Source organism: Crinia signifera, chromosome 9 (assembly GCF_055691185.1).
Source record: "Crinia signifera chromosome 9, ASM5569118v1, whole genome shotgun sequence".
Taxonomy (NCBI): Eukaryota; Metazoa; Chordata; class Amphibia; order Anura; family Myobatrachidae; genus Crinia; species Crinia signifera.
In genome coordinates this window covers 117,856,395-118,000,573 of record NC_139225.1, presented here as the reverse complement: position 1 = coordinate 118,000,573, position 144,179 = coordinate 117,856,395, and the positions used below count along the sequence as shown (strand labels likewise).

The window sequence follows — 144,179 nt, the reverse complement described above, 5'->3', positions numbered from 1 at the left end:
TGACACGGCCTGAACCCATCCTACTTCCGGGTGCGGCGCGTCATCGTGATACGTGTATCCATAGTTACCTGTTGCTCTTGGCGTCTCTTTTACTCTGCTCATGTGATTAATCGCAGCCCACATGATCGGCAGAGGTGGCCATTTGTATAGGATCTCTGTAATACTTCCGCCCATACAAGCTATTGGCACTGTGACACCTTATAAAAAAGAGGATGAAAGACCAATAAATACAATAAAAATACCTTATAAAAACCATTTTTTTTTTAATCATGTGTTTTTATTGAATTTTCAAGTTTACACATACAATTTATACATTAACTTTACTAACATATAAAAGAAAAATAAGTGAAAAGAAAGAAAAAAAAATGGAAATTATGTTAAATTATTAACAATAAAGTCAATTAAACATTATATGTGTGCTGTTTCATTCCAGAGATATTGTATCGTATTATAGTCGCTTATATGCATTCACAATCTAGTATCAATTAGCAGGTTCATAGGCATTTGTAATCACAAGGTATAGGTGGATTGGGGGGTGCGCTCCTGAGGGCATGCGAGCTGGTCCTGGTCATAGGCTCTAAGCTATCTTATTACACAAATAGGTAACACTAACGAATTACGTGTTGGGGTCTTGTAAATACAATGCAGAGGCCTGCCACTGGCCCCATACCTTGCCAAATTTCCCCAGACAGTTCCGTTTAGTGTACATAAATCGCTCATGCGATATAGTGGTATTCACAAGTGCAACCCACATATTGGAGGATGGGGATGCTGGGCTCATCCAGGCTCTAGCAATGCATACACGGGCCAGGGTAAGAAGGTTATTTACATATATCCTCTGATGTCTAGAAAGTAGCTCCTCCAATTCCAGACCAAAAATACAAATACGGGGGTCATTGAGTGGGGTCTGTATACCCGTATCCCGGATATTAGCCAGGACAGTTTCCCAAAAGGAGTATACCCGCGGGCAGCGCCACAACAGATGCCAGAAATCTGCGCCAGGTTCCTGACATTTAGGACAGGCGTCCGACCCAGTGCCACCCATCTGCATTAGCCGACGGGGGGTCCAGTAGACTCGGTGCAGGATATACAGCTGGATCTGTTGGAACCTGGCAGACGCTGTGGCATCCCTAGGGGAGCTCAGTATATGGGACCAATCCTCATCCTCAATAGGTCCTATGTCCACCACCCACCTAGCTCTTAGGGCACTCAGCTGATCCGTGCCAGAGAAGGTAAGGAGAGGAGAGTACAGAGCTGAGACCCTGCTCCGATCCGGGAGCTTACGAATCATTCCGTGGACTGGACTCTCTACAAGTTCAGGTACATTCCCCCTCCACTGCGCACTTATTGCGTGTCTGAGCTGGAGATATTTATAAAAGTGTTGGCGTGGTATTTCATATTTAGACATCATTTGTTCAAAAGAATACAGAATCCCGTCCTGAAAAAGGTGCCCGAGCTCAGAGACCCCGAAAGGCACCCACTCCGCCCCAGCCTTTAGTTTATAGAGTTCAGGGAAATCCTTATTCCTCCATATGGGGGAGCAGGAGTCCACCACTGGGTTGCCTCTGATGGCCCCCACTGCCATCCACACTCTACGAGCCTGTTGCAGGAGAGGGGGGAGCGCCGCCAAGGGGGTCTTTGCTAATAAGAATTGCAAGGGTGAAAAAGTTAATCCTGCCCTGCTCAGCAGGGCAATAGGTAAGTTCCCATAGTGCACAGGTATAACCCACTCCACCAGTTGAGCCAGCTGGGCCGCCAGATAGTACAATCTCAAATCTGGAAGTGCCAGGCCTCCATCATAACGAGACCTACACAGAGTTTTGGCTGCTATCCTTGAACGTTTGCCACCCCATATAAAGGAGACAATATATTGTAAGATAAGTTTGAACTGGGAGATTGGAATATATGTTGGGGAATTTTGAAGGATATATAGGAATTTGGGTTGAACAGTCATTTTTATGAGGTTCAATCTGCCAGTGACCGACAACGGAAGCGTTTGCCAGACACGAGCTCTCTGGCGCAACGAATCAATCTGCGGGGATAAATTCAAAGCTATGAAATCAGAGGAAGAGTGGGAGACCTGTATTCCCAAATATTTAAACTGTATACACCAACGAAGGGGATAGTTATATGACTCAGGCTGTTGTGTGGTAGGGAGCAAAGGGAACACTACTGATTTATCCCAGTTTATCCCTACCCCGGAAAACCGGGCGTATTCCTTCATTAAAGCAAGGAGTGCTGGGAGAGAGGAGGACATGTTAGTTAGGTACAGAATCATATCATCAGCATATAGCCCAATTTTTTCCTCATTGTTCCCGATCTCAAAGCCCCTGATCTGTGGGGAAGCTCTTATATAGCAGGCCAATGGTTCCACCGCAAGAGCAAACAGTAGGGGAGACAGAGGGCACCCCTGTCTGGTCCCCCTATCCAGGTCAAAGGAGGCTGTGGTGAAACCATTAACCACTATCCGGGCGGCCGGGCCAGAATACAATAGCTTAATCCACGCTAAATAGTTCGGTCCAATTCCAAACTTAACCAGGACATCCCATAAATAGGCCCACTCTACGGAGTCAAATGCACGGGCCGCGTCCAATGAGACTACGACCGCGTCATCCATACCTTCTTTAGCCCACTGTATATAGGTGAAGAGGCGTCTTAGATTGAGGGTCGTTGATCTACCAGGCATAAAGCCAGTTTGGTCGGGATGTACCAATTCCAATACAACCGCGTTTAAACGTACAGCCAGTAGTTTAGCCAATATTTTAATATCGGTGGATAATAAGGATATGGGTCGGTACGCATCGAGAGACAGTGGGTCCTTACCGGGCTTCGGAATAAGGACTATCAGTGCCTCCGCCATAGAGGGAGGCAGTGAGCCCTGCTCCAGCAATTTATTATAAAGGGACAATAGTCTGGGGGCAAAGAAGGTTATATGGGTTTTGTAAACTTCAATAGGGAGTCCATCCACTCCTGGGGCCTTAGAGTTGGGGAAGGCTTTAATTGCCCCCTCCACCTCCTCTAGCGTAAAGGGAGCATCCAGGAAACTTCTAGAGTCAGCACTTAAACTAGGGATGGTGATATTATTCAGGTATTCGGTCAACTCTACAGAGGTGTAAGCTACCCGTGATCTATATACTTCCTTAAAATGATTATAAAAGGAGTTCGCAACTGGTAGTGTCCCAGTGTTTAACACGCCATCCTCTTGCCGCACGCTGTGCACAATGGTAGGGGGAAGGTTCTCCCTAGCCAGGTAAGCCAGGAATTTACCAGATCTATCACCCTGAGTATAGTAATCGTGGGACTGAAACAGTAGGCGCCTTTTAGATTTGACTAGTAACAGCTCATTCCATTGTTTATGGACTACGAGCCATTCCACACGGTCTACCTCAAGCCCGGAGGCCAGGTATCTCTGTTCCAGCCCTGTACTCTGCCTCTCCAATTCCACCTCAGCCCTGCGGCTGAAAACTTTCAGCTGTACAACACGGGTAATCAGTGACCCCCGAAGAAACGCCTTAAATGTATCCCACACTAGCGAGGTGTTCTCTTCCATAGGGTTATTAGCAAAAAACTCCTCCCACATCACCAGCAATTCGGAAGCTGCCCCCATCTGCGTCAGCCAAAAAGGGTTAAAGCGCCAAAATTTCGCTCCCCTAGGGCATTCTAACTCTACCGACAGATATACAGGGGAATGGTCCGAAATGCCCCGGGGTAAATACTCAGTGGCGGTCACAGATGGGATTATCCGTCTAGAGATCAGGGCCATATCAATACGAGAGAAGACTCTATGTGTGCTCGAGAAGCAGGAGTAGCAATTGGCCGATGGGAACCTAAGCCTCCAAACATCCACCAGACCCACCTCAGCAATAAGACGAGCGAAGGGCGTAGCCCCACTTCGTCCACCGCCGGGGGCAGGCCTCCATCTATCCAGAGACTCATCCATAACAGCGTTGAAGTCTCCAATGCAAATAACTGGGTGTGAGGGAAAGTCCTGCATAAAAGTACACGCTTTATTAATTATTGTGGGTTGATAGGGAGGAGGGTTATATATGGCTAACAATACGACAGGGGAATCATGCAGGGTACCTGCCAGGAAAACATAACAGCCCCTGGGGTCTATTTGGACCTTTTGGCATCTGAAGCCCATATTCTTATGTATTAGAACTGAGACACCTCTAGAATTAGGGTGGAAGACGGAGTGGAAGGTCCATCCCACCCAGGGTTTTTTAAGAGCTAAGACACGACTGCCCACAAGGTGTGTTTCAAAAAGACATACAATACCAGGGGAATGAGCCTTAAGTTGATTCAATACCAATGTGCGTTTGACTCGGTCATTAAGACCCCTGACATTCCATCCTATAACATTCACTATTTTATGTCAGGGGGGGAAGGAAAAGACAGGAGTAAATAACACATTACTGGTCTGGAATGAGCAGTTTCCCGCAGCCCACATGCCACCCAAAAGAACACATATAGGAGTAGTGCACACATTTCAATAAAAATAAAAAAATCTAACATAACATAAAAAAGACAATAACACCCCACCCCCTCCCGGCATACCCACCCGAACATAGGTATACTTTTCCCCTAACAATAAACCCTGTATAACCCCTCTAAGGAGTCGTTCTACTAGAAAAAAAAGAAGAAAAAGGAACAATAAACCCCTAAGGGGCAGCTATTACTATGGCCTATAGAACATGGTGATCCTGACCACAAGATATTTGGTCAGGGGGGGAAGTAAACCTCTCATAAAGGAAACATGTCCGTGAGAGTATGTCCCCACATAGCATTAAAAGTGAAGGCATTATAACACAACGAATTATCCCACACAAGTTATTTACTTTCCCGTATAGCAGGAGACTCAAGCAGTTTAGGGAGGGAGATCCCGGGGGGCCGGTTGTGTGTCCATCCACGTCGAGGCTGCCTGTGGAGAGTCAAAGAAATGGGTACGGGTGCCAGCAACCACTCGCAGTCGTGCAGGGTAGATCATGGAGTATTTGAGTTGCAGAGAACGTAGCCGCTGCTTAACACCAGTAAACTGTGATCGGGATTTCTGGACCTCAACTGAAAAGTCCTGAAAAGCTGCCACACGTTGGCCCTCATATTCAAGGGGGCCCTTCACCCTTGCCAATCTGAGAACAGTGTCCCGATCTTTATAGTGAAGGAACTTCGCAATAAACGTGCGCGGTGGTGCGCCAGGGGGTAGTGGGCGCGTGGGGACCCTATGCGCTCTTTCCACTGCAAATTGGGGAGTGAATGCATCCTTCCCAAACAGGGACACCATCCAGGATTCGAGGAAGGATTCTGGGTTTGTGCCTTCCGCCTTCTCAGGAAGCCCCACAAAGCGCACATTATTCCTCCTGAGCCTCCCCTCCATATCGGTCAACTTTTGCTGACATGTAGACATTTGTGATTCCAGTGCGGAGAGGCGGTTAGGGATAGGTGCAGTGGTATCTTCTAACGTAGAGATCCGGGTCTCAGTTTCCTCTACCCGGTCCCTCAATTTCTGCATGTCCTGACGTATAAAGGATATGTCGATTTTTACCTCCGCTACCATACCAGTCAGGCGCTTCTCAGAATCAGTAATGGCCTGCAGGAGTTGTGCCAGAGTCACTTCAGCGGATTCCGCCATCCTGGTTTCAGGGGAGGAGGGCCCAGGGGAATCCGGTACACCAGGCGGGGGGGCGCAGCAGAGGGAGGGGGGGCTGGCGCTCGCTCCTCTCTCACAAATTTGGCCAGCCGTGCCGCAGCAGTAGAGCCGGTCTTTCAGCCCATAGAACAACAGGAGGACTCCCAAATAGGAATAGCTACAGCTGTATCCTATCACTACCAGAGGGGTTGTCAGCAGCAGGGTTCTATTTATCAGGTGTCTAGAATAACAGGGCTTAGGGTCGCACCACAGTCAAAGTCTCAGCAATGAGTACACGATTATAGGTCCACTTTAGAGGAGTATAAGATAATGCTTGTGTTCCTCAGTAGCAGTTGTGACAGGCCGCCACACGAACAGAGTACAGTAGTAGGGTGAGTGTCAGGCTCAGTCAGCTTTGTGAAGCAAGGCAGCATATCCCATCTACATCCCCAAGTTGACAACCATTCATATGGGGAAATTATCAGTGTTGTCCTGTGCACCAACAGGTGGCACAGGCAGAGCAGGGGTACTGCAGCGCCTTTGTCCCAAGATGGTGGGGGTAGCTCACTATTTGGCAGGAGCTTTTCACTTGCAGATGATAGCAAGTAGGCAGGGAGTTCTGGGACAGTGGGGTCAATCACTACACTTCTCTCCGTTCCCCCACTCAAAAGGCCAATCTTATAGTGGTCTCAGGCCCCCAAATAACACAGCATCTGCAGGTGGGGTGCCTTCAGAATGGCGGCAGGTACTCACTATTTGGCAGTTCCTGCAGTCCGTGGAAGCCGGCCAGGGGATCACAGGCAGCAGGTGGAGTGGTCGGCGCTTCCCCTCCAGCCCGCTCCACAGGTGCAGGTAGTCTTGTGGAAGGGAGTCTGGGACCGTGAGGGAGCCCGTCAGCGCCGGTGTCTAGCAGCCGGCGGGTATCAATCCGGGCGCACGCGGAGGCTGCAGGCTTCCGTCAGCCCGGCACAGGGGTCGTCTATCTCCCGCTCCCTCGCCAGCGAGGGGGCCCTGATGTCAGCGGGCACAGCGGGGTTACTGGGTTTTCTCCTCCGGGCGCCACCGCTCAGCAGTCAGCAGTCTGGCGTTCGTCTTCCCCCGCTCTCAAAATGGCGCCGGCAGCGTGGTGCAGACAGGGGGATCTCTCCGGCGTCCAACTCAGGGCAGCTCTGGCGGCACAGGGGTCCCTCCTTGAAGTCAGCTTATGCAGGGGAGCAGGTACCAGCGATGCCTACCTCTGAGAGGCTCTTCCCCACCGACACAGGATTAGATCAGGATTTTGGGTCAGGAGCAGTGCAGGCACACGTCCTACTCCATTCGCCGCTAGGCCACGCCCCCTCTATAAAAACCATTTTAACTCAAAGTCGGCGTTTATCCCGTAGGGTTTTAGTGTGTTATATTTATAAATCATCTGCATTTCCAGTTTGGCAAGTTGTACGTCAGTGTCTCTCCTCCGACAATGACCTTCCACATATATATTTTTGGCATCCCCCTGCAAACTAGAATGCTTTTCTGTGAGAATTACTGTGCAGGGCCAATGTGGAGGTTAAAATGTTCCACCGCGCCATTAGAGGTGGTGGAACTCAGTTCCACCCTGTTCCCCCTGACCTTAACCCCTGCTACTGAATCACTATTGTCCTGTATATTGAATACAAGACAATCCCAATAGATCCGTTTTATCGTTAAGAAAGCCTAATGGGGAACCCAAGACTGTTTCCCCTTAACCGATCTAAGCATTGTAGTAAAATACATTGAGTCCGAAGTAGAAGTACAATATTAGTTGAGCAGATTGATATAATATTCTATAATAATACAATTATTTTCTCTGAAACCACAAAATATAACTTTATGAACAATTATTATAATCTTACATTATTACTTTTTGTCAATATTTCCAGTAAACACCTTCCAATTATTTTTGTATTTATTAAATGCACATATCTGGATAAATGTATCAATTATCCATGCAGCATCAATCCCTTATAGACATTACACGATGCCTTTCAATGGCTAGCTATTGTTTAGTATAATAATGCCTCGCTTTCTCTCACTGTGAATACATTAATTGCATCACTTAACAGATATTGCGTGGGTTGAGCAATAGATCTCACAATTTCAGCTCCCATTTATTTACTTTCTTGCAGAACACTTAATTTTATCTCGTAAACCAGCAGAACCAGTAATTATCTTTAAATAAGGCATATATTCACCAACTCTCTATTTTCATCCTACACTTACATAAAAACTGTGACTATGATCATAGCAATGAAATGATCAAAAAAGCCACCTGTATTTAAAGGAAGAACACACAAAATAAAGGGACGTATTGATAACATGGTGTGACTTGCCATGACCCAAAGCAATGATTCTGCAAAGCTTGGAACCCACCCGGAGCGATGTCAATAGGGTTGTGATGTGAAGACCATGCACCGTTTCAGCCACGCACGTGGGGGTATTTTCACCTCACTGGGTGTCACTGCCCCAGAAAGTAATTTTGTGGTCTGATCCACTATCTATGCCACTGTATCTTGTCAATTCAATCCGAACAGTGACATAACTGGGGGATTACATGATATAAGTACAGGTTGGGTACCCCAAAACCGAATTTTTTTTTTCCCCCCTCCCGCACCCTTTCACATCTTTTTTTAGACTTAGCACATCCCCGGTGTCCACGGTGGCCATCGGATTCCTCTTCAGCGGCATCCCCAAGACTTGAAAAAGTTTCCATACGGAGCGGAAACGATACGCATTGCATTGACGTCACTTTTCAACCTCTTGTCTGGTCTCCAAGGTCTCCTCCTACTAACTGAGGGGTAGATTTAGTAAACGCGCCGCTATAACAGTTCCTGCTTTGCCTCATTAGCAAGGTGAAGCAGGAGGGGACACCGACAAGATGTATCAACATCTTGCCGGCCGAAGCAGGAGCGCTAACTCCCCCCTCTGGCAATGTCCCTCCTGGAGACAGCGCATCAGTGAATACTGATGCGCCGTCTCCTCCCTCACGCCCCCACCCCGGCCGACTGGACTGCGCATGCGCGGGATCTCACTACACTCGCGAGATCCCCAGTGCATCTTAGAGCCAGCAGAAGGGACAGTGCTGTCCCTGCTGTGGGCATAGGGCATTGCCGCCTGCAGCTGTCAAAGTCGGCGGCGGAACGGTCAGCGATGCTGACCATTCATAAATTAGGCAGGAGCGCAGCACAAAATATCGTAGCTGTGCTATGCCTCCTGCCTTACACTGCTGCCATTAAAGTACCCGGCCAGAGGGTTTCATAGATGTAGTGAAGCGCTATCCCCTGCTTTAGCGCAGGTGGATAGCGCAGATGCCCCACAGCGACGGATAATATATAATATATCTACCCCTGTGTGTCAGTCAGCCTACCGCATCTAATTGGGTGGCTCTCCTGCCCGATGGATATCGGCTTCTTACAAAACTACTGCCGCCCAGCACACAGTTGCGCAAATCGGACAGACAGTATTGCGGTACCCGCCACGGCTTTTCCCACAAAATAAGGACACCTTCTGGACTACGCTCACCCTACCCCGGAGCGGGTGACTCCTCAGTACTGTTGCTAACAAAACCACACAGCTGTCCCGGCTCGGCTACATACATCCCTGCTTTTAAAGTTGTGGTGGAGGTAGTAGGACGGTGACCGGCGGCTTCACTGGCTGGAGACGGAGTTGGACGGGACTATGTAAAAATCAGACCCGGACTAGATCCTGGACCGCCGGGGGGGGGTCTCCCGTCCGGGGGGTGTCTTGTCCGGGGGGTTCCCTATGATACCTTTGACCAGGGACATGGGAAAGGGGAGATTACATCCTCCCCACGTGGTCCGAACCGTCCGTTTTTTGCTACATGCCCGGACCATATAGGGAGGCTTTATTCTCTCCCTCCTCCTCTCCCTGGTAATAGGAGTGACAGGCAGCCCCACGGACAGGGGGTCTTGTCCTGGTCCGTTTTTTTTACCAATACCTGAGTTGGACTGACTCAGAAAAGGCCCATGGGAGGAGGGCTGCGTACATATTTGTTAGGGGAAGCATGCAGCTTCCTTCTCCCCACGTCGCCGGCTCATCTTAGCTATAGTAGAGCAGAGCATGTAGTGGCAGCTCTGTCTTGTCATGTGCCCCCCACCGCAGCAGAGCTGCCGCCTGCACTGCAGTCTGCACCCAGCGCTACCGCTGTTGGCTCACCTTAGTTGTGCTAGAGCAGAGCTGGCAGCGGCTCTGTCCTTCAAGTGCCCCACGAGCCACCACTGTTCAAGCAGAGCCACCCCTAGGCAGTGCGAATACTCTAGACCAGTGGTAGCCAACCCTAGCCCTTGAGAGCTACCAACAGTTCACATTTTCCAGACAACCTAGCTGCTGCACAGCTGCACTCATTAATCACTGACACATTTTAAAAGATACACAGATGGAGCTAATTAGCTCACTTGTGATTCTGTGAGGAGACCTGCAAAACATGCACTGTTGGTAGCTCTCAAGGACTAGGGTTGGCTACCCCAGCTCTAGACAATTGACTAGTTTGCCTATGCCTAGGGCCGGCTCTGACCGGTGACATCACTGGCACACCCGTGCAAAAAATCTGAAATCCAGAATAATCCCTTATTCAAAATACTCATGGTCCCGACCATTTCAGATAATGGTTACTCAACCTGTATTATGGAGGAACACTGTGTATATCAGTTTCATACATCACTGTTGTCCATGAATTAAAATCTAATGTTTCCACAATTAATTGGACAATACATTAAGGGAGTATTGGAGCAATACCCTATTCTCCTGATGCCTGGGTCAGGGGATAAGGAAAATCCAATATATGTTAAAATAACTCGGTTTGCCGATTATGTCCCAATAATTAGGATCAGTGATTTTTTTTTTTAACATGCAGTCTTTAGCCACTTCATCCACAGATTGTCAATCATCGATGTCTGCTGATTGGTGGATCAGATCAGCGTCGGGGAACATGCCATAGCTTGTGGCTTGCATTAGTCTAGCACCCACATTGCATATACAGTATACAGTATAAGCTGCTTCATCAGTCATTCCTCAGTGTTTAGCAATTGGATATTTAGGAGAAATGTTAATATTGATTTATGGATATAGCACTTTGTTTGTAACTTCGGGGGTTATGCAAACCTGATCGTTCGACTTATAATCGACAAGCACAAGGCCATTCTGCGATCAAATCCTACTACTTTTTCGATTGCTGGCAATACGCAAGTTGACTGACAGGTAGGCAGCATTTGGGGGTGTACGAGGCCGTTTCTGGGAGTGTCAGGGAAAATGCAGGCGTGTCTAGGCGTTTTCCAATCGTACACAGCCGCCGAGTAAGTCCTGGGCTACGCACAAACTGCACACAGCGGAAAAATCATTTGATGGGGAGTGATAGCGAATGGATTTGCAGCTAATCGCAGGGCTTCAAAATTTATTGCCGCTTTGAACAGGACAGTGTTAAAGTCGAGTTGCATACACGCCATTTTAGGATAGTATGGCCGCCATTTTGGTTCGCAGAGTTGCGCAAATAAAGTTTCCATACCCGAGTCTGTGTGACAAAGTGGACCAGAAGCGCAGCCATACTATTACACATAAATTCATAATAACATACTGACACTAAATAAAATATAGTTAAAGGTTTAGAGTACCACACATAGCTTAGTTAGCATTGCATACATCCGTCTGTATAATGTTTAGTACCGTTACGTTCCGTTTCTTATGCGCAGTATTCCGGTCATTGCGAATAAATCGCAATCCATACGGCCCGATAGTTATGGACAAAATCCATATTCCCAAGACAGTTTCTGTTAAAAAGTGTATAACAAAGGAATCTAGTTGTAACCGGTTCTACTGCTATTTACAACCCCTGACGACGATACCAACAGACAAAGGACTCCAAAGTTCACCTTCCCCCTGCACCTTTGTCCCAATCACAGAGGACTTGACATACGAACCCTGACCAATAGGAATGGCCTTTGACCTCCCCCTTCTGACCCTATAAGATAGGTGACCCAGGGCGGCCTCGGTCACTTCGGCACATCTTCCTTTCCCTGACCTTCGACCGGGCTATAGTTCAACCCTGAACGATAGCGAGCTCCGACCGGACTGCGCTGCGCATATTTGATGAGACGGTAAACGGTTGCATTCACTGTACTTTCTTTTATTATATTGTGGGCTGATTGTATCCTGTATCTGTTTTTCTTCCCCTAGCAGAGCCTGTTTATTGTACTAGTTGTTAGACTACTGTATTACTTGTTATACCTGTATTTTCTATTCCTGTAAACCCCTTCTGTCCATTAGGGACTTAAATACATCTTTTTACGGAGTTTCTACCTCCTTACTTCTATACTGTGGTTGTGTCTGTTATTCGCATAGCGATAAGGTATATTACGGACACTGTCCTAAAAGGTATATTCGCAGATTAGAGTCAAAGTACTGCGAAAGGATCTCTTATTAAGGTATTGGTTCTTTGGTGTGTAATACACAATAAAGGTACGCTACGCTGCGCTACGTTTTGTTCGCAGGTAGCTAGGTATAAAGGGTACGCAGGTTACGGACCTAATACGTAACCTGTGCTTTTCACTTATTGTTTCTTTGGTCATATTTAATCGCCATTAACAATTGGGGGCTGCGTCCGGCCGTTTCACATTCTGGAGCTCAGTACCAGGCGCGCGGCTTGACCTATACCAGCAAAAGGGTGGAAGTATTTATTATCCATTGCTGGATAGGCCAGGTCCACGGCGGTGCGGGGTTCGAGAAGTGCTAGCGTTGAACCCGAAGTACAATAAGTGAAATCCAAGGAAACATTAAGCCACGTGTTTTAAAGCATATCTAAGTGTTTAGTAAACTGTACTTCTGCCTGCCACAAGTAGTTTAACGGGGTATAGTGTCTTGAGTTGCTTGTTCATTACAGTATATGTGCCACGTGCGATAAAGTTCGCACACGTGGAGACAAAGGCCTGTGTTTTATTATAGTACATAGAGGATCCCCTCTGTGCAAAACTATAACTTTAGTGTTAGTTACTGCAGGGCCAGGGACTCCGCCACGTGGCGATAAGTTCCGGGCCTTTTTCAGTAACGTAAAGTGTCTATTGTGTATTACGCAAGGTGCGCGCGCACGTGCTCACATCGGTGAAATTTTCGCATCTTTGTACGTGATTTATGGATTAAGTGCGGGATTCATTTCGCATCTTGATACGTAACTTTCGGACGAAGTTAAGGGATTTATTCCACATTTAGGCGCAATTACTGCGTATAGCGAAACCCGAGCGCAACCTTGCAAATACACTATAGAACACGTGGGTGGCCGATTCATCGGCGGCCTGTGAACAGGTTTAACAAAACACACGTACACACGTGGCTGTTCACTGGCACTGCACATGAAGCACACATAGGAACTCAAAGGTGAACAGTATTGAATCACTAGCTTTATTTAAAACAGTATAGTAATATACTGTGGATAAGGCGGTGATTAATAAGAGAAAATAAGTTTTTCTTTTTGTTCATTTTCTCATAAACAAGCAACTCAAGCATTATTTTAATAGATTCCTATAGCTATTTAAAAGGGATTTATACCTGCATAAGTACCTAGCGAGAAGCTACCAGCCTGGGAAGATTTTTCTGTACAGAAATATTTCAAGTTTAAGCATAAGACCTAGGTGTAACTAGCATCCAGTGTGAAACAAAACTGAGGTGAACGGGTGTGTGACGGCACGACTCAAGCGCAGTGTAGTCCAGTGTAGGACAGTCCAGGGTAGGACAGGGTGCACGTGACGACGTGCCCATAGGAACTGCCCTTTCCGTGGAACTACCTATTTTGATCCACTAGGAGGGTACAAGAAGCTAAATCGGAACTCAGTGATCCGATCAGCTGCTTTAGAAAAAACGGCTTTTGGGGGTACAGGAAAAACTAGTTTTGCTGTGTCCCGGAGAAATCGGCCGCACCTTGTAGGTCAACTAGAAGTTCGCTGCTAGTTGAGAGCTTGGTGATTGAGTATCATTGCCTCGTAGCCTTCGCACCTCACTTGATTGTGGGAGTGTTCTAGGACGCTGAGAAGTGAGTGTTTGGGGAGCTCTCAGAAAAGTAACAACCCACCGGTGTCTACTAGCGGTGAACGTTTATTCCTGTAATTATGGGTAATAACGGGTCACGCAGTGACAACGTGTCAGTTAGGGAGGAGGCGAGTCGACCGAAAGGGTCGGCAGCCTTCATTATGTGCTGTAAGCACGGTGAACGAGCAGTTGTTTACCAAAAGAAATGGAGAAAAATGACACAAGGCAGCAAGTTAGAATTTCCCAGTGTTGGTAGTTTTGATCCAGAAATCTTATCGGCAGTAAAAGATGAAATATGTCTACTCTCCAGTCGTAAGAAGAGAGTGAAGCACATAGAAATTCTTAAATTGTGGCAGAAGGAAGGACAGGAACAATGGGGAATCAGATGTCTGGCAATACCAGATACAATCAGCCACAATAAGAATGCAGCCGCTACCGCTCCCCCACCCCCATATGTGCCGAAGGGGTTAATAACTAATAAGCAAGACATGAGTAATAATGTAACCGTTGCTAACTTGTACCCTGTCTTATCCCCTTATAAGGAAACCCGAGAAGAAAACGAGCAGCTGTTGGCACTGGCCGTCTCCCACGCAATTAATATGATTGAGGGAAAAGCTGAACCGGCAAAACCTGCTGCTGGGGCCCCTACACAGGGAGAGGAGACGGCTGATGCCAACAGCTTAGTCATGGACTCAGGTAAGATAGCACCACACAGCACAGATACAGACGACTCCCCACCAGGTCCCAGTAATGCGGAAGTGGTACAAACATACCCTGTACGCACACTGGAGGTTCCCTATGGTAAGGCAGACAGAGAGGGTGTGATACCTACCAGAAAGATGACCATGCTAAACCCATGGACACGGTTAGAGCTGCGGTCCATCATTACAGATTTCCCTGATCCTAGGAAAGATCTGGCTTTGAGCCGGAAATTTGTAAGGGATCTGGGAAACTCTGATGAGCCCACCAACAAGGATTGGAGAATCATGTTGAGGGCCTGTCTCCCTACCCACATAGATATCCCGAAATTCATTCAGGATAGTGGATTGAAAGTGGACAGGGAGATAAATGATGAGATCAACCAGGAAAATATACGCCTAATCAACTTACAATTGGGAGTATATTTTCCCGCGGCAGTGGAATATAGCAAGATTTTCACCATCAAGCAAAAGGATGGTGAATCTGCTGCTGATTATTTCGCTAAGGCCTTGCTAGCGGTATCAAAATACACTGGTGTCTCCGAGCCTAAGGACGACCCCCACCTGAGGGAGATGATTGTCTCTGTGCTAGTGGAAGGGCTTAGAGAAAACCTGAGAGCCAGAGTCCAAACTTCTTTCCCAAATTGGCGTGGAATGACAGTGGATGCCCTACGGGAATCTGCCATGGACCACGACCGTAACATTAAGAAACACAGAGAGCTGCAAACCGATAAATTAATGATGGTTAGCATCCAAGCTTTCAGTTGGCCCCTAACAAGACCCCATACCACCAGAACACCAGAGAAACAGGTAGAAAGCCAATAATCTGCTTCAATTGCAACAAGGAGGGACACATTTCAACTCAATGCAAAGCAGGAAACCCCAGGAGCTACAAAACACATAGGCGAGAATGGGAATCTCACCAGGGTGAGACACGGAGATACCCAGCCCCTAGACAATGGGAGGAGGCAGACAGGTCACGCAACATGCCTCCTCCCCATCTGATGGCTGACACTGTACTAAGGGCAACCCAGGTAAGACAATAGGAAACAGGTCATACCTGGTTACAATCGGGCCCCTGCATACCAAACATTCTTTCCTGTTGGCTGCAGCCGCCCCGACTAACCTCCTGGGCAGAGATTTACTATGTAAAATGGGATGTGTCATCTATTGCACCCCCGATGGGGTATTTCTGGACACTCCTAGAAATCTTACACAAGAGGTGCAAGATATGCTGGACAGTCCTCAGAGGCTAATGTTGTATTCCACTGTTATAGAGTCGAATCCATCTAGGGTAGCTGAAATTACAGCACAAATACCGAGTTCCCTTTGGACTAAAGATGGACAGGATGCTGGGCTGATGGCAAATGTAGCTCCAGTAGAGATCCGCTTAAAAGAAGGCAGGATAGCCCCAAAAATACCGCAATACCCTTTAAAACCTGAAGTTGAGCTAGGAGTATACCCAGTGATCCAGCGATTGCTCCAACAGGAAATCCTAGTTAGAACTTCCAGCACGGCCAATAGTCCCATCTTTCCTGTGAAAAAGAGCGGGGGGAGGGGCTACAGACTAGTGCAGGATCTAAGAGGGGTAAACAAAGTAGTTGAGAGCCAATTCCCCGTAGTGCCAAACCCAGCTGTCATCCTAATGCAAATCCCACCTCACTGTACTCATTTCACAGTCATTGATTTGTGTTCTGCGTTTTTCTCTGTCCCTTTACACCCTGACAGCCAGTATCTGTTCGCCTTTACCTACAGAGGAGTACAGTATACCTGGACACGACTCCCCCAGGGATTCATAGACAGCCCCAGCATCTTCTCCCAGGCCTTGCATGATTGTTTACAATCCTTTCAACCCATGAATGGTTCGATACTAATACAATATGTCGATGACTTATTGTTGTGTTCTGAGTCACTGGAGTCATCAGTGGATGACACTAGACAGCTGCTGATGCATCTCTCAGAGACAGGGCATAAAGTATCAAAGGATAAGCTACAATTATGCCAGACCAGGGTTAAGTATCTGGGCCACTGCCTTACCCAAGGGCTGAGACACCTCACCGACGACCGAATCCAAGCGATTCAAAACATGGTACTGCCACAGACCCAGCACCAGATCCGTACGTTCCTAGGCATGTGTGGATACTGTCACAATTGGATCCCAGGATTCTCTATTCTGGCATTACCACTACAAGAGATGGTTTCCTCAACTGAGCCAGACCGGGTCTCTCATACTGAGGAATCTGAGCTGGCTTTCGAGGAACTAAAGGTGAGCCTAACAAAGGCCCCAGCACTGGGAATGCCAGATTATGGGAAACCCTTTGAACTGTACGGAACTGAATCAGCTGGGTGTGCGGCAGGAGTACTTGTCCAAAAACATGGTGATGCCAACCGACCAGTAGCGTACTACAGTGGCCAGCTGGACACAGTAGCACGCTCACTCCCAACTTGCTTACGAAGTGTGGCCGCAATAGCACAACTAGTAAACAAGAGTGAGGATGTGGTGTTAGGACACGATTTAACTGTTCATGCTCCCCATGCTGTCTCTGCCCTCCTAAATTCTGCCCAAACACATCATGTGTCCTCAGCACGGTTCACCAAGTGGGAACTGGCGCTGATGGCCCCAGTAAATATTACCATCAAAAGATGCAACACACTAAACCCAGCCACATTCCTTCCTCATGTGCCCTCCAAGGCACAAAGGGTGGAGGGTGATGGGAATGTTGCTGATTATGGTAAAGCAGAGTTTAGTGAAGGTGAGGACAAACATGATTGCATGACCTACCTGAATCAGACCTTTACAGCACGTCCTGACATAAGCGACAGCCCATTAACTGAGGTAGACATAACCTTATTCACTGATGGTAGCTGTCATAGACAAACGGAGATGGGAGAGCTGTGCACAGGCTACGCGGTAGTAGATGGAGAAGGTATTGTGGAAGCTGAACCCTTGGGACCACCTCACTCAGCACAAGTAGCAGAACTGGTGGCACTGACCAGAGCATGTGAACTGGCCAAAGGAAAATCAGTTAACATATATAACGACTCCAGATATGCTTTCGGAGTAGTACATGATTTTGGAGCCCTATGGCGCCTCCGAAATTTCATGTCGGCGGCTGGCACACCAGTGGCGCATGCGACATACATTAGAAGACTTCTGGGAGCTATCCAGCTTCCAGACAGAGTGGCTGTTATCAAGTGCAAAGCTCACACATCAGAGAAGGACCCGGTGTCCCTTGGTAACAGCCGCGCTGATGAGGCAGCGAAAAGGGCCGCATGCCCTGTAAATATTCTCACTCATCCTACAAACCTCTGTACACTGAACATGGTATCCACATCCAAACTGATAGACATGCAGAATTTGTGTTCCCCACAGGAAAGAGCAGTATGGAAGTCGAAGGGATGTGGCCAAGAGTCCACTGGACTTTGGAGAGATGGACATGGGAAACCAGTGGCCCCCAGGGCATACCTTCCTAGTCTAGCCGAGGCGGCCCATGGGCTGACACATCTTGGGAAGGAAGGTATGTGCAAGCTGGTAAAGGCCTACTGGTGTGCACCAGGGTTCGCTTCTCAAGCAGGTAGAGTGGCAATGTCATGCCTCACCTGTTTGAGGAAGAACATTGGAAAAGCCATCCCAACAGAGCCATCCCACATCCCTCCTACAGAAGGCCCTTTCCAGGTAATACAAATCGACTTCATACAGTTACCACCCTGTAGAAATTTGAAATATGTATTAGTATGTGTTGACATGTTTTCCATCTGGGTGGAGGCTTTCCCCGCTGCCTCCAACACTGCTACCTTTACAGCAAAGAAAATATGTCAAGAGTTTGTCTGTAGATATGGTATCCCAAAGGTCATTGAGAGTGACAGAGGCACTCATTTCACAGGAGAGGTCTTCCAAATCATGTGTAAACTCCTGGGGATTAATAGTAAACTTCATACTTCATATCGTCCCCAGGCGAGCGCCAAAGTTGAGAGGATGAACGGTACTATTAAGAACAAATTGTGTAAAGTTATGGCTGAAACAGGGTTGTTATGGCCAGAGGCACTGCCTATTGTGCTGTATAGCATTAGGACCACTCCCAGGGCTCCGCTCAACTTGTCCCCCTTCGAGATATTGTTTGGTCGGCAGCCACACGTCATGATAGACCCACAGGATGATCTCAAGTGTAACAATGAGCTAACTGTACAGTATATCCTAAAGCTAAACAAACAGCTAAGGAAACAACAAAAGGAGCTGAATTTATTAACACCTGATATGCCTATCGAAAATTGTCATAATCTTAAACCAGGAGACTTTGTTATGATCCGAAATTTTTTACGCTCAGGTTGTTTGATAGACCGTTGGGAAGGACCGTACCAAGTTTTGTTGACCAGCACTACATCAATTAAAGTCGCAGAGAGAGAGACTTGGATACATTCGTCCCACTGCAAGAAAGCCAGTAACCCAGAGTTCCCGTGTGCAGAGAGCGAAAGAGAAGAAGTGTCGCTAGAAGCATTGTTCCGGGAAGACTGAAAGGCAGCCAAGGTCAAGCAACCTGAGCGAACAAAGGTCAAAGAGCAGAGCAAATAAAAGTCCCCTGGTAGAGATGATGGAAGGACTCCAAGCAACAGGTTCACAGTTATACATCTATTTCCTTGTTTTCTTTCTGTTTCCTCTTCTTCATCCAAGGATACTCGGTGGCTGCCACATCCTAGAGCGATCGGAGCGGAGTTCTGACAGTGTAATAATGGACCCAGATATGGGTGAAGTAGAATCCCTAAACCAGCTTGATACTTTACCCATAACAGGAGAAGGTAAAAGGTATGAGGAAAACGTAGTTCAAGGACTATGTGATGAGTTATTGTCTGGTGAGTACTGTGTCTGTAGATATTGTCAACCGAAAATGGAAGAAGAATGCATCCAGCGATGTCAGTCAACAAGTAAGGCAATTACAGGCCGACATCCCTTGAGTGATTACCACTCACTAGTGGGTAAGGTATTAAACCAAACAGAATGCTGGGTGTGTTCACAAGTACTACATAAAAGGAGTAGTGTAGGCCTAGTCCCATACCCGCTTAATATCTCTGAGATAAGCGTATTAAATAAAGGGAGGCCACTGGATAAGAGATACCTGTATACCAGGTCCCCTAGTCTTAGATTACACCCATACCAAGTGGATAAGTCCCTGGTATGTATGAACTTCTCTAGTTCCAGAATGATTGGTACTTGGGAAGTGACATGGCACAACCAGACAATAACTTACTCCCAGCGTCCAGATGGAGATCCTATTGATAAGGAATTATTGTTAAAGATCCGCACCAGTGGGAGACACTATAAATATGTCTACACTGTGAAGAAAAGTAAAATGATGGCCGGCAGAGTATCAGCCGGCTACTGTAATATGACCCTACAGCCAGAGACCTGTGAGGAACAAGTCAGGGAGCAGGAGACGGGAATGTTCTTATGGATAATGTGTGACAAAGTAATGAAATACTCTGTCCCTTATTTTCTCCCTGACGATGTTTATTATATTTGTGGTAGAAGGGCATACAAATGGCTCTCCATGAACTACGTTGGAATTTGTTATTTAGGTAGAGTGTTACCTGAAGTGATGACCCTTACACATGATGAAATGGTAAGCATACACAGAAGTGTACCTCCTCCTTACACTCATACCCATTATGACCAAATCCATAAAAGGGATTTAACAATCAAGAAAGAACCCCTAGCTTCCGAATTGATACACGAGTCATTCGGTATCCAACTCCTCATTGCATTAGATATCACCCATACCGCCAGAGGAGTCATAAATTTTAAGTATATCCAAGCATTAGCCAGCTTGGTAGATAACATCACTGAGATTTATGATGACACCTTTAGATACACTGGGAAAGAGTTACAAGCGTATAAAAGAGAGCTAGTCCAACATCGGATGGTGTTGAACTATCTGACAGCTATGACAGGAGGATATTGTGTCACCCTCTCTACACAGTTTGGGGTGAAATGTTGTACATATATCACCAACAATACTGAAGACCCAGAAGAAATCATCGATCATCGGATGGATGAGATTCTTCAGCTTAAATGGGAATTTAGAAGGGAACACAATATCAGCCTGGCAGAAATAGGTAACAAAGTTAGCGAATGGACCTCCTGGTTGAATCCAATGCACTGGTTCTCTGGTTTAGGAGAATGGGCGCAAGGAATCATAGCAAACATAGGAAAACTCCTTCTCTGTATCGGTGGTACCATCATAGTTTTTGTGCTATTGTTCAAATGTTTAAAGGTGGTGACCCGGGGAAAGACAAAACGTACTGAAATCATGAGTGTAAGAACGAGAGATGTAGAGGAAGACCAGGGTTTGGTATATGACCCTAGAATCAAAACCACCACCCTTTAAAGAAACCATATTTGTGAAAGTGTATATGTTGTAACCTCCCTTGTTTTTATTTTTATCCCAAAAATTGTACATTATCCTTCGTCACCCTGAGTAGATTGTTCGATAAATGCGGCCCATCGTTTATCCATGATCCAGGATCGGCCAAAGAGCAGATGGTTTACTCCCCTTATATGTTTAATTCACGGATCCCAATTTCTCTGTTAGGATTATGAATTTCTGTATTGTTATGTAAAATGTTTTGTACTGTGACAGTTTTATATTTACTGTCAAAGGGTGGACTGTTAAAGTCGAGTTGCATACACGCCATTTTAGGATAGTATGGCCGCCATTTTGGTTCGCAGAGTTGCGCAAATAAAGTTTCCATACCCGAGTCTGTGTGACAAAGTGGACCAGAAGCGCAGCCATACTATTACACATAAATTCATAATAACATACTGACACTAAATAAAATATAGTTAAAGGTTTAGAGCACCACACATAGCTTAGTTAGCATTGCATACATCCGTCTGTATAATGTTTAGTACCGTTACGTTCAGTTTCTTATGCGCAGTATTCCGGTCATTGCGAATAAATCGCAATCCATACGGCCCGATAGTTATGGACAAAATCCATATTCCCAAGACAGTTTCTGTTAAAAAGTGTATAACAAAGGAATCTAGTTGTAACCGGTTCTACTGCTATTTACAACCCCTGACGACGATACCAACAGACAAAGGACTCCAAAGTTCACCTTCCCCCTGCACCTTTGTCCCAATCACAGAGGACTTGACATACGAACCCTGACCAATAGGAATGGCCTTTGACCTCCCCCTTCTGACCCTATAAGATAGGTGACCCAGGGCGGCCTCGGTCACTTCGGCACATCTTCCTTTCCCTGACCTTCGACCGGGCTATAGTTCAACCCTGAACGATAGCGAGCTCCGACCGGACTGCGCTGCGCATATTTGATGAGACGGTAAACGGTTGCATTCACTGTACTTTCTTTTATTATATTGTGGGCTGATTGTATCCTGTATCTGTTTTTCTTCCCCTAGCAGAGCCTGTTTATTGTACTAGTTGTTAGACTACTGTATTACTTGTTATACCTGTATTTTCTATTCCTGTAAACCCCTTCTGTCCATTAGGGACTTAAATACATCTTTTTACGGAGTTTCTACCTCCTTACTTCTATACTGTGGTTGTGTCTGTTATTCGCATAGCGATAAGGTATATTACGGACACTGTCCTAAAAGGTATATTCGCAGATTAGAGTCAAAGTACTGCGAAAGGATCTCTTATTAAGGTATTGGTTCTTTGGTGTGTAATACACAATAAAGGTACGCTACGCTGCGCTACGTTTTGTTCGCACGTAGCTAGGTATAAAGGGTACGCAGGTTACGGACCTAATACGTAACCTGTGCTTTTCACTTATTGTTTCTTTGGTCAAATTGAATCGCCATTAACAACAGGAAATCACTATGGCAAGGTAGCATATACCTGATCCGGGGCTCTGCAAAGTAGCAGCCATGCGATCAAGTCTGAATAACCCCCTTTGTACTTGGGAGCCAATTCTGACCTGTTCGGTTAGGTCAGAATTCGGTCTCTTTTCGATGGTGGGGGGTCTGCGCATCCGAATGCCTTTGGCGAATATCACATTCGCTGAGGTGTTTGCAAGGGCAGGGGAGGGAGGGGGTGGGCAGGAAGCGCCATCGGAGGAACGCCTAGCATTTTTTGGGGAGTCCCCATGAACTCACTGGGGATGTGGGCTGCCCAGTGCCTACTCAGGGCGGACGGCTGACATCATATGACGTCAGCGCCCGTCCCCTTTTTGGCCATATACATCTGACTTTTATTTCCATGATGGTTGGCGTCCATGGCATGATTTATCGCCCCTTTGGTGGCATGGTAGCGGTGGTGCTGGGGGCCGGGGGTTCGGTGCTGACCTGTTTGTATACGTAGCCTAGCAAATTCAACCATTTAATGACCATAAAACTAAATGGATTTAGGTTGAAAATGCAGTAAGTAAAAGTGGTGCGACTCCTAGGCCCTTATTCTGGTTCACTCGCAAAGGCAAATTCCTTCTCAAATGGACAAAACCATGTGCACTGCAGGTGGGGCAGATGTAACATGTGCAGAGAGAGTTACATTTGGGTGTTATTTTGTGTCTGTGCAGGGTAAATACTGGCTGCTTTATTTCTACACTGCAATATAGATCTCACTTTGAAGTAAAACCCCAACCAAATCTAATTCTCTCCGCACAAGTTACATCTGCCCCACCCGCAGTGCATATGAGAAGGAATTTGCCTCTGCGAGTGAACCAGAATAAGGGCCAACACACCGAACTGCACTGAAGAGATCTGATTTGCATGAAAGGGAATAGACTTATATAGCATCGTTGTAGCTTTAATGTTATATTTTTAGAAGAGAAAAAGGACAAAAAATGATTTATGTCCTACCCCTAAAATAGAACTCTCATGTGACAGATAATTGCTAGTTAGTCTACTTAGAATCATCTCAGCGGAAAAGACAGTTGAAGGTCCTTTTAATTTCTTTAAGATCAGGGAAAAATTTTAAAGGCATAAATATATTTGCCTGATTATTGTACATTAATGATTGTTAGGCTCTAGCTTCTAATTAAACTATTTTGCAGCAGAATATTTAATATGTGCTACATTCTAAACTACAAGAACAGTACTTATTATATCTTCATTTATTTACAGTTTAACACATATAGGTACTATGGAATTGGGCAACTGAAGGAAGACTTCCGCCTGAGTTGAGTTGGGTTAAACCACCATGTCACAACTAGTTAACAAGCAGTTAAAATATATGGGAAAATTTACTAAGATGGGAGCCCTATTTCACATGGGATGTTGCTATGGGCAACCAATCAGGCTGATGTGCCTTGAAGTTTGGTTGCACCAGTCATCCAGCTAGGTCCACCATAAATTGCTCTGAGGGAGGGAGAATCACCAGTTAGTGGCTAGTTTGTTTAGTTACAAGGTGCATTGTTAATTGCTGTTTTTTACTGTGCCACCATAGCTTGACTTCCTTCTGCTCGCTCCTTGCTTGGCAATTTTTTTGCCAAATCAAATTGTCCTAATTTTCTATCCCAATACTTACGTCTTTCTCTTTATTTCAAAGAGCAGGGGGAACCTTTTTTTAGACATGCCATTCTCCGATGGCCACCGCCTCCCTTTCACGTATAATTTACAATGCTAAATAAACTGAACACAGGCGCCAACTGCATAAAAGAATTTACAGCCATATACACAAAATAAAAGTTATTTTATGAATCTATTTCATCTGTTGAACACGTAAAAAAATATCTTTATTGAAAACATAACTAGATATGCGTAAGGAAAGCTTTCAGCCCGGTGGGACTGCTTTGTCTAATTCTCTTTATTTTAACAAACACAAATGTATTGAAGTTATTGAGAAGTATTAGCAAGCTTAATAAGTGACTTGAGTCTGATGTGATTGCAATTACAGTATGTAAGAATGTCTAAAACTATAATAAACTTACCACATCTTGAATGAGTCTTATATATGTGGTTAGCTTTCTAATGAACAACAGTTCTATAATTTCTTCAATAGCATGAATGAAAAGTACAGTTCCTAATGCCTAGCCCTAATCCTAACCTCGTCCTCCCACAGTTTAGCTATTAGCACTCTACAATTGCAATACAGGCTGCTATAGTCCCAAAAAAGTGATGCTGAGGCGCCATTTTTGAAATCGGAACTGCTGCCAAATTCAATAGAATGGCTGTCAGGCACTGGGTCCTCCCAGATCCAGGCCTGCCGCCATGCCTAATAGACTGCTATCTCACTGCCATTATTAACCGCGACCTCCGCCGTGCATTCCAGCCAAATAAATAATGATTCAAATAATTCAAAGCAGATATTTTTGACACCGAACCAGTGTTAGAAATATCTTCTTTGCTCTCTAGTGTACATGTGCCATCTTCCTGAATATCACTGGGAAGACGATGTCACTGATGAGGAGGACGCAGCTTACCAGTGCTAGGTAAGAAACTGATTGCCCCCCAAACATCTGCCCCTGGCAAAGGGCAACAACCCTCATCCCCTCTCTGCTGTGCAGTGCAATGGGCCTCATTTTACAGATATTGTTTTGAGGGGGATCATGGCCATGCCAGTTCATTATGCTATTCCCATAGTACCTGGGCTCATCAAAACTCTCTTCGACCCTGTTTGCACCATATGTCTAACCCACTCCAGCACTTAACTCTAGGCTCGAACAGAACTCTGCATTAAGGGCCCTTGGCATGAGTGCCGTAACTCAAAGCTCCAGATAATTAGCCCAGATACTATGAGTTAGCACACATTAGCGGGTAATTTACTGTGTGAGGAAAGGGGGCTGTAATTAAATAGTCCCAAGTGTAAAAGACTGAGACTACCTCCGGGGCAAATTCATGGACGAGGGTGCCTCTAGGCACAATAGTAATGGGTGCCCCACCTCCCTTTTCCTAATTTTATTATTTTTATTGTACACTTCTGGGTATAACACTTTAGGAAATGTGCAGCATAGGTCCCTCTGGACCCAGTGGCTTCACCTTGCACACATTCTAGATACGCTACTGTATTGTATACATATTGAGGAGTATCAACCTCCTGTACCCAGCCCCTCACTTTCTGCAACTACCATAGGGACCGAGTGTGGGAGCCACTGATATAAACGCACAAGGCCAACATTTAGTATATGTAACGTGCAAGAAAAACATACAAACTCTATCGATCTGATCTCTGGTCAGATTTTTACTAATGGTTCCAGTATTGCTAGGCACAATTGCTAACCAATGTGTAACCAAGCCACTCAGAGTAATGGTTAAGCCTTAACGTAGGGAACTGTAATTTGTATATGAGCCGTGATTGAAATGTTTGTGGCTTGAGGTACAATAAAAAGGCCTAAACAGTTATTTTTGCATAAAATGTAACTTTTCGTATAGTTACTCAGTGCACTTGTTTGTAGTATGTTATATTGTTTTCTTATCGATAGTCTATTATATTGGGTAAAAAAATAGGTACTTGTGTAGTTTCACAGAGGCAGGCTATGCTACGTTTTTAGTGTAGGCTAAGCTACATTGTCAGCGTAGCCCAACGGCTGCCTAGCATAGTCAGCGTAGTGTTCCTGTCAGGCAGCTAGTCACCATACTGTCCCCAGGAGCTACAGCTCTGTCCCCAGCATCCCTGGCAAGCCTAGTGAGTGTCTCTCACACAGCCCCAGTAACCACCAGATCCCCTGCACTGGCAGACCACCTGTCTGAGACACACGAGCGTCTCAGACGCTTGTGCGTCTCAGTAATTCTTGCAGCAGGGTACAGCAACCCTGCCTGTGTCCGCTTCAGGGAGATGGACAGGGTTAGGGGTTCGGTAACGCATGTGTCTTGTGCACAAAGGGGGGGTGCAGTGCGCAAGTGCGTCTCATGCACAATAAAGGACGCATTTGCCAGTGCTCCATGTTACATACTGGCAAATACCTCCATTTCAAACTCCACTAACCACGGCAGCCCGAAGCATGGCGAGCGCACGCTGTACGCATCCTCCCGACCTGTTCATACCCCCACTATCCACGTAGGCGTGGAGTTGATTTTATAAAGTGTGGCAAGCGCAGCGAGCCACTGACCCCGAAGCGTGGTGAGGGCAGTGTACCCCGCGGGGGATGCTGATTTCTTGACGTGTATTCCATTTCCCCTGCGCTCACCACGCTTTGGGCTCGGTGGCTCGCTGTGCTCACCACACATTAGAAAATCGATGTGGATAGTGGGGGCATGAACAAGTCGGGAGGATGCGTACCGCGTCCCCTCGTGGGGCTCTCTATGCTTGCCACGCTTCGGGCTGGCATGGATAGTGGGGGTGTTTCAGGAACACATTCACACCTGTCATGTCAGGCAGGTTAAAATGGTCAATGGTTCCTACACAATGTAATAAGCGCTGATTGACTACGCTAACTGCGTAACGCTGACCGACTACGCTAACTATGTAAGCTCCGGCTAGGCGGGAACACTATGCTGATACTGACAGGGACGCGGAAACACTACGCTGATTCTGATAGGGACAAACAAGTATCAAAAAATAATATATATATGTCCAACATATGAATATAACTGCATGTGTGCAATGTGCATAAATGTCCCCCCAAAATACAGCCACATGAAATGAGTTTGCTGCTCTTTGCATGCTCATTTTGTGTGAGAACAATGTGTTTGATGTGTAAAGGAGCATCAGGAAGTGGTACTGAAATCCAGACCACTCTAGAAACCTGGGCATATCAGAGACACAACAACACCCCCAAGATGGTGTATCCATTCCCACTTGGCAGGAGTGGTAGCTTCAAGGGTGGGGCTGCAGTATGGTCCAAAACTCAAATAGGGTAGCCACACCAACTGGCATTGATTCCTGCTTGGCAGTGTGGTTGAGCAGCGTTACCCAGAGACACATTCTCAGTGCAGTGTGGCCATGCCCCCATACTCTTGGCAGTACCTATTAGTACCAGGGTCTTTATCTAAACACTGTGTGTGTGTGTGTGTGTGTGTGTGTGTGTGTGTGTGTGTGTGTGTGTGTGTGTGTGTGTGTGTGTGTGAATAGTGACCCAGCTCCCTTAAATAAATAAAAGCCTATGGGACTAGTAGAGCGATTAAAGCAATGTAGGCAGTGTGAAACAAAAAGTTAATCATCAATCCAACATTTTGGATTAAAAAATGGCAATACCCTTAAACTAGCCATCTGCCTAGCTAAACTCAAATGTAAACTGAGAACCTGTCAATAAAACCACTAAAGGTACGTACACAGGGTGGGATGTACCAAGCAGTGGTGCTACATCCCGCCTCCCATCGCGCCGAAGCTCAGCGCATATGTACTAACATATGCAATGAGCAGCGCAAATGGCAGCTCCCCGCTCCATACGTACTGATGATAGGGGGGCCTTAATGACCCATGGGAATAAGCATCATTTATCATTGGTAGCACAGACGCTGGGCGATATTTTAAACAATATCACTCAGATGGGCCAAAATGAGTGAAATTGTTTAAAGTATTGCATAGTGAACCTTATGAGTTGCCGGCAGGGATCTGTGTGTGTCATTCTTGTATCCGTGCCTTTAATTTCTTTGGTTTCATATTTATACCATTATTTTAGGCTGAACTTCCTGCAGACCATCCCTGAAAAACTGAGTTGACCTTATTTAAGCCTTATTCTGTTTACAACCGTCAGATAAATATGGTCTTTTTTCTACAAGCGCTAGGAGGCGGCGGGGGTCAGCGGTGGCAGCAGAAATGTCAAGAATACTGGGCACCACTCTGATTGGTTGAGAGAGCTCAGCCAATCAGAGGGCTGCCCAGTATTTTAAACAATTCTGCCGGCACCGCTGACCCCCGCCGCTCGCTAGCGCCACTTCTATCGCTACATTACTCCTCTGCCCGCCTTCTTCCATGCCACCAGCGGTCCCTCCAGCCCCCTCCCTCCGCCCCCCACCCATGGATGCAGCACATATTATCTATCTACAAGACATTCGACTGCGGGCCCATGCATTGCATCGAATGGTCCCTTAAAAATGCATACAATCATTGGATTTATCGAATTTATTTTACCAGATGTGGTCGAAATCGAATGATTGCATGCAATATCTCACATGTGTATGTGCAGCATAAGAAGTACAGTATATTTGCAAACTGTAACTCAATCAGGACCATTGATTAAAAATTAGGTTCTGTGACCCTTAGCAGCTATGGATTGCATCAAAGTTCTAGCTGCACTAAAATAAAGATGTAATCTGGCCAGTTGCTAAGGGTAACCTCACTTCCTTAATATGTATATAAATATATTGTTTTACTTAATGTCTTATTGCGCTGCTACAGAATGCAGTACCTTATCCAAATATCCGTTATCCAAATTCTTCCAAAAACCATAGTTTCCAGAATGTCTTTTTTTTTCTTTTTGCTTAAAGTACTATTGGGTAAATCTATAACTGGCACTACAGGGGACATGATATGTAACTGGCACTATTGGGGACATCTGTAACTGGCACTACTGGGGACATGATATGTGACAGCACTACAGGGGACATGATATGTAACTGCCACTACTGGGGACATCTGTAACTGGCACTACTGGGGACATGATCTGTAACTGGCACTACTGGAAAGATGATCTGTAACTGGCTCTACGGGGGACATTTGTAACTGGCACCACTGTGGACATCTGTAACTGGCACTACTGGGGAAATGATATGTAACTGGCACTAAGTATGCTAAGAAAATGATTACTTGGCATAAGGTCAGTGCCCGAGATAGTACACAAGCATTGTTTTATGTTTTGAAACCTTGTTTCATGCACAAATAAAATATATTGTGTATATTTCATGTATTTATACAACATAAATGCAAGATACCTCAAATACCTTATTGATATATATAAAACTATTCCAAAATACGGAATAATCCATTATCTAAAATGCATTTGGTCCCGAGCTTTTTGGATAAGGGATACTCAACCTATAATTACTAAATGTACTAACCCCAGGGCAACCACTAGGAGGGGATAGAGGGTTACATGCCTTGGGTACTGGATGTGATGCCCAAACGTGCATGCACGAGGGAGATGAAGAAGAGCCAAATGACTACATTGCCTCTGGTGACGAAAGTCCTAGTTTCTGCCCTGGTAACACAATTTTATTTTAGTTATTTCCATGGGATTCATTAAAATACTGTTTACAGAACAAGCAGCAATTAATTATTCGCCACTCTGATTTTGTTATTTAATAGCAAGCAAGGTGCATTCAGTGATTTTTCCCAAGGTAGCACTTGACAATGGTGCTTACATACATTAATGTTCTGTGTTTCTGGCTGTATATTGTAATGTCTAGCAAATTATCATTTTTATATAGGAAATGAATTATATGTCATTCTAGGTGTCCCCACAGTGAACTCTCCCTGAATAGTTATGAGTTTATATGAGAAAATACAATAGTACATTATATGAAAATGCTCTTAAAAATGTAGAATTTAAATTCCTTTCTAACCTATTCTTCAAGCAATTCATCAATTGTGCCACTCCCACTGCGAATGATGGATAACTGGCCGGCATTCTATCAAGGCTAACCTTCCCTGCAGCCTGATTTATCATTTTTGCCACACTGTAAAGCATTGGGTTGGGTGATTTCAGTCTGACGAATACCCTCTACATCCCATTACTTCCCGATTAAGACAGAAGCTCCGCATTCATCACACTGTTGTGTGCTCAGAAACAGTTCTATCTACAATATTTCCCTTTGATTGAAATCATCTAAAGCAGACACCGTATTGGTTCAATTATTGAAAATAGGAACACTCTGTATTGTCATATAAAATACTTCTCCCAGTTGATAAAGTTTGGAAGTTGACAACACAGGGTCAGCGGAACTGATAGAAACCTAATTCAGTTACTGTATTACATTATTATGTGACTGAATGGTAGAACGGATGTTTCTTTACAGATGATCCACCAGGACTTAGCCTTGCTAAGGGGAATGAGGAACCGGCATAAAACAGCATCCTGACAATATCAATAAGAAAATAAAAATTAAAGACGCAGTTATATAGACAATGATATTTTGAAAAGTCATGCCTCCAAATTGTAAACTTAATATAATTCATATACCTTATTTGATAAGATTAATCCATATTTGTTATCGGATTTTCTCTAGGCTACAGGATGGAGAAATTAGTTTATATTACAGTGATTCTAACCTATTGATTTGTGAGATGGAGATTTCAGATGAGGTTTGTGTAGTCTGATGTTTCATATCCCTTCTCCACCCGCTGCAGAGGCAAGAAAATCAGCCATAGGGCTCAATCCATTTCCTTGTAAGGAGTGTAATCCTATGTGCCGTTTCCATGGCATTTCAATGCTGGCAATGGCACAGGAATTTGCACACTTCACTTGAAATTTGCACAAAATTACTTGGAGTCCTAGGGGCAATGAGCACTTTTGTGGAGGTTCAGGCAGTACATCTGCTGCCACATTGATTCATACTCATGAGATCAGCACAGCTAGTTGGATTGAGTCTCTAGTAAATACTGATCAGAATCAGATTACTCCCTACTATGTGGTAGAGGATGGTATCAGTGCTTTAAATCGTGATCAGGAGTCTGACAGCAGCAGTACAATGGTCAGGATCTCTACACCTTTTAGGGGGATTGGTACTAAATCCCGGCAATCAAAATCCCGACCACCGAAATACCAACAAGGGGGGGACGTGGATCACTCCCCCTTGCGGGCTCGCCACGCAGCACTCAGCACACTAATTCTTTCTCCCTCTATGGGTGTCCCGGACACCTATAGATGGAGAAAGTGTCGGGTTTTCGGCGGTCGGGATTCCGGAGTCGGGATTTTGAACACCGGGATTCAGATCGCCGGGATTGTAACTGCATCACCTTTTAGGTAGAGATGTGCACTGGCCACTTTTCGCATTTTGGGTTCTGATTACCTTCAGGCTTTGGGTTCTAATGGGTTTTGTCAAAACAACCCCTCAACTTTTTGGGTTCTGACTTACTTTAAAAAAAAGCATAAAAACTGCTAAAGTCCCAGCATTTTTTTTGCTCCTATGCTATTATTAACCTCAATAACATTCATTTCCACTCATTTCCAGTCTATTCTGAACACCTCACCAGGGCAGCCACTAGAAATTGTGGGGCCTGGGACAGATTTCAAGTCTGCCCCCCTCCCCCCACTCCTGCCACCTGCACTGCCTCCCCCCCACACACAAACATTATCTCTCTCACACAATAATCATACACACAGAACATACATAGATGCACACACTACATACATACATACATACATACATACATAGCATACACAAAACACACACACAGCGTACATTCATATTTCCACAGACACACACACACGGCATACATCCAAACACATACACACAGAACATATATATATATATATATATATATATATATATATACACACCCTTACTGTGTGCAATGTGGCCGCAGGGAGATGGCTGCCCGGGTATCACCAGAGCCGCTGCTGGTGGCCTGCATGGAGTGCTAATGTCAGCTGCTTCTGCAGGAGGTTGGTGGTTCCAGGTGCCGGGTGGCGGCTCCCGGCCAGAAGGTGGTGACGTCCAGCTTCTGTGCTCAGGAGCTGAGACATACCCAGGCCGTGGGAGAGGGTGGGTGGGGTGTGAGATGCTGCTGGATTGGAGCCGCCGAAGTGTGTGTAAGTGTGCGGATCGCAGCGGAAGGGAAGCAGGGGGGTGCGGTGGGCAGAATTGGTTGCCAGGGCCCTTAACTCTCTATCAGAGAGGCCGGGCCCAGGACAGCTGTGCCCGCAGCACCCCTCTGTCGGCAGCCCTAGGTGCAAGATGGAATTGTCCTCGGGCCCTTTCACCCAACCTTATGTTGCAGAAATAGGACATGCACACTTTAATCAACCAATCATTTCAGTGACAGGGCCTACAAAACTGTGGCTGAAATGATTGGTTCGTTTGGGACCACACAAAACAAGCTGGCAAAGAAAAAAAAGAGGTGCAAGATGGAATTGTCCTTGGGCCCTCCCACCCACCCTTATGAAACCTGCTGGGGAAATGAGAAAGCCTGATCTACCTGCACTGCATGGGATGCATGACAGCATTCTACAGGCCATTAAACAGGCAGTTGAGGATGAAGATACAGACTATGTTGTGATAGACCAATTTCAGCCTATGCTTGGAACTGCAATTCGACAGAGCCAGAAAGTCCTGAGCTTAGGTGCAGTGGGACTGAACTTGTGTCGTCATGGAAAGTTGTGCTGGCTGCAGGTGGCTACGAAAACATGCGTTTATATTTTTGATGTCCTTCTCTTGGGGCCTGGAGTTTTCAGAAACGGGCTACAAATGGTGCTTGAAGACAAAATCCTTCTAAAGGAGGTCCATGACTGTTGCTGACTGGGGGATGTCTCGTCCCACCAATATGGGGTGGTTCTTTGCAATGTCTTTGATACACAGGTAGGAGATGTATACATGTTCTTCATGGAAACCGGGTGCTTCTTTCCTAATCGTACGTGTTCACTTAAGGAATGTTTGACTTGACATCTCAACATGCCGTCTTCACAAGTTTCATTCCTGACTTACAAGCAAACTTTAATAAAGGATAACCCCAATATATCAACCTTTCAAATAAGCGCAGTCTCCTGGTCCTATAGGAATTAAGTATCTTTCTCTGTATATTCCCACGGTCAATCCGTGGACATATACAGTTTTTTTTTTACTAACACTAGTACAATTTTTGAGAACTGCAGCTAAACAATAATTAATAACAATATATACAATATTTGTCTACACTTTTTTATATATCCATCTGTATGGTCAATTAGCGCCCAATCTTCCCCTGTATCCCAGGGGATATTCAGTTGTTTTAACCCCAATATATGGCTTGATCATCCAATGTCTACACATTTGCTGAAAATGTGCTCTGGAAGTCTTACACCTCTTGGCTCTGCGCCTAGCAATGTTGGATGCCATGTTAGCGTTTTCGGTACTTATGTAATATCTGGACTCCCGTTTTTCTTATGAGACCGCGTCCCCTCACGGGGCTCGCTGCGCTCACCACGCTTCGGGCACGGTGGCTCGCTGTGCTCGCCACACTATATAAAATCAACTCCATGCGTAGTTGGATAGTAGGGGTATGAAAAAATGGGGTGCATTTAACATGGGAGTCCAGATACTACATAAGTACCGCGTTTTCAATGTACATCAATGTCATCCTCCACTCCACTATGTGTCACTATTGAGTGTGCGTCAGTGTCACCCTCCGCTATGCTGTCACCATTGAGTGTGCATCAGTGTCACCCTCCACTATGCTGTGTGTCCCCAGTGAGCATAAATCAGTGTCACCCTCTGCCCCAGTGTGTGCATCCAGTGAGTTTATGTCAGTCATCCTCCACTCCAGTGTGTGTCCCTAGTGAGTTTGTCAGGGTGACCCTCTGCCCCAGAGTGTGTCCCCAGTCAGTGTACGCCAGTGTGACCCTCCACTCCAGTATGTGTGTCCAGTGAGTGTATAGGGGTATACACATGGTGCTAGGCATGGGTGATTTTTGACTTAGGGGTAATTCTGACCTGATTGCTGGGCTGTGATATTTTGGAGACCAACAATCAGGTAAACGACACCCTGCCGACTTTGCGTCCACATCCCCCCCCCCGCCCATGTGCACGGCTGCAAATACAATCACAGCCATGAACAGGAGGGCAAACCCATTCAAATCCACTCACCATCGAATGGTTTTCCCCTTTGGTCATAGCGCTTGCCTTACTTAGCGTTGCAATGGCTGTTGGGTGAAGGAGGACACTGATGATGTCAGCAGTCCCGGAAAACTCTGTTCCTACTACTAAATGCAATATTCAATAAGTAAATTGTATTTATGTGTCACCCTTAAGGTCAGTTAATTGCAGAAGGGCAGGATTTAATTCTGTTTATTGACATAGTTTATGATTGGGAGCCACCAGCACTGGTTTTAAATTGGTCCTGGACCAAAAATACAAGGCCCCCCTGAGAGTGCCCCAGGCAACCAAGGTTTTAGATTTATTATCTTGGTTAAAAGTTATACACCAGTTATGCAATGCATGTCCAAACTGTGGACCTCCAGCTGTTGTGAAACTACAAGTCCTATCATACCTTGCCACAGTTTTGCTATTAGGGGATGCTAAAATTATAGTAAGACATGCTGGGATGTGTAGTTTCACAACAGCTGGAGGGCCACAGTTTGGCCATGCCTGAGTTATGCCTTCCATAGCGATCACCACACCCTCAGCACAGGCTACACCTTCTGCGTAGACCACACACCCACAGTTGTGTTCACAAACCACACATCAGTCATTCTGCCGCAGCAATTGTCACACCCAATAGGCCCTTGGTAAATGTCAGCTCCAGGCCCATGTGGACATTAATCTGGCACGGTCGCCGATCAATACTGACTCTAGCGAGCACCACCACCGCAACATATATCCAACCAAGTTGGGCTGATACTGTCTTAATGTTGGTTTACATAATACAGTATTTACATGTGTGCACTTATGTCCAACACATAATCTTATGTGGTTGCTCAGCACATTATTTAACTAATACCATGTTCCTTCCTGTATGAACAAACGGGATACGATCAATGGGAAGGTCGGCAGTCAAAAGGTTGACATGATTATTCATGTTATTTGATCCGACATGTGCAGACAGGCGATATTTCATACCCCACCATCCACTAGGGCGTGAACGGAGAATATAGTAGTGTGCCCGAAGCATGTTGAGTGATGCGGTACATTGATATGGTGTCCATGTCGATTTATGAATTTCGGGACAAGAAACCGTGAAAACTCATATCGACCTTTTGACGATCGATCTTCCCATTGTCGACCGAATGCTTATGACACCTTAGCAGCTCTGTCGACCTTAGCCATGTCGACTTTTCAGGTGTCCACATAAGCCCTGTTGACCTTTAGTGATTGACATAATGTATGTCGACCTTCACTGTGTTGACGCTATGACCCATACCGGAATAAACATAAGGGGACATATACAGAATGTTTAGTGTAAATTTGATCTGCCCCTCCAGGCACAGTTGTTTGACTCTGACCTTTGCAACTGGTTGGGCACGGAGAGGCATGTAGGGAGACAGCAGCGTAATAGAGGCTGACCACAGTAATGCAGAATCGCTAATCGGTGCAGAACGGAACAGACTCACATATCCATCAGTCCAAGCCGTATCATTGGCCAGTGTGTATGATATCGCGTTGCATATGCCATTTTAATTGGATATATTTTGCATCTGAGAATTGGGCTGTAAGTGCAGCCAACTCAGCATCATCCCCAATGCTTTTTTTTTTTTTGGTCAGGTTACCGTACACAGAATACAGATGTTAATACAGATGTTAAAAAGTGTGGTGCCTCGCTGTTCTTGGCAGTGGCGTAGCTACAGGGGTCGCAGCGGTCGCAACTGCGACCGGGCCCCTGAGCCAGGGGGGCCCAACCCCCGCCACTGTCATACCCTCAGCTGCCCACTCGGCTCAGCAGTATTAGCTTCCTTGGCCCCGGCGGCGCGCTCCAGTGATTGATGCCCTGTGCGGTGCGCTGGCTCTCCCCTGGGGAAGCTGTTTCTGGCGCCTGCCAGTGATACAGCAGCAGCAGCCAGGAAGAAGCCGAGGAGCTTTTTAGGCTCTAGTGCTTTGTGCCGCCCGCCCGGAAATGACAAGTGCTGCTGGCTGTCAACCAGGTGAATTCAGCCCTCTCCTGTCAGCACGCAGACGCCAGCCCCAGCTTGATTCAGAGGGAGGGGGGCAACACGTTTGCGCTGCTGCAGCCTCTGTCTGGACGCCGACATTTAAGAGATCTTCAGTGGCGGTGAGTAGAATGCTGCTGGGTGTGGGGAGGCTGCTGCTGAGGTAGAGGGAGAGCAGAGGAGTGGTGCTGGATAAGGGAGGGGACTTACAAAATATAGAAGAGCCAAGAGGTGCAAGTTAGGAGGCAGCTGCTGCTAAGGAACGATCTGGAGGGGAGGGGGTGTTATGTCATGGATATGCTGTGTGAGGGGGGTTGTTTAATGTTAAGAAGTGTTAGGGAGAAGAGCTGTCGCAGCTTGTATTATAGAGGTGCGAGACATGTTCTGCAAAGTGGGCAATGAGGGAGAAAGTATAAACTCTGTGGGAGATATCAGCTGGCAGTTAATTCATAACTTCTCTGGCCTCCGTTACTGTTTGTACTCCATGCCCCCCATGTGTAATGTAAATGAGTGAGATGATCATGGATTCAGCATTCCCTTTTAGGCCAAACCCATTTTTCAAAGAGCATGGGCACCTTCGGTGTGCACAAAAACCACACAACCACACAAAAACCACACTATATATTACACTGTCTAGATGCACACACTTACACACTTACGGTATATATCTGGAACCCCCCCCCCCCTGAAAATCCTGCGTTTGCCCCTGAATGTATCTATTCAAAGCCTACCCATAGCCCTCTCTCCTGTACCATTATAATCTCCTGCAGCCTAACCTCCCCTCCCCAGCCTAACCCTCTCCTCTGTTCCTAATCCTAACCTCCCCTCTCGCAGCCTAACCCTCTCCCCTGTGCCTAATCCTAACCTCCCCTCCCCAGCCTAAAGGTAGGCTGAAGTTTTGCCTAGGGTGCCAAGAACCCTTGCACCGGCCCTGCCCATGAGTGCATTGCGGCGGGCATTGTGTGACGTCATGACGTCACGTGCCGCCAGCCCCGCACCCTGCGCACTCAGGGGACGGATGAGACTCTGCCGTCAATGGCGCAAATCATGTGAGGCAGAGATGGTGCAGTGGCCAGTCGGGGCGCGCATTGAGGGGGGATCTCTGAGTCCAGGAGGACGCAGGTCACGGGTCCCGGTCCGGAGCCGCTGCCTGCCACACAGATCAATCTCCTCCAGAGAGTCTGCAGCATGAGCAAGGTGATGTGTAAATAATTATCACTCAAGCTGAGCTGAGACTATTCAGCATTGTTTCACCTGTCTGCCTGTCTGCAGTGCTCATGTCACATGGATTCTTAGTAGTGGGCTGCTGGCATATTAAATAAGTATATTAAATATATTGATTTAATATGCCAGCAGCCCACCATGTGGCATGAGCTTCATCAGGTGCTCGGCCGGGGGGCCGTTGTTGTATGTAGGGGGGCCCCAAGCTGACCTTTCGCACCAGGGCCCATGAACCCTTAGCTACGCCCCTGGTTCTTGGCATTCTATTATATTCTCCCTCCAGTCATTATTACATTCATCGAAAACAGACCTTTTCAATGAATGTTATCAATGCATTGCTCCTGAACATATTTACTCCACCTACAGGTGTGGCTTGTGATAAATGTGGGATGAATCCGGGCTGCACTATAGTGACACCTTGTGGTTCCCCAGTAAACTGAACATAATTATTTAGCCTACTAGTACCATGGTTGTTGCACTATGTATTATTGATAGTAGTTTATATTTATGTTCTAAAAAAAAAAGGTCAGCAGTTAATGGTCTTAATTCAGACCTGATCGCAGGACAAATTTGTTCTCAAAATGGGCAATACCATGCTGCACTGCAGATGGGGCTGATGTAACATGTTCAGAGAGAGTTAGATTTGGGTGAGTAACTTTGTTGCTGTGCAGGGTAAATACTGGCTGCTTTATTCTTAAGCCCCGTACACACGGGGGAGATATATTGCTCAGCCATATATTGCTAGCAATATATGGCTGTGCCATATATTGCTCAGTTTCTCCTTTTCATCAGCGACCAGAGATGGTCACTGATGAGAAGGAACCTCTGCCGGGGGAGCAGCAGAGGTAATCAGCTGGTCGCAGGAGCAAGCTCCTGTGACCAGCGATCATAAGGGGGCTAAAAACGGGAGCGCTCACCCGGCGATTTATCGCTGATGTGCACTCCAATCACTGGCAATATGGTCGCCAGCGACCATATTTCCAGCACCTATCTCCCCCGTGTGTACACAGCTTATCACTGCAATTTAGATTTCAGTTTTAACACACCCCACCCAAATGCAACTCTCTTTCTCTCTCTGCACATGTTACATCTGCCCCACCTACAGTGCACATGCTTTTACCCATTTTGAGAACAAATCCAGTGATCAGGACTGAATTAGCCGCAATATGTCAAGCATGCACAGGGTTGACACTGAATATGGTTGACAGAAGCAAATAGACAACATATAAAAGGTTGACGCGACTTTCTCACAATTCTTTGGTGTTATTGTCAGTACCAGAGCATCTGTACCCCCATTAGTGTACCGCCTCGCTCACTATGCTTCAGGCCCCTACCTGGCTGTGCTCAACACCCTTTACCATCCAGTGACGGTAAGTGTGAAAAAAAACCTCTTAGTTACATAGTAGTTTAAGTTGAATGAAGACTTATGTCCATCAAGTTCAACCTTTTACAGGACCTAGTGCACCCTGCACCACTTAAAGCCCGTGCAGTTCCTTTTTCCTGGCTGGGGTGTCACTGTCTGCTGTGTTGTCTATCACATTGTGGCCTGTATCTCAATACAGACCAGACTGTACTACAAGGTTTGAAAGGTGCAAGGTGCTAGAGTTAACACTTCTTTTATTGGACCCACGTTGTCAAAAGGTCACGCTGACATGTGCTTGTGTTAACCTTGTGCATGTTGAAAATATGGTGTCAACTATTTTGACTGTCAACCTATCATACATATCCCCCAATTTGCAACTACGATTGCAGAAATCCATTCTTTAAACCATATCAAATATTTACACACACACAAAATAGGACATTGGGCAAAAGGAAAATGTCTGTAAAATGACCTTTTTAGTTATGCTTATGGCCAACAATGACACAATAGTGGCTCTGTATCTTACTGCATGTGATAATAGCTTTGCTATATACATGTAATGTTTAACACATTTTTATCACTCGTTAGCAGGCACATAACATTTGTACTGTACTTCTGATTACATCAGCTGGTGCCACCATTGCTGTGCTTATTAAAAATGCTGTATATTGTTCTAGTTTTGAACTTTGTACACTGACATAGTACCATATTATTTTTTACATTATTCAGAAATACATTTTTCCCATTTACTGTATGAATAGGTGTATACAATACACATTGGAAGGGAACATAGAATTTGACGGCAGATAAGAACCATTTGGCCCATCTAGTTTGCCCCTTTTTTTACCCTTCAGGTAATTCTCAACCCTTTTTGAGCCTTATTTATTTGTAAGGATATTCATATGCCTATCCCAAGCATGTTTAAATTGTTCTACTGTCTTGGCCTCTACCACCTCTGATGGGAGGCTATTCCACTTATCCACTACCCTTTCTGTGAAGTAATTCTTTCTAACATTTCCCCTGCACCTACCTCCCTCCAGTTTCAGTGCATGTCCTCGTGTTCTATTACTTTTCCTTTGAAGAAAATTTCCCTCCTGTACTATGTTAAAACCCTTGATATATTTGAAGATTTCCATCATGTCCCCCCTTTCCCTTCTCTGCTCCAAACTATACATATTAAGATCTTTTAGTCTATCCAGGTAAGTTTTGTGATGTAGGCCATGCACCATTTTAGTTGCCCTTCTTTGTACACTCTCTAATGTATTTATATCCTTCTGAAGATATGGTCTCCAGAACTGAACACAGTACTCTAGGTGAGGCCGTACCAATAAGAACACAAATCTGCTATCTAATCAATTTCCATCATTGTAGAAAAACGGAATGGCTGAAATAGGAAAGGAGAGGGTTAAACATTCGAGGCTGTGGATGGACTTGGGAAGCACATGTGACTCGGCATCCAATAAGGATGCAGGGATGGAAAAGTTATCTGGAATATAGGACTACGTGGTGCGTACTCGAGCGCATCATAGTCCATAGCCGTGCCAGCTTTGCTGCAAATAAAACGCTCTGCACAGATACATCAGTGTCAATATATGGATTCGGACGCATCTAATACTTACAACTCCTGTATCTTATAGGTCGACAGGGCTAAGGTCAGCAGGGTCGGATGGTCTACACAAATATTAGGTTGACATTCAAAAAGGTCATCATGAGTTTTTCAAGTTTTTTCCCTAAACAGGCGGTACTTCATACCATACCATCCACTAGGGCATGGAGCAAGAATATAAGTGTGCCGAGTGCAGCGATGCACCATGCCTAAAGCATGGAGAGCACAAGCCATACAAGGGGACGCGCTAATCTGATAGTGTCCATGTTGACTTGCGCCAAAATTCTGGACAAAAAAAAACCCCACATGAAATCAAACCTTTTGATTGTCGACCTAATGCTTGTGTCGCCTTTAGTGATTGACCTTCATAGTGTTAACCATATGACCCATACCCGAGGGAAAGTATACAGGAGTCATCTTTAAATAAGTGCAGTAGAATAAGGTGTGGATACGGCCACATAAAACCTGACAGTAGCTTTATCTATAACGGCTGGTGAAAAAGCTGTATTGATGATCATATCAGCAGGCATGTGTCTAGACAAAAAAGAATAGACATGCATCCCCCCCCCCCCTTTCCTCAAGATGGGAGGAAAGTGCATCTATCACTAACCCACGTATCTACAATGCATGGGGATGGGGGAGGGGCAAACAGCATGGAGAACATCTGACAAAGGTGGTGCCATTACTACTGTAGGGCAGGGCTCGACAAACACCAGGGGCCAGGGCGCCACGGCGACCAGATTCTGCTTCCTGGCGAACAGATTTTTTTTGGGAGGAAGCAGAATCTGGTCATGGCGCGCTTGCGGTAACAGCCGGACACAGCAGTGGAAAACTCACCCGGCTGTAGGAAAGCAGGTCTGCCGCGGCTAGTACAAAACTCGAGCCAGCGGGGGCATGGCCTAATCAGCGTGCACAGAACACTTGTTTCCACCACGCTCCTGCCGGTCCCCGCTATATCTGAGGTCTGAGCACCCTATACCAGCTGCCAGATCTCCGCTGCAACTGAGGTCTGAGCAACCCGATACCCGCCGCCAGGTCCCCTTGCTGTCTTCACGCTGTGTCTCCCGCTTCCTACACCTCATCCTTCACTGACTCCTCAACTATGTACAGTTCCCAGCCGGGGGCGCTGGCGCCGGCTGCCGCCGACTGTCCAGTTCCTTCCTTGAGGCTGCGCCCTCCCATCCCCTGCATGGTCTCCTGCGGGTCAGGGACTGCTGGCTGGTCAGCACCCAGTGACAGCAGCTAGATCATGGCTGCCAGTAGAGGACACCTGTCTGCTGCTTAGGATGGTGCTGAACCTTGAGATGGGTGCTGCCCTCCTGCCTGCTATCCGCTGCCACTGTATGCTTCCAAGACCTCTAACTGCTAGTCTGGTGAGTCCACTGTCCCCCCCTGTGCTAGCTACACACCTGACTGATTTGACAAATAGCTAGCAGGAACTAAAGAATGGTATGATGGGAGTTATTCTGATTTCACTTTTAGCATACGCGTATGTGCAGATGCCTGTAGCAGGCATGGTGAACTGCCTGTTTGCTGACCTGCTCACTCCTAGCAGAGCACATGGGAACGCCCATCGTTTAATGGGCGTTCCCATGCAAATGGTCTGGTGGTGCGGGGGGCGGGCAGCTAATGCCAGCTGCTTGCCCACTTCCTGCACAGGGTGCTCGTAGATGTGAGACACCAGAGAGGTGTCTCAGATGTGTGAGAGCTGTAGAAATCATTCAATGTTCGGCAACCATCGAATGATTTCCTCTGCATGCAAGCTGTGAATGGATGTTCATGCTAAACATCCATTCGCACGCGTGCGGGGATTTTTGGCACGCACTGTCCATTTCTTTAGTTTTTCTGGCTCCTACACTTTCATACTGGCTCCTATTTATCAAGCCCTGCCGTGGGGTATGACGACACAAACTGGTGGCCGTTACATACACCTCCTGAGCTGAATCCCTCAGTCAATAGGAATAGATTTAGTAAAGCTTGTAAAAATGAAGTGTTGACCATAGGAACCAGATTTGAGTTATCATTGCTCTACTGCATCGTACAAATTTGTAGACCGAATCGTATGGGTTGCTGTGGGCAACACCAACACTTCATTACAACACTACAAGTTTTCGTAAATATACCCCCTAATGTTACTCAGTCAGTCTGTTTTGCAAGGGAAGACCATTTCATGAAAATAGGTCCACAATAAACCTTTTGGTCAGCAGTATGGTCACTTTAACTCGAATGCTTGGTACGCCCGTCTCATGTCAGTGGCTCTGGCATTACGGATTAACCCGATCCCATAGGTCAGCAAATACCAGGATAGGCTCATTGTCCAAATCTGCAAAGCGGCCAATCCCTGATCATCAGACATTGGAAATGTACATGACCGCTCTCTATTCCTAAATTAATTTTGTAGCTTCGATGGAATACAATCCAGGTCTACAAAGTGATAACGTTTCTACCTTCTACACAAATATAGTCCCCTTGGTATACATTCAACTCCTCCACCCCCCCTCCTTTGTTATTGTTAATAATTTTTTATTTTTCCTTCGTATTTGCTTTTTTTTTGCCATCCTTTTCGTACTATTTTATTGGAAAATGTTGTATTTCTATGACTTTTGTTTGTTTATTCTCACCACCATCTATATCTGGTGATACATTTCTGTATACTTGGTTTGGCTTTCCTAGTGGGTTGTGTGACTGGGAAATAAGTTATTGGAAGATACTGTTGTGAGAACTATTGGTGTAAACAGTATGACTATATTGAAGATTAGAACTGAAGGCCCCCAAACATCGAGGCGATTTGGTCCGATTGCGACCAAATCGGACCGTTAAATCAGACCAAATCGCCTCTTCCTGACATGCCGTCTTGTCCGATGTGCGTTTGCAGGCCGTCCGACCACCCGTTCCTCCAGGCGGCGAGGCGGGTGGGAAGCAGGGACGCAAGCGATCAATCACAACGGATCGCATGTGTCCCTGCCGCCGGGAAGGTCCCGCACACTGTCGGGTGTCTGTACACTGCTGAGAGATGTCGTAGGCAGTGTATGGGCACCTTAAGTGGTATTCCATCTACCAGGGCCTTACATATATGGCTTATCATACCCAACAATAAGCCCTACCCCAAAAAGAAGACCTAGCTAAATCCCCATTTTGACCGGTCCCTGCGATACACTACAATGCTCCTAGCTGTGCCCCCTCTGCATGAAATGTATGCCGCTATTAAAGATATAACAGTGGCATCCAATCACAGCTGCAGCATCTCAGGTCTCACAGTCAGCGCGCACCCTCCCCTCGTTTTCTGTGAATGACGCTGGAGTGCGTGCTTTATTGATATTGCTGTCAATGTTAGTTTATTAAATAAGACCTACCCCAAAAATAAGCCCTATGGTGTTTTTTGGACCGAAAAAACGAAAATAAGACAGTGTCTTATTATCAGTGAAACACGGTAACTTGAATTACAGTGCAGTGTTTAAGAACTACAAGGCATTTGATATTACATTTGCTGCTGAGATCACAATCTACAAATATAAACCCCAGCATGTGGTGATATTAGGTGATAATACAGCTCTCCTCATGGTGCCAGGGAATTACAGGGGGCTGTAGAGACAATGGTGTCTGTTGGTGATTTAAATGTGAGGGATATGCAGTATTTGGCAGGTCTGCTGTACAGAATGTGTTAGTACGGTTATAGGATATTCATTTCCTGCACTTGAGGCACTACAATTTCCTTCTGGCTGTAGTCAGTAATACCGCTATATATTTAGCAGTATCACTGACTTGTAAACATTATGTAATACACATTGTTAAAGCAAAATGACCATTGAAAATGACAGATTATAGCCGAATATGGCAAAATCAGTAATAAAATATGAAATCAAGATCTAGGGGGGAAAAAATACTACATACTGTTGCAGCACTTAATAGTAACACTGCAGAATGAGACAATGACCTGCATATGCTTGATGGAATGTATATTTATAGATTATATCACACCTTTATCTGATCTTTTGAATTAGTCAACTTTCAACAGAGTAACATTTTTTTTTTTTTAATCCTTATAGATGAAGTGCCCTTTTAAGAAGTACTGTAAAGTACAACCTCTATTGAATGACTTTGCCCCATCAATGGTAAAGAGTAATGAAGCATTCCAAGCATCAAGCAGGAAAGAACCATACTATGTTGAGGTTTTAAATTATATCCATTAAGAAAACCCATTCAATTTAAAAGCCCCGTACACACAGGGAGATTTCTGCTAGCCTGCATGCTGAGTGATACAGGCTAGGGAAATCCTCCTGGTGGGAGTTCTATTAAAGATGAGATGTTGTTTATAGGAACCAGATTCCATTAGGGGAGTCCGTATTCATGCTAAACTGTGCATGAATAGAAAAACCTCACAATTAACCAACCACTTCCAGAAACCGGGGGCGCTACCACGGAAACATAGAATGGCTAATTAAAACCAACTTGTTTAACCCTTTGAGTGCCAAAATCTGAGAGATTTGCAAAACATCCGCAAAAAAATGCCAGCGTCGCTCACATTTGTTATATAAATTCAAATAAAAAATGTTTAAAAAATAAAAAAAAATTAATTCTATTTTCTATATAAAAAGGTAAACTGCACAGGTCATTATGATGAATAAAAATGTTTGCTTGCCAGTTTTTACACCTATTTTGAAAAAAATCACTTGGCACTTAAAGGGCTAAAAAAAAAAAAAAAAAAGATCGTTCTGGCCATCCGGCAACTTTAAACAATTTCGCTCAGTTTCCAAAAGCAGCAAGTCACCAAAAAGTAAAGCCCAAATTTATAATTAAAAGTAAAAACAATTCTGTTTCTGCTCTTGCAGTCTTTCACGCTTTGTACTGCAGTCTGCAGCGTTCTTCACACAACGCAGAGAAAAGGAAATGGAAAAAAAAAAAAGTGTCTGAAATGTAGGTCACAATACCCATTTCTGCATTGGTTTCCTAGCAAATCGAGCTAGCTAACCCACAAACAGAGGGGAGGGTGCATCCAGACAACAGCGAGGCAGAAGACTAGAATAATGCTGTATTAATTATTTCACGCTCAGTAATTGCAGTCAAGTTTGGTGTTTTTATTGAACAAAATGGAATATAAAACAGGACTCAGTTATGAAAAAGCAGCAAAAATTCCTTTGCTGCATGTTGTGCTACATAACCTCAGACTGTACAATAAACCAATTTCACATGAGGTAAGGATGAGGCACACTCCATGTTCCAATAACAAATTCAATTTGTCCCTTAACATTATTAATCCCTCATCTCATTCATTCAGCGTATGGAATCAAATGAACAAGTTAGATTTTTCATACACAGGTTTTTATTCTTGCTCCTGGATAAGAAACATTGTATTAACAGAAAACTTAATTTTAACTCAGTCTTTAAAGAAATGCAATATTTGGAATAAGGCATGTTGATTTAAAAAACTTTTTATTTTATGATGTCATACAAGTATTATATCAGTTTGCAATGTCTTTAAATTAGAACTGGAATAAGAAACTTTAAAGGGCCAGTAATACCAAAGAATGAAACAGATTAACACCTTAAAATAGACTCCGCATTCGGAAAAATGGAACACCCCTTTTTCGCAAGAAGCCTAGTTATCTACCAATTATGTATCAGGATGGGCAACTTCCCCAGACACACCAGTAGCATCTGGTTCCAAAAATTTTGCTTTTGCAGTTTAACTTTTTGGGATGACTTCTTAGACGTGAATGACTACAGTCATTTAGAGATACCTGGAGAGATCAAACCAAAACCTTAGTTGGACACCACGAGGACAGATGCCCTATACAGGAGAGGAGGGTGTCTGATGTCTCCTTTTTCTGCTGCCGGATGGAATATTACATTTTGTCCACCATTCACATATGGATACTTTGTCAAGTATGCCCGCTACAATGCTTTGATAAAAGGAAAAGGCTCTTCTTTTTATAAGCAACAAATAGGTAGACTGTTATTCTGGCATTGGGGCTTCCCTCTTTTACAGTAGTCTTACATCTGATTTAGATAAAAAGAAGTAGATTTAAGGATAACACTACAGGCAAACCAAGGCCAAATGGCTGTACATGACCGCCTATAAGGCGGCAAAGTGCATATCCATTACCCCCATATAGCCCTTTCTTGTAGCTTAGAACTTCTTTAAGAAACATTACACGAAAAACAGACAAGCATTTTGTGGGCTAAACCAATGACATCACTGAGGCATAAGACAGTGCTCAGAACTTCCCTGATGGGCTAGATTCTAATGAATATTGGTTCATTCCACAAAATGGCTGTCTCCATTCTGACAAGCCCATTTTAATGGAGACTGGGTCAGCAAGCAATCATACAGGACATGTACAAAAGACCATCCGTGCTAGACAAAGCGCGGACAGACACGGATTAGAAAATGGTGACATACAATTCATCCCCTTGCCAAAAAAATTCAAAATAAAGAATCTGTTTGCAAGTGCTGCATAGGGATAAATGCAATTTGATGTACATGGATGACACCCATTGTTAGGCACTACTGGCCCTTTCAAAGGACACTTAACAAAGTGCTTAAATAAATAAATATGTGAAAATGTTACACTCGGGGAAGAGACCATTTTATAGTCAACTTCAAATAGGGAAAAACTACCCAAACATCAGGTGGATTTAAAGAGACAAGACTTTTACAGCCACCTTTGTTTCTTCTTTAATTTATAAAGCAAGTAATCCCATAGTCAATATTGCATACGTACCTAACTGATTCATATGAATTTTTCATCATAACATCTGGCCACTTTAAATAAACATTTTAGTTAATATGGTCGATAAATAACAAATGCCAAATTAATAGTACAAAATGCTCTACAGAAGAGTAACGCCAATTCTGGTTGGCCAAGCTTGTTTGATAGTTTCTGGAAAAAAAAAAATCTTAATGCAGTGCAAAGATATTACAATATCGGTCTTCAAGGTGCGGAGAGCGGAGATTCCCGAGATGGTGAACCACAATTGTCCTCTGGTGGAAAAACTGTAAGAGTACAAGCTCTGATGCCCCCAAGGGATTCTGGTAGATCAAAAACTTTGTGCCATTCATCTTTTTCAGGGTCATATTTCTGGACAATTTCAACCATACATCTATTGTTCCAAGAATATCCACCAACCACATAAATTTTATTTTCGAAAACCGCTACCCCAACATCACTTTGTCCACGTAACATTGCGGCAATTGGAGTCCACTGGTCCAAAGATGGAGAGTAGTATTCGCAGCTGAGGACATCATCGTAGTCACTAGTTCCTCTGAAATGGTTTCCGCCGATGACATACAGTTTGTCTCCCACCGTGCACATGCAGTGCAGACCTCGGACTGTAGTCATGGGAGCTTTCTGAGTCCATTTGTCTGTATCTGGATCAAAACACATCAGTTCCTTCTGGAAGGTGTCATGTGTAATTCCACCTGCCAAAATATACATTATAAGCAAAGGAACATGTCAATTTACAAAAACTTTAAGAGAAAATATATTTACACAAACTTTACAAGACATACGGATGTTTAATTACTGTTCCACACTATGTATATACCATATTAATACTTTATTTCTATTCCACCCCATTATATTTTCTTATAGACCAGGTTTCCAAAAATGGTCCTCAAGGCATCCCAACAGTTCAAGTTTTAGGAATATCCATGCTTATACACACTCTACTTCATTGACTATACCATCTGTGCACAAGCAGGAACATTCCTAAACCTGAAGTATTGAGGTGTCTTGAGGATCACATTTGGGAACCACTGCATTAGGCAATATACAAGTACAAGTAGTTCAGTGTTTTGAAAAACATATATGGTTCATATTTCTTGAATAACTTTTTTATTTTTCTAAGTGATTGGACACCCTTTACTTACTGTGCAAGTAAATGGTGTACTCCTGCAGCACACGCGTTCATGAATGTAAAGTTTTCAGATAAGATGGACGTGTTTGGAATTTATTTAGAGGGATTGTTTGTTGAGCTAAAACAGAAGTATGGTTTTGGGGTATTTATTCAATTTTCGGTACTTGTGTATTATCACAGCGCCGGTGTGCTCAACATCGTTGGCGTAATAGAGCTATGTAGTCAGCGTCAGCCAGTGTAGTTATAGTAAGGCAGCATAGCAAGCGTAATGTTAAGTACACAAATAGAGCTTACACTACGCTGGAGGGACTGCCGCCCCCGCCGCCATGCTGAAGGGACACTAAGCTGAATAGGACAGTACGTAAACTACTTATTGGGCGCCGTGATAATACACAAATAGAGCTTACACTACGCTGGAGGGACTGCCACCGCCGTGCTGAAGGGACACTATGCAGAATAGGACAGTACGTAAACGGGCGGCGTGTTAATACACAAGTACCCAATTTTCATTCATGTCCGTCCATTATACGAGGATCAGGGGAATAGAAAATAGGACCTCTTGTTAATAACTTTGCCTCCCACAGCCTATTGCAGTTCTCACAATCTTGGTTCTCATGGCCCACTCACAGTCCAGATAGCAGGGAAAACAAAGCCACGGAAACCATTAAGCCAACTGTACGGATATCCATGGTATCTGTATTGTAAGTGGGCCCTGAGGGCCAGGTTTGGGAAACATTGGCGTAGTGGGTCCACAAAGTCACTGTGCCAAGAGACATTTGTTCTAGTGGAGGGTCTAAGACATTGGCGGCCAAACCAGTCTTCGAGATCTAAGAACAGTCCATGTTTTACAGACCACTGAGCTGGGGCCCAGGTGCAGCCATAACTCACATTTTCAAACTTGTGCCGCATTCATTCCAAACCGACACATTCTAGAGCTACAGGTGGACTGGAAAACATGAACTGTTGATAGATCCCAAGGAATGGTGTGGCCACCCTTGATCTAGGGCAGTGAAGGCGAACCTTGACACTCCAGCTGTTGTTGAACTACACATCACAGCATGCCCTGCATCAGTTTTAGCATGGCCAAATAGTACATCTGTAGCAGGGCATGCTGGTATGTGTAGTTCAGCAACAGCTGGCGTGTCAAGGTTAGCCTTCACTGATCTAGGGAGTATAGGACCTCAAATTTAGAATTAATCTTCAGAAATGTATGTGGTTAGCAATGGTCTGTTATTCAACATTAACACATAAAAAAAAAATCATCCTGCATCGGCTATGCAATGGGGATTAAGAGATTGCCTGATGCATAACCGTGTAGAAGTTCCCCATTGCATCCAATCACCTGCTACCTATTTAACAGAATGCACTTAAATATACCTCATGCAGATTGGTTGCAATGGGCAAGTTGTCCACTCTTTCGCCGCATCATACTTCTCCTCACTTTAAAAACATTAATTCAATTAAAAACTACTCCTTCTAAACAAAATGGGCAACGTTCATCAGATCATTTTACTGAAACATTTTACATTCCTAAGTGTTACTTCACACGTTCCACACTAATTCTTGCCATGCAAGATTATAAGAAAAAAAAAAAAAAGTGATTTTACCAGTTTAAAAAAAAAAAAAAAAAAAAGAGATTTTGTTTTACATAATATCTATAGTATTTAACGTTTACTTGGGGACACATTCTTTACATCCTCTGCCGGATCTCAACCAAGTGTGTCGCCTAAGCAGTAACAATGTCTTGTTCCCACGCATCTAGCTGGCTCTAGTCTGCTGCGATATTATACAGATATAAATAATGTATTCACGCGACAGATCTGTGATTCACTTATTATAGAGTAAAAATACAAGGGGGGGAGCAGGGGAGGGATCCTTGGAGAAAGAAATATTACTTCTAAATGAACCTCGAATTAAACAAAGAATTTACACAAATAAAAGGGAGAGTCATCCTGCTTTTAAGCAACTGTATAAAGGAGGTCATTCAGTGCGCGTCTGTTTTCCAGGGACGGATCCATTAACATGAGAATATGTGGCGTATACTAAATGCAAAACAGAAATCCTGTTGGCGCACATTCAGGAAGGGAACACTGATCACAGGAAGGGCATCTATCTCTCTCTGCGACTAGGCCACTAGAAAGAGCGGGACAGCTGCAGCTGTGGTCTATTGACTTTCTCATTGTGAAATACATTTTCTTCCTGTGATGAGCCTCCTGCCTGGACACAAATAAGGACCACTTACACAGGCTTTGTACAACGTACATATCTGCGAATGGAATATCTAAGGATTTAATCTCATTTGTGAGTTAACACTGAAGGCTTTACATGAATAAAAGTCCACTGCCAAGAACCAAAAGAGGAAGAATACATATTTTTATTGAGATAAATATCTTAATACTTAAATACTATAGATAAAGCAAGCTGAGTAAGTACAGCGCATCTCCAAACACATCCCATGGAATCAATCCCGTTTTGTACTTTTCTCATTGGAACTCCATGTAGTTTTAAAGTGCTATGTCTGCTTAACCTATTGACTGTTATAATGAGGAACAAGGAGAACAGTCAGGGGGTGGAGCAGATGAAAGTTAAGGGGCATACACACGTAGAGATCTGTGCTAAGCAATTTTGCTAAGCAATTTTTCTTAACAATTTTGCTGGTGTCAAGATCTCCCATGGAGAGCACATACACATGCAGAGATTTGTGCTAAGCAATTTTGCTAAGCAATTTTCTAAGCAATTTTGCTTAAGCAAAAAAAGGCCGGGTAGTTGTTCAGAATGAGAGATTGCGATCAGTATCTCTCATTCTGTTCACACAGAGAGATTTGCAGTCATTTGCTAAGCAATCTGACTAGATTGTGACTGCATGCACTGACTTAGTTAGCAAGAGATATTTAATCTCTCGGAGCATACACACGGAGAGATCTGTGCTTACTTTCTAGGCAATCTAGTCAGATTGCTTAGAAAATAGCACAAATTTGCTCCGTGTGTACACCCCTTTACTCTTTAAGTATTGCAAACGGTCTATACATCTCCAGGAGATATCAGAAATGTTTAATATTTTAAATGCCAACATCAGTGAGACGTGCAAAATATCCGTTAACATCAGTTGTAATATAAATTAAAATAAGGGTTTTTTTTTGTGTATAAAAGCTTAAAAGTAAATATAACAGGTCATTATGATTGCCAATTTTCACACACCTATCGTGACAAATTCACTTGGCACTCAAAGGGTTAAGCAACAACACATTAAACGATGCTGTGGGATGGTGCCATTCGACAGGATCATCTGGTTAGTCAGGTTTTTATTTTAAAGACCACCACAACCAGGAGTCTGATGTACTGGCAGTGGGGTGCAGCGAAGTCAACCGGTCCCCGATCATAGGGTCAGCCCAAGAAAAGGCTTTGGGCTACGGTATACATAAATCACCTTTTATATAAATATTGATAATATTTTGAGAACAATTAACTGGTGGCTTAATATCTCTGCTTGATTACAGACAATAAAATATGACCAATTAATGTCACACAGTGGCAGACATGGGTGTTTTTTTTTTTTCTTTAAAACCCTACTTAAAATGGCAGGATTATATATAATTGAACCCAAGGCAGTTCAGTTGCAAGAACATGACACACCATCTTTCCATCTCCCAGGCATATTCCTGGCATCCGGTTGGAGCAAGAAATTAATAGCTCAGTATGATGCCCATTAGCTAAGGTACCCAATAAAAGAAAAACTGAATAAACATATACATACATACATACTGTACATACATACACACTCACATTTTGCCAACAAGCACAAAAAAATTATAAGACTAAAACAACGTATTAAAGCAAAAGGGTATGCACAAGGCAAGAGAGCAAAGAGGTTTCATAATAAGAGTTTGGCCCACTTACCTGAAATATACATGAGTCCACCAAATACAGTTCCAGCATGGCCATAATGTGGCTCGTTCATTTTTGCAACATAATTCCATTCATTTGTTCTGGGATTATAACATTCTACAGTGGCTGCACAGAAACAAAGAGATTATTAATTGAAGGTATATTCCCAACACCGTTAAACAAACTGAACAGCATGGAAAACCAACAAATAAACTAAAGCAATCTAATGAAAAGTCTCTAATTGTGGATTAGAATTTATTATGACTGCAGTCTCTCTACAGCTCTAAAGGCGCGTACACACGGAGCAATATGATCGGTCCGCGATCATATTGCTAGCGATAAATGACCGCGTGTACACAGCTTAAGATACAACTCTAGGAAACATGTATTTTAGAATAATAGTTTCAGTAAATTAAGATTATTCATTTTTAATGGATTTTTAACAATTTGAGAAACAAGTACTAAACATACAAACAACAAATTTAAAGTGACATTTTGTGGAATGAAATGAATACAGGGTACTTCTGTAGTATCTGGACGCCCGATAATCGCATCACATCCGACCAAATCGCATGCGATGCGATGGACCCGATTTTCCATAGGATTCTATGGGAAAAAGGGTCCTTTTCATTTCCCCAATATCCAACTACGCACGGAGTTGGATATAAACCTGTGGCGAGCGTAGCGAGCCACCGAGCCCGAAGTGTGGCGAGCGCAGCGAGCCCCGCGAGGGGCCGCAAATTCGTTAAAAAGTATTCCGAATCCCCTCGCTGCGCTCGCCATAGGTTTATATCCAACTCCATGCGTAGTTGGATAGTGGGGAAATGAAAAGGACCCTTTTTCCCATAGAATCCTATGTTAAAATGGACTCAGTCCATTTTAACATTGAATCCTATGGAAAAATCGGGTCCATCGCATCGCATGCGATGTGATGCACCCGATTTTTTAATCGGGCGTCCAGATACTACATAAGTACCGAATACAGAAATGTACTGGAGCTAATTCGGTGATGGAAACGAATACATGTTGGAGGGTTTTTGGGGGATTTTTTTGTATGCAGGGTAAAAAAACTGGCAGCTTTTGCGTGCAGCGCACAAATGCTAGACAATTAGCCACTGTAATTTACCACACAGGGAGAAGGGTAGTAGTCCCAGCGGCATAAATTCAACTACAGATCCTTTAATCTGCTTGATAAATTTGGGTACCGTATATACTCGAGTATAAGTCGACCCGAATATAAGCCGAGGCACCTAATTTTACCACAAAAAACTGGGAAAACTTATTGACTCGAGTATAAGCCTAGGGTGGGAAATGCCGCAGCTACTGGTAAATTTATTTGACTTACCAGTAGGTTAAATATTTCAGAATATTTATTTCACAGAAACACAGTAAACAAGCTAGCTCTTTCAGTGGAAAAGAGGGTCAACCAAAACAATTGGAGATTTATTAAGCTTGGTGTAGTGATAATGTGGCTGGTACTTTATCACCGACCAATCAGCTCCTAACGCTCATATTTCAAACCCAGCCTGTAACTTGGCAGTTAGTAGCTGATTGGCTGGTGAAAAATTACCAGCCACCTTTTCAGTTCACTGGGCTTTATAAATCTGCCCCTGTGGACAGTCTGCTATATTTTATTTTCTTGGACACAAATCTTTATTTAAAATAAACTTACTTTTTTAAATATACCCCTGCACTTAAGGTAAGGAAGGTGGCTGGCTGCACTGGCACACTTCACGGAGTCACGAGCAACAAATCTCATACTCCGCAAAGGCCCATGGGAAGAGCTGCTCTCTCTGGGCATGCTCAGCAGCACTCCTTAAGGACCGGCAGCCATATTTGACAGTGGCAGCCAGCCTCCTCGCATCCACTGTAAGTACAGGCTGGACGCTGCACAGAATAAATATGATAGTGTGGTACTGTATTGCGTGGTCAGCTCACGCTGCAGAGGCTCAGCATATGACTGAGGGAGCGGGTACCTTCAGAGGGACAGGCGGCAGGACGCTGCACATATTAAATATGCTGGTGTAACGCTGGAGCGGGTACATGCAGAGGGACAGGCGGCTGGACGCTGCGCAGAATACATATGCTGGAATGACGATGCGGCCGACCGCTGGCAGAGCTCACATACTGTAGCTACGGCAAACTGGATTACACAGCACAGTGTGCAGACTGCAGATACGCGCCGCGCGCTGCGCGGCCAGTCTGCACACTGTGCTTGTAATCCGGTTTGCCGTAGCTACAGTATGTGAGCTCTGCCAGCGGTCGGCCGCATCGTCATTCCAGCATATGTATTCTGCGCAGCGTCCAGCCGCCGTTCCCTCTGCATGTACCCGCTCCAGCGTTACACCAGCATATTTAATATGTGCAGCGTCCTGCCGCCTGTCCATCTGAAGGTACCCGCTCCCTCGCTGCAGAGGCTCAGCATATGTCTGAGCTGACCGCGCAATACCACAGCCTGTTTTCTGCCTTAACCCACCACTGTCTGTGACCCTCAGCCGGCCCCTAGGCATTCCAGATGCCCCAGGCAAATGCCTGCCCAGACCCACACTCGAGTATAAGCCGAGTAGGGCTTTTTCAGCCAAAAAAAGGGCTGAAAAACTCGGCTTATACTCGAGTATATACGGTACTTGTTTCCAAGCACAGCAATTTGCTTAGTGGGCCATTCTGCGTAGTGAAATTGCATCGCATCGCATGGGCCATTTAAGGGCCATGCGATGTGCAATGCGATTTTCCTATGCCATTTATTCACTGCTCTCTCAGCCCCGGGCCATCGCATCTGCCGCAAAATCACATGCAATCGCATCCAATTTTTAAATCACATGCGATTTTATAGGGCGTGTGATGCCATGGCATTAGGTATACAATAATATGATTGTATGTCCCAAAAAATAGGTTTAACGCACCCCCCCCCCCCCCCAGTATCCACGCCACCATGAAGCATGGCCGGGCGCAGCGAGCCCCACGAGGGGCGGCGGAACGCGTCCTCCGACTTTTTCATTAACCCACTATCCACGTGCAGTCGATATTATATAGTGACCGAGACCAAAGCGTGGCGAGCGCAGCGAGCCCCGTGGAATACATGTAAAGTAATCCGCGTCCGCTCGCCACGCTTCGGGCTCGGTGGCTCACCACACTATATAAAATCAACTCCAAGCCGACGTGGATAGTGGGGTAATGAAAAAGTCGGAGGACGCGTTCCGCCGCCTCTCGCCACGCTTCGGGGTGGCGTGGATAGTGGGGGGGGGGGTTTGCGTTAAATCTATTTTTGGGACATACAATCATATTATTGTATACCTAATGTCATGGCATCGCACACCCTATAAAATTGCATGCAATCACATGCGATTTTGCAGGACATGCGATGCAATGCGATGCGACATTGTGGTGTAAAATGTAAAAAAAAAATTACATGAAAAAAATCGCAGTGCATGCAGCTATAATGGCCCATGCGATGGGATGAGATTTCCCTACGGTGCATGAAATGTGGCAAATGCTGTAGGCACGGTTTCACATGTTCTTTACCAATGGAATGGATTGTAATATAAATAGATAAATTACTAGACATTGGTAACACCTTTAAGTTCCGAAATTCCATTATAAAACAATGGTGCTCATTTCTATGTAGAGTTTAAAGGCATTCCCAGAATGAAAGCGGATGTAATCTGGTGTAAACAAGCCCTATATTATGGTTAATGAGCACAACTGATTTAAGCCTGCTGGAAATTACAGGTATGCAGCAAAACTTCTGTAGACAAGTTTCTGCCCACGCATAACTGGCGAGTCACACACAAGCAGGAGGGAACAATAGAGGAGAGAGTAAGATCACATGGCAATAAGATGGACGTGAAAACAGGTTAGTGCAATTCAAAGTGTAGCTTCGTGCTCATATATAGCACACCGTCAAATACAATAGCTTTGCCTGTAGAAGGTGCTGCACAGGTGTTTATATATTCGTATCTTACATACACAAACATAATTCTACGGCTATGTCCATGTTGGCGGAGAGCCATAACAACGTAGTGACAGAGCATAGTAGCATAGTCTTAAGGCCCGTCCAATGGACGGTAGAAAATGTATGCTTGTACAATTCTTGTTCCACCTACCCTACCCAACCACAGCAGGGCAGAAGCTGCTGCAGCAGCCAGAGCAGGTCTCCAACTATCCACCTACCCAACCACCGCAGGGCAGAAGCTGCTGCAGCAGGTTCAGCAAGTGTCCAACTATCCACCTACCCAACCACCGCAGGGCAGAAGCTGCTGCAGCAGCCAAAGCACGTCTCCAACTATCCCCCTACCCTTGCCAACCAAATCAGGGCAGAAGCTGCTGCAGCAGTTACAGAAGATTCCAAAACCCTCAATGAACAAGCAAACCATCTAGAGAAAAATAACTTTATTTATTATTTATTTATTATCAGTTTCTTATATAGCGCACACATATTCCGCAGCGCTTTACAGAGAATAGTTGAACATTCACATCAGTCCCTGCCCCAGTGGAGCTTACAATCTATATTCCCTACCACATTTACACACACAGACATTCTAGGGTTAATTTATTGGGGGCCAATTAGCCTACCAGTATATTTTTGGACTGTGGGAGGAAACCGGAGTACACGGAGGAAACACACGCAAGCAAGGGGAGAAAATACAAACTCCGCACAGTTACAGCCCTGGTGGGATTTAAACCCATGACTTCAATGCTGTGAGGCAGTAATGCTAACCATTACACCATCCGTACTGACTGGGGATCGATCTCACATGGATTTCACAACGATATCTACAGTGTGTAAGTCATAGACCACTCTGCAGATGAGTCGCTTATTAATTTCAGTTTTCAAACATTTTGTAAAGTGAAAATGTTTTTATGGACCCTTGGCCTTTAAGAGTCAACTTAAGGGAGTCTGTTTGAGTTGTATTCAGAAAGTCATAAGCTTTCCAACGACATATTACAATGCATGAAAACAACAGAAATAACATGGACCCTTATGACAGCACCCTTAGGGGGGTTTGCTATCTGCCACCGCCACTTCCGATGGGGGGGAAATAGTGGCAGCTCCCTATTCAATGCTGTCTTTAGCGACAGCATTGAAGCGGGATCCCGGCCGCAGATCGCCAATCCACGGCTGTTTTCGCAGCCACGTCCCCTTTGTGCCAATCGGCAGGCGGTACAATGAAACCCTCGTTCAAATATACTTATGTAGATCATAGTCGGGTGGTGCTATGTAATGACATACAATCATTACTGTAATTGTGCTTTTACAATACACTAACTCCACATAAAACAATGAACTGCATATTAGGAAATAAGCCAGAGTAAGAGTGACGTTTCAGAACAGAGAAAGTGCTTTGACTCATCTCTCCGGGGAGCAGACTGCTGCAGTGTGTGTACAGTTTTTCCCTCTATGAGTATCTATCCTTGCCAGCTTTCATGGTGAGATGTTAGAATACGGTGATAAAATACAAGAGCAAGACCCTGGCATTTGACCAAGATTGGGAACGATCCTGCTTAAGGAATCCAATGCAGGTGGTCTGGTATTGTATATTAACACTGATACAGGTTGAGTATCCCCTATCCGAAATGCTCGGGACCACGAGCATTCCGGATAGGGGAATTTTTCGTTTTTTGGAATAAATTTTTTTAGCCAAACCTACCTGTCCCCTGATGGTGTCCGGTGGTCCCTCGGCGTCCACAGCAGGCCTCCGGCATCTTCATTGGGTCTCCAGCGGTCCCAGGAATGCACTGCGCGAGTGTGCACACGCACCGGTGACGTCACCGGCGTGCGCGCACACTCGCGCAATGTATTCCTGGGACCGCTGGAGACCCAATGAAGATGCCGGAGGCCTGCTGTGGACGCCCTGGGACTTGGTAAGTATGAAAAGAGGGTTAGGGGGGATAAAAAAAATAATAATATTTGAATGATTCAAAAAACCACGGTTTTTGGAATAATTCGGATAAGGGATGCACGGATACGGGATACTCAACCTGTACTGCTTAATGTTCTGCAAGGGAAAGGGATGGACTGAAATGGATACCTATGAGAAAGAATCTAAGTTCTGTACATGGTAATGTATAGGAGACAGAGTGAGAGAGACGTGTAAGCAGACAGTACTGCACGGATCTTCCAGTAGGGTCACAAATCAATGACATTCCCTCAAATACTTCCATGATTAGGCCTGAAAACAAAGAACGGACAAGTGCATTTCTGACCAGACAAATCAGTACAGTACAGATTTAGAATGCAGGGCCGAGGAGGATTAGAGTATAGAATTTGTGACCTTAGGGCCATCAACATCAAAGTTATAACAAATTCTAGTACATCAGCAATAGACTCCCACCAGAGGTGGTTGAGGCTAAGACGGCATATACAGGAGACCAAACTTACTCCAACTTGTTGGTTGGAATGAAAATCTGGTAATGTATGGTAACAAAGAAAAACAATCTGTATGGTCACAGCTTTGGAGTAACAGTAGGGTTAAGCTCGAGCTCCTCTCTGAACAGAGGCAGCTATATGTAGAATACGTTTGTATTTATGTACATTCTAGTAACAAATAAGAGGAAGCTCTGTGTTCGAAATAGGAATTGCCAGCACATGGGAATTGCATTGATATAAGAGAATACTAATATATAATATATAACATATAGGCAAAAGCCTAAAGAGACAGAAAAAAGGTCATTTATTGACGTACACCGACATTGTCAAAACCAAACAACAGGACTCTGTTCCGCTGAGTAAATACATTTCATGGAGAGACGCGATAAAACACAAGTGACTACAACAACTGGTTTTACTACAGTAGCTTGATTTAGGAGATTACTAGAAAACCTGACCTGCACAGAGCAGCACTAACATCACAAGCGCAGGCTCTTGTAAAGCACAAACACAGAAAGCTTATTTCAGCAGCCTAGGCCTGGCAAAGGCAAATTCACTTGAAATAGAGGCAATATAATGGATTAGGTAGGTACTTAACTCCTGAATTGGCCATAATGCCATTTATATGATAAAGAGCATTCAGGTCTGCATTGTTTTACAGCACACCAGTGCTAATCACACCGGCTAGGAAGTTTTAGTTTTATTTAACACAATGGAAAAAGTAGATTGACAGCGCTATGATTTACTTGTCCACAACAGAAGGTACAGCAGCTCGGTCTATGGACAAACCACTGCAGTTACACAGAAGCACCTCATGGACACAATGCAAACATGCCAACATAACAGCACATTGAATTCTAAAGCAACATTTACATTCTGTATGGAGAGCAAACTGTACATTTTTTTATTAACCATTCAAGTTCCAACATTGCTGTGAGATACTCAAAATATCCGTTAAAATGCCAGCGGCACTCACAGCGGTGCAATATTTAACCCCTTGAGTGGTATGCCCGAAAATGTGCTGCCACAGCGGGCTGTCCTGAAAAATTTCCGGGCATACCACAAATATGAAATAGGTGCGTGCCAGTGGTGTCCAGGTGTGCAACACTGGCACAGCACCTCTAGCGCCCCCCCCCCCCCCCCCCCCAGTCACTACCCCAACCCTCCCATCACCTGTGCTCCGGCGATCATCACCCTGGAGCTCTTCTAACCCCGCTCCCCCAGCCATCTGCCGCCATACTTTTAGTAGCAATGACGTAGGCGGCAGGCTCGGGGATGTTCGGGGGGGGGGGGGGCTCGGGTGGACTCGGGAGCACTCAGGCACCCGAGTCCTCCCGAGCCGCCGCAAACAACCCCCAGCCTGCCGCAGAGGTCACTGCTGAACGTAACAGGCCGGCGGCTAAGGCACCGGGGACAGCGGCGGCAGGGAAGTTCTGGCGTACTAACGCCGGAGCAGAGGTGAGGGAGGGGGGGCTTCCAACTGTGGTAGGTTTTGCTGGGGCAGAACAAACCTGCCCTGGTAGGTTTGTCCTGCCCCAGCAAAACCTACCACTCAAGGGGTTAACTAAACTTCAATGAATTGACTTTGTTGTATTTGTCAGTCGCTGCGCTGACATTTTTAGCGGATATTTTAAGTATCTCCCACAGCAATGATGGCACTCAAAGGGTTAAATGTAGCAAGTTGTATTTTCCCATCCATTAGTGTTCATTCTAGACCCAGGCATCTTTCAAAACCTATGTAGTTCCTCTACCCTGCCTCTTCCCTATGTAGTTCCTCTACCCTGCCTCTTCCCTATGTAGTTCCTCTACCCTCCCTGCTGTAGTCCTTCATGTCTGGACTGCATATTCTGTGCTGAAATACAGACCACACTGTGCTAGAATCACCACCGCAGACAGCGACACCTCAGGCAGGAAAGAGGAACTAAATATAGCAGCATATAAAGCAAGTCTCCAAGTCAGATGGTAGAGGCATAAAAGGACATCTGTATCCAACAGTAAATAAAACCATTTGGCTAACACAAATCATACAAATGCAGTAGTGAAAGCGGATGGCAAGAAAGAAACGTATACCAAAGGCCCCCTTCTCCTCGGTCATATTGTAAGCTGGGCACACACATGTGCAACCATTCAGCAGATCAGTAGTACTGGGCTCCCATAGCTCAGTGTGAAAGCTTCTATGGGTTTGTCTTGTCTGGTGCAGGAGTATTTTAAGGAGTCTTATCGGCTAAAACTAAGGGCCTGACTCAGACCTGCTCACTAGACTGCGTATAGTCGCTGCCTAGTGAGCAGATAAACGCTGCCCCGCCAAACGAATCCCAGCATTAGCATGCGAGCAGATGGGTACACTTACACATGCGGATGCGACGGAGAAGTAATTCAATGGTCACTCACCATCGAACGAGTTTCCAGTTCTTGGTCTGAAATGTAAATCTATATATTTCCGCTGAATTGGGGGCGGGCGTTGACGCCATGGGATGTCAGCCGCCCGCCCCTAGGATGGATGGTCATGCTACCAACGGCGCGAATCCGGACCGCACTGAGCAGGTCTGAATGGCCCCTAAGTACATACTGGAGCTATGGGCATTCATTCCAACATTGAACCAAATGTCTTGAGCTAAGATTCTGTCCACATTACAACAATATGTATTAGCCTCACAAGCATTTTCTAGGCTGCTAGCGATGCCACTGTGGCTGGCGACCAATCACAATCAGCAGATTGGCTCAGCACTCCTGTAACAAGCTGCAATGCATATACGGCAGTCTGTTTCCCTGACCTAGTGATTTGGCATGGATTGTTCAGGCATATACACAGCAACATTTTTAGCTACTGAAAACAGAGAACTTTTTTATAATGACAAACAGAGGGACGGATGCAAATGTTTAATCACGCCCGATCTCCTGTATAAAATAATGGGAGATTACGGGGCAATATTCAAATGCCAGGTTTTTGTGCGCATATCGCACCCATTAAAAAGGTCAGGTTTAGGTGCGCATAGTCCAGATAAAATGCAGCACATGCCCATAGCCCATGTACACATTACAGGGAGGGGGTCGTTCCAACATTTTCTTCTATTTGGAAGATAACTGGAACAGACTTGGCACCATCAGCCCCAACGGACAACAACATTTAGACAGATTTCTTATTTTTATGACCGTGAATTGATATTTTATCATTTATGTGCCACGTTTCCACCTTTCACGTTTATCCTACGTGACCAGCCTTGTTTTCTACCTTTTACCTTTAAGCCTTTGTGATTTGACTAGGACTAGCCTTACTTATTCTTTGTTCCCTCTTCTGCACCCACCCTGTTCTGTCCCTTATCTCTTCAAGCACAGTGCGGGTTTGAGATTTCTTTGTACACAGCACAGCTTTAGGAATACTTTACCCCTATAGCTCTATGGCCCCATTGCTATGACCCGCCCACTAAAAAGTGTGACAACTTAGCCCTGACCCCAGTTTCATGGTAGGCTCGCATTCTATACATTCAAATAAAGATGGCACTTTGGAAATGTATGAATGGTCAGTGACAACTGCAAATTTTGATTTCAATTACTGCAGCTGTTGTTGCTGCATGCATTGTGCTGTCCCTAGCGGTCAGCTCTGAGCCTGGGGTTGTAAACAAGAACGTTGAATGACGAGCAGTAATGGCTTGTACTTTTAGGCCAAGTTCAGAGCTGCTGTTGCTTAGCAACCATTGGCAGCACACCACACCCACCACTCTGCGTTTAGTTAAGCGCCCATGCTTTCTTGCACAATTTGGAATCCTTTTAGGATCTATGGTCTATCTAGAATGTTTGGCTTGCAATGCTGGGAAGAGCAAATATGGGGACAGCCGGATGGGCTAAGTCTGGCTGCTCAGAAATACAAGCGCACAGAAGCTGCAGACAGGCTCCCCAAACGCTGTATCAGGACAGTATCAGGTGAAGACCAGGCTGGTGTGGTCAGATCTCATGTGACCGTGCCAAGCAAGTGATTAAATATATTGCAAAATTTGCTAGTCATAAAAATTTTATCTTTTCAAAAATCAGTCAACAAAGCAGTCTAAAGCTGCCCATACACTAGTGTGATCTCTTTCAGCAGTGTATGGCCAGGCCACCCCGGCGAGCCACCTGGGAACCTCCTGGGCAACAGGGTCACATGCAATACATCACATGTTCCCCCACCGCTGGGAGGAGTGTCCGAGGTCGGCCCTGCATGCCAGTCCGACCTCCGACTCAGGTCGGAACCGCGCATTAGACCCAAGGGGATATCACACGATTTCTCGGCCCGCCTCATTGGGAACAGGTGAAGTCGGCCCAAATCTCGGTCCTGTATTGGGGCCTTAACAGAATAGGTATAAAGGAAATCTATGCTTGAGCACAAATGACAAACCCATTTTCCACTGCCACCAAAACCCAAGTTATTGCTGTAAAATCCAGGGTTGTGGCAAAGTAGAAAAGCCAATCCAGTGGCCCATTACAACACAGGAGCTGGATTTCCTAGCACTTGGAGATGATGGCATCTCCAAGCACTGGCAAAAGAGAGTAGTGTGTAGTGTGAATGGCACTGTCACAGTGAGAGCAGAGTCTGCAGCTGCTCACTGTCCCCACACAGACAAACACTTCCTTCTATAACCGTTCGACCATCTCCAATGCCAAATAAATGTAACATGGGAGCAAAATACATTTACCAGGACATTTCTCTTTAAATCTATTCAGTACAAGCTACGGTTTTGTAGGAATAAAAAAAATTGCTGAAAAAAATGCATTGTTTTAGCTTCAGGGGCTAAGCAAGAACACAGCAGTGTGCACATTCCAACACAAAGACATAAATCAATAGGCAGGTGCACACAAAGCATCAGACACCTCATCTGGAAGCTGCTGACGTTTCTGGTGTTGTCATTTATAAATATATGCACATCCTATATCTATATTCACATATACATGTATAAACTCATGCACATACCTATGCACCTGCTTGTTGATGTAAATATTTCATTGGCCAGTCAGGTAGTAGCAACTAAAGGCATATAAACATACAGGGAGGGTTAAGAGGTTCAGTTGTTCAGATCACACAAGAGTGGGAAAGGTGAAGTAACCTACTGACAGAGGAAAGATTGCAGGTGTTTCAGTATCACAGAAGCTGGGGATCTTTTGAGATTCCATGTACATCACAAATATCTAGTGCAGGGATGGGGAACCATTGGCCCTCCAGATGTTGTTGAACTAAACATCCCAGCATGCCGTGCTACAGTTTTGGTATTTGGCAACAACAGCTGGAGGGCCAAAAGGTTCCCCATCCCTGCTCTAGTGTTTATAAAGAGAATTGAGCACAAAAACAGACAACCTCCAGTGAGTGGCAGTTACTTGGCCAAACACTTTTTTTTTTTTAGGAAGTCAAAGAATGGAAAGACTGGTAAAGCTGACAAACTAAACCACCATGTAATAAGACCATGGTATACAGAAGAGCATCTCTGAACGCACAACATGCTGAACCTTGAAGTGGTACGGTGTGTACACACGGTGCAATCCGGTGGCTATTGGCAGCTGCTGGCAAATAGTGGGGTTCTAGCATCGGCTGACAGGGAGGTAGGGATAGTGTGGGGGTGGGACGCAGGGGGCCATGCTGCATTGTCTCATTCTGAGCTACACACACACACACACACACACACACACAGACAGACGTAGAGTCACAGCAACAGACAATCATACAGGCTTAAACTAGGGTCAGCTAACCGTAAACTAGTTATGGTGGGTGTGTGCCCACTGAAGCCTCATACAGTAAAGCCAGTCCTCGAGAGCTACCAACAGTTCACATTGTCCAGCTCACCTCGTAGCTACACAGGTGCACTCATTACTGACTGACATTTTAAAAAGATCCACAGGTGGAGCGAAATACTTCACTTGTGATACTGTGAGAAGACCTGCAAAACATTAACTGTTGGTAGCTCTCGAGGCCTGTAGTTGGCTATCCCTGCACTAGATGAACCACGGTTCCGCGAGTAGACGATATAGTGCGCACACACTGAACGATATCATTCAGCGACGTTGCTGGGACCCCGCTGAACATAAAGGTCATTGGCCTCCCTTTTTTTTTTTTAAAGATAACTCCCAGAAGGGCCCTTCTGAGTGATAATAATAATAATAATAGCATTAATAAAAATAATAATAATAATATTATTATTATTATTATTATTATTATTATGGTAGTGTGTACAGGGCTTAGGAGTTTGGAAAAATTTCACGTAATCTGAGAAATCAGGATTTATGCTGCGACATGGCATAAACAGAGACGCCCGGTTTACAGAGGGTCAGTGGCTGATTATAACCAAGTGAAAGGCAGGATTTCAGTCAGCCCATCACAGAACCTGTGTAATTCATTATTGTCCTGGTTTAAAAAGGGATAGTATTGTAAGCCTATTAATCAGAGAATCCTGGGGCATAGTCTCATCTGTTAAAACAAAACGCTCTGTAGTGAATTAACGTTTTAATAGCCGGTCTCACACTTAAAAAAAAAAAAATATTCCCTATAGGTTATACACATTTGTACCAGATAATGAAAATAAAAAAATATATATTTAAATATATAAATGCCCCGGGCATTTCTAACACTACCTAAACCAGGTAAGCAGGCTTTTGTCTGTCAGGCTCCTGCACTTGCGCCTTCACATACACACCCCGCATCCTGAGGAAATGGACGCTGGGTGATGAAACGTTGATGGTGTCCCATGTAATGCATCACTGTACTTCAATTCAACAAAGCTATTCTTTTTGCTATGAACTGAGGAGTGCCGACTATTTTTTTGCTTTTGCAAAATATCTGTTGCATATATATAGTACACACCGAACAAGACATTCCTCACTGTGCACAAGTGGGCACCGATCCCATAAACCATCAGAGCATCTATTGGTCGGCACACACACACACCTTACATTTTCAATAGCTAAGCAATGTATACATGCAGTTTAGTGTGACGGAAATTGGTCAATGAAGTCAGCAGATGAATGTTGTGGCCAAAAACAGGAAGTCAAGAGTCTATTAGAGGCCATGAAGAATTGGCAGAAAACAAGGTCATCTGACCAGAATAATAGGCCTAACAAGATCTGCTGCTTCTTCTACATACATAAGGGGCCACATCAAACACACGGTCGCTCTGCAACTTCAGAGGGACTGCTGTAGCTGTGGAAATGCCGAAATACCAGCCAATGACAGCGGACTGCTGACGGAAGGCTATTTTAGGGATAAAGAGTGCTATGTATCTATTCTTTTAAAGAGGATGTGAAGGTGCCACCCATAGCAACCAATCAGATTTTAGCCCCCGTTGCATAGACAGTATTCGATAAAAAGAAGGCAGAAGCTGATTAGTTAAAAGGAAAAACAGGGGTACACTGCGCTAAGCAATAAAATGAGTAAAAAATAAAGATATTCATAATAGTGCCAATAGGGGGAAAAAATGACAGTTATTTATTAAAAACATGTAACATGACATACCATAATAAAAAGGGGATTTGACAGTAAAAATGGAGGAATTCATCAATTAAGTCCAGTTCATACGGTATCCACTAGTTGATGGATCCGTTCCTATAATGTCTCCTATTTATCAACTGGTTATTTGTATCCAAAAAGGCCTGCGGTATGTATTTCTCATGGAGTAGCACTCTCCAATTTGTGTATCACCTCCGTACGGGTTAGGGCGTAAATGAGCCGCAAACGGAAAGAACCAAGTGGTGACCGCTGGTCATGGAGAGACTCTAGGTGTGGAGACTGGTCCGTATCCAATTCAGTAGGGTAGTGCCAAGGTTTGTAGAACTGGATAAAGATTATCCTCTTAGTCCACCAATGCGTTTCGCCAGGAGCCTGGCTTCATCAAGGTGTGCAGAGTGTTGGTACTGCTGGGTTTATATACCCATCTAACTATGTTAATTACATTTTTACTAATCATTTTATTGCTTAGCACAGTGTACCCGTCGGTTTTCCTTTTTATATATAAGGGGGCTGACTACCCCCAATCCTCACTGCAGCTTGATAAGGCACCTCATATTTATTGCGCCCCCTACACCAGTTAGTAGCGTGTTACCAACTACCTCCCATCACAAGCTGTTGCCTTGTTAGAAGCTTTTAGCAATCTTCCCCAAAAGCCTCAGGCAGTAAAAGCACAATACAGAAAATCATTATATGTTTGCTGCACCTATTACACAACACTGCCGTGACCTGTCGCATAGTACAAGCTGTTGCCCCAGATCCTAATGCCCCCTTTCCAACTAATATTTTCTTTTAGTCTGAATATAAAAACCCTGTATAACCATAGTGTTTATTATTGCTACTTTAAAGGCTTTGGAAGTGAATAACTGGATGAACAAAAGGGGGAATAGGTGATGTACCGTACTCTCCAAGTATCGCGCTCGCCCTTTATAACAATATTTTCCTACGTTAATCTTTGACAAACATGTTCGTGCCCTGGAATACTGCAGACACTGCTCTATTCAGATCACTGTAGCAAAGTCGCTTCCCCAGCTACATCGCACCAATGACTTCATTGCATGAAAAACTTTACCATCAATTAATCATTGCCTTATTTTATACTAGTCATTCATCATAACAACTGTCACACACACGCCGACGTGGATAGTAGGGGAATGAAAAGGTCGGAGGACGCGGGCTCGCTGCGCTCGCCACGCTTCGGGTTCGCGTCAATCGTGGGGGTGGCGGCCACAATGGGGGGCCATTATTTTTTACACACGACAGGGCCATACCCAATGAGAAATGGCCCTTATTCGGCCTTTTCCCATTTTTTCCTATGTTAAATGGACTCAGTTTCAATGTTAAAATAATTTAACATTGAAGCCTATGGAGAAATCGGGGTCATCGCGTCGGGCGCGCATAGGCTTCAATGTTAAAATATTTTAACATTGAAGCCTATGGGGAAATCGTGGGCATCGCGTCGTGTGCCTTCTTAAGGCACACGACCGACGCGATGTACCCGAGTACTGCTTTTTTCTAAGGAAATCACGGGCATCGCGGGCATCGTGTGCCTTAAAGTTAAGGCACACGATGCCCGCGATTGTGGCCGTGCTAGGAAACAAGTACCAAGAAAATTATATATATATTCTCTAAGCCTCGCGAATTAAAAAATTGGGGAACCACTGTACTACACTCATCATTAGTCTTATTCAATTCCATTTCAAGAAGATCCAAGAATGTCCAGCTGTATATCTTTGAGTGAGTACCAGTCATTGTCTATTATAGCTGCATATTAAAACATGACAAACAAGACTGTTGTGTGTGGTCATGTTCTGTAGGTGTGGTCATGATCTGGAATAGAGTATTGTCTATTCCAGCGGTTCTCAAACTGTGGGTCCTGACCCCAAAGTGGGTCCCGACCTTCTCAACAATGGGTCGCGACTTCATGTTGCTGACCATCAGGCTGATGACTTTTCTAATCTCAGTCAGTGATTCAAGGAGTCTGTTGAATGGTCTGTTATTTTAGACTCCTCACATCATTTTGTGCCCCCACAATGCTGCCATGTATGTGCTGTCTGCTGACTACACATGTGATGTGGTGACCTCCTGCAGTAACTTGCTGGGGTCCTATAATTGTTTTTATTGTCTGATGGGGTCCCAGAGCAAAATAGTTTGAGAACCCTTGGTATATTCCAATAAATGACATGCAATAGAGTCTAACTTAATGTTGACCTAGACACCATCTTCTCTAATAACCCACACTTCCTTTTTTAGAGTAGTCTAAAATAATTCTAAAAAGATTAATCTACAATCTAAATATTCATCCTCCTCATCTAGTCTATGGGGGCAATTCAATTAGTTTTGAACCCTGAACATCAGTCTTTTTAGAAGTAGTTCTACTTACCAACACGGCAGGCGCAGAAGTTTTTTGTGCTGGTCACACCAAAATGGAACTATTGGGAGTGACAGTAACAATGTGCAAGAAGCTGAACATCCCTTCAGGAGAACTATATAGGCAGCCAATGTATTCACTCTGAACAATGCAACAATTTAATTGCTCTGACAAACCTTGGGTACCCCCAAAAACAACAAAACGTATACATTTCATCCACCCAAAGGTTTAATACTTGCATCTTCACATATATTACATAATAGAAGACTTTAAAATGAAGGTTGACCAAGTGTGAACATAAATTAAGTATGGCAACACTCAGTTACCATATTAATTACACAATACCTTCCTTCTAGCTGTACATATTGACACTGTAAAACCATTTGTCGGTAAGGTACATGGTAATTATCACTTCTCTATTGCAGGTCATTGTGTGAACTTTTTGTTGCATACCACTTATTTATTTATATACAGCTATAGCTATATAAAAACATTGCTTACCAAGTTCACCAGCTGCGTTCCGACCACCAACTGCATACAGATGACCTTTCAGGGCACTTAGGTGGAAAAAGGTACGCTTTTCATTTAACGATGCCACTTGCATCCACTTGTTGTACCGGGGATCAAACCTGAAAACTGTGTCCACGGCGGTTTTCCCCTTTGTGTCATAATTGCTTTGACCGCCGACCACATACAGAAAATTCCCAATTACTGCTATTCCATGCTGGTACCGGGGAGCATCCATGGGAGCTAAGGATTTCCACTCGTGTCCTTTCTCATCGTACATCCGCAACTCTTTGCTTACCACCAGCTGCTGTCTTAAAACCCCGCCCAATGTCACCAAGTGAGTGTTGTCTGAACGAATGGCAGTTCTTTCAGACTGCATGACCGGCTGCATGTAGGGCATCATTTGGTAATTGCTAGCTTCCAAGAGTAAATTTACACAAGTGTTATCAGTTCTCATAAAGTCCACTGTCTGGACGTGATTGATAAGGTCTTGTGGCGTCATGAGAGGGAATCGAATGTTCTTCATTACTTTTGCAGCAAATTCCATACGTGTTTCTTCGTAACGCAGCCAACGACACGCTGCCTTGAACAGTTCAAGCTCGGTACATTGCTTAAGGCTATTACTGGAAAGCACAAAGGCAAGACGATCAAACGGGAGCTTCACAAACTCCCCAGTAGTTAATAAGGGTGGGAAATTTTTCAGGATAAAGTTATTGACATATTTGTCAACTTCAGTGAGATTATAAGTGTTTGCAATTCGTCCAACCTCAACGCAATTTTCCAGAGTAACCTACAAGAGAAGATAAATATTTATTTTATAAGAAAGTTTTATAGGAAAGCAAAGCGATTCTCAGCTTGTTTCCAACACTTCAATAAAAGCGACTTACGTACTAGAAACATTGAACGCATACAGGCCATTTCATCAAGAACACACAAGCTTTATAATGCAGGGATGACATTTCGTACAGGTCATATCTGCATTTATACATAGGACATATCCAATCTTTTTGTGACTCTTAAGGTGCCCATACACTAGTAAGATTTATCTTCAGATCTAGCTGGTTGGAACAAAAACATGGTTATGGATGAGTGACAGTTTGTCAGTTTTCCAGCATTTCCAAGCAGATGGTCAACTGTCATTTGCTCTAATCCATAACCATGTTTTTGTTCCAACCAGCTAGATCTGAAGATAAATCTGCGTGTGTACGGCCACCTTAAGAACAAAATCTGCTTTGGCATCTGTAAAATTAAGTTCCCAATTGCCTCCAAGTCCTTCTTGAACTACACGTACAGGAACAATTCTTAAATGAGACTCTAGACCAAACCAAAAAAAAGTCACCACCTTCGCAGACACTGAAAGATACAAGTAGCAATATTCCTGATATATGCCACGTTTGCAAAATAGCCTTTTTTTTTGTTCCTTGCCATGGGCATAGAAGTATAATTCAATCTAAGCAAACGCAAGGGATGGTTCCTTACATATAGATTACTGGCACTCGACATTGATAAATAGCTTTCCATGTATCAAGCAAACGTCGATGAGAAGATACAATCCGATCAATCCGCTTTACAATTAAACGTGCATTTATGAGCGGCAATCAATTATATAAATCTAGACATCGGCAATCGACAATATATATGTTCCTTACACATCTACTAAACCGACGCATACAAAACTCCTTTGCTATTACCCAGCTATCCTTTACATTGCCAGCACATTTCTAATGCAACTTACAACCATATTGTTTAGGCTGGAAACGTGCACATTAAAAAAAGCGACGCCGTAGTTAATGCTGTGGAATGGAATTATTAATTAAAACTGCTTAAAATCAGGTCCTTTCATAAGACTAGTGAGCCATTCCTATGGGCTTGGAGCAAGAGTAGTGATCAATACTGTGATTTCCGCCTGATAGCTGTCCGCATTCAGTGGCTCTAACAATCTGGCAGATCGGAACAGAATCCGCAGAATAATCTCCCAGGGTCAATGCAATACAGCACTTGGGTATGACAGCATATTTGAAAACACCGAACACTTCCATTTGCAGACAATACATTGACGCAAAATACTATATCACAATAGTCTGCAGCTCAATCTTTTAGAAAGTAATGTTTCAAACACTATTGGGAATTCCACATCTAAATTCATAAACAGAATAAAAATGATCAATATCAGATGATCTGAAACAGGGAGGAAAACCAGTGTAGTTACTACACAACAAGCTACAACCCCCCCCCCCGTTCCTAACTTTCCTAATTTCCCGAGCTTACTTTCTGCACCCGCCCTGAGGCAGCCACCAGCAGTTCTGCAACGCTGTACTGTAGGCGGCTATAATTTTAGCAGCAAGATGAATCTCAAACAAACAGAAGTGATTCATGTGCTAAGGAAGTGGGCGCAGTATAAAGGCCCAAATACAAAATGAAAAAAAAAAAGAAGAGGTTCTGCATTTTAAAATAATTCTTTAAAATCAGACATCACTGTCCTTTCATATTTATGCATCTAACATTGTTGAATGTTATTACCTCGCTACCCTCAGGGGTGGAGAGCTGAAAATTAACCAAACTTTTCCAGTCAAGCTTTACACAGCTAAACTCAACACTAATGAGCCTGATAAAAAAAAACTTCAATCTCCCATGACAATTGAATAGCTCCCAAAATGTACTAATAAAAAAAAAAAACATTACCATCACAATCATGTAGTTCAAGGACGAAGCACTGTGAGAATGGCTTCTTTCCTTACTAACATCCACCCTAATCTTCCAGCATATAACATTCATGTGAGGCTGATCTGTATAGAGAATAGTTTCTCATCACTGCTGTTCTTACCCCAGATATAAGAAACACCTTACAGAAGTCCAACACAGGCAGTATCTGTAAGAAGCTTGCTGCTTCCAGTGTGTCTTGAAGATTATCCATATTCAGGGAAAGTTTTGCAGTGTAAATGAAATCAATAATTTTCTTTAATCCAATTTTGTTCACGCCATGTAATTTAATGCACATTAAGTCTTGTTCCTTCATTCCACCTAGACGAGAAAATCAGACTACATTTTAATTATCCCTAAGACTTGCACATTTTAAATAAAAACTCAGTGCATTAAGAGTCTTTGTTCACAGCAGACATCGGAGTACGCACGTGGCGTTAAACGGAATTCTGATTTTAATTATTTGGGGCTTAAAGAAGTTGCATGCATCGTTCTGCTGTATAGAATATATTCATGGGTTTGCAGGTGTGAAAGGAAAGAATTCTGCAGCTTCATGCTGAGAGATGCATATTACTATACAAGCAGTAATGTTAGCAGTTTTCACGGTATACTTTCAATAATGATCAATTTATAAGTGTCAACATTGTTATATTTGTAGCATTTTATGCGCATGTAACAGTGAGTTGTATATTTGTAGGCATTTTGGTACGTTTTAACATGTGAAATATACAGTACACGCAACTGTATACTGGAGGAATTAGTAGATAAAGGAGTATGATATTAGTGTTCACTCTTGGATTTTTTTAGGGCATGGTGTTGACCACCAGACGGGGCACTTTTTTTCAAATCGAGAGGGCACATTTTATATTAGAAATGTAAAATGAGGGGAAAAAACGCTATATAAAAAAATTGCACTAGGATTCCGCCCATTAAACATGGTCATACCCTGCTATGCCCATTACATATTCTGTCGTAATGACAAACATTATGGCACACACTGTAATGCCTCTTACACATTATACCACACACACACACACCATAATAAATTATTACACATGATGACATACACCGTAATAAACATTACACAAGATAGCACACACCGAAAGTTCTCAGGGGCATTTCAACGCAGTGAGGGGCAGCATAAGGGCGCACAGTGCCACACACAAAAAGGGCAGGGTGCATTTTGAGGTTTTAAAGGGTAGGGTGCAGCAACCTGCAAAAGAAGCTTAGAGGGAACACAAGGAGTAGGATATAGTTCAATGTAGAGTTACAAAAAGGCCCAGGGCTTAAGACCATGTTCTTTTTATCAGATGCCCAGCATGATCTGCTTGAATCCTACAGTTGAAGGTCAGGAAAAGGAATACTGCCAGGCCATTATTCAGCTTCCATCTGAGCTCAGCAACCAGCGCAGCTGACAATGACACCATAATAGATCACCTGTAAACATGGCTTTGAAGTAATCGCTTGAAGAAGCCATCATCGCTCTGTGAACCGGAAAGATTTCATCCCCATCACCTGGTATTAGAGTAACATCGCAAAGCAAGCCTTCTATTCTTAACTGGTCAAAGCCCTACAAATCAGCACAAGAGGGGGGAGAAAAAAAAAAGAAAATGTCAAAGCCAAGACCAAGCACTCATCTGTTCCAGGAATAGCAATACACAGCACGCTGGAAAATCTAATATCATCATATAAACCCAGTTTCATTCTCAATGTGACCCATGGTCTGCAGCCTGACTCAGGATCTGACATCAATGGAGCTTTGCTGGTGGTCAGATTGGGTAATTTTTTTTTTCTCTCTTTATTTTTTTCCACACACAAAGACATCAAATCTGCAGCAACTGTGTACCAGGACAGCAACAATAGGTGTCTGACAAAATGCCTGCAATGAAACATTCCAGGGCCCCAGTCAGAACTCATTTCCCAAACAGCTTTTATTTGCAGAGCCCTTAAGGAGCTCATTCATTAAACATGGAAAACAAATATATACAGATGCGTTCTCATTCGCCTTGTTTGGTGTGACTTCCACAGGGGATGATTCATACAATGACTACATGCCTGCGTCTTATTGGCATCATAGCCGCATACAAGTGACTCAGTGTAGCTGGGAAACTGGACTAATTCTTTTGTCGCTAAGGAATTGGTGTAGAGTCGCAGAATATGCCTAACTGTACTTGGCGGGAGGAGGCAGAGGTGATGGGTATTTAAAAAAAAAAAAAAAAAAAGACTGGGGGTGTGAGAATCATAAAGACTATGGGGGGTATTCAATGTTAAAAAAAAAAACCCATTCATTTCTGCATAGAAATGGATGGATGGAATTCCCATTCTATCCAATCAATATTTGACCTTTCTTTTTTCCAGATTTGCCAAAAATCGCAAAAGACGTGGATCCGAGAAGCCACTTTCTTTTCCATGGAGACGGACGCCAATTTGAAAGTCAAGCGTTCGTTTCTGCAAATGCACATTTGACTTTTCAAACAGTCGAATCTGCAAGTGAGAATCTCGGCCATTATCCTGGCAAAAACGGCCGTAATTGAAAAGAGAAATTCCTTTATTTCCGAAAATTGGAAAGCGGAACCATTGAATATCCTCCTTTGGGGGGGTATGCAATCCTGGGTCACGACTGTCCCATGCCCCTGGCCCATTTTAATTTTGCTTTACAGCATATCTCCAGGCGGGATTCAATGTCCCACTTGGCGATCTGGGAAAAGGGGGCGTGTCCACATAAACGGGCGCAGATTGTGGACATTCGCCTATGATCGTGACAATTCATGGTAGTTCACGACAAAATGGGCCTGACCGCTTTAAAAGTCAGGCCCGTTCTGTCCATCTGCGGCTATTTCCCCCATCTGAAATAGCAGTGGGGATTGCATACCCCCTATGTGAGAGTTCTCCTGTAATTATTTACATGGCCAAAAAAAAAAACAGGAGAACTCACAAAAGGCACTCACTTTCTAATTCAACACCCCCAGTGGTTTTTTCCCTTTTTAAATCTGCATCTTGCATGCATTTCTGATTACATTTCCCTCCTTGGTGTGTGTCCATAGCACACCAACCAGAGCTATCTGGCATAATTTGAGAATATGTTAATACAGACAGCTATACTGTGACTTTAATATGGCATATTGGAATTACATTTTCCCATCTTAAAACAAGATCAAAGTTACTGCTTACATAACTCCGAAATATGCTGGATGTCACTTTCCTGGGTAACGCTTTCTAGACCAAAACACTTGTCCTCTGCACTTTCTAACATTCATTCCCAAACACAGGAGACCGCATTAATCACCTCAGATTGTTATTGCTGTTACTTCTTTTAATTCTCAATAAAAACAGATTATAAAAAAAAAAAAAAAAAAATTTCGAACCCTTAATGATTTATTCAAAACTAACTTAAAACGGCATCACAATTCTGATAACAGTAAATCTGAAGCTGTGGTTATACACATTTCAATACATTTGATCTGTACAGAAACACCATGAATCTTTATAAAGGGCCATACACACTGGCCGACTGAGCTGAAAGTCGCTCAAAACAGGAGGTTTGAGCGGCTTTCAGCTCAAAGCCGCCCAGTGAGTATGGCCCGGCAATGAGTGGTGAGCGCTGCTGCGCGCTCCCGCAACATCGCCCGGAAAGCAGTTCATCTGCTGGTAATACCAGCAGATGAGTGGCTTTCAGGACGCCGTCCTCCCCCCCTCCGTCGGCGCCGGGCAGGGGGAAAGTCGCTCAGTGTGTATGCACTGAGCGGCTTTCCCCGCAGTGATGATTGGCATCATCGCTGTCCATACACGGTGGGCATAGTCACCCAGTGTGTATGGACCTTAAGAAAAAAAAAAATAGTGCTAGTTATGTTTATAAAGGAAAACGTAATGTAAGGACTGAATACCTTATACACTTTATGTCAACTCTCATCCAACAACTATTTCTTTATCATGCATTAATAAATGCATGAAAAGCACATTAAAAATAGTAGCAATAAGAGTGAGTGCAAACTAATCTTCCCAGCAAAGCCCTGGGGGCTGCTGTACGCAGCAGTTATTCCTGAAGATCTACCAGTCCTGTAACATGGACCTGTCGAATCAATAAAGCTCACCATCTATGCAGGTTGGCGGAGAGAGGCGAGCGAGAGGCGCGCGAGAGAGAGAGAGAGGCGCGCGCGAGAGAGAGAGAGAGGCGCGCGAGAGAGAGAGAGAGGCGCGAGAGAGGCGCGAGAGTGACAGAGAGGCGCGAGAGAGAGGCGCGAGAGAGGCGCGAGAGGCGCGCGAGAGAGGCGCGCGAGAGAGGCGCGCGAGAGAGGCGCGCGAGAGAGAGAGAGAGAGAGGAGAGAGAGGCGCGAGAGAGAGAGAGGCGCGAGAGAGAGAAAGAAAAAGAGAGAAAGAGAAAGAGAGAAAAATCACCAGCTTGATATTAGTCCAGGGATGTAAGATGCGAGAAAGACCCTGTGAGAAACAGATGCATGGGCCTCTGACTGAGAGTCTCCTCTGGACAATACTTTCCCAGGGGTCAGTGCAGCTTTAAAATAAAAAATAAGAAAGAGAGAGAGAGGGAGGCGCGAGAAAGAGAGAGAGGCGCGAGAAAGAGAGAGGCGCGAGAAAGAGAGAGGCGCGAGAAAGAGGCGCGAGAAAGAGAGAGGCGCGAGAAAGAGAGAGAGCGAGAGCGAGAGAAAGAAAGAGAAAATCACCAGCTTGATATTAGTCCAGGGATGTAAGATACGAGAAAGACCCTATGAGAAACAGATGCATGGGCCTCTGACTGAGAGTCTCCTCTGGACAATACTTTCCCAGGGGTCAGTGCAGCTTTAAAATAAATACAAACACATCCTGTTTTTCTTTTTCTCCGGTGTTACTGCGCATTATCAGTAAAGTAGTTCGTACTGGTAATATTTTATTCCACCAGTTTCCCAGCACTAGTGTATAAATCTCCCCAGAAACCATCACTATAAAATGTAGCATCACTAACGGACGCACTAAATGATGTGCGTGTGGGCAATTTGGGCCCCAGTCACATGATTGATGACGCATTGGGCCAATAAATCGCGTGAAGTATGTAAAATTGTATGTCATAATTTCAATTCAATGCGTGGTCCCACAATCATCAGATCGTATCTGGAGATGGACCTGGAAGCCACTACGATTTGTCATATCCCGTAGGGGTTAATGGAATTGCATGCGCTTTTGAAAAAGGACCACATACAACATATCGCATGCCATCCAGCCGACAGGGAACCGCCGGGTCAGTTGCTAGGGTATCGTGTGCAATGCTTGCATGCGATACCTCACACCAGTGCCTTAACTGTAATTCAACAATAAGGTTTACCATGCAGACCATGTCCAACAGGCCCCCATACACTGTCTATAATGTTCACAAAACCCAATAAAAATGAATCATTACTAGAACCTTTCACAGTTTTAACATTTCAGTTTACGGTAAACATTGCACAGAATTCCAATACTACCCGACTAAATGCACAACTATTCTCCTCCAATAATTAGATCAACCACATTTCGCAACCCAGTTCATGTTTTGTACATAACACATAATTCACTTAGAATAAAATATGAATCATAGGTGTCCTACCTGTAAGACCACTGAACTGTGAGTATTGCTGGTAAAAAAGCGAGTTGTACCCGTCTTCGAAGCCTGGAGGTGAGCAGACACACCCATATCGGTGTTACCAAGAGAGACTTTCAGGTGAGGGTCTTCCTCTTCCACCAAAGATCTGCAATGAATTGCAACCAGACTAAAACTTTTCCCTTAACAATAACAAAGCTGCAAAAAAATGCAAGATTACAAGCGAACAATTTGCTTCAAATTATTTCTGACACAGGGCAAGATACAATGTTTTTGCACCGGTAGCTGCTAGAGGGCCTATACCAGAATTTAATCAGCGCAATAAAAATAAATATCACCCCGCAATCTCCCATCGATTTAAAAACGGGAGATCGGGCATGAACAAACATTTGAATCGGACCCATAGTCACAAATAACAGTGGTATAATTCGTTAATGCAAATAATTGATGGCTACTTAACAAATGGTTTAGACTGGGGAGTATCTTTACTAAAGAGCAAGGTTTTATAAGTGGAGATGTTGTCCATCACAACCAATCAGATTCTACTTATTTATCCAGCACCTTTGAGAATATAATAGCTGGAATCTGATTGGTTGCTAGAAGCACTTAAGTAAATATACCCCAGGACGTGGAAATAGAAGGTACCCAAAACACAATTTAAAAAGGCAAACTCAAACATATTGGTACAATTTAGTGCCACAGCAAACCGCTATATACAGATCACATTTCTTCTGTAAAACTTAGGGAGGGGCAAACACACACACACACACACACATAATGGTCAGGAACAAATTGAAATAAAATATATATATTTGCTATATAAAGATATATATTTTTATTCTACATACATACAAACATACATGCAAAACAAACCCATTCCTTTGCAGTTATGTAGAAACCTAGTTAAAGAGATAATTCATCAATGCTGCCTGTAAAATAGAGGAAGGTCTGAAGAACCCAAGTCGTTTAATATCATGATTGCAAGCTAGAGCTTAAATCTATGCAAATAGGAATAAAAGTATGCATAAAAGTCTCATTAACAGGCAGCACTCCACTAATGCACACCTCCTTTTTCACATTAATGAAACCACAAAAAAAATACATGTGGCTAATCTAATAAGATATTTTGCCAATGTAAGGTCCAGTGCCATACATCTAATCACCCATTCTCCAGTTAATCATTTGCACTCGAAAAACAAATGCCTAGCCACTGTTATTAAAAGGACTCATTTGGAAAATTTCCCTTAATTTTTTTATACGGATTACTACATGGAATCAAGATAAAACGGTGCCTCCAAAAAGCAGGGCTGAAAGGCTGATGTACTATAAACCCGAGAGGTTAAAACATGCAAAGGCTCGCCGGTAGCCGGTCAGAATTTAAAAATGAGAAGTAGAGTTTGATCTAATATCTGGTGGGCTTTGGTTAAAACATAAATCATTAAACCCCAAAAGTAGCTGTTTTATAATTGTAGTGACAGATACAATATTAAATGACAAAAATGAATGACAAAAATGCTAAAAAAAAAAAAATAAATCCACTTGAAGTGCACTATATTATTTACTTTAGTTAACATTTAAGTTACGCTGTTGACACAAAACTTGTAAGCCCCTTGTCTGAAGAAATGCTTCAACCTTATAAAACAGATAAAAATCTGCAGTAAACTGAAAACAATCTGGAAAAAAAAATACAAAAATAAACTATTATACTATTATTCTTAAAGTTTAGAATATTGAGAATACCTTGCAACAGAAGCCATGGATTTAGATTGCAGAGTGAAGCAGACTGAATCTTGTTTATCTAATGCACTCTGATAGTAAATTTCAGACTGCAGTTTCATACAGTACAAGACAATCTGCTAAAGCAGAGAACGAAGGTGCTCAGGAAACAGTTACTTCCTTTGCATCATCATCTAATTCCATGTACCCATATGAGTACAAAAAGCAACACTTTGGTTATTAACTACCAAACATAATCTCATTGGTAAAAAAAAAAGAGAAAACAAAACATAATCCTTCTACATCGTTGAGACTGGGCAGGCAACATGCACCATACAAATATATGTATATATCTGATCTCACCAACAATATATAATATACGTTAAATGTAACAGAAGAGGGAAGTGGTGCAATGAAAGCTCACCATTCGCATGGCTGTTAGGAATTCCCCAAATTGGTCACTATACAACGGAAGCCTCTTCGAAATAAAACTTTTTGCACTTATTTACACTTTCTTGGGATTTACGGTTGCCCCTGTATTTAAACCTTGGGCTGCTTCTTGGTTGCACTAGGGTTTGTTTGTTTTTGTAGTGTATTGAAATAACATAACCATATACTGTATATGAAGAAATAAAAGGTGAATTAATTTTTGCCTTTTATATTTGCTGAAATTGTGGAGTTTTTATATAAAAATTCCACATTAATTAAATGTATATGGTTATCAATAAACCTTTATGGTCAGGTTGCAGAGTTCAACTTCCGAACAGCTGGAGTAATCTATGGCTTATAAGGCAAATATTATTATAGTCTTTGTTTTCGTTACTGATTAAGAGAAGGTATCCGAATGACAGAGCTACAGTACTGTATAAAGGATTAGACAGCCAATAGAAAGACCCCAAATGGTAGACATTCAAAAGTGCTCTAGATCAACACAAATATGGGCAACAAGTTGGGGGGCTGGGAGTCAACTTATTCATCATTTAACTTCCACATGGACTACGATTGGAAATAGTAACCAGTACCAAGGGCAAAAGGTAGTCGAGTGACGGAATTTGAAGTGTGGCTTAAAAATGGCAACCCAAAAATAAAAACAAAAAAGAAAATAGGTCGGCCATATTCATGTTGACTTTTGACCCTACTTCTTCTACACCTCACCTATTCCATGTGAACCTTTTAACCCAGTTGACCTTTCTTGCATGTCAACTGTACATGGTCAATCTATTGAATGTATCGTTTTATGGTAGTTCTAATGAACCACAGAATCTTTACTGCAAAATCCCTAAAATGCAGTAGAATCATAACATTGCAGAGACTATAGAACGTCATTGGTTTCACATCTGGGTTTACTATCATCCCGTAATTTAGTAGAGTAGGTGTAAGGAATATTTGCCAAATTGTATCATGTAATGACTTCACAGTATCTGCATATCATAATTAGCATCAATGTTATCCATATTAAATTGCCCTTCTAATTCAGGATACTGTGCTAGTCTCATCGATACTGTTCCTCATACCCTACGATAACAACGCTTAACCCCAACAGTACAGTTGTGCCAATATGGAAAGTATACGTATATGCCTTCAATATAGCTATTATTGGAGGTAGTTCTTTCTGTAGCCCCCCCCCCCCCCCCCCCAAGGTTATACATTATCTTCATTATCTTAGGTAGCTTAATTATTTCTGTGCACATTGTGTTAATTAATTAAAAAGATGTAACAGTGTTTAGGTATTCTGATGGTTACAATATCAATATCTAATGAAGGTAATAGGTTGATCATTCAAGATTGTTTGCATTACTGCACTGTATATGGCTCTCAAGGATTACCCATAATTCTTTTAAATAAAGGCCGTTTACAATTTTGAATATTTCTATTCAGGACATTAAACTGGTACAACCAAAGTATGTATTTTGTATCATTCATTCAGGAGTAGGAGCCAGAGGCACGACTGTTGGACCGGTGACTGGTGACCTAATCCACCAGTTACTGGTAGCTCCGCCCGCTGTCTGTTTCCCATGCTCCTGTCTGCGGCACTGACCGAGTTGTTCCCACAGCACCATGTAAGTTTCAGACGCCCAAATCCTGCATTCCTGGGTCACTGTATGTGGGTGACATGGGGGCTGTCACCCGCCTGCTGCTGGTGCCCTGGCAGTTACCTTCTTGTTTCATGAGCCCTCTCCAGTCTGTGACATTTGCATCGGAGACTGGATCACCAGGGACAGTGAAAAAGTGTAAAAAATAAAAAATAAAATCAGTGCTTCAAGTGAAGTGCCGGTATACCATCCCGTTGTATATCGGCCCGCTTCGAGCACTGACAAGTGGTATATTAATCAGCAGAGTCTCATTGTGCATCGTGAAAGAAATGCATTTATGCCAAAAAAAAAAAAAAAGCAGCAGAAAAAATAAATAAAACACACAAAGCCAGAAAAAAACACGAGGGGCTATTTTTTAAAAAGTTGTATTGGAATCCTTACTTGACAGGCAGCACCCACTGTACAGATTCAATAAGCATTTCACCAGTCTAATGCCTGGTGCACACCAGAACGATCCTGATCATTAGCAGATCGTGCGATGGCCGCACAATCTGTTGGAGCACAATCTGTTGGAGCACATGATCTGCTAACAATCCAATCCCAATCCGATCTGAGTATTTTCAGTTGAAGGGATCTTTTACAGATCCTACCTGTAGCAGGTAGGATCTATAAAACGACCAAACTACAGTGGGGACGCGCATTGGATTGGAATCGAATCTAAACATGCAAAAAAATGCCCAGCCTACATACAATCTACATCCAATAGGTCGGGATTGGATCCGGATTGATAGGATTGATCCCTAATCGTGCTGGTGTGTACCCAGCATAAGAGGTGGAATAAATTGTCCGCGTGATTGAATTGAAAGAAAAAAAGGGAGGACTCTAAAAAAGTTTTGGAGAGAATGGGTTGGTCACAATAGTGGGATTCTTCATGATTTAAAACTTAATCAAGTCAATGATCAAACTACTCAGAGTACCACTGTGAGCCAAGCCACTGTATAAAAATGGTTCTTCCTTCACACTTAACTGGAAATAAGAAAAATTGAGCAATGAAACGGAAAGGGGCACTGCATTATGGCACACACACACACATCACTATTTAAGCAGAGATAAGAGACTGGGCTAGCCATTGCTGGTCATCTACTCCTGACAGGAAGATTTGTATGTAATCCATCAAACGCTCCTGTTCTCCTAGACTACAAAACAGATATTAGCAAGCCAGATTGTGTCGTGAAAGCGATGTAGCTGTTCGAAATGCCGTACTGGACAGCTAGATGTGGACACAGCATTCCAAGTGCATAGGTAGGCTCTCAGTCCCAAGGTCTGCAACAGCAGCAAGAGAATACAACGGTTCTCAGAAAATGGAGCATTATGCGTAAGGATATTATACAAAAGGAAATATAATGTTCACATTTAGTATAAGGTCTCCAAGTACACCAGTCTAAATAAAACATAATGTGCTAGAATGGTATCAGAGGGGACCGTCTGCTTGTTTCCGATGAAGGAAATGACTGGAAACACTGTTTATGATTAATGTGATTGCATTATGGAGACACTATACAAGCACTTCAACCAATACATTAAAGTAAAGAAACCTTGGTTTAAAGAAAAGTACTAAAGTTGGATAAATGCATTACATATTTCATAGAGATTTAAATTGGATTAGAAAACAACGCTTTGTTTTTATTTTACAGCAGTGGGCCAGCCAACCTTTAGCTAGTTAGATCAGTAAAAAGGTTATGGACCGGCCTGTCTGTGCTCAACCCCTACAAAACACAACACCTTCCTATAAGGTAAAGTGCTGGCCCATCCTGCCTCACTCCACAATGTTTACCGTATCTTCAGCGGAAGTTCAACATTCTGCACAAATTAGCACCTGCGTTTTACCACAAAGCAAAAAGGTGACCTGCGAATGGAACTCCATGCTCCAATATCACGTTTGATCTTAAAGGACCACCTGCAGTCATGCTTTCATAACACTGCTGCTTGTTATTGGAGCTGGTGACTAACACAGAGCAGTGTTACAAGCAATGTCAGAGAACTGGCACATATGGAGACTTGACTAAGTCTGATGTTGGCAGCAGAAAGCATATAGACAAAGTAGGAATGATACACGTGGTGTTTCCCAGAATTTTTGTTTTTGACGCTTGCCAGAAAAATCTCCAAATGAGCCAAGCTTGCCTAAATGTCTCCTCTTTACATAACTCCTGAAGGAAATACATAACATGGGAACAGTATGAAACATGAGGAACTTCAGACGTACTGGCATTTGGCAAGTGCTAAGCTGTGAACAGGAACATGTATCAACTATAAAAAAAGCATCATTTTAAATCAGTATTAATAGCAATTCCACCAGTAACTGAATCACCTTTTCACAGTGATAAACTAGCATACAACTCCCACCACTATTGTGGATAAAACCCCTTTTGCACCACACAGATAACTCGATCTTGAGTTGTTGTGGGGTCAGCATGCAGTGTGAATGGGCCATGTCGAATATACCAAGTTAAGCAACCCGGCAATCCGACCCGCTGGAGAGTGAACAGGTCACCTGGGATGAGCTACCTGGGTTCCGTTCAGTTCTATGGAGGAGACAGCAGCGTCACACCTCAGTGCTGCCGCCCCACTGCCCCATGTGCCGCAGTGAGCAGCAAACAGCTCAAATGCAGCCCCCCCCCACAATAAAATCCATATAAAATACAAAACAAAATGCTCTTGTGCAATCCTTGATAACCCCTGGGTCGAGATGTGGTGTGACAGCATCAAAACATAGAATGCGGGTCCAGCAACCTGGCAATTCAACCTGGGTTATAAGGATTTAATGTGAATGCACCAGACTTGGGATCACGTCCCAGGTCTGTCCCGCGTTTGTGATCTGAAAGGGGTAAACGTACGTTCACAAAATTAATAAATTATGAATAAAATGCTAATTCAGAACTGTATTGCAGGGTGGTGACATCCTGGGGATACAGCTACACACATTTGGTTAAAATATGTAAATTTGCGTAACCTAGGCACAGTGTAATATAAAGTAACATCACCAAGTGGTAATAAGCATGATATAACTTTACTAGAAAACATGAAAATTCAGGGAATATCTAAAAATATGAACACTCAAACTTTAAACTTTTTATGGTAACAGAATCAACGTTAATGTTATACGTTATTTCCTCTTAACCAGATCATCTAGGTTAGTTACGGCTGTTAAATTACCTTATTTCCATTATATTAGTCTTGATATTGAGAGAAGTAAAAAATATTTAATTTTTTTTATATGCAGATGACTAAAAGCCTGTCCATATTGTTGTTTTCAATTAGTGAACAATGACGAGAACATCGAGGAAGCAAAAAATCATTGGGTGTGAGAAACTGAGCAAAATAGAGCACACGAAAAGATTATTGTCAACATCTCACACCTGTGTTGACTTTTATGGTTTACGCTCTAGGGGGCATTGCAATGGTTTTCCCTCCAGAGATACCACCATGAACCGCAAAATGGCACAATTCAATCGTTGTTTATTTGGGCACCCATTAACACATAAGAGGCATTTCTTATTGCTGGCTCCTTGAGTAGCAAAAACGAACGGTGAAAAGTCATTGGTCATGGAGCGCTACCCAGGATTTAACACTTAATCACCATCAATTTGGTGCTAAAAAAAAAAAAATGCAGAGAAATGACTGGAATTGCTCTAATGATCACCCCTGATGTTCATATTTTCATGAGAATCCCTTATAAACGATGCAGATTTCTCCGGGGTAGGTTGTGCAGTGAGAACACACACACACACACACACACACGCACGGTGTGACTACATTTATAGCTCGCAGTAACCTAGCTTCCCACAGTGCCTTGTCAAAACAGTTCTCTAGACGACAGGGGACAAGTGATATGTTCTGCACTCTTGAGGTAACTGATGGATGTCGACCTCTCCTCCTGTCATTGATGCTGGAGATATAATGGCCTCTAAAACCATAAAAGGTGAGCAAATATCTTTACATGGTGTGGGGCAAGACCAGCAGAAATAGCAGTAAACAGCACATTAATAGGCAGAACTTTGGGATTTGCTCATCTGGTTCAAGGGTCAAGATAATAAAAAAAAGCTTCTGAAATTGGTAAATGGACAATATTACAGGCTGTATAGCATTAACAGTGCATCAGGAAAGTATTCACTGCGCTTCACTTTTCCCCACATTGTTATGTTACAGCCTTATACCAAAACGGAATAAATTATTTTTTCTCCCCTATAATGACATATTGTAGACCTCCGAGATAGGATTATTAGGTACCAATCTGGGGAAGAGTACAGAAAAATATCTGCTGCTTTGAAGGTCCCAATGGGCACAGTGGCCTCCATCATCCGTAAATGAAAGAAGTTTAGAACCACCAGGACTCTCCCTCGAGCTGGCCGGCCATCTAAAACTAAGCGGACGGTGAAGAAGGGCCCTAGTCAGGAAGGTGACCAAGATCCCAATGGTCACTCTGTCAGAGCTACAGCACTCTTCTGTGGAGAGAGGTGAACCTCCCAAGAGGACAACCATCTCTGAAGCAATCCACCAATCAGGCCTGTATGATAGAGTGACCAGACAGAAGCCACTCCTTGGTAAAAAGCACATGGCAGCCTGCATGGTCTTTGTCAAAATGCACCAATGCGAATCAACAAGCCAGTACCACCCCTACAGTGGCATGGTGGTGGCAGAATCATGCTGTGGGGATGTTTTTCAGCGACAGGAACTAGGAGACTAGTCCAGATAGAGGGAAAGATGAATGCAGCAATGTACAGAGACATCTTGGATGAAAACCTGCTCCAGAGCGCTCTTAACCTTAGACTGGGGTGACTGTTAATCGTTCAGAAGGACAGCGACCCTAAGCACACAGCCAAGATATCAAAGCAGTGGCTTCAGGACAACTCTGTGAATGTCCTTGAGTGGCCCAGCCAGAGCCCAGACTTGAATGCAATTAGACATCTCTGGAGACTGACGCTTACCATCCAACCTGATGGAACTTGGGAGGTGTTGCAAAGAAGAATGGCCGAAACTGCCCAAAGAGAGGTGTGCCAAGCTTTTGGTATCATTTAAAAAGACTTGAGACTGTAATTGCTGCCAAAGGTGCATCAACTAAAGTATTGAATAAAAAGACTGAATACTTATGTACATGTAAATTTCTTATTTTATTATTTTTTAATAAAATTAACAAAAATCTCCCAAAACCCTTTTTCCCCCGTTGTCATTATGGGGGTATTGTGTGTAGAATTTGGGAGGCAAAAATATATTTATTCCATTTAGGAATAAAGCAGTAACATGACAAAATGTGGAAAATGTGACGCACTGTGAATACTTTCCAGATGCACTGTATATAATTGGTTGCTGCCTTAAAAGGCACACCTATACCTTGGGGACATCTAGTAACCAATCCGTTAAGTATACGTTTGGGGAGTGGGATCAAATAAATCACCAAATCTTTGCTGCTGCATTGTAAAATCAACACCATGCACAAATATAATCCATGGAGTGCTCAATAATTAGACTAAAGGCACTTCTAGTAAATTTCTTACAAACCTGTTACACATACCAGGACATAATTAGCTGTCATCTAGTTATCATTAATCCATTTAATGAGATAAATAATCAACATTCCATAAGACAACATTAAGGAGCCACGTGTAAATAAGTACTTTCTTACTGCTTACACACTTTTAAAGAAGGTATTTGGGCTAGGTGCTACATAAATCGATGCACTTACGGAATCTAGAATAATGAAGTGCTACCACCACTATAGAACAGCAGAATTAGGGGCAGATCAGGTTTATGTAAACATGCCAAGGATAGTCCCAGCTATAAGAGATCTCTCCAGGATGCAATTTCTGATGCTCACCAGTCTGAAACAGATTATAAAAGGCAATTTCCAAACAATGTAAAGACATTCTACAGTGAGAAATTTACAAATGGAGAAAGCCAAATGCAATTGCCAATCTTCCAGTGTGTGGGCGTGCCAGACTATCTGGTGCTCTCAGAAATCGGGTGTGGTCTGATCTCCCGGATGTCAGTAGTCAGACATTGGGATCCTGACTGTTGGTACTCAGTGGGGTGAGCGCAGAGAAGACCATTGCAGGCTCAGTGGCTTGCCACTGGTTTTATTCTCCCTCTATAGGTGTCCTGGACCCCCACGTGGAAGAAGAGCCACTGTAATTCGGGATCTAGACAGTCAGGCGTTTAATTACGACATCGGTCTACTGACCGACGGGAGGTCACCCGGGATCCCAGGAATGATGGAAAGCCAAGGAAAATGTCCCACTCACTCTCTCTGCTCCCTGGGTCATCTGCCTGACCCACCCCTTTAGTTCTTTTCTGTCTGACCAACCCCTTTAGTTCTTTTCTGTCTGACCCAACCCTTTAGCTCTCACAAGCAAAAAGCTGTTTCCTCATGTGCTTTTCCTTCCTTCACTTATACCATCACCTACTACCCATTGCCTGCAACTGCTCCTGGCCCTTTGGCTTCTGCCACCCTGCTGCTTATCAGAGTATTAGAACTGCTGATGCACAAATGTTTATTAACCATGTCCATCATCTGCATTTTTTCTGTACTGCAAATAAAGGCTAATAATCAGTGGGTTTTATTTTCCCTGTTGTATATTTCATTAAATAACAAGGTAGAACATGATATGGGTTGTAACAGATATACTACACTACCACTAAAGAGCAGTTTTCCGTAAAACTCCCTCTCCCCATATCTCCCCTTGTAGCTGTGCCAGTTTGGTTAAATCATCGTTAAAAAAGGCAGAAGAAATGCAGGCACTCCGGCTTATTCGCCCCTTGGTATTTGGTGGAGGAGCCCAGGAAAACCAGCTGCATTGGGCCCTTCTATGACACAGTACAACTGTAACAATCAAAAAGGTATTTAATAAGTTGCTGATTGTTGTCCAATGAGAAGAAGCATCAGTCACAATGTATCTCTCTGCCTTATTAATGCTGTTATTGCAACTTTGTTTTTATATGTTAGAAGACAAAATTACATGTAATGGTTCTTTTTTTTTTTTTTTTTTTAAATCATTCTGAAACGTTTTTTCCCCCAGTGTGGCATCTAACAATCCGATATACACACACACACACACACACACACACACACACACACACCTAATGCCAGATACAAGGACACTGCCTACCATCAGCTGCTTACAAACAAACACACACACACACACACACACACAGCCGCTAGAAACTTCTACTTTAATGCTGTGTACACTCGGGGGCGATAGGGGCTGAAATCGCTGGGAATATGGTCGCTGAGCGACCATTTTGCCAGTTATTGGAGTGTGCACCAGCGATAAATAGCTGAACATGCTCCTCCGACCAGCGACATCCCCTGCCTCTTCACCCAGCAGTGTTTAAATTTTCATCTGCGACCATCTCTGGTCGCAGATGAAAACGGGACACGGAGCAATAATATTGCTGAGCAATATATTGCTAGCAATATATTGCCAGCGATCATATTGCCCCGTGTGTACGCACCTTATGAGAGACTGGTACTAACTTATTCTTGTGATTAAAGTAAAGGCTTCTCAGCCAAGAACAGTGCTCACAATTCAGAGAAATTAAACTGGGTCATAACCAGGACAGAAAGAGATATTATAAATGTACATGGCCCCAAGCCGGAACGCTTCACAAAAAAAAAAAAAAAATCAGGTCATGGACGCTGAAAAACATGAAAGGCATCATGTACATTGTTGGGAGGTTTGTGTCACAGAAATCCTCTAATAAACAGTCACAAAGACAAAAGACACTGACTTGGATCCTTAAACATAAGCCTAGAATAGTGTTGTTAAAGGACTATTCATGTTCAATAGTAATTATACAGCACCAGTGAAGTGTACATTGCAACTTGGTATGAAGTGGAGCCAATTATGAGGATGGCAATTTTTACAACATGAATAATTCTCTCCTTTGTCAAAAATACAAACTCCACTTCCACCATCCCAGTTTCTTCCTACTATAGTGTACAGGTAACAAGCCGGCATAAGGAAACAGTATATAACCGTTACCCCTGGACATTTGTGTTATTACATCCACGTCACACAAATGGTGATGTCTTGCACACTGTCAAACAGCCTTGTTTGTTGCTAGTGCCACTAACCCTTTGAGTGCCAAGTTCATGTGTCAAAACAGGTGTTTAAACTGCCAGGCAAACATTTGTATTCGTCATAATGATCTGTAAGGTTTACCTAATACAGGAAATCTAACATCTCTTTTTTCTCTTTTTTTTTAACACACATTTTTTTGTTTGAATTTATATAACAAAGGTGAGCAACGCTGGCATTTTTAGTGGATATTTTGCACATTTCTCACAGAGATTTGGCACTCAAAGGGTTAAAACCATAGCAGGCCTCAAATCGTGGGTCCTGGACTGGACTTTATAAAAAAAAAAAAAAAAAAAAACACAAAAAGGCTATATACCTGGCTGTATGCTCAGATACACTATTTATAAGGGGAACGGTACTTGTGAGTTATCCGGGGGCGTCCGATTTTTAAATCGGGTCGGATCGGGACATCGCATCGCATCGCATGCGACCATCGGATGCGATGCGATGCGATGACCCGATTTTTCCATAGGAATCAATGTTAAAATGGACTGAGTCCATTTTAACATGGAATTCAATGGGAAAAAGGGTCCTTTTCATACCCCTACTATCCAAGTGGGCATGGAGTTGGATATAAACCTGTGGCGAGCGTAGCGAGCCACCGAGCCCGAAGCGTGGCGAGCGTAGCGAGCCCCGCGAGGGGACACGGAATACCGTCCCCTCGCGGGGCTCGCTTCGCTCGCCACGCTTCGGGCTCGGTGGCTCGCTACGCTCGCCACAGGTTTATATCCAACTCCATGCCCACTTGGATAGTAGGGGTATGAAAAGGACCCCTTTTTCCATAAGAATCATTTTAACATTGATTCCTATGGAAAAATCGGGTCATCGCATCCGATGGTCGCATGCGATGCGATGCGATGCGATGCGATATCGCATCGCATCGCATCTGATTGTATGCCTTAACTTAAGGCATACAATCAAAAAATCGGACGCCCGGATAACTCACAAGTACCAGGGGAACTTATATATTTTTTTAGCATAAAGCTGTCGAGCCCTTTCAGGGAAAGAACAGCATTAGTGCTCGGTGACACAGTTGGCAGCTGTGCACTACACAAGTACAGTAACTGCATCACCTGTGCCAGGCAGCAAATATTTTATATCGGATACATTTAATAGTTGACTTGAGGCCCTGAGTATCAAATAGGCAGGCAGACAGCACTTAAAGGGTTAAATAATAACCCCCAGTGCAGGCCATCTGCTTACATTTTATGAAAAGGTTTATTTGTTATGGACAATATGACAGCAAAGAATCCATGCTAGAAAGAAGCCTTTCTGTGCAGAAGGTATACAAAGAACCCTGTATAGCATCCATGTTAACCCCTGTTACAGGCACCTTAAACTGATTCCTGTTGCCATAACAATTTCAGGAGTCCTTGATGATGTAAATCTTTAAGGGTATTTTATAAAGCACACAGTGGTTTCTTGAAAAAGTCATTGACCATTTCAGATGGGAAGGACAATAAAAATGAGGCAATTTTCTTCCTTTTGTCCTAGTGCGGTGGTGAAGGTCCTCATCATGAAAGGGCCCAAAGCTAAGTCAGGAAGTCCACGGAGAGGGGAGATGGAGAAATGGAGGAGGCATAAGAGAGGCTGGCAGAAGCTTTAGACACATGAGATCAAGAACGTGGTTGCTTTAATGTCACTGTAGAAAAAGGACTCTAGCTAATGATAACCATGTCCTTTGTATCTCATAATGGTAGAAGAGCCAGTCATAAAAAAGATCAATAACACAAATTAGCAAATGAGTTTGCGTATTAAAAAAAATAAATAAAATAAATTGACATATTTTAGCAATTAGCCCAAACTTTTCGGTTTTACAGGGTACAATGGGTATAGACTGCAACCGGAAGCACACTTTTGTCATGTATAAACTACATACACACACATGCTATGCATTACACACACATGTATGGAGGTATAGGATCCGCCAGCCTCACCACGTCTTCTAAATCATGAGTCAACATGATTTATGAAGCTTTATTGGCACAGGACACAAACTGGACACATCGTTGGTCAAACATTAGAAGTTATGGTTTGCCAAAAACACACAAAACCCATAAACAGAAATGCATTATAGCGTCCACCTTACACAGACTGAAACACCAAGAGCTGTTGTTCAGGGAAACTTACAAAGACCACTATTGTTAAGGCTGGACCTGTTTTCAATGTAGAATACCCAATAGCATAGGCAAACATATAGGCAAGATTTAAGTGTATACACAATAGCAATAGAGATTTGATCACACATTTAAAGGGTAAAAAAAATAAATGCACAAGTGGGATTTGTTTTCTCTCAAATATCTGCAGTTTGCTACATTTTTATCTGGAACTTTAATCTTCAAAATGCTAGCGGTGCCTTTTAGCATAGAGGGTATTCTCATGAATGAAAGCCCGCCTTAGGTTTCCTTATGTCTCTCACTTACATGTATGCTGGAGAAAGTAGCGATGACCTGGAGGTTTTAAGCACGGGAACGGGGAATTTCCAGATAGCAGGAGAGCTGGTTTTCCATTTCAATGGCATGTTGTCAGCACGGTACTACAATAACAGTAAACAGCGTTTCCATAACAGACTACCAACTAGGACTTCCATCCCACACACTGACATCGCAGGGGCTGCTGCTGCTGCTGCTGATCTGCACACAAGCAAATGACTCTGCCAATGCCCTCAAACCGATGCTTCCAATCTGTAAAATAGGGTTGCCAGGCATCGCCTTTTAAATCCTCCTGTCCCCTAAAGCGATATGATGAGTCTATCGTTCTACCTCAACAATAGTGCCACCTCGTTAGGGAAGCGTTGACTGCAGTGGATAGTAGGGAGAGGGGAGAATGGGAAAGCAGGAGAAAAAAAAAAAAAAACAGAAAAACTGCACTGCACACAGCAGTACAATGCAGCGTTATTTCTGTGCAGCTACAATTATCACATGCAAATAATAATCGGATTTCTAATGGATTTCTGCTTAGGACCACTGCAGCACTTTTATTAAGCACATAAAAGCTTTAGCTGGATGCCTTATCCGGTACAGAGGGTGGGAGAAGGGGGATTTGCATAAAACAAAACATACCTACTCAGAATACACTTGTCATCCTCTGAACAATCTTCCTTTGAGCTGCAACAATACAAATGGGATATAATTCTCAGCATAGCCTTAGGCCAGGGCTAGTTGAGTGATCAGTGGCTAAATTCAGCAGCCTGTCTTCCTCTGGAGCTAGCTCTGGTCAAACAATGCAAGAGTGCCATAATGAAGGGGGAAGAAGACAACAACGAAAAAAAAATAGCAGTCCATTTAATCCTTCATTGGGACGGAAACATGCAAAGATGAAGGGCTGTACATTTCTGCATAGTGTACAGCTGTGATGGCTCTCATTTCCCTAGTCTTTTGCCATATGCTGAAAAAGCAGAATCTTCTATGGCTAACATGCTGTCGGATTCTGGGATATCTCTGTCTCCTGCAGTAGAGAAGCGTGCTCCTAATAGCAGTCCTTGTAGGGACGTTATCAACAATCTAATTGAATGCTCACCCCTCCTCCTGTACAGATCAGGAATTGCCTAAAGTACTGACAGGGAAGCCAGGCGTGCAGGTGTCCATACGGGGGCCACTCTGCAGGTCTCTGCGCTGTTTGCTGACCTCCAGAGGCTGCCGAGTAACAGTAGATGTTAAAACCAGTAGCAGCGGATAAACAGCAGTTCAGACTTCATCAGGAAGGGACGGTGTGTGCCAGCTAATCGGCAAACAAAAGACCCCCAGATTAATTACATTAGCTCTCGTGCCTGTTCTGCGCTGCAAGCCGTCTTCACCGAGACGTTTATAATATTTCGTTATATTAAAGGTAGTGAAGACATCTGCTGTGATTTTATGAATAGGCAGGTCTTCCAGCTCTAATAAACGGGAACTCCATTCAAATAACCATTAATCTAGGTAGTATATTTGTCAATATGAATGTGCTGGGCATGTTATGGTTAAAGTTAAAATAAATAAACTAATTTAAAAAAAAAAAATAAAAAAAAAAACTGTAATAATCTTGCCGGCTGCTCTCAGGCACCTACACTAATATCGCAGTCATAAGAACAAATTAACATGAGTGACTCAGACACATAAAAAAAATGTAAATGAGCCAATTTACATGGGATTTTCATAGAATTTCTTGGATATTCAGTAGCAGTTTTAATATAGTTCCATATTAAAGCTTGGGAAATGATTTTGGTCTCCGAGCATGTGCACTAAAGGACAATGGACTTCCCACTCTACAGTATATCATGGGGCTGTTATTAGGAGTCACAGAGGATTCACTGAGCATGCAATATCCACGTGGCTGTGGGCAGACTGCCTCCATGCAGCTCATGGAAATCTTCGGTGACTTCCAATATTAATCGTTATTTAAAAAAGGAGGGGAATGTTTCCCTGAATGTATACATATATTAAAGCCACAGTGTGAAACAGAAAGAAGCACGGTCATAGCAACTATTTGTCAAAAGTACCAGAATGCCCCCAGGTCATTATACACATCTGCTATTAAGAACTTCCTGCTGAAAATCAGCGATGGATAGGTGCAGGCAGGTTCTGGCTGATAAATCGGCAGTGTGTAGGTAGTCCATAGGTCGACATGGTCAAACAGTCTACCCATTTAAAAAAAAAAAATAGATGCAAGTTTTCAGGTTTTTTTTTCCATTTTTCACACTATCTTCCACGTCAACTACAATAGAGAACGCTTGACATGTTGACAGGCATCAACATGATCAAGATGTGAAAAACGATGTTGACCTTTTCATGTGTCGGCGTTTTGACTGTTTATATAATAATCCACACCCAACACAAATATAGGTGATGTGGACCGGACACTGGATACCGGAGTCCTTTCTGCACTCCAGTCAAGTACCACCAACAGATCAAGTGTGGTGTAGTCAGTAATTGCCCCAATCTGCTTTCACAGAAATCCTCTGAACCTGGCGTATTGGGAAAACTTGAGGGTTGATAACGGATATACTCCTGCCCTGCACACCAAAGGGACAAATCCATAGAGGAAGCTGTCCTGTAACAAGGACTACACATTGCTGTTCTAAATGTTCAATGGAAAGGGTTGAAACATGAAAAGGTGCCCCAATAGTTGACATATAGATGTGAAAGCTGTGTGTTTCCAATACAGACGTGCATAATTCTTCTACAGTCAAAGGGCAAGTGATCAGATCAGAGAGGAAATAGAGTACACACAATCCAGTTCTCCCCAGGTATTATAGAATGTAATAAAAGCTAGCCTGTTACTGGAGGATCTAAAGTACACTGCAGCTGCATACCGGTAATCGCAGGAAAACAAAAGGTTATGCTAATGATTCATAAATTAGGAGTTCCAATTGCCGGTAAGCAAGTAAATGTTGAATATTACACATACATACACATATATATATACACACACACACACACACACACACACACACCTTCTATTATAGACACATGTGTATAGAAAACCTAAACTAAATTAGGGAGTGGGTGTCGGGTCATTTGAATATATTTAAAAAGTATGTAAATCATGCAGTTAGCACAGGTAATCCATACATGCTACAGAAAAGCATCATTACTAACAGCCTTTACACCAAGCTAGACATGCAATTAAGACAGCAGTTGCTTCAAGCAGTGTAAAGCACCACCTAGAGGAGACCATATGAAAGCTCAATCAGCCCAATAGTGCCATTCACAAATGCATAATCTAAAAGCAACCAAAAAAGCCATCAGCCCTAAATATTTGATACAAGGTTGTAAAAAAAGACTCACACTAAAGAACAATGAAGAGGGGGAAATAACTCTGGGCACTGTGTTCAGTTACACAATTTGATTGTATGTTGAACGTTTCGTGAAGTTCAAAAAAAAAACCTCACCTTTTTCGTAGTTTCCGAGCATGTAAGAGTATAAACACTTTTTTAAATAAACATTTGAAAAGTTATTATTAATAAGAGATTAGTGGGGAGGTTTTAAAAAAAACTATATTATATGTTTACAGTACATTATATATTTTTGTGTGTGTTTTCACATGCTTATTCCAGCATCCCTATTTTTAATGTTCAGAAAAAGTAATACAGATGAGTATCCCGTATCCGAATATCCGTTATCTGAATTGTTCCGAAAACCATACATTACAGAAAGTGAAATTTATTTATTTATTTTTGTTGCTAAAAACTCACTGGGGACATTTGTAACAGCACTGCTGAGGACATGATATGTAACTGGCACTATATATGTACAAGAAAGTGATTGTTTGGCATTCAAATTCAATATCTGAGATAGTACACAAACTTTGTTTCATGTTTTAAAACCTTGTTTTTTGAACAAATAAAATATATTTGTGTGCATTTCATGTGTTTATACAGCATAAATGCAAGATACTAAATATTAAAATATTCCAAAATACAGAATAATCCATTATCCAAAATTCTCCTGGTCCCGAACATTTTGGATACGGGGTACTCAACCTGTAATTGTATATACTGTAGCACCCTATACCTGCTGCCGAATCCCCGCCGCCTGCACACCAGGTCCCCGTGTTGCCTTCACGCCGTGTCTCCCGCTTCCTACACACCTCATCAACTATGTACAATTCCCAGCCAGGGGGAGCTGGCGCCGGCTGCCACCCACTCTCCAGTTTCATCCCCAGAGGCTGCGCCCTCCCGTCCCCTGCATGGTCTCCTGGTGAGTCCACTGTCCCTTTTATCTAACCCCCCCCCAAAAGCTTCCGCTAGACCTCAGACTTCCACCACCGAAGGGTTTAGCATTTGTGCACGGCGAAACGCGTTGAGCCATTGCATTCCTGTTCCAGCACACCATTGGAGAGTATTCCATCGCACACCTTCTTCAATTAAAAACCGTTGGAGATCAGATGACATCCGAACCAGTTTTCATACCACCATCTTGGATCCCAAAAACAACTGCAGCCACCAAGCCAGGTATTTGCCATACCTTAAAGACTGCACCACTATACCACCTCACTATTGTGTGATATCTGGGAATCCACCACTGGGAAATCACCGGGACTTCCTTTCCAAACAAGGACATTTTCATATTATATGGTAATTATATACCCACCGGTGTTGATCGGGATGCAAAAATTCTCTATAACACTGAATGCTAGCTGGAAAACCTTACTCATCAATATATTAGTTATTGATTTTTTACATTATTTTTAGAATTATTCCATGGGAATTCTCATATAAAAATGTATTTATGATAAAATTATCTTTAATATTTATTTTTCATTAAGTATATTACGATATTGTAATAAATTCTTTTCAGAAAAAACCCTAGTGCTGTATCATATATATTTATTCTTGTTGCTACACCCCTGACTGATCTGAAAATAGCTAGCAGGAACTAAAGCATGGTATAATGGGGGGTTATTCTGATTTCATTTCTAGCATATGCGCATGTACAGATGCCTGGAGCGGGCATGGCGAACTGCCTGTTTGCTGCCCCGCTGGCTCCTAGCAGTGCGGGCGGGGGGGGGGGGGGCAGAGCACATGGGAACGCCCAGCGTTTCAAGGGCATTCCCATGGAAATGGTCTGGTGGCGCGGGGGCAGATGTCAGCTGCCTGCCCACTTCCTGCACACGGTGCGCGTAGATGTGAGACACCAGAGAGGTGTCTCAGATGTGCGAGCGCTGTAGAAATCATTCGATGTTCAGCAACCATCGAATGATTTCCTCTGCTTATGCTAAACATCCATTCTCACGCATGCAGGGGATTTTGGCACGCACTGTCCCTCTTTAGTTTTCCTGGCTCCTACACTTTCATCCTGGCTCCTAGATTTTAACGACATTTGTCAAGCCCTGCTTGTGACATAACCATCTACTTTTGTGTGATAAGGAGCATAATTATAGAAACCATGTTCTCCTTTATTTTGGTTTGCAAACAGGTCATACAAGTTAGTTACAGTGAGATACTAGTATAAAACTTCGCTCATCCTAAAAAGTTTCCACTTTAAAAACGAATAATGCAGAATAAGCAAGAAACGTCACAGAGTGTATGGAAATCTTCAGAACAGGATAAATGTAGAAAAGGCCCTACCGGCAGCTAAAGAGTTTTATTAAGGTGTGTTCACAGCATCTGTAAAGGAATGTGCAGATACTGTGGGAGATGCTGACCTGTTGTAAGCAGCCAGGTTATGCGAAGCTGGCAGGACATAAGTAGGCAGTGAAGGCAACAGGGGGGAGTAAGATCATGGAAAGAACAGGTTCTCCCTGACAGCACAGATTAAGGAGAAGAAGCACCTGCTACACGAATGCAGGAAAACCATTGTGCAAACACAACTATACAGGAACAAAGCATGTTCAAAGGCTGTCCTCATCTTAGTACTGGTGGGTATGGATCATTGGACAGACAGAAACTAGGTTGACAGGGTCTTAAGGTCAACGTGTGGTATTAAACTTTTTTGTCTGGAATGTCGACACAATTAACATGAACACCAAAACAGTCAACATGGACAGTAAAAAAAAATGTAAAAAACCATGTCGACCTTTTGACTGTCGATCTTGCCCATGTCGACCTAGAAGGGCAAATTTATTAAGCTCGTGAAGTGATAAATTGCCTGTTTTTTATCACCGGCCAATCAGCTCCTAACTGTGAAGTTACAGGCTTGGTTTGAAAAATTACAGGTAGGAGCTGATAGGCCGGTGATAAAAAACAGACACGTTATCACTTCACCATGCTTAATAAATCTACCCCTCAGTCCTGACTACCTAGTGACCCTATCTAGTACTGGTATAAAACCTATTATATAGAACCATTGGGGGCTTAAGGTTTGTGGTGCAAGAAATCAGATGATACAATAATAAGACCTGGAATTGATTCACATTGTACATCATGGCAAAGGCCCCCATACACTATGCAATTTGGTCCCGATTTCACCCAATTCAGATGGATCAGGCAGTGAAATTGGGCCAAATCGCATGTTTAGACACCCGGTCCGACCCGATGCGCTTTCCTAAATCTTATGTGCAGCCGGGCAGGGGACTCGGAGGTGGCTGGCGAGCCAGAGCAGGGAGCTGTGCTCCGGGCAGGTGGATGGAGCAGGGTGGCAGGGATGCTGCTAGTAGGGCAGAGGCAGCTGACTCTGCAGGGGACACAGAGGCGGCAGCACAGTTACCTACCCTCCTCCATTCTGCAGGAGACTCCCTGACATAGCAGCAATCTCCCCTTCTCCCTCATTAGTCTAGCAATCTCCCTCATTTCACCTAGCCCACATTACACTGTTACATTTTTTGGGAAAAAGGGAATGAGAGATAGATACATTTACATTGCATCATCTGCACCATTTCCCAGCACCTACCAAGTATAGTAGCTCTTACGAACTGCTTTGGGGCTCATCTACATTTGGATATAAGTCATTTTAAAAGATTCCTCTAAGATGTAGCAGTACACACCCACGCTTCTAGGTGCCACGTTCACAATCTCTCCATATATGGAACTAGACATGCCCTTTGGGTGGAGCATGACACGCCCCCCTCAATGGGGCGCTGTGCAAAATTCTACTACCAACTGTAATCTCCCTGAAAATAGTTTTCAAAAGTAGGCAAGTATGGGTGGCAGTAACAGAGAGCTGGGCAGGGGGAGCCGGGAGCTGTCGGCGCTTGAAAAAAAATAAAAAAATTGGGAGAGCGCTGAGCCAATCACAGGCTGCCCATTCATTGTATGGGCTTTTTTTCCCCAGTACTGACACCTCCTGGCTCCCCCTGCCCGGCTCTACGTTACTGCCGCCTCTGTGTCACTGTCCCCCGCAGCGTCCCCTACCCGCTGCCTCTGCCCTACTAGCAGCGTCCGCCTCCCAGCATCCCCTGCCCACCACATTGATGTCCGCCGCCCCCCTGCAGCTCCCCAGGAGTTGCATATGATCCATCGCATGCGATGAATCATATGCAAAACTTGGCACATCAAGTGCCTAATAGTGTGTCCCCCTCCTGGGGAGCTGCAGGGGAAATCAGGTCCGACTTGTCCTACTAATGTATGGGGGCTTAACAGTACGAAGAAAGACTTTTTTATAGGACGAGATGAACTACATGCAGCAATAATGCGCTTCTGTATCCGGAAGTATCCTGAATAAGATTTTGGTTTACCTATAAAGATTTGAGCAGTATCATTTTACAAAGGAAAAGATGTGTGCTGCGTAGGGTGCACAAGCCGGCGCTGCCAGGGGTCTTCTGCTAATAGATGACACTTAATAATGGGGTTGTCAATCCCATATAAACAAAAAGCGAGAAAAAGGAAAGTAGTGGCGCTTTGTTTGATGAGAAAACATTGAATGACTTTAATAACAATTTAAATATTAATACATACAATTACATACACAAAAATAAGACATAAAAAAACTGAACACACTAAAATGAAAAAAAGTGCACTAGCACTATAGAGGGCGAGTCCGGAAAGTTGAGAAAGGAGGAAGTTCTGTCTCAGCTAGTAACATTTTACAGTTTACAAACATTTCCTATACATTCTGAAGGTTGTTTTAGCAACAAAAGGAGAATATGTTAAACATAAAAAAAAATTTGCACGGCACAAATCAAACTCAGAAGGGAACGTGCAGAGAATAGGTTCTTACTGTGCTAATTACATGATTGCCGCATTTGCTGTCAATATAAAGCAGTGTGCAAATGGCCAGAAGTAACTAACCTCTTTCAGTCAGAACCACAGGGTTGGGACACAAAGCTTGGTGCATGCAGGTATACCTTTGGAATAAAGCAGTCACACACAGAGCCAAGGGACAGGTTTGGTGTTCACACTGGCTACACGGGTCATTGGTCAAACTTTCAGAGAGCAAGCTCTTAGCCAATCAGCCAGACCTCTTCCAGCACTACACTATAAGAGACACAAGTCAACGCCAGGCACCGCCTCACTAAATGTACCAGTATGTGCTATGACTATTTGAGAGATTTCAATATGGTTACTGGGAATCTCAGGAGTTACACATCAGCCAAATTATAGGGATGTAAATTCACGGTACAAAAATAAATCCCAATCCGTTCAAAGGTTCTTTATATACAATGAGTGGCCAAATTATTATGACCATTTGACACTTATAGGTAGAATGGACATAACTTCACGTTGTTGCCGCTAGAGGCCGAGATAGCTATAAAAAGGGAATGCAGGACAAGTGACCCTTCAATTGCATTGTGTTGCTTGCGAAGAAATGGGCAAAAAATGTGACAACTGAGTTTAAACGCGGGACGATTGTAGGCGCTCGAACCGTCAGAACCAGTATCGGCAAAACAGCTGCACTTGTGTAGTGTTCGAGAGCAGCAGTTATTAATGTTTACAGGGAGTGGACTACCAAGCAGAAAACTGTGTCTCAACGTCAGGCTATTGGTCGGCACAGGCTACTGAATGCTCGATCTGAAAGGAGACTTGTCCAGTCCACAGAAGGGCAACAGTACGTCAAATTTCGGGGAATATTAATCAAGGAGCACCTGTGAAGGTCTCTGAACGAACTGTTCGCCGCACATTACACCGTATAGGCTATGGAAGCCGACGACCTGTTCAAAAGCCTCTACTGTCTGCCTTGAACAAGAGTAGATGTCTCCAGTTCAGAAAGGAGCACAAGGATTGGACCGCAGATGACTGGAAAAGGGTCATGTGGTCCGATGAATCGCGTTTCAATTACATCATGCAGATGGCAGGGAGCGACTATGGAGAAAACAGCACGAAAGCATAGAACCCAACTGCATTCCCACAACACTTCAAGCTGGTGGAGGCAATATTATGGTTTGGGGGGTGTTTTCTTGGCATTTGATTCCTGTGGAACGTCGTCTGAATGGCCAAGGGGGGTATTTGAGTGTAATCGCAAATCAAGTACATCATTCTAGAAAACAATAGTTATGATAGCTAGAATCTGATAAGCTGATATGGGCAACACCTTCACTTTTTATTTTATTAATAATGATTTTATTTATTTACCAATAGTAATCTATCACCCCTAAATCCTCCGGCACCATCTTTTCTTTGATACTACAAAGACTATTGAAACTGGACCCATCTAACTTTCATCACATGCTTCCATTCACGGTTACAGGACTTTTATGGGCTGCACCACTCTGTAACGCCCACCCCCACATAAGACTTCAAACCTTGATAACTTACCTCCAGACATGTCTATCATACTCCTGAAACACCACTGTAACCTTTATAAACTGTCCTGCCCAGTTCCCGTCACACTAAATAATGTTCTTTCTACCACTACACATTTCGCTAACAAATACTGCATCATATAGCCCATCTTGCAGAGTTGGCTGGTCCAATATGTAGCACCTCTCCTAATATACTGAGGTATTATTCAATAAATTGTAAGCATGCGAGTAGGGACTTCTAATTTTTCTGTCTGCCCGTTAATTCTTAGTCAAATTTTATTAGTTTTGCCCCCTGCAGTAAAGCATTATTGAATATGCTGACAGAAATGTGAAGAAAAAGCTCCACGGTACTGTACTTCTTTCAGGGACACAATCTACAATATCAGCTGCAAAATCAAATGTTATCCAGAGCCTTAAAAAGTTTCTAACTTGAAGGAACACTAATTGAGGACAGTCAGGCGAAGAGATTACTGCGCTGTTTATTAACGTTTTTTAAAAACCTCTGATTACGCAATCTTCTATACACAAAACAGTGCTGCGATATAAAATAGAACACTACTCTTACGCCCACAATCCATGGGAGTAGATGCATACAACAACTATCTTAAGCCCCTTACACACTAGGGCCCTTATTCTGGTTCACTCGCAAAGGCAAATTCCTTCTCAAATGGACAAAACCATGTGCACTGCATGTGGGGCAGAGGAAACGTGCAGAACAAGTTACATTTGGGGGAGTTATTTTGTTTCTGTGCAGGGAAAATACTAACTGGTTTATTTTTACACTGCACTATAGATTTCACTTTGAAGTAAAACCCCACCCAAATCTAACTCTCTCTGCACAAGTTACATCTGCCCCACCTGCAGTGCACATGGTTTTGTCCATTTCAAAAGGAATTTGCCTTTCGAGAGTGAACCAGAATAAGGGTCTAGAGGTTATGAGCAATAACATTCATTATATTGCCCAGTATGTACACCTTTAATGTACAATGACCTGTGGACATCCCTTCCGCCACTGGCAAGTGTGTATGCACTTGTTAATGCCGGCACACTGCCGTGTCCAAGCGGCTGCTAATATTGGTGCCCACGGGGAGCATATAGTTTGCACTGAGACGAGTACATTTTATAAGATTTAGCAGTTCATTAACCAATCAAACAAAAGTCTAATACATTCGCATCCTAGGGAAATTTCTGTTTTTAGTAAGGGAAAACCATGAAAACTTTTCTGAGGGAGTAAGATGTGAGCAGTGTTAAATAACCCCTTTTTTCCTGTTTGGCGTTTGCTTTGCAACTAGACCTGCAGATGGAGAGATATTGCTACTGTAGCTTACTTTCCAACAGGAAGAAAAAGAAAAAAGGGTACTTATGTAGTATCTGGGCGTCCGATTTAGAAATCGGATCGCATCGCATGCGACCAAATCGCATGCGACCAAATCGCATGCGATGCAATGGTCAAGATTTTTCCATAGGATTCAATGTTAAAATGGTCTGAGTCCATTTTAACATAGAATTCAATGGGAAAAAGGGGTCCTTTTCCTTTCCCCACTATCCAAGTGGGCATGGAGTTGGATATAAACCTGTGGCGAGCGTAGCGAGCCACCGAGCCCCGCGAGGGGACACAGAATACTTTTTAAGAAGTATGCGTTCGCTCGCCGCGCTTCGGGCTCGGTGGCTCGCTACGCTCGCCACGCTATATAAAATCAACTCTATGCCCACTTGGATAGTGGGGAAATGAACAGGACCTTCTTAACATTGAATCCTATGCAAAATCGCATCGCACCTGATTGTATGCCTTAAGGTAAGGCATACAATCACAAAATCGGACGCCCAGATACTACATAAGTACCGAAAAAAGTCCTCTGTATACCAGTTACCCATAATGCATTTGGCTTGAGCGATTTAGGAGATCTGTCGAGATACACAGGTTGTGACTCCACACCCTTCTAACCATCATATATTGTCTAATGTATACGGTATATCTAGTTGACTGAGAAAAGCTGAATTTATACACACATGGATCGTGTCTGTATAGTCGTCTAGGTCTCTCTTCTAATCTTTTCTTTATATTTTAGGGTTTTCTAGGCTCTGACATTTTCTTCCAACAGAATCATCAGATGCAATATGAACACGAGATCAGGCTTGACATGGCAAGTTACTGGCATAAAAGGGAAAAGAACCACAATTTATAGAAAATTATTTTAGGTTAATGTCTCCTTAAGTTACAGCCACTGCAGAAGGTAAAAGTATAGCTTTCACACAAAAACTATGTCAGGTCAACCCACGACCTCGCTCTATGAGAAAGTGTCTACTAGGGTCTACTAAATGCCAAGGCCTCGAGCCTGATTGATACCAGGGTTATTCCCGGGCTGCCTGCAGAGTGTGACGTACAACCAAGGTTTATCGAACCAGGGGCCAAATGTAAAAGGGTGAGAGTTTCAGAAAGTGAGAGATTTTGGGAGAGTTTTCCCATGTTTTTTAAAACAGCAATCAATTATACTGCAAACCCAGGTTGATTTTGCCATGTAATTGATTGCCGCTTTAAAAAACATGGGAAAACTCTCCCAAAATCTCTCACTTTCTGAAACTCTCACCCTATTACATTTGGCCCCATGTTTCCTTTCAAAGCTGACTGACTCCCTACCTGTATTCCCACCTCAAGTACGTGTCTAGTGACCTGCAGGGCCGACACGGGTTCAGTTTGAAACGCATCAACAATGTTCCCTCTAATTTTACGAAGGCTGTGTGCGGCAAAAGATATTGTCTGTGCAACTTTGGAAGGAAATGTACATTTTTGTGCATCACATAACATATACAGGCCTAGGTGTCGAGTTCTGTTGAGTTAATAAAGCAATTTGAATGTTTACAGACTTCACACACACACACACACCACACATATAGGCTATAGCAGTGATTTTCAACCTTATTAAACTCGTGGCACACTAAACAAGATTTTAACCTTTGTGCGCTCCGTTGTAATTTCTGTGCGCGGGCTCAGAGGGAACACTGCTTGGGACCAATGTGCAGTTCGATACATCCCAACATGACCCTCTCCAGGAGGGGCACAATGCTCTATTCCTGGATTTCCCTCTTAATGTATGATGGCTATCACCTGTGTTGAACACCTTTCTTATCAATTAAACTGGTGAGAACAGGTGATGTCAATCATACATTAAGGAAGAAGTCCAGGAACAGAGCATTCTGTCCCTCCTGGAATTGGTCATGTTGGGAGGTATGTATAGGACATATGAGCGAGGACCAGTGTTCAATAACCCAGAAAAAAAGCAAGGATAAATCCCTGAAAGTGGTATTGGAGGGTTATACTTGAAATACAAACACACATAGTGGTGCCAGATATGAATACAATAGGTAGTGCAACAGACTTCTAAGATACAAAAACTACACCAACAAAATGTTGTGGAACGCCATCCTTCACACAAGCCGTCTTCTAGAGACTTTAAGGCACAGTGAAAATCTATTCTCAAAAACCCTCATTACCTGGCTAAGCAAGTACCACGCCTCTACACAAAATCACACATTTACAGGTGTGCTTTTCCCATTCTCAATCAACCTGAAACCAACACAAACATTAATGTGACTGGAAGCACTTCCAACCTGGCTGTACCAAAATGCAAAATAGGGCACTTAACTTCATGTATCAAACTCTTACCCTGTAGATTATAAGCCTCCCAACAGGACGCTCTTACCTCTGGCAGGCTATACCCGGTCTCATTTTATTAGTCTTGTTCCCAATTATAAGGAAATAGCCGGGCACTAGATAAATCAAGGTTATACTGTATCTAAAAAAAAAAAACTAGGTTATATCTCAAAAAAAAAAAACCTATTACATAATCTTCTAAAATAAATCTACACGAGTTATTATAAAGTGCTGCTGAAGCCATGGCAACTAAACTGCATAACTGGCATCTAAATCTGGGATTCTTTACAATCAAGGCGCATCATGAATAATTCCCCACAAGTTACAGTGTGCAACAATATTTAAGCACTTCAACATTAAAACGGTTCACCTAATATTAATAAATAAATCAACAAAGCAATTCTGTTGACAAACCGAATAAATTGTTTCAAAATAGTTGAGAGCGACACTTTCCCTGTTCTCCCGGACATATGAAACATTATAAATGTAACTAAATTGAAGAAAACTCTTGTCTGCTAGGGAACATGTGAAACTAGCGATAATATTTCTAGTCATAACATTTTCTTATGATGAAGTCATCCAGCAATCACAAGGATAATCACACTGCGAAGCAGCCTTTGGCTACAAAAAGTTCTCTTTCCCCAGTTTTGCGTGAGAAATAAAAGCTTGTTAAAGACTGATAGAAAACGAGACCAGCACTGAACTGATACGGTGACATGTAATTAAAAATATTTCTTTATTAAATAAATACCCAAAAGGGGACACCAGCCAAAAGGGAAATTAAGCTGGTTTATTGCTAACTTGAGCCAAGATGCGTACTTGGCATGCAAACAGGAGATAAAAAGATGAATAAGCGTTCCAAGAAACATTAGTATCACAATATTCATTGCTTTGATAACTCAATTTCACAAGCCACAAATATGTACTAAAAAGTTAAAAAAAATGTTGCGAATATAGAGTTTGCAGTTTTAAAAAATATATAGATAGTTCTTGTCAAGTCTTACCCATCTCTCCCCAATCATCTGAAGGCCGGTGATCTTGCAGAACAGTTTTTCCCACAGAGTTCAGTAGAAGCATTATATTGTGTTATACAGGAGAGGAATGGACTGACTAAATCTCACTTGTGTTTACAGCTTGCAACACTAGATCTTTGCAATAATATGGAGCTTCAGGTAATGGGAGGGATCTCAGAGTAGTTGCTGCCCATTTGCTACATGTGGGGGCAAGCTAGAAATGAACAGGTCTAGAAATGGGTATGCCTCTAAATTGAGATCAAGAAGAGTATCCCATGCAAAGTAGATGGTCATTAAATCTATTTATACACAACCACTCTTGGGTTACCCCCGAAAAAAGGAATATTAGCTTGAACTAAGCAGCATAGCCATTTTAACTATAGCTATTGTGTCAAATAACTTCTGTTCTCATGAGAGATTTTGAATAGCCAATTATATTAGTAAGCCCTTTCACTTAACATGTATTTGGTCATTCAATGTAGCACTACCACCCAGCACATTTTTTGGAAGGTTCCCCCTTTCACCAGCCGAAGTCCCAGGAAAAGCTGCTGCATGTAATCCGGAAGTGACAAAAACACTCAAGATCACAAAGTTTAAAATTTCAATAGAGGCCACTTGATGGACCAAATTACTCCTTTGTGTGCTAAAAGATGTCATAACAGAAAGTGAAAGCAATTTTTGCAGTTTCAGTGATTTGTTCTAAACTTGCTGGATGGTAGTTGCAAAATTCTAGTGGGCTAAGGGACCTTTCCTTCACTATCTACACCACCACTGGTTGCCTTTAGCCACGCCACCATTGGTCGCCTTAGTAACCAGGGGGCGAGCGAAACGGAGTGAGCCACCGTGCCCGAAGCGTGGCGAGCCCGCAAGGGTCCGTTTGGGACCCTTGTTCTGAGCTTGCTCCTCCTCTCTCCTCCCCTGTGACATCAGGAGGTCCCTTAAGGCCCCCATACATTAGGCCGACTTGTCCTAGGGACAAGTCGGACCCAATTTACCTGCGAGCCGCCCGGCAGCTCCCCGGGAGGCTCACATACAATTTGGCATTTGGCACTTGATGTGCCATTTTTTACATGGGATAAATCGCATGCGATTTATCCCATGTAAAAAAAAACCCGGGGAGCTGCAGGGCGGTGAGGAGTAGTGGGGGCGGGCAGCGGCAGTAGTGGGGGCGGGCAGCGGCAGTAATCGGTGGTGGGGGCGGGCGGCGGGTGTGGTGAGCGCTGCTGACCTGGCCTGGCAGTGTACTTACACATAGCAGCAGCGGGGACGGGACGCGTAGTGGCGGCTATTAGATTTTTAAAATACTTGTCAAATGACCGGCCGCTCTCTGATTAGCTGAGAGCTCTCCGGCCAATCAGAGAGCGGCCGGTCATTTGACAAGTATTTTAAAAATCTAATAGCCGCCACTGCGCTGCCCGTCCCTGCTGCTGCTATGTGTAAGTACACTGCCCGGCCAGGTCAGTCAGAAGCACTCGCCGGCGCTCAGGGACCCACTGCCCGCCCCACTCCCGGTGTCTGCATGCATATGCCTGTCAGGTGGCAGGCATATGCATACAGGGAGGTCGGACGTGATCGTATGTACAGACCGTCCGACCTCCCTGATCCGGTCCGATGCGCACGGGACCGCGGATCGGATCAGATATCACACACATACGATTTTGGGCCGATTTCACCCGATTATCGGCACAAAGTGCCGAAATCGGATGAAATCGTCCCAAAATCGCATAGTGTATGGGGGCCTTTAGTCCACATCAATTTAGACCTAACCCTTGCTGGATATTGGGAGAGGGAGCTGCGAAGACAGAGATTGGAGGTAGGAGCAGATAGGGACTGGGGGTGGAGAGTTTGTGGACTAAAAACTGTCACACCTCAAAGTGGAAGTACTTTGCAAAAGCTGTCCTTTTGATAGGCTTTTCACTAGTATCATTTAAACAAAATTAAATTACCCGGGCACACAAATCCCCTCTTGGTGCATAGCAGTGTGTATAAAGTGCAATGGCTTTAATGTCGTTATATTATTTATTATTTTATGTATTAACAGTTTCTTATATAGCGCACACATATTCTGCAGCGCTGTACAGAGTATAATTGAACACTTATATCAGTCCCTGCACCAGTGGAGCTTACAATCTATATTCCCTACCACATGCACACACATTCATTCTAGGATTCATTTTGTTGGAAGCCAATTAACTTAACAGTATATTTTTGGGTTGTGGGAGGAAACCCACGCAAGCACAGGGAGAATATACAAACTCCACACAGTTAGGACCACGGTGGCAATCTAAGCCATGACCTCAGTGCTGTGAGGCAGTAATGCTGACCATCACACCATACATACTGCCCTGGTCTAGATAGATCTCCCGATATAATCCTAATAATTTCGGTGGTGACTGTACAGAAAAGGACCACATTTATTTGTTAATACAATGGATGTGGTCCAAAATGATGCACTTCAGGTGCTTTACTTAGTTATCCAATATAAAAAGGATCAAACTGCAATTTCAGCATTTGTGGCCAGGATCAGTCTAAGGGCTCAATTCAACTGCGATCGTTCCCTAGAGCGATGGTGTGGCTCTGCGCATGCAAGTATCCGCTGTACCAACGCCTTCGGCAACTATCGCAGCCGCCGAGGCATTCGAGTAGGTTGGGGAGGGGGGGGGTGGTGTCTGGAGGGGAACACCCAGCATTTTATGGGTATTCCTCTGCGAAAGCAGGTGGGCCGCCCACTCTATGTCGAACACCGAAGGAAATAAAAGTCAGTTCAGATGGACTAATATAGAAGAAATCATTAGATGGACGGCGGCCGTCAAACGATTTCTCTCCCCGGACGCATGCAAGGGGATGTGTTCGTATACATCCCCTCGCATGATACCGAGGGGGGGTGTCTAGTATACAGAGGGTTGCTTAACTTTGGCACAGAACAGATATGGGATTGACCCAGTAGACACAGGCATTGCATGCACCAGGGTCTTGTAAAGGCGCATACACTGGTTACAGACCGACCAGGAATCAAAATGAATTCTTATTTATTGGTAGAATATCACTTCCATAGTATATAAAAACTCTTATGGGGAATAGCACATGCAGGTAAAATCTAGTTAGATCACCTAGCACAGTGGTCACGGAACTCGGCCCTCATTACCCCACGCAGTGCATGTTTTGCAGGTCTCCTCACAGAATCACAAGTGAAATAATTACCTCCACCTGCGGACCTTATAAAATGTGTCTGAGTAATTAGTACACCTGCGCACCTGCTGGGTTACCAGCATAACATGCACTGTGTGGGGTAATGAGGACCGAGTTCCCTGACCACTGACCTAGCAAGTGCATACAAAACATTAGTTAGCACGGATCGCTTCACACACATCGCTGTGTAGGCAACACCGGTCGCCTAGCATAAATCTCGTAGCACACTTCTCAACGTGTGTATGCCCCATTAGTCTTCTGAGACCACGGCACCAGACAACTAGTAGGTCTGTTCTCCTCGCTGTGGGACATTTTAGTCCCGGAGCACAACTTTAGTCCAACAGAAACTTTTTGAGCCAAGTGTTACAGTGCCTTTAAGTAGTTCAACTGTGACTCTCTTGTTGATGAGCCATAACCACATCAACAGGACACATTCACACATACTCCCCACTCAGTGATCTGCATGACCTACCAATCATGATCAGAGAGGCTTTTATTTTCTAGTAACCAAATCAGAGCACTTATACTTCGACTCTGTGTGCGTTAGTAACTTTGTGCTGCAACATTCTCTAACTATGATATTGCGGCAGAAGGCGGCCACCTGTCAATCCAGGGAAATGTATCATTATGTAAGTTCTTCAGAGTGCAGGTATCCGAAACCTGTCCCACTGAGTACTAATCGGGGAGTGGTGGTGGTGAGGGGGGGTTAGAAGTCAGACTTGTCACACACTGCACATTCTTTGGAGGAACTGTTACACTGTACAAAGGATTTTGAAATCTACATGGTTGCTTCCCGTTTAGTAGGAAATGATGGCTGATGTGTGCAGATACACCAAATGGGGTATTGGGACAAACCCTGATATCATGGTGCTGGTGACACAGGCAGGGACTGGGGGGGTGTAGTAAGTAGATGGGACATACCCCTGATATCATGGTGCTGGTGACACAGGCAGGGACTGGGGTAAGTAACTGGGACATACCATTGACAGAATGGGGCTGGGGCGTAACTAGCTAGGACATATCCCCGACAGCATGATGCTGGTGACACAGGCAGAGACTGGGAGGGGTGGGGTAAATAGATGGGACATACCCCTGACAGCATGGTGCTGGTGACACAGATCACAGGCAGGGACTGGGGTAAGTAACTGGGACATACCCCTGACAGCATGTCACAGTCAGGGACTGGGGGGGGGGGGGTGTAGTAAGTAGATGGGACATACCCCTGACAGCATGGGGCTGGTGACACAGGCAGGGACTGGGGTAAGTAACTGGGACATACCCCTGACAGCATGATGCTGGTGACACAGGCAGGGATTGGGAGGGGGGTAAGTAGATGGGACATACCCCTTACAGCATAGTGCTGGTGACACAGATCACAGGCAGGGACTGGGGGGTAACCAGGACATACCCCTGAAAGCATGGTGCTGGAGACACAGGCAGACTAGGGGGTAATTAACTGGGACATACCACTGACAGCATGGTGCTGGTGACACAGGCAGGCACTGGGGGGGTAAGTAACTGGGACATACCGCTGACAGCATGGTGCTGGTGACACAGGCAGGGACTGGGGGGTAATTAACTGGGACATACCGCTGACAGCATGGTGCTGGTGACACAGGCAGGGACTGGGGGGGTAAGTAACTGGGACATACCCCTGACAGCATGGTGCTGGTGACACAGGCAGGGACTGGGGGGTAATTAACTGGGACATACCCCTGACAGCATGGTGCTGGTGACACAGGCAGGGACTGGGGGGGTAAGTAACTGGGACATACCCCTGACAGCATGGTGCTGGTGACACAGGCACAGGGCATTCTAATAACCACATCTAAGAAGCCAGTGCCATTGCCACACCAGAGTACCTTCCCTCAGCCACTGACAGCCCATGCTGGGACTTGTAGTGCCACGACCGGTGCCCGGCTGCTATTTCCCCCCAATGATTTGTCCTTGAACGAGCCCCAGCGTCCCCTAGCAGCCACCACTTACCGCTCCTGCTGTAGTCCCGCCGGTAACACCTCCCCCCTGGTCACCGGGTAGTCCATGGCGTCCCAACAGCAGGGAGTCTGCCAAGAGAGAGAGAAGAGTCAGAGCGGCCCACACCTCTCAGCAACTGGGCGCCCACCCCCAGTACCGACTGCCGCAAACTTCATACCGGACACCTCGCCGCTGCCTCACGGTCACGGTGCGGGCGACACTCGGATCAGTTGGGAAAAAAAAAAAAAAGTTATTTCACTGCCACTGAGCAAACTGTGCAGTCGGGGCGGGACGCTGAGGCGCGCTCCCGCGACTCTGTTGTGCGCACTCCCACCAGTCCTGGTGCGCCGCCCGCTCTCGCACAGGCCTTGCCTGGTGACGTCAGCACACCCCGCTTAGCGGCGGCGATAACAACAATACGAACAGGTTGTGTCCGGGCGCAGCGGGAGGGGGCGTTGCTTACGCGCTACAGCAATGACCGATCAGGGGGTAAGGATCGGATTGCTCATTGGTCCGAGCTGGGGAAGGGGGCGGAGACTAGTTCGTGGCGTCTCGCCTATTGGCCGCCTCCCGCTCTCTCCAGCTGCCTGGAAACAGCTGACGCTACATATGCAGTATGGGAGCCGGGCTATAATTAGCTCATTGGACAGCAGTGTCGGCAGCAGCTTCAGCTTCACATTTCACATATCCCTTCCTGCTGCAATGACAGGGCACTTACCATATGACATCCCTTTAAACCGGGAAACTCATGTATTACACGGTGCCTGTTTAAGTCATAAGTGTCCCAACTGCTGAGAAATTGTTAAATAAAGTTTTAAATATATTTTTAATAATAGTTTATTAGCTCCCTTGGGGTGCCTCGGGACACTTGCTGGGGTGCCATGGGTTGGTGGTCCTGGACCAATTCAAATTATTTGTGATCAATTATTTATGGACAAAACCAGTGCTGGTGGCTGCCAATCATAAAATATGTGTACAATCAGAAGCAAATCCTGCTCTTTAAACATAACTGAACCTTAAGGTGCCCACACACTAGAAAGATCTGCGATCGTAAGATGTGCACCTAAATTATCCTTGAAATCTTTTGTCCGTCCTGTAGCGGGGATCCGGGCAGTGGCGGTTGGGAGCTTGTAGCGCTATTTGCCGGGCGGCAGGGCATGAATTGCTGCTGAACTTCAAAACATAACTATTCAAAACTTCATATTGAAAAGACTGGCCGGACACTGTTTGGCTGAATTCTCTAAGCCAACCAGCATCCAGCCAGTCTTTTCAAAATGTTTACAAATTCATCAACGGCACGATTAATATATAAATTGGGTACATTGTACCCTAGAGGTATACATTGCTTTTTTATACATCTGATTTTTTCCAGATTTTTTTTCTTTGTAGAGTTTTTAATATTTGTTTTTTTTTATGTGATGTGTCTATATGGTCTCACCTCCAACTGCTTTTACTGCTTGAGATGTGCGGTAAAGTTATACAGTATATGTCTGGACTTGGACCTTTGCTATAGTTAGCTGAATAAACTTAAGGATGTGTCATATGAGTTTTCAATTTATGTTTATGCATACCTCCCAACTGTCACGATTTCCGCGGGAACGTCCCGATATTCGGGGACGTTCCCGCGTCCCGCCCGGGGCCGCCATTGTCCCGCGGTGGGGGGGACAGTTGGGAGCCCCCCCAGCTTGCCGAGAATAGATGCTGTGCGCATGCGCACAGCATCTATTCAGCGCCGACGAGCGGCGAAAATGGGGTGTGAGGCCACGCCCCCTTTTCTCGAAGCCACGCCCCCTTTTCGGGAGCGCACGCGGCTTCGCCGCGCGAACGTCCCGACCTCCCAACTTCAAAAGTTGGGAGGTATGGTTTATGTATTTGCCTTTAAGATGAGTCTATGAGATTATGTATATTAGGTGTATCATGATGTTTAAACACTGTATCAACAATTTTGTAATTCTGCTTATGCTTTGGATGTTGGTATCTATCATTTTTCATTACTAATTGGTTTCAGGGGATCCGTTTAGCATACGGGTTGTTGCGATGCAGGCAGTCAGAATACTGACGCTGGAATTTGGTCACTGGTCAGGACACCAGGCACCAGGAACCTGATATTGCTCACAATTCTGGTGCCGGAATTCCAACTGTTGTAATCCTGATCGTAGGTAAAACAGGTAGGGAATTGGGGTTATGAACTGAGGGGGGAGGATTAGGGTTAGGCTGAAGGGGAGAAAGTTAGGGTTAGGCTGCATGTGGGGAGGGTTAGGTTTAGGGGGGAGGGTTAGCATACACATCTAAAAGGTGTCTGAATCCTGACTGTCGTTATGCAGCTATTGGTCCATCCCAATTTCTGTTCATATGTTTTTTTATTACACTATGTTTTAATAGATGCTACGGCAATGGGCAACCGTAAGTGATGTCTCTCCTCCAGTCCCAGATGCTGCTGATCCATGTGGTTGTGGGCATCGTATAAGGTAAGCATGCTATTTGTCAAGATACTCCATACTTGCCACCTCTCATGGTAGCTGTGGGAGACTCCCAATTTTTCAGGTAGTCCCCTGCATCCCCTGAAGGCGGATTTCCCACATTTTCCATTCTTCCTAGTGAAGTGGACAGGATGCAGAGATTATACCATTATTCGGAACTGGAAATAGAGGGGGATATGTTAATTATACCAAATTGCCTTATTTAGTCCGGCAGGGCCTAATGAGGCAAGTGCCTAGGCCTGCTCCCCAAAGTGACCAACTGCATCTCCTCTCTGGGCTTCTGCTGAAGAGAGGAGAGCTGAAAAGTTGGCAAGTATGGGATATATCCTGAAAACAGGGCTGGCAACAGAATTTTTGGGGCCCCATACACTAATATATCCCCCCCCCCCCCCCTTTCACACCCATGCACTTCCTTACCCTGTGGCCTGCGTTCTATCACACTGATGTGCTCCCCCAGACCACGGTCTGTGTTTTAAAACACTGATGTGCTCCTTCAGCACCCAGCCTGCACTCTATCACACTGATGCACTCCCTCACCCTGTGGCATGTATTCTATCACACTGATGCACTCCCTCACCCTGCAGCATGCGTTAAATCACATAGTGATGCACTCCCTTACTCTGCGGCATGCGTTCTATCACAATGACGCACTCCCTCAGCCTGTGGCCTGCGCTCTATCACTCTGACACACTTCCTCAGCCTGAGGCCTGCGCTCTATCACACCGACGTACTCCCTCACCGTGCGCTCTATCACACTGACGTGCTCCCTCAGCTGGTTACTCTACATTTCCTACACTACAAAGTGCCCAGAGGCGCCAAGAAGGGGGAAGTGGGTACTAACAGAGGCATAACTAGAATGATGAGGCCCCATAGCAAAATCTTGGATGCCCCCCCCCCCCGTCATTACAATGCCCTTGGGGGGGGGTTGCTCCAGAAGAAAAAGTGAGAGATGGTGTCTGGAGAGAAACAGTGCCAGTAGAGTTGGCGAGAAAGACTGTCAGAGAGGGTGTCGGGAAGAAACAGGGCTAGAGAGAGCACAGGTAAGAGAGAGGGGTTGGAGAGAGAGAGGGGAAAGAAAGAAGGAAGAAGCGTGGGGAGGAGAGAGGACTAAGACTAGGGGCAGAGAGACAGGTGGAGTCAGAGCCAGCCCTAGCCTAAATGATGCCCTAGGCAAGATTTTGGCTGGTGCCCCCTAGCACCGCAACTACTTCCGCCTCTGACCCTGCTCCCCTTTCCCAGCACCATCAACCCTCATCATAACAGTCATCATTTTGGTGCTCCTACCCGCATATTTTAAATAGAAGCAGTGCACACATTTGGTGCGCAGCCCAAACAGGGGTGTGTTCTTGCTGGGAAGGGGCATAGCCACCCAATAGTACCCCCAATTCAAATTATGCCACACAGTAGTGCCACTTTATTCACATTATATCATGCAATGGTGTCCCTTATTCACGTTACCTCACACAGTAGTACCACTTTACCTTATATACATTACTCCTCACATTATTCACATTATACCCTTAGAAAATATTGTATTTTAAGCACCTCCATGGCCACACTGCAACCCAGCACAAAGCAGTGTGTGCTGGGCAGAGGAGAAGAGCTGCAGCTGCTGCTGTCACTTAAGGGGAGGGGGCCGGGGCCCCCACTGGGCCCTTCCATCAGACTTTGGCCTGGGTAATTTGTACCCCCTACCCCTTTCTCTCGGCACCCCTGATAATACCACACAGTAATGCCCCTTACACATGATACACATTATTAATGTCCCTTACACATTATGCCAACCTTTATTAATGCCCTTCATACACATAATGACAAGCATAATGCCCCTTACACATATGTTGCACATTATTAATGCCCTTATAGACATGACACACATAATGCCTGTTACACATATGTCACACATTATTAATGCATTTATACATGACACACATAATGCCCCTTACACATATGCCGAACACTATTGCACAACCAACCCACCCGCAGACAGCACTCGCACAGCCGCTAACACTGTGACCTCTGCCTCTGCTTGGATACAGATGTTTCCTCATACATCTTGACTAAATAAGCCATGCAACTGCTGGCCAGTTCTGCTAATGTTGGGTGCATTTTTTGCTGAAAATTCATCTTATTTGCATTGTTATGACCAGCACACACAAGGAGCTTCCGATGATTAAAATGATATGTGGCATAAATATATTTTGTGTGCGACTGTGGCTGTACCTGCATACGGAATGCTATGTTACAGTGATTTCCATGAATACACAATTTCATATGCAGATACAGCCTCACTCACACACAGAATACAGGCATGCTTTTAATCAGCAGAAGCTGCTGATGCCCCTAGGCATTCCAAATGCCCTAGGCCAGTGGTTCCCAAACTGTGTGCCGTGGCACCTTGGGGTGCCTTGGAGGACTTGCAGGGGTGCCCTGGATTGGTGGTCCATGACCCATTAAAGTTATATTATGACTAATGTAATAGGCAAATTGTGGACAAACAGAAATGAATTCTGTCCCCCATCACATAACTGACACTAAGGAATAGATATAAACACAATTTACTTACTTTAATATTAATTTCTTATTTTCTAAATTAGAAACATTTGGGCTAGGGGTGCCGTGGAAAATGTTCTGATACTTAGGGGTGCCGTGATTGAAAAATGTTTGGGAACCACTGCCCTAGGCAATTGCCTAGTTTGCCTATGCCTAAGGCCGGCTCTGGGTGGAGTGTGAGTTTGGGCTGAGAGAAAGATGTGCAGGAGGAAAGAGAGCAGGGAAGAAAGAGGGGGAGTGAGCACAGGAGAGAGAGCAGGACAGGCACTCCCCCTATAGATGGTACTATGGCCCTTATTCTGATCGGTGCGGACTTTTCCGCATTCTTTCGGATGGCGTTTTTTAGCCGTCTGCGCATGCGTGGAGAACGCGACGCGCATGTGCCACGCATGGTCTCCGTACTTGTTCTCACTAATCCCGTACAGAACTGTGCACCGCATACATTCGGCCAATAGGGGTGTGTTATGGGCGTCATGCGGAATGACACAGGGGCGTAGTTTCAAAGTGGGCTAAACTGGGCGGAAACATGGGCGGACACGGGGGAGTACACATATATTGGTAGGCGTGCATTCGGACAGCACGCCGAATGCACGCGAACAAAAAGGGAAGAAATGTGCTGTGTCCAAAAGGTTACTCTTGCTTTGCGGACACCACTCGGTCATGCGCTAGGCAATCGGAACGCCTAATCAGGACGGACGCACCTCAACCAATGTCACCTGAACCCAATACAATCACATACTTTACCCATTACTTGTTAATTACACGCTTCTCACTGCTACAATTGGAAGCATTGCAGCTTAAAGGGAACATTACATGCTGCACTTGTCACACACTTTAACATTGCAAATAATGCACACAACTTAATAATATTAATACTAATACACATGCCACTTCTGCATGTCTAAATTAATACAGACATTTGTGGGGCCAAAATAACATTTATTAAACAAACTTAGGCAAAAAATGAAAATACATAACAAAACAAATGGTACCATACCAGGACCAAATAAAATAATAAAGAATAAATAGCCACAGCAGAATCATTGGGAACACATCAGGTGGCTTCACAACAAAAGTACAGCACCAACACTTCAAGTACAGCACACTGAAACAGGGCAACAGAGGAACCAAACATGACATTTGAACCGCGGGCAAAAGTGGTGACCCTGGGCACGGATTTGGACACAGGCTGCTGACACACACAGCTCAATGGAAGATTTGGGAAGACATAACGGTGGAGATTAATGGGGACACAAGTTCATTTGCGAGCACGTTTGGCCCTGGCAGGCTCCTTGCCACGTGCAGCAGCTCTTGTGCCTCGTCCACGGCCAGAGGCTGATGGTGGCTCATGTGGAGCGCATGCTGGTGAGGGGGTGGATCTTCTTCCCCCTCTGGCAGCAGGGAGTGATGAGGATGGTAATGCACCCGAAGCGGGTGACATTAGGGCCCTATTGCTGGTAACTAGCTCCACCATAAGTTCATTATGGCGGAGGAGGAGGTCGTTTTGCCGCAGGGCTTGATCAGCCAGCACCTGCAGGCTACCAGCAATAGCTTGTTGGCTGCCAGCCATAGCTTGCTGGCTGGCACTCATAGCCTGCAGGCTCTCAGCAATACTCTGCTGGCTGGTGGTCAAACCCTGCAGCACCTCCTCGGCCCTACGCACCCGCTCGAATGCCGACTCTCCCTGCTGCACAATACTATCCAGCACACGGCCCCACATGGACAATTCAGCCGCAGACAATCCCGGCGGCTGCTGCACGGGCCTGCTACTGGGGCCAGGTGGCACAGACTCCACAACCTCCTCAAGAGAATCTTGACCAAGCGGTGGCGATGCTGTTGAACAAGAAAATTGAAATTACCACACATTCCATGCAAAATGTTAAACATCTACTTATGGCCTTGCAAATAATTACCTTCTAGAGTAGAAGCCATCACTTCCGCTGGGGACTCGCTGTCTATAGTGCTCACCCCCCGGACCTCCTCCACTGCTATACAGCACTGGGCCATCTCTTCCAGGGGGGTGAGCTTCAGCTTGGATGGCATGGGGCCAGCCCCAGAGGTCTGGCTGTGTTGCCACCGGTCGGTCAATTTCTTCTTGAGGTTGCCTTTGAAGTCGTGCCACCTGCAATCAAAGTGTACATATTAATACATGTAACTCCTCATGTTTGCTGTAGCACCCATTGCAATCTGAAACATAATACAACATGTGGCTACTAACACCAAACTTACATTATATTCTTTTTTCAAACCAATCCTTAGAAGATACAAAAACAGTCACCCTCCAATAACTATCAATTCAATGTCATGGCCTACATGTCTGTGCGTCCAAGCAACGTGAACACCCATTGCCCAACTAGATCTAATATTGAATGTAAACATTACTGGACTTGTACTACTCTAATGTAACACACATGTACTTGCCTCTTCTTAACATGCTCTGCCTGTCGAACTTGTGGAGCCACTGCATTAATCTCCGCCGTTATCTCCTCCCAGATCTTCCATCTCCTTGTGTGTGTCAACTTCACCGCTGGACACTCAATTAAATCACGTGCCCGGGTCACCAGGATGTCAAGCTCCCGCGGTTCATATGCCATGTTTCTTGTTGTGGGTTCCCGTGTTGCCCCACTGCGGCCACGGGCACTGGCACGGGCACTGCCACTGCCACGGCCACGCCCACCGGTTACTGTACCTGAAGTGCTGGGCTGGCTACTCTGTTGGGAAGCCACCTGCTGTGTTCCCAATGATTCTGCTGAGGATGGCCCAGCTGCTGATTGGCCTGCTGTTGACGGGCCAGCTCGGTCCTCTGGGTTGAGGGGTACATAGGTGGTGTTGGCCTCCATGCGGGCCAACAGATTATGCACCACCTGCTCTTCCTCTGAGTCTGACCCTGCCATGTTTGCAACAAGTGTTTGCCTTTCTAGGACCACTTTAAATACTATTTCTGTAATTGGCGTTAATCAGCTGCAAGCTGCGTTCCGTACGGCCGCGTCCCGTACGCCAGCGTCAACCGTGCGGCGCATACGGGCCGCCCCTTGGTGTGGAAAAATATTCCCAAAAAACCTGCCAAACTCCGTAAGTCTGATTTATTTGCTAAATGCAGATTCCAACACCAATGACCAAATACAACTGAGGTCAGACATGACATGTATATTTGAATGTACTTCTGTACTGTGCACTTGTTTGCTATGTAGTACAACTGACACTACCCATTCCATATGTCAATCCAGTCCACCACTTAGCCACAAGTAATCAGTGCTAGCATCCAAATCACATGTGAAAGCACTCCAAATTCAGGCTGTATGCTAGCTACTTTTCATTCCACCTCTGTATTAGGGGCCAGTAGAAGGTAAGTGTACACATGGCAGCATGGGCAAATTTTTAGAAAAGGTCTGCCACTATTTGCTATGTTTCTGTTGCATAGCTTTCATTATAAAATACCTGTTTACTACCTTGTTGAGTTAGGTGTTAGTGTCTAGTGATGCAGACTATTTCACCTGGTGCTTATACCCATGTTTGGGGAATGTTATAGATTATATATAATGTGTTTACATCTTAGTTTAGACTGTGTGTTTAGGATGGGGGTGCGATGCAATGGGTTAGCCGTATGTTCGGGCGCATACACGCTGTTAGTGTAAAAATGAACAATAAAGTTAATACCAAATATCACTCTAACCAACCAATGACAGCACATGATAGTTTGATTAGTGCCACTCCTAAAATGGCTTCCTACCAGCGTGCAGAACCCTTCTCCACTGCGGAGCTACTGGCGCTGGTAGGAGTGATGGAGAGGAGACTGGGGCAGGCAGGCCCCTTCATAACTAATAGGGACAAGCACCGGGCATATGTTGCGGCCCGGCGCCGCATATTCGCCCGCACACATGTGCAGAGGACCATCGCCCAACTGGAGAGGCGATGGTCCGACCTGCGGAGGCGGGAGCCGGAGCGTCTGCAGGCTCTGAGGCGGCGTCTGCAACGCTGTAAGTATTTTGGGCAAATACATATAATTGACAGAGGGCAGGATTCGGTCTGGTTCACAATTTTTAAAATGGAGAGTAACAAACAGGCAGCCAATCAGCTCCTACCTGGCCTTTTACAACTACAGTCTGTGACATGACAGGAAGGATCTGATTGGCTGCGTGTTTATCACTCTACATTGTATCACTTTTGAAGGCTAGTGCATCTAGGCCATTGAGTGTTTGCATTTTAACATTATTAAATATTAATATTACATGATGTCAATTGGGAGTTTATGACATAGAAAAGCCATATACTATATGTGTGATATATAACACATATATATTGTGGTTATGAGATGTACTTGTTAGAGTTATTTCAATGTGAAATGACACTCACCCATTTTGTATGTTTAACCCACAGCACGGGAGAGAGCAAGACAGGCCCGTCAGGAGGCCCAGGAGGTGGCCAGTGCGGAGGCCACAGAGGAGGTGGCCAGTGCGGAGGCCACAGAGGAGGTGGCCAGTGCGGAGGCCACAGAGGAGGTGGCCAATGAGGAGATGGCCATTGAGGAGGCCAGACAAGCGGGGGCCATTGACGACGAGTCACAGGACCTGAGCTATGTCACAGAGGAGGACACAGAGGAGGCACAGGAGGTCGGGCAGGAGGTGGAAGTGGAGGAGGAGGAGGTGCCCCTACCCCTGGAGGATGTTCCACCACCTCCCAATGTGGAGGAGGATGACCTGGTCGAGCTGCCTGCCAGGGGTAAGTAGACATAATGCTTCATTAGTGAGTTAGGTACAGGTTGTTATGTCGCACAGCTGATTCAATTTTCCTATAATATAGTAAAGAGTAGTCCCAAAAAATGGAAAACAACAGACACACTTTGGTGTTATAGGCCCATGCTGCTAACGTGCAATCTGGATGCTCATGTAGGTGATGAGTGTTAATTTATGGATGCTCTTTGTATAGAAGCAACAAAAACACTTCTATGGAATATGGGCAGGCCTGATTTATACTGGAGTCCCATGTGGACAGTTTGCATGGGCCCCCCTCTAGACAGTGTGCCCGTGTTGTTGTCATGTATTTTTGTAAGGTATTATGTATGATGTATTGAGCTTAGAAATTGATAGTTGGATGGAAGCGGATTAGTTCTGCCCTTTCACCTATGTGTCAAATGTGACAAGGAATCATGAAGTAATGGGCAGAGGAAGTAGCCGAGCATTTTCCTGTGGTATCTATTCTATCTATTCTATCTATTCTATCTAGCTATCTATCTAGCTATCATGCAGTTTAGCTATTAAGCAGTAACATGCAGGTATATATGTATGGGTCAATGTGGCATGTTGTAGCGGGTGTATGTTTTGAGTTGAGTGAGGAGTCTTTGGCCAGGACAAGTGTGAGTGATCCTCAAGTGTGGTTGTGTTTCTGATATAGAGATTGTGAAATGTATATGTCACACAAGTGTGTGGGTGTGGTGGCAGCATCATGATCATATATTTCATGACATAACATACAAGAGTGGATAAGGTTTTTTTTGTATGTATGATTTTGCATGGTGTAGGTCATGGGTCCTCAAACTGCGGCCCTCCAGATGTGGTGAAACTACAATTCCCAGCATGCCTTGCCACAGTTTTAACACTCCCTTATAGGAAAACTGTGGCAAGGCATGCTGGGAATTGTAGTTTCACCACATCTGGAGGGCCGCAGTTTGAGGACCCATGGTGTAGGTCATGGGTCTTCAACCTTTGGCCCTCCAGATGTTGTGAAACTACATGTTCCAACATGCATTGCCACATTTGTTCCTATAAGAGCATGTCAAAAAACCTCAGGGTATGCTGGGACATGTAGTTCCACAACATCTGGAGGGCCACAGGTTGAAGACCTGTGGTGTAGGTACTTAGGATTGACTGTACAAGGTGTACGTGAGTAGCATAATTAATGCTGTACCCCCTTTCTCATGCACACAGATTACCAGGAGCCACCCCAGGGAGTGAGAGGGGCTCTCATGAGGTTGAGAGAGGACCTGAGGCGCATGACAGCCCATGTGGAGGACCTCTGTGTCCTGCTGCTGGACCAGTGATAGGGGTCCTTTTTTTTTTGTTTTATTTAATAATTTGCATTTTTGAATAAAAGTTTGCACTTGTTTAAGAAGTTGTCTGTGTGTTATTTTAGTCTTTAACATTAAAAGTATAAAAAGCTTTTAACACACAAACATGTGGATGTTTAGATATGTACACAGCAAAAGGGTAGATCACATTTTTATCCCCATAGGGAATGTTAGGGTTAATGTATAGTGCTTGTAAGTGTTTAAGGATCAATTAGCTAAATAACAGATGACCAGGAGCAACAATCTGTTCTCAAAGTGGTTTGCTAATTGCATAAGTGTGTCATGTGATCTATGTGGGAACTTTGATAACAGTAGTCTTGTTGTATGCGGATGTACACCGCATCTGTGCGTAGTGGCCGGTTCGCGTCCGTTCTGACGCGGGAAGGCCGTGCATACGCGGACAGACCGTGTAGAATCTGAGTGTTTCCCCCGCACACGCATGGTTTATATGTCGTCCGTACACACGCCCTGTTCTTACAGAGTGAGTCCGTCCGAATGCGGAGGACACGTGGGCGTTTCTACGGACGATGGCCGCACGCTGCCGCACAGCGATGCGTGCGGGCCGCACCGAAAGAATTCGGGAATATCCGCACCGATCAGAATAAGGGCCTATGTAACTGCTACTTTACCCCAATTTCTTACAGGTGCTGCTGTTTACCTTTTAATTACCCCACCCTCCAATACCCAGTAAAGGTGCCGCTGTGTACGCCCCCCACCACTACAGATGATGCTACCTCTGGCAGCATGGTATGTGTCCTCTCCACCGAGTCTTCACCCTGCCGGGTCTCGCACCGTCGGGGCTCCACAGCACACCACCTGATCTCCATCACGCCCTGCCGGGCCTCCACGTCATGAGCCAGAAGCTGAATCCGCACTGGGTCCCCCGAGTCCTCACCGCCGCGCCTGGTCTCCACACTGCACTTCAGCGCCGGAAACTGTACAGGCACTGGGTCTCCCAAGTCCTCAATGTCGTGCCGGTCTACACACCGCACATCAGCGCTGTAAACTGTGCACGCTTTTGTATGTCGCACTGGGGCTGGTCACTAGAGAGTGACGTTAAACCCCAGGACAGACTAGCTGGAGTCTGGACTACCGCTTCTAGTGCTTCAGTGCAGCGCTGTCCCTGGGACACGGGACAGTGGCGGTGTCAGCCTGCCACTGCCCGCAGCATTATTAAAAAAATTAAAAGGGTGCAGGGGATTGTTAGCTTGGCACCAGGCCCCCCTAGCTGCTGGGCCTTATAACAACTGCATCCCCTGCACCCTCTATTGTTACACCCCTGGGTACTAATTACCCAAGCCCAGTCTTGTTGAAGGGTGCTTGCCTGGGTCTGGGTCCACTGCTACGGTGATACTGTTACTGGGGCAGGGACTGATGTGAATGTCAAATATTCTCTGTAATGCACTGCGTAATATGTGTGCGCTATATAAGAAACTGTTAATAAATAATAAAGTAACAAGGAAAAGGAAAGAATGTCGCTGTGTGGTGCACCACACAGCGACATTCTTTCCTTTTCCTTGTTACTATATCAATTTGTGTCCAGTGGTAGCACACCCTCCACCTTTTTTCATATATACAATAAAGAAACAAGTATATGAGGGTAAACTAATGCAAATTTGTCATACCTATTCCTGTGCGACTGTTCCAACTTTTCCCCGAATTTCCCCCAAGCTTGTAATAAATAATAAATATTGCAGTGCTGCTGAGGGGGACAAATGTCAAGCGCCATGCCACAGTGCCAGTGCGTACAATTTTTTCATAGGTGGCTTTGTCATGCCTCTCTGGACTTCTCTGCACCACCCCCCCCTTTTGTACTCTGATTTCCAGAAGATATTGTGTGAACATACACAAAACATACCTTTTAAAATAAGGTTGGAAAAACATTTTTTAGAAAAAAACATCCAAGGGTAAATCCAATAAATTTAATTTGACCAAAATTGAATGAGAAAATTAACAATTCAAATGGGGGATCAAACATCTAGATGACTGGATGACTGAACCAAGATCTTTGTTATGTTTTAGTGGTGCGGTCAGGGAGAGCAGAATAATGGGCCTTATTCTGGTTGGTGCGTCTATTTCCGAATTCTTACGGATGGCGTTTTTTAGCCGTCTGCGCATGCGTGGGGAACGCTATGCGCATGTGCCATGCATGGTCTCCGTACTTGTTCTCACTAATACCGTACAGAAATGTGCACCGCAATCACTCGTGAAATATGGGCGTATTATGGGCGTCATTCGGAAATACACAGGGGCGTAGTTTCAAAGTGGGCTAAACAGGGCGGAAACATGGGCGGACATGGGGGAGTGCACTTATTTTGGTAGGCGTGCATTCGGATAGCACGCCGAATGCACGCGAACAAAAAGGCAAGAAATATGCGGTGTCCATAAGCAAGTATTGCTTTGCGGACACCACTCGGTCATGCGCTAGGCAATCGGAACGCCTAATAACTAAAACCATTGTCAGCTGAACACAATACAATCCACTCCTTTACTCATTACTTGTTAATTACACGCTTGTCACTGCTTCAATTGGAACCATTGCAGCTTAAATGGACCATTAGTAAGCACACACATATATGCTGCACTTTTCACACACTTTTACACTGCAAATAATGAACACAACTTAATATTAATAAAAGAAATACACATGTCACTTCTACATGTATCAATTAAACCACACATTTGGGGGAAACAAAAAAACATTTATTATATGAACTTATAAAATAAATTAGAAACCGTCACAAATTAAAAGGTACCATTGCAGTAATAAAAGTAAATAATATATAATAAATACATGTATTCTTGACATACATAGCCACAGCAGAATCATTAGGAACACATCAGGTGGCTTCACAACCAAAGTTATGTTCACATGATGTAAGGGTTAATGTGTGTAATTAATGTAGTAGTAATGTGTTTCAGTATGTATTAGGATTTAATTGATTCAAATAGAAAACAATCCCTTTTTAATGAGGTTGCCTAATTGCATAAGTGGGTCATGTGATCGATTTCTGTGCTCAGATAAATAGTGTTGTATTTAGCGTAAATACTCCGCATCGGTGCATACGGACAGGTTCCCGTACGTTCTGACGCGGTAAGACCGTGCTTACGCTGTAAGACCGTGCAGAATCTGTGCGTGTCCACCGCACACGCAAGGTTTATATGTCGTCCGTAAACACGCCCTGTTCTTAAAGAGTGAGTCCGTCCGAATGCGGAGGCTCGGTGGGCGTTTCTACGGACGATGTCCGCACAGCGTGGCGTGCGGACCGCTCCGTAAGAATACGGGAATGTACGCACCAACCAGAATAAGGGCCAATGTTGGGTCAACAAATCAATATCATTTTTTTTTTACATTTTACATCCGTTCTAAGCAACAGCTGGTGTACACATTGGCTAGCATATTCTAGTTATTCTAACAAAATACCCTGCTCACTCTGTACAAGGTGATCTCCTTAATGTTTGTCTCACTTCTATCCTTTCCTCATTTCTAGACAGAGTAATTAGCGGGTTTATAGTTGCTGCTGTTGTACAGGTATTTCCAGATATTGATATGCCAGGATGAGTTATAGTGTCATTATGAGTGATTATCAGTGTTGGTATGAGGTTATTATTCTCTTTAACATGTATTAAATTAGTTTAATGAATTAATTAATTGTATCACAGCCACATTCCAAGTTTAATTAGTGCTGGTTTATCTATTCATTTTATGCATATGACATTCTTAAAGAAGCCATCCAAAAACAGTGGCGCTTATTTCATGACAATAGAGAATGGATGCTCTGTGACTCATGCAGCCAGCTGTCATTTTTCTTTTAGCATTGTGTACAAGATAGAAGAGATCATCTCAATTGTTGCTATGGGTAACAACGAATGTGTACAATGTGCATCATGTCAATCGATAATCTCTGGTGTATCCATAAGCCTTATGGAATAAGCCTTAACGAGCCCGACTGCTTGTGAAGTCGGGCTCGTTCTGCCGAGATCCCCTGTTCAATGCTGTCGGGGAAGACAGCATTGAATAGGGCACCGCAGCCATCTCCCCCGTCGGGTTATTGAATACCCCCCTAAGTCTCCCTTATTAAAAATAAAATAAATTGCAGAATTTTGTGAGGAAAAAAGAAATACAATTTTAATACTGATTTATTGTCTGCAAGATCATCAATATGCTGTAATGTTAATGGCATCATTGGTGGATCTATAATGGGTACACACCGCACATATAAATATACTTACCCATCCAGAGTCCAAGGGCAGATGGCACTGTTGACATAAATCACATGGTACAGTGGTCTTGACATCAGTTCCCACGAAGGCCGTAACTGTGTAGAGTTTACACTATTTGTGTAGTTTTCCTTCAGGTTCCCTGGTTTCCTCCTGCAATTCAAAAATACAATTGTAGGTCAGATTCTGACAAAATGAACCTTAATGTTTATTTATATAGATACATTGCATAGAACTCTACATCAGGCACATAGACATAGGGTTGTGTTTGATTAAGTAGTCTTTGACATGCATTGGTTCATGCATGTAAATATGCTTTAAATAACTTTGCTTATGGAGATGACTTTGACAAAATATGCATAAACCACTTATTTTTACTTTTATTAAGTGTGATCTATGAAGAGCTGTATGTAAAAATGGTAACTGTAGGAAAATGATGACAAATGAGGCATATGCACAGCAAAATGAGGTCTTAATTACTTACAGCCTTTGCCAACAGCAATACCCAATGAGCTAATTATAGTGCCCTCTTTACTGTAACGTGCTATGTATCATCATCAGTTACAAACCACTGCGCACAGAATATCATGCTGACTGCTAGCAGATGCCCAGCATGCATTGCAGTGTACATGGTGAGAGCATGGCCTATGTTAAGCACGGTTGTAAGTGTGCTTAAAAAGTGCAGGCGTTTCGACAAAGGGCCTCATTCAGAGACGTAAATTCTCTCACATCTGCAAACCCATATGCAAATGTTCCAGTTTCTGAGATCCGCCACTTGTGTATGTAGAAGAAATTTTAGCTGGGACAACATCCCCCTGAAACGGTTATGACACACCTACATTTTAGTTGTCTTTCCCTGGTGCCAATCACAATCTCTGGCTGTCAATCAATTGGGGAATAAATCATTACGGGACTGCCTTGCAAGACCATTGCGGCAAATGCTTAGTGCAACATAGATGTAAGCACAGCGGCAAAACATCGCTCCTCAGCTTACATCAGCATCATTGCATCTCTGGGGTGTATTTAATCCAGGATCATGGCTGTCGATCCCTCCTGACAGCCGTGATCCTGGTCCGTTTGCGTTTTGATCGACAGCTGAACGACAGATGGGATTCAATGTCCCACCAGCCGATCGGCACAAAGGGGGCATGGCCATGAAACCGACCGTGTATTGTTGATCTGTGGCCGGGATTGCGACAATCCATGGCCGTTATCGGCAAAACGAGGAAGGTAAAAGTGTATGGCCGCGGCGAAGTCCAGACTTCCTTCTAGTGCAGTGGTTCCCAACCTGGGGTACTAGTACCCCTGGGGGTACTTTGCAGACCTGTTGGGGGTACTTGAAAATATTATTGATAATGGTGGAAAAAATCTCCCATTGCCATTGAGACAAACCACGTTGCATCATATTTGGTTCCGACGGCAGCATCATTCGCATCTCCTCCTGCTTTTGCCTGACCAGCAATCCACTGGGAGCTACCCCGGCTGCGCTCAGACATCAGCGATCTGACACGGGTGGAGGAAACAGTGGCTTTAATTCTACAGGCGTTAGTGGGAACCCCGTACACAGCCAGTGGCCAGACACAGAGGGAACGTATTTCTGACCGCACACTACTCCTCCGCTACTCCTTAATATAAGTACACACATACCACTCACTTCCACTTCACTCAGAAGTTCTGTGGATATTTCCAATTGAGAGGAGGGGGTACTCATAAATGAAAAGCCTAATCAAGGGGTACAGGAGAGAAAAAAGGTTGGGAACCACTGTTCTAGTGGAACCTGGTACACACCTGCACCTATAGATAAGAGCCAGTACTTCCTACCTAAATGTTTCATGAAACTTTTATTAAATGTTTTCATGGTTCTTATAATGTCATGAGCCTTGGACAGCATGGACGGTGTAATGGTTAGCCGTACTGCCTTAAAGTTTTGAGGTCATGGGTTTCCCACCATGGTCCTAATTGTGTAAAGTTTATATATTTTCCCTGTGCTTGTGTGAGTTTCTTCTGGGTACTCTGTTTTCCTCCCACAAGCCAAAAATATACTGGTAGGTTAAAATTAGCCTTAGTTTGTGGTACATGTGGTATAGATATAGATTGTAAGCTATGTTTCTGTTTACTAGATTACACTAAAAGGAGTTTAATGTCAAAGCTAAATGTTCATTTGTCAAAAATCTGTGGGGATGCATTTAGGTATGCCTGCACACAGTTATGGGAAGTAAAATAAGCAGCAGGAGTTTTTGCAGCCTCCGCACAATTACTTGTTGAGGTCATAATTACAAAAATACATTTGACTGTGTCAACTTCATCGGCTGCCATGCAGAACTTACATTCAACTCAATATCCAAGAATGAAATTGCGCAGAGTTGGTTAATAGGGACTAAAGTCCTATTGCTTCTACAATACTGTCTCTAATGGAATCATTCACACAAACCTTTTGTTTAATATTAACATATGAGTGTCATTTCAATTTTATGTTTGAAAAAACAGCATAGTTCTTTTTTTGGAGATAAATGTACTCAAGTCTCTTTACTTAAAATGATAATATATTAAATGCTATTAAATATTGTTATAATGTTTAGGGCTGGTGCGTGCTGTGGGGGTGCTCTAGTCATACACAATTGCAATGCCCCTCCAGTACTGTCATCCACCAGCCTATTTTGGTAAGTTCCCAGGAGAGTACAGTGCATGTTGGCAGGATGGAGCGGGGCACTACAAATTGTGCTTCCCCTGCCACTAGTGTCATTTTGATGGGCTTTCGCATCACTGGAAGCTGAGCCGCACTGATAAAATTTGCAGAGAAACAAAGGATGCGCAAAAGTGTTTCAAGAGCTTCGGAGTGGCCCACTTGCCCAGGTAGACTCAATCAACCCCCCAAAAGAAGAGGTGCGCAAGTGCTAGACCTTATAGGTCAAAAGGCCCATTCAGTGGCCCATTCAGAATGTCCTGAGAATGTTTCAGGGGCTCAGCTCTTTTCTGCTCAGCTGGCCTTGCCCCCTCGTCTTGACATTACAGTTCCTTGTGTACGCAATTTACACGCCATGGGGTAAAAAAAAAACTGGATTATTGATGGATCAGTCATACAGGGTTTTAGGCACCCCATAACATAACCAAGAGTGTAGGCCCTGATTGTGTTATTTATCTCCAGACAGTAGATAAAACAGACCACACATAAAACGAGGACATTCAAGCTAGACCGAACACATGTGGACATAGAAACAAAGGATAGAAATCTAAAACAACTGATTGGGAAATGGGCACAACACTTGGGGCTTAATTCAGACCTGTTTGAATGGCTGTAAATTTTGCCTGGCGGCTGATTATGGATAGTGCATCCATAATCAGCCGCCAGGCGTACTGTTCGCAATACACATGCATGAGGCCATCCTGTAGTGACACCTGCAACTAATTCTATTGTGAACGGCATGTTCACAAGGTGATTGACAGGAAGTAGGGGATAGAAATCAGCCATATAGTGGGAGTGCCACTGGGAGTGTCAGAGAATATGCTAAGCATGCTGTTATAGGGGAGGTGTGTGACGGGCCATGGTACCTTATAGTGTACATTTTTGCAGAGTTTACTGGAAGAGTGATCGTACACTGCCTCAACAGCACTCTCCACAAATGTTTACATCGGCCCCACCTGCAGTGCACTTGGTTTTGTCCATTAAAGAGAGAGAATTAGCTTTTGCAATTCAACCAGAATCAGCCGTATACCTCTAGGTATTATGCCATTGTATATCTCCCTTCTTTTTCATATATCAATACGGAGAATATACCACTAATTTGAGAAGCTAGCCAGGAGATCCCACATTGTTGGAAATGTGTATAACGCAATTGAGACTGTATCTTGCATATTGACATTCTTAATTCCATATGGGACGGTGACCCATCTGTTATGGTCTCTTTGCTGCTTCTGGTACAGCACCCAGAGTTGGGCTATTTTTTCCTTTTACAGTAAAATTCAATGATTTATGGATTTTCCCATACATAATTGATGACCTCTCCTAGCTACACATGTTCAATTTGGCATTGCCTGGTGCAAAAATATTGGCCATGGCTGCGCCACATACCATGTAGTAGAAAATAAATAACTACCACAAATCATGTTGTCTATGAAGAGGAAGTCCTTCTGCCATAAATGAATGAGGGGCGGCTCTCCAGTAAGGCTGGGGCCACACATAATGGCCAAGCAGGTCCCATTCAGCAGGACCCACTCGGCTGCAGGAAGCTGTGCAGGGTCACACAAAGCATTGTGGCCGGATCGTGCAAACCAGGAACCGGCCACTGACGACAGGATTTCAAGGAAAGCACAGTGAGGTGCATACATTCTAGTGTATGTGTTCTTCTTGAAATGCGGTCGTCCTACCGTTCTGACATATCGCAGCATGCTGTGGTAGGACCCGGTGGCTGCAGCCCCACCACAAATGTGTGGGCGACTACTTAGGAGACTTTATGCAGGGTCCTTCCAGCCAAGTGAGTCCCAATGAACAGGCCCAGCTTGCCCACTATGTTTGGCTTGGCACTTATGTGGACCATACACCTGAGCTGCAATTGTCCTTTGTGCTAATTTGACCCATCTGGGAGGGGGGGGGGGGGGGGGTAGATAAAAATGACTTGTAAAAAACTCCTGAGTAGCCAACTCTAATCAATCAGGGATTTGAGGATCTCCAACTAGTTGAACAGACTTAAAACTGATGTATGGGACTAATAATTTGCACTCCTTTATTTAGAATGGAGGAATATGGACACATTTATTTTTCTAATCCTTATTACGTTTTATTTAATTTAGTGCCAACGGATTACATCAATATACACTTAAGTTATGGAAATGTAGTGTAAGTACATACAATAAAATAAAGCAGAAGGCTAGATTTATTATTTTGATTATGACAATTGTATTTCAATTCTCTTTCCTGCTTCCTACATTCTTCTTCTGTACTTGTTTTTTGAACTTCAATAAAACTTTATAAAAAAAAAAAAAAAAACATGACATTTACAGATGCACTTTCTGTGACACAACCAACCCACAATATAATGGAATGACCTGGGGGATTAATCAGGCTTCTACAGATCTTTGGTAGGTGGTAAGAAGATTTAATGGAATATGTAACGGATTAACAATATTATTGTCTGTGTCCACTGCATAGGCTTGAAAACAGACTACTGCCTACGCCATCAGCTATGTGGAAGCTGCACAGGCATGAACAAGGTTTGTAGGGACCAAAGGTCCACTTACTGCCAGGCAACATCTATTGGCAGCAACCACGCAAAGTTTTTGTTTAACTTAAAAATATCAACAGAATTTTATATAATTTGTGTAATAATTGAGCATCTCAGGGCATTCCACATTGATGGGTTATTACATTGTTTATTAGGCCTTCATCTAAACCTTTTATTTATATAGGGCCTGATTCAGACCTTCGCTACGCTGTGTATATTTGCAACCTAGTGATCAGGTAACTGTCACCCGCTGCCTGGGCAAAAGTCCCCCCACTGCCGGCCGAATCCATTCCCTAGCATGCGAGCGGATACGTTCGAATACACATATGCTCACATGCGGCAGAATGGGTGAAATATCGTTCGATGGTCGCTCACGTCAAATGCTTTTTCTGGATGCAGATGGCTGAATTTGGGGTGGGCTCTGATGTCGTGTGATGTCAGTCTCCCGGCCCAAGCAGCCATAGCCCTGCCCTCCAATTTTGTGGGCACACTCATGGAACGCTGGGTGTTCCCCTGAATCCTGGCCCCTGCCCACCCCTCCTGGAGCAAACACCCCGGCAAGTGTTGTACTCACTGAAGGAGTTCGCTCCAGGGGATTGCACATGCGCCTTTCCTTCAAAATTCTTTTTGAAAATAAAGCACTAAGGGCCTTATTCTAGTTCACTCTTTCTGGCAAATTCCTTCTTAGAAACCCACTTGCACTGCAGGTGGGGCAGATGTTACTTGCTGTGACAATAATTGCCAACCCTTCTTTGTTGGCACTGATATGCTGCCCAGCTGTTCCCAACCTGGCGTCATTCGTCACGTTGCGCATGCCGCATCGCTGCACCTCCAGCACCGCAACCCTCTCGCCGCCAGACCTCTTCCGGCCACATGCAGTGACCCAAGCACCTTCGATGTCACACAAACTGCCTGCCACTATTCTGCCTCTGCACCGCTGCCGCCTGCCCCCCCCCCCCCCCCCCATCACTGCTCCCCAAAAGTAAGTCAATCCCGGGCACAGGCGCAGTTTTCTTTTAGGGAAGCCAATCCCGGGATCATGGGAATCCTAGGATTGAGCATTTTTCATTCCTGATTCCCGGGATTGGCATCCCTAGTTCGGAGGTATGTTTGGCTAATGGTCTACTTATTTGTACATGTGGGTTCTGCCATGATTTTTATTTCTATTTGAGCAAACTCTACCAATTTTTGTGTTTCATAAATTACAATTATGCAGTCTTAAAAAAAAAAACTTGCAATCTCTAATAGATTCGAATGGACACAAATTAGGGGTGAGCAGATTCAGTTTTTACTCGGATTTACTCGGTTCTTTTTACAAAATTATCATAATTTCAGATTTTTCCAGTTGGCTATCGGCTGTCACATGTTTTGGATAGCCAATACGATCACGTTTTCAGATTCAAGTAAAACCGAACTCACTCACCCCTAGCACAAATGATAGTACATTTACCCCTAGGACCTTTTAATACAGGTTATTGTATCATCTGTCATTAATGAGACTATAATGAGTATTGTAGATTTATCATCTATAATAAATGGGCTGTCAAAAGTATGTAACGGAAAACAACACATAGAACCCTTGGTTTGAACATACAGAAAGCAACTTCCTGAGATGGAAAAAGTGCAGACTCAGACCAACTATACTTTCCCAATTGTTCTCCTGAATACAGGTATTTTTCCTGTCATTGGGACAGTGATTTCCAAATAATAAGTGAATACTGATCCAAATAATAAGTGAATACTGATCCAAATATATGGAACTTGCCTATTAGATTAAATTGATCTCCTGGATCCAGTCAGAGCAGCTGCTAAATCCCATCCACTATTTCACAATCAAGGATAAAAGTTATTAGTATGTACTATCATGTTCAAGTGTCATGTACAAATTATAGACAGTGTAAATAATTACTATAATAGGCTACACCTTGCTGGGTGGACACACAGTAGTAATAAGTTCAGGTCTGAAAATGGGAGTCGCTGCTAGCTAGAGTGGATTGAGAAATGAAATGACACCACCCTAGAAGAAACTCTGTGTGCCTGCCTGAGGCTACCATAATATGTATAAAATTAACTTCAGGTTGTGTGTATATGAAACATAAATTAAGAGTTTTTCCTTGGGTCTCATCCTGATGGAGAGAATCACGACAAGGGCAGGAAAGTATATTTATCTTCACCATACCCACTCCATATTCTCCCTTCCTGCAGCCTAACCCTAACTCTCCCCGGTAGTGCCTAACCCTATTCTTCGTACCCCACTCTCTCAACCTAACCCTTCTGCCCTGCAGTCTAACCCTAACCCCCCCACCTAAGTGCCTCACCCTAACCTTAACCTCGTATCCACCACAGCCTATCCATATGTCCCCCCGATAGTGCCTAAACTTATCACACACACCTAGTGTTCCCGCTAGGCTGTTTTAGCGGGGCGCTGCGCCCTGCCCTATTTTTAAAGGGCAAAATGCACCCTGCCCCTCTCGCAGTGCCCCGCTAAAACAGCCTCACTGGGAAGCCCAGCGTCGCCATAAACGGCGATGCCCGGCGCTTCTCTGGCAGCACAGTGGCTTCGGAGGGGCTGGGCCCGCCCTTATTGATGATGGTGGTGGCCGGCCCCGCCCCTTTGCTGACGGCGGTGCCCTGGGCACGCCTCTTTCATGATGCGGCGCCCTGCCCACAGTCACTCCTAGAGTTAACACTACACACTTCCTCTGACCTAATACTAATGCCCCTTGCATACTTCTGTTTGGGATGCCGGAACTCAGAATTTTGGCACTGGCAACCTCATCACTGTCTGTATTCCAGCACCAGTCACCTGGAAGTAGAGGGGGTGCTGGTGTCATTATTTTTCACAGTGACGTAAGTTCGCTCCAGTTGCCCGGAGGCAAGATATATATTGGTGCCCCACACACACACACACACACACACACACAACCCTATATAAAATATATATTTCTGTTCAGAAATATAGATAGATAACACATATATTTGAGTACTCAGCCACAGAAGCATTATCCTTGGTTTTTAAATAATTGAATTAAACTTCCAGGGGGAGGAGAAGCGCCCCCTTGGGAGCAGGAGCCCGGCGGCAGATGACTCCATTGCTTCCCAGAGTTCTGCCTCTGATTTTTCACCTTTATGTGGATCTGAATAGATTTGTCTGCGCCTTATGTTGTAAAAGATTCTTTGCCAAAAAGCACTTAAATGGACACAATGAAAATGCAGTGCCCATTATTTTAGATAGCATTGACCATGCTAATGACTTTGGAGGAATTGTGGGAACAAAATTATACAGAGACAAAAAATCTTTGATACAAAAGCAAATCAAACCCGGTTTAAGAAATCTGAATTTTTTCCCCATTTCTGCCAAATGCAGCAGTATTGAATCTTTCTCTAGGACAGGGGTGGGCAACAGGCGGCCCGCGGGCCGCATGTGGCTAGCGAACCGCTCACGTCTGGCCCGCCACTCCTGAGTCCAGCACAATGAGAAGCGGCCCCCACAATGATGACAAGCGGAACGGTGAGGTCCCGCCGCCGCTGATGCATGACCGGCGATACACCACCCCCGCACAGCATTACTGGGAATGTAGGAGGGGATGCAGTCACGCGGTCGCCGCACCAACCAATGGCGAGGAGGCGGCTGCCACGTGACCGTGTCCCCTCCCACACTCCTAGTAATGCTGAGCGGTGATGGCGCGGTCATGCATCGGCGGCGGCGGGACTATTCAGAGCAGCAACGCAGGCACTTAAAAAGTCAGGATCCTACTGTCCTGACTCCCCTCTGGCAGGCTCCACCACTGTAAAAGTAAGACACTGCTGCAGTCAGTGTTCAATATGTAATTATATTATATCTTGTATGACTGGCACTCTCATAAATATGAAGGCTCATGCTGGGGTGACATCCAAATAAGGGGCATAAATCAGTCCCATTGATGTACATATAATGCAGGTTAGGAGTCACTCACCAGGCTTGTATTTGTGCAGAGGGTTTTAAACAGGCAGCATAATGATATGTAATTTCATTATGCTGCCTGATTAAAACCCTCTGCACAAATACAAGCCTGTTGAGTGACTCCTAACATGCATTTTATATATATATATACAGTGGTCGAAGTGGAAATTTTGAAGTGGGGGTATGGAAATTTTGAAGTGGGGGTATGGAAAAGTAAAGAGTGAATATAGTGCGCACCTTCGGACACCCCCCTGTCCATCAACGTCCCCTGCCAGACTGCCCCGTTGTACAGGGGTATTACAAAAGCACAATATGCGCTGCTGAGTGATCAGAGAGCATCCTGAGGGGGAAAAAAAAGTTGTTTTTTTTTATCTTCAGATTAAAGTGGCGGTATGGCATACCCCCGTATACCGCCCCACTTCGACCACTGTATATATATATATATATATATATATATATATAAAATGTTAGGTTGTAGACCGCACTCTCACTGTAGAGGGAATACGTCAGCGGTGGGGTGTCCTGTGAAGGGGTGCAGAGTGTACTCCGAACTCCAATTAACAGGAAGTGGTTTCTCTAAGACAGAGACACAGGCACTCACCACTTTATCCAAAAATTAATCAGATTTTTGGTAAAAAATAAATAAAGTTTATTTCTCAAATGAGCCAGCAGGTCAAAGAGGTTAAACACATCACCAAACTCCGACGTTTCGGTCCGTCAACAATGGACCTTTATCAAGGAGCGTTTCAGGTGAGATATAGAAGCACAGCAAAGCCATATAAAAGCTGCATGCAAACCAGCATGGACCACTGCTCCATGCTGGTTTGCATGCAGCTTTTATATGGCTTTGCTGTGCTTCTATATCTCACCTGAAACGCTCCTTGATAAAGGTCCATTGTTGACAGACCGAAATGTCGGAGTTTGGTGATGTGTTTAACCTCTTTGACCTGCTGGCTCATTTGAGAAATAAACTTTATTTATTTTTTACCAAAAATCTGACTAATTTTTGGATAAAGTGGCGAGTGCCTGTGTCTCTGTCTTAGAGAAACCACTTCCTCATATATATATATATATATATATATATATATATATATATATATATATATATATATAGGGTGTAGAAACGAGCCGGCACTCTAGTATCCGTAGTAGAAGATGCCCCGGGTGCCAACGAGAAGGAGTTGGATAAGCAGGAGAATGAACGTGTCACTCCAGGGGTCTTAGTTCAAAGATTTATTAGCAAATAAGCATGAGGTTCATGCTGTCTTGACAACGGTACCTGCGAGTACCGAAACGTTGACTTGGACATGTAACCAGCTTTTGCTTATTTGCTAATAAATCTTTGAACTAAGACCCCTGGAGTGACACGTTCATTCTCCTGCTTATATATATATATATATATATATATATATATATATATATATACACACACACACACACATATATACATAGACATATGGTTGTTAAGATGGCCCTGCCAACCCGCCACTAAAGCGAGTCGGGGTATTTCCTCCCTCCTCCTGTGATGTGTGACATGCTGAGATGCTAGGAGGCACCCTGCCCCTCTCGCAGTGCCCCGCTAAAACAGCCTCACTGGGAAGCCCAGCGTCGCCATAAACGGCGATGCCCGGCGCTTCTCTGGCAGCACAGTGGCTTCGGAGGGGCTGGGCCCGCCCTTATTGATGATGGTGGTGGCCGGCCCCGCCCCTTTGCTGACGGCGGTGCCCTGGGCACGCCTCTTTCATGATGCGGCGCCCTGCCCACAGTCACTCCTAGAGTTAACACTACACACTTCCTCTGACCTAATACTAATGCCCCTTGCATACTTCTGTTTGGGATGCCGGAACTCAGAATTTTGGCACTGGCAACCTCATCACTGTCTGTATTCCAGCACCAGTCACCTGGAAGTAGAGGGGGTGCTGGTGTCATTATTTTTCACAGTGACGTAAGTTCGCTCCAGTTGCCCGGAGGCAAGATATATATTGGTGCCCCACACACACACACACACACACACACACACACAACCCTATATAAAATATATATTTCTGTTCAGAAATATAGATAGATAACACATATATTTGAGTACTCAGCCACAGAAGCATTATCCTTGGTTTTTAAATAATTGAATTAAACTTCCAGGGGGAGGAGAAGCGCCCCCTTGGGAGCAGGAGCCCGGCGGCAGATGACTCCATTGCTTCCCAGAGTTCTGCCTCTGATTTTTCACCTTTATGTGGATCTGAATAGATTTGTCTGCGCCTTATGTTGTAAAAGATTCTTTGCCAAAAAGCACTTAAATGGACACAATGAAAATGCAGTGCCCATTATTTTAGATAGCATTGACCATGCTAATGACTTTGGAGGAATTGTGGGAACAAAATTATACAGAGACAAAAAATCTTTGATACAAAAGCAAATCAAACCCGGTTTAAGAAATCTGAATTTTTTCCCCATTTCTGCCAAATGCAGCAGTATTGAATCTTTCTCTAGGACAGGGGTGGGCAACAGGCGGCCCGCGGGCCGCATGTGGCTAGCGAACCGCTCACGTCTGGCCCGCCACTCCTGAGTCCAGCACAATGAGAAGCGGCCCCCACAATGATGACAAGCGGAACGGTGAGGTCCCGCCGCCGCTGATGCATGACCGGCGATACACCACCCCCGCACAGCATTACTGGGAATGTAGGAGGGGATGCAGTCACGCGGTCGCCGCACCAACCAATGGCGAGGAGGCGGCTGCCACGTGACCGTGTCCCCTCCCACACTCCTAGTAATGCTGAGCGGTGATGGCGCGGTCATGCATCGGCGGCGGCGGGACTATTCAGAGCAGCAACGCAGGCACTTAAAAAGTCAGGATCCTACTGTCCTGACTCCCCTCTGGCAGGCTCCACCACTGTAAAAGTAAGACACTGCTGCAGTCAGTGTTCAATATGTAATTATATTATATCTTGTATGACTGGCACTCTCATAAATATGAAGGCTCATGCTGGGGTGACATCCAAATAAGGGGCATAAATCAGTCCCATTGATGTACATATAATGCAGGTTAGGAGTCACTCACCAGGCTTGTATTTGTGCAGAGGGTTTTAAACAGGCAGCATAATGATATGTAATTTCATTATGCTGCCTGATTAAAACCCTCTGCACAAATACAAGCCTGTTGAGTGACTCCTAACATGCATTTTATATATATATATACAGTGGTCGAAGTGGAAATTTTGAAGTGGGGGTATGGAAATTTTGAAGTGGGGGTATGGAAAAGTAAAGAGTGAATATAGTGCGCACCTTCGGACACCCCCCTGTCCATCAACGTCCCCTGCCAGACTGCCCCGTTGTACAGGGGTATTACAAAAGCACAATATGCGCTGCTGAGTGATCAGAGAGCATCCTGAGGGGGAAAAAAAAGTTGTTTTTTTTTATCTTCAGATTAAAGTGGCGGTATGGCATACCCCCGTATACCGCCCCACTTCGACCACTGTATATATATATATATATATATATATATATATATATATATAAAATGTTAGGTTGTAGACCGCACTCTCACTGTAGAGGGAATACGTCAGCGGTGGGGTGTCCTGTGAAGGGGTGCAGAGTGTACTCCGAACTCCAATTAACAGGAAGTGGTTTCTCTAAGACAGAGACACAGGCACTCGCCACTTTATCCAAAAATTAATCAGATTTTTGGTAAAAAATAAATAAAGTTTATTTCTCAAATGAGCCAGCAGGTCAAAGAGGTTAAACACATCACCAAACTCCGACGTTTCGGTCCGTCAACAATGGACCTTTATCAAGGAGCGTTTCAGGTGAGATATAGAAGCACAGCAAAGCCATATAAAAGCTGCATGCAAACCAGCATGGACCACTGCTCCATGCTGGTTTGCATGCAGCTTTTATATGGCTTTGCTGTGCTTCTATATCTCACCTGAAACGCTCCTTGATAAAGGTCCATTGTTGACAGACCGAAATGTCGGAGTTTGGTGATGTGTTTAACCTCTTTGACCTGCTGGGTCATTTGAGAAATAAACTTTATTTATTTTTTACCAAAAATCTGACTAATTTTTGGATAAAGTGGCGAGTGCCTGTGTCTCTGTCTTAGAGAAACCACTTCCTCATATATATATATATATATATATATATATATATATATATATATATATATATATATATATAGGGTGTAGAAACGAGCCGGCACTCTAGTATCCGTAGTAGAAGATGCCCCGGGTGCCAACGAGAAGGAGTTGGATAAGCAGGAGAATGAACGTGTCACTCCAGGGGTCTTAGTTCAAAGATTTATTAGCAAATAAGCATGAGGTTCATGCTGTCTTGACAACGGTACCTGCGAGTACCGAAACGTTGACTTGGACATGTAACCAGCTTTTGCTTATTTGCTAATAAATCTTTGAACTAAGACCCCTGGAGTGACACGTTCATTCTCCTGCTTATATATATATATATATATATATATATATATATATATATATATATATATACACACACACACACACATATATACATAGACATATGGTTGTTAAGATGGCCCTGCCAACCCGCCACTAAAGCGAGTCGGGGTATTTCCTCCCTCCTCCTGTGATGTGTGACATGCTGAGATGCTAGGAGGCACCCTGCCCCTCTCGCAGTGCCCCGCTAAAACAGCCTCACTGGGAAGCCCAGCGTCGCCATAAACGGCGATGCCCGGCGCTTCTCTGGCAGCACAGTGGCTTCGGAGGGGCTGGGCCCGCCCTTATTGATGATGGTGGTGGCCGGCCCCGCCCCTTTGCTGACGGCGGTGCCCTGGGCACGCCTCTTTCATGATGCGGCGCCCTGCCCACAGTCACTCCTAGAGTTAACACTACACACTTCCTCTGACCTAATACTAATGCCCCTTGCATACTTCTGTTTGGGATGCCGGAACTCAGAATTTTGGCACTGGCAACCTCATCACTGTCTGTATTCCAGCACCAGTCACCTGGAAGTAGAGGGGGTGCTGGTGTCATTATTTTCACAGTGACGTAAGTTCGCTCCAGTTGCCCGGAGGCAAGATATATATTGGTGCCCCACACACACACACACACACACACACACACAACCCTATATAAAATATATATTTCTGTTCAGAAATATAGATAGATAACACATATATTTGAGTACTCAGCCACAGAAGCATTATCCTTGGTTTTTAAATAATTGAATTAAACTTCCAGGGGGAGGAGAAGCGCCCCCTTGGGAGCAGGAGCCCGGCGGCAGATGACTCCATTGCTTCCCAGAGTTCTGCCTCTGATTTTTCACCTTTATGTGGATCTGAATAGATTTGTCTGCGCCTTATGTTGTAAAAGATTCTTTGCCAAAAAGCACTTAAATGGACACAATGAAAATGCAGTGCCCATTATTTTAGATAGCATTGACCATGCTAATGACTTTGGAGGAATTGTGGGAACAAAATTATACAGAGACAAAAAATCTTTGATACAAAAGCAAATCAAACCCGGTTTAAGAAATCTGAATTTTTTCCCCATTTCTGCCAAATGCAGCAGTATTGAATCTTTCTCTAGGACAGGGGTGGGCAACAGGCGGCCCGCGGGCCGCATGTGGCTAGCGAACCGCTCACGTCTGGCCCGCCACTCCTGAGTCCAGCACAATGAGAAGCGGCCCCCACAATGATGACAAGCGGAACGGTGAGGTCCCGCCGCCGCTGATGCATGACCGGCGATACACCACCCCCGCACAGCATTACTGGGAATGTAGGAGGGGATGCAGTCACGCGGTCGCCGCACCAACCAATGGCGAGGAGGCGGCTGCCACGTGACCGTGTCCCCTCCCACACTCCTAGTAATGCTGAGCGGTGATGGCGCGGTCATGCATCGGCGGCGGCGGGACTATTCAGAGCAGCAACGCAGGCACTTAAAAAGTCAGGATCCTACTGTCCTGACTCCCCTCTGGCAGGCTCCACCACTGTAAAAGTAAGACACTGCTGCAGTCAGTGTTCAATATGTAATTATATTATATCTTGTATGACTGGCACTCTCATAAATATGAAGGCTCATGCTGGGGTGACATCCAAATAAGGGGCATAAATCAGTCCCATTGATGTACATATAATGCAGGTTAGGAGTCACTCACCAGGCTTGTATTTGTGCAGAGGGTTTTAAACAGGCAGCATAATGATATGTAATTTCATTATGCTGCCTGATTAAAACCCTCTGCACAAATACAAGCCTGTTGAGTGACTCCTAACATGCATTTTATATATATATATATATATATATATATATATATATAAAATGTTAGGTTGTAGACCGCACTCTCACTGTAGAGGGAATACGTCAGCGGTGGGGTGTCCTGTGAAGGGGTGCAGAGTGTACTCCGAACTCCAATTAACAGGAAGTGGTTTCTCTAAGACAGAGACACAGGCACTCGCCACTTTATCCAAAAATTAATCAGATTTTTGGTAAAAAATAAATAAAGTTTATTTCTCAAATGAGCCAGCAGGTCAAAGAGGTTAAACACATCACCAAACTCCGACGTTTCGGTCCGTCAACAATGGACCTTTATCAAGGAGCGTTTCAGGTGAGATATAGAAGCACAGCAAAGCCATATAAAAGCTGCATGCAAACCAGCATGGACCACTGCTCCATGCTGGTTTGCATGCAGCTTTTATATGGCTTTGCTGTGCTTCTATATCTCACCTGAAACGCTCCTTGATAAAGGTCCATTGTTGACAGACCGAAATGTCGGAGTTTGGTGATGTGTTTAACCTCTTTGACCTGCTGGCTCATTTGAGAAATAAACTTTATTTATTTTTTACCAAAAATCTGACTAATTTTTGGATAAAGTGGCGAGTGCCTGTGTCTCTGTCTTAGAGAAACCACTTCCTCATATATATATATATATATATATATATATATATATATATATATATATATATATAGGGTGTAGAAACGAGCCGGCACTCTAGTATCCGTAGTAGAAGATGCCCCGGGTGCCAACGAGAAGGAGTTGGATAAGCAGGAGAATGAACGTGTCACTCCAGGGGTCTTAGTTCAAAGATTTATTAGCAAATAAGCATGAGGTTCATGCTGTCTTGACAACGGTACCTGCGAGTACCGAAACGTTGACTTGGACATGTAACCAGCTTTTGCTTATTTGCTAATAAATCTTTGAACTAAGACCCCTGGAGTGACACGTTCATTCTCCTGCTTATATATATATATATATATATATATATATATATATATATATATATATATATATATATATATATATATATATATATACACACACACACACACACATATATACATAGACATATGGTTGTTAAGATGGCCCTGCCAACCCGCCACTAAAGCGAGTCGGGGTATTTCCTCCCTCCTCCTGTGATGTGTGACATGCTGAGATGCTAGGAGGCGGGTGGGGCGGAGCTTCTTGTGCAGTGGGGGTCGGAGGCAGCTGTGTTAAGGTAGAATTGCTGCTGGGTCCTGGGGGAGAGGGAATGCAAAATAGAGGTAGACGCTACCTCCATTTTACATCCCATCTCCCCCAGGACCTAGACAGCAGCATATACAGATGGAGCCATCCTCATCTAGCCCTCTCTGAATAGCAGGGACGTGCGGTGAGGTAAATGGCTGAGGAGTCCCTGGCAAGTACCAGAGCCAGATTTGCACACAATATATAAGCCATGGGGTACATGATGGCATTATACACATGTGCAGCAGTATACACTGCTGGAGATTCGCTGAGTTTTGATAAGAGATGTGCAGAAAAGGAAGCCAGGTGAGGCACTGCCTCACCTAACATAGACTGTTCACTCCAGATTTTTGACTATACAAATGAATAGAATAATAAAAATAAGATTTTTATATATACAGGTCGAGTATCCCGTATCCGAATATCCGTTATCCAAATTATTCCGAAAACCAAACATTCCAGAAAGTGAAAAAAAATTTTTTTTTTGCTAAAAACTCACTGGGGACATTTGTAACAGCATCACTGGGGACATGATATGTAACTGGCACTATATATGTGCAAGACAATGATTGCTTGGCATTCAAATTCAATGCTGAGATAGTACACACATTTTGTTTCAAGTTTTGAAACCTTGTTTTTTGAACAAATAAAATATATTTGTGTGTATTTTATGTGGTAATAAAATATATATGTGTGTATATTATGTGTTTATACAGCATAAATGCAAGATACTTCAAAATACATTATTGAAATATTAAAATATTCCGAAATACGGAATAATCCGTTATCCAAAATTCTCCTGGTCCCGAGCATTTTGGATAAGGGATACTCAACCTGTATATATTCTTTGTATTTTTGATGTATTTTATAAACTCAAAACTCCAGCATATACATTAGTATGATAGGAAAGGCTCTGCCTCACCTGCCTCACCCCACCGCACGCCACTGCACATGGGGCCTTATTCTGGTTGGTGCGTATATTTCCGAATTCTTACGGATGGCGTTTTTTAGCCGTCTGCGCATGCGTGGGGAACGCTATGCGCATGTGCCACGCATGGTCTCCGTACTTGTTCTCACTAATACCGTACAGAAATGTGCACCGCAATCACTCGTGAAATATGGGCGTATTATGGGCGTCATTCGGAAATACACAGGGGCGTAGTTTCAAAGTGGGCTAAACAGGGCAGAAACATGGGCGGACACGGGGGAGTGCACTTATTTTGGTAGGCGTGCATTCGGATAGCACGCCGAATGCACGCGAACAAAAAGGCAAGAAATATGCGGTGTCCATAAGCAAGTATTGCTTTGCGGACACCACTCGGTCATGCGCTAGGCAATCGGAACGCCTAATCACTAAAACCATTGTCAGCTGAACACAATACAATCCACTCCTTTACTCATTACTTGTTAATTACACGCTTGTCACTGCTTCAATTGGAACCATTGCAGCTTAAATGGACCATTAGTAAGCACACACATATATGCTGCACTTTTCACACACTTTTACACTGCAAATAATGAACACATCTTAATATTAATAATAGAA

General features: G+C 44.2%; 2 protein-coding genes across 7 annotated transcripts; both read right to left on the bottom strand.

Moving 5' to 3' along the window:
* Positions 1–45,232: 45,232 nt before the first annotated feature.
* LOC146035887 (kelch-like protein 13) lies at positions 45,233–111,140 on the bottom strand. 6 transcript variants are annotated; one of them, XM_083159584.1, is made up of 8 exons: positions 110,874–111,140; positions 110,708–110,784; positions 76,897–77,038; positions 72,759–72,891; positions 71,446–71,642; positions 68,616–69,411; positions 51,927–52,040; positions 45,233–47,592 (listed from the first exon to the last, which is right to left on the bottom strand). In XM_083159584.1, exons 2-8 carry the CDS (start codon positions 110,761–110,763, stop codon positions 47,105–47,107), a joined length of 1,926 nt encoding a protein of 641 aa, XP_083015710.1. In that variant the 5' UTR covers positions 110,764–110,784; positions 110,874–111,140; the 3' UTR covers positions 45,233–47,104. The 6 variants fall into 6 exon arrangements, with proteins under 6 accessions (XP_083015710.1, XP_083015706.1, XP_083015708.1 ...); XM_083159580.1 differs by lacking the exons at positions 110,708–110,784; positions 110,874–111,140 and adding exons at positions 91,195–91,307; positions 91,834–92,576; XM_083159582.1 differs by lacking the exons at positions 110,708–110,784; positions 110,874–111,140 and adding exons at positions 91,195–91,307; positions 91,838–92,576.
* A 5,247-nt stretch (positions 111,141–116,387) lies between these two features.
* On the bottom strand, positions 116,388–117,930 carry LOC146036686 (uncharacterized). The gene is made up of 2 exons (XM_083160595.1): positions 117,642–117,930; positions 116,388–117,561 (listed from the first exon to the last, which is right to left on the bottom strand). The coding sequence occupies exons 1-2, from the start codon at positions 117,769–117,771 to the stop codon at positions 116,987–116,989; spliced, it is 705 nt and encodes a 234-aa protein (XP_083016721.1). The 5' UTR covers positions 117,772–117,930; the 3' UTR covers positions 116,388–116,986.
* Between the last annotated feature and the right edge of the window lie 26,249 nt (positions 117,931–144,179).

Bases quoted from the DNA above. Each gene is read 5' to 3' on its own strand.
- LOC146035887 (XM_083159580.1), bottom strand. From the start codon at position 91,292: ATGCCATTGAAATGGAAAACCAGCTCTCCTGCTATCTGGAAATTCCCC. The intron at 71,643-72,758 runs GTGATCTATTAT...TTTCTCGTCTAG, and splicing joins CTTCAAAGCCATGTTTACAG to GTGGAATGAAGGAACAAGAC. The intron at 47,593-51,926 runs GTAAGTGGGCCA...ATATTTTGGCAG, and splicing joins TGGACTCATGTATATTTCAG to GTGGAATTACACATGACACC.
- LOC146036686 (XM_083160595.1), bottom strand. From the start codon at position 117,771: ATGCCATCCAAGCTGAAGCTCACCCCCCTGGAAGAGATGGCCCAGTGC. The intron at 117,562-117,641 runs GTAATTATTTGC...CTTGTTCAACAG, and splicing joins GATGGCTTCTACTCTAGAAG to CATCGCCACCGCTTGGTCAA.